Source organism: Camelina sativa, chromosome 15 (assembly GCF_030686135.1).
Source record: "Camelina sativa cultivar CO46 ecotype springtype chromosome 15, ASM3068613v1".
In the NCBI taxonomy this organism is placed as follows: Eukaryota; Viridiplantae; Streptophyta; class Magnoliopsida; order Brassicales; family Brassicaceae; genus Camelina; species Camelina sativa.
In genome coordinates this window covers 30,554,699-30,696,286 of record NC_141894.1, presented here as the reverse complement: position 1 = coordinate 30,696,286, position 141,588 = coordinate 30,554,699, and the positions used below count along the sequence as shown (strand labels likewise).

The following is a 141,588-nucleotide window of genomic DNA, read 5'->3' as shown; positions in this document are numbered from 1 at the left end:
TGCAAAAAAAAATTACATTGTCCCATAATGATGTTAACCCAAAATCTTGTTTTAAATTTGCAGTGTGAGTTAACCATTGTTGAGAGATGTTACCAAATCATTTAACGTGTTAAATTTTAAACCTAAATATTGAAAAGATAATATTTACAACCTGTCTTCTTTGTTATACTACTGTGTACATTTGCCAGAAAAACATGTCTGTCAAAATAACAGCAAAAATATACAAAAACATTGGTAAAGGCTACCAAATCTATTGTAAAAATTAGGCTAATCTATTTTTATTTTATTTTGTGAAGCTCTGGACAATTAATTAATACCCTTAATTTTGAATATTTACAACCATCGGAAATTTTTACGTATGCTGAATATTAAGCTAAAAGAATCCCCTTCATAATAAAACGGAAATACAAAACATTATTTTGGTAGACTTTATAATTTTAATAAATGGTTACAAATAGGTTATACATAGGTTATAAATAAATCCATATATTAATTGTAACAAATAAAACCTTAATTGTAACCGAAAATCTTAAACGGGTTATTCCAAATTGATAGTTCATGGATATTGCAAACTTTATTTTTGGAAGATCACGTATATGGTTCCAAATATCTAGAATCACAATATTACCAATTTATTTTCCACAGATTTTATTGATAAATCACATCAATAAAAAAGTTATTAAAGGGATAAAAATATACTCTCAATCATAAAAAAAAAAGAATCAAATCTCGCTAATTTAACAAGATAATCGTGATCTTCGGGATTGTATTCAAAAATTAAAAATTAAACCTTAATGCTAGATTAGGACTTGTGCTAGAACACGGGTTGAAATTCCTTTTATTTATATTATAATTTTAGAATGAAATATAATTTATATGATTGATTTTAAAAGTTTTTAAGGTCATAATCTAGCATTAATCGTGATTTTTGGAATCGTATTTATTCTTAAATTATAATATAAATAAAAAGAATTTCAACCCGTGCTCTAGCATGGATCCTAATCTAGTCAATATTAAGATATTGTATACAATCATCAATACTGGTCAAGTAATAATATTTAGAGAACTTTTTTTAATACTAGTCAAGTAATATTAACAACCATAGCATATTTAGTTAAACATAGAATATTTCAAAACCTTAACTAAATATGCTGAAAAATATATATTTCATTATGTACAAAGTAATTAATATCGCTTGACCAGTATTGAAACATAATAAGCTAATAAAATAATTTTTAATACATCTATAGGGAAATAAATCAAAAGATTATATTATTTTGCATCTTTGACCAGGAAAAAAAAAATAAACATATTTAGTGTTGTTATATATTATATATATAATCAGTTTAAGTGAAGAACATCTCATTAGAAAAAGTTGAGTGAATATCACTAAAATAATAGCTATCACTATGAAAACTTTAGTGGCATTTTGTTTTACTATCATCTTCATCATATCTTTTGTTCATTGTCTTCATACAACTGCTGAAAGTCCGGGTAATTGTTTATTGTTATTCATACTTTCATTTTGTAATTATCATTATGATGATTTCACTCTTTGTTAATGGCTATTGATTATTGTTAATACTGTATATAGGTTATCAACCTAGCCGATTTTTGCGACCAACACTCAAATGCTACAACTATCACTTGTGTGAACGTGAAATCTGCAATGCGTTTTGTATTATGAGAAAGAGAACTCATCATGGTTTCTGTGTTAATAGAGGAAAATGTTGTTGTGTTGATCTTTGATACTATAACTAACTAGTACCTCTAAGATGAAATTATATAATCACATGTATTGGTATCTGCTTTAAAAAATAAATCTATAATTTTCACATGTTTTTGAATTTATAAAGAATATATAGAGTGGAGTACATAAACTTTACCAAATCAAAGTTAGATTCATTTTCAAGCCATAGATTTTCTGCAAGTTTAATTAAAGCTAATATAAGTTAATAAGTGAAAATTGAAATGTAGAAAATGAAAAATAAAGTACGTGTTGCATATATTGATTCTATTCTTGTAATGCCCCGACCGTCATCTTTTAGTGGGGCCTATGTTTACTCTCAGTCCATGGGTCCACTTTATTTAATGGGCCTCACGCCCTCTCACTAGGCCCGTGAGCCCATCTTCCCATCAGAAACATAAATTGAGATGCATGAGTATTGTCATAAACACTCAGTGAGGCAATCCTCTCATCTACTGAGCTATACACATAAGCAATTGAGATTCTCTAACCATCAAACAACAATCAACAAACAAACTAGAAAAATGCATCGACCGACACCAACCACTGCATCGACCAACATTGATTGGGGTTGCATCGACGGATGCAAGAATCAACTGCATCGACCGATGCATGCTCGACATTCCACGAAATCCCTAATTGCATTGATCGACACCTCCACATGGCATCAACCGATACTCCTAGGTCTTATTGCGCCGTCCTTGCATTGCATCGACCGATGCACTGTCTTCCCTGGAGCTCCTCGCCAGATCTTCGTTCCTAAACACATCAAACACGATCCAATGCCACAAAGAAGCCAAGGAATCAACCACATAACACATAAACACATAAATTAGAGAAATTTCAAGCTTAGATAAGCCATGGTCATGCACTCACCTTTGCCATAGAAGAAATTTGCTCTAAACAGATGGATCTACACTCCTAGCAAGCTTCCCGCACAATCCTAGCTTCAGATCTCTCAAGAATAGCTAGAAATCTCTCAAAAACTCACTAGTACGCTCAAGAACACTTTCTCTCTTCTTTTTCTCTCAAAAACGGCTAAACTCGACTAAGGACGACAAACTCCCCCTTTTATGCTCGACTTCAAGGGTTTTCCTAACCCAAAACGCAACCAAACGAGCGTTTAACTTAAGTCGACTCGCGAAAAACCGATCATGCATCGATCGATGCACCTCCTAAACCGGGATTTTAGTTCGCGGATGTTACAATTATTGTGAATCTTATACTCTCTCCGTTTCATAATAAGTAATGTCTTAAAATAAACCCTCCGTCCCATAATAAGTAATGTCTTAAAATAATCCCTCCGTTTCATAATAAGTAATGTCTTAAAGAATTATTTTCTTCATATTTTTTGATGTTTTTATAATGACTTAGATTGTTGGGGGATTTGCAAAAATACAATTTTTCTGTACCCTTTTGAAATTTTTTGAAAATACCATTTTTCTATACACTTTTGTAAGAATACCTTTTCTTGTTTTCCGTTTTTAATAATAACTTTTTCTACATATAAAATGACTAAATTCTAAAATTCAAATATCAAAATTCTACACCCTCAAACCTATACCCTAAATGTAAATAGAGAATCCAAACCTTAAAAATAATTCTAAAAATCAATTTAATATATTGTAATCGTGCAAAAGGGCAAAAATGAAAATAGCGAAAAATTGTATTTTTTTAAAAAGGTATCTATAAAAGAGTATTACTAACCATTTCTCCTCAATCAAGATTTTCTTAAAATTTGGTGTTATTATTTTGTGATCTGTAAAAAAACCACCAAAAAACTTAATAAATCTGGGGGTTTTAAATTCTGAATTTTTTATAGACAACAAAAGTTTTGTGCTATTTAACTAACACAAAATAATCGAGGATTGTAAACGAATTCAATTATTATATTATTGTTTATGATTTTATACACATTTTCACAAATTAGAGTAATAGAACGTTTCATTAAAAATGGAGAAATCGTTTGGGTGACTTTACAAAATTATATAAAAACTAATCAATAAGATTATAGAAAACTCTCTAGCAATTTTTAAAATCTTTCACTTATTCATTTTCTATGAGTTTATTGAAGTCATCAAAATTTTTTTAAATTAGAACAATATAACACCCCTTAAGTTAAGCTAATATTAAGGTAATTTATACAACCAACAATACTGGTCAAGTAATGATATTTAGAGAAGTTTTTCAATACTAGTCAATTAATATTTACAACCATATGTTTTAAACATTTTTAATATGCTGAAAATACATATTTAATTATGTATAAAATAATTGATATTTCTTGACCAGTATTGATTATTAAAACATAACAAGCTAATAAAAATATTTTTAATACATTTATAGGGAAATAAATTAAAAGGATACATATTTGACCATGAAAAAAAATGAAACATATTTTGTGTTCTTATATTATATATAGAACTAGTATTATTTACCCGTACTATGTATGGGCTATATAAATTGGTTAACATAATATAAAATAAATACTGTATGTAAAGTCCCTTCGGGGACATCCGATAAAAAAATACTGTATGTAAATAATTTTAACAACCAATATTTTGTATAATAAATCTTTGAGCTGGATATGTCTTCTACTTGTAGAAAAACAAATCTTTGAGCTGGATATGTTCATCCACAAAAAAAAAAAACAAATAGGAATACACACTGGATATGTCTTGTTTCAATATCCATTGAGCAAGCTACAGAAACCCATATTGACAAACCTTGGAGGGATGATATATGCAAAACAAAACAATCAATAAGAAAAGATTGTATGCCACTTTGATCATGCTTACAACTTTGCATGTGCATGGTCTGAAAATGGAAATCAATATGCCAAACAAAAGGTAATTTTGGGAAATGAACATCAATATCTATATAATGGAAAAGTTAATAAAAATGGTCCAACATAAAAAGATTGGATTGCATCAAGTAAATTAAATTATTTGTTACATTGTTGTTCTCTCTCTTTTCTTCTTGTTATTCTCCTCCAGTTCTGCATAAAACAGGCAAAGAAAATTAAATTATTTGCTCCTAGAGAAACGAACTTGAGGAAGGATTACATGAACGAATTAAATCAAATTTTACCCAACAACATAGATCGATATACTGTAAGACAGTGGAAAATTAATAAGAAGAAGTCCATATGTGAGGTAGAGATACCATAAAGATATCATGTCTTGTAAATGACATAAAAAGAGATATATATGCGATACAAATTGAGATTAGGAGACATTTTGTACTCCATTGGCGGAAAGCTCTTTCTCTCATGTTGGAGACTAACTCCTATAGTTAGATGGTAAATGAAACAATCCGATCTATTTTTTTTTAATTTTTAATACATTAAATTAGTGGTCTCATACTCACTAAAAACCTACCCCAATCAAACAACAGCAGATAACATGAAGCGATACCATTAATTCGATAACCAATAAACCAATAATCAATGCATCATAAACAATATATCCAACAGTCATTAAACATTAAACCAGCAACCTATCAACATTCTAACGACTCAACTCTAGCAACCTAACAGAAGCCAAACAACACATGAACGAGACACTCGAACATCCTCCTCCTCATCACTTTGATTACACAATCACACTTTTCTTTTATAGAGCTCTTACGATTCTAGGTACGGGTTCAATAGATTTTTGTTGTTGAGGTTTGGGATTGCATGCTTTGATTGATTATATGAGTTAGTCGATTGTGTGTGGCATGAGTTCTAGAACATCCTCTTCGAGCCTACAATGTGATTCCACTGTAAGTTAAGTTTTGTATGTGGTTTAGATTGTTTGCTTAGCCTTCTGTACCTGGTAGTGCAATTGGTTCTCGAGAAGAGAGTGAAGGAACTTTGGAAGAAGAGTTTCCTTTGATGAGAGTCCTATGGGACTGTGATGGTGTTGAAGAGCATACTTGGGAGCCAGAGGCAAGGATGACGAAAAGGTTCAAAAATTGGTTCGAGAAGCAGGCCGCGACTTGAGCTTGTCTAGCCTGGTCCTATTTGTAGTCCGTGGCGGGAGCAGGAATAGAGTATTTTAGCCCATCTCTCTTGATACATGGTTGCGTGGGGGTTGTTGGTTGTTCTGGATGCGAGATTCCAGGAAGCTTCTGCTAGAAGTTTGCTATCAATGGAAAGTTCTATGGGAGTTCGAATTTTTCCCTTTTTAGTGGTTATAAGCCCTAGTGGGACTTGTTTGGCCTTCGTGGCAGACTTTGGAGTCATTGTGTGGCCTGTGTTTGGCGGGCTGTTTAGCCAATTGTGTGTCCTTCGTGGCTGGCTGCTTAGCCAATTGTGTGGCCTCTGTGGCGGACACTGTAGCGAATGGAGTGGCCTTTATGGCGGGCTGTTTAGCCAATGTTGCTTGTTCAAGCGGTCCTTCGGAATTTATGGTCTTCATGACGGTCCTTCGGGACGTGTAGTCTGTTTAAGTGATCCTTCGAGATTTGTGTTCTTTGTGACGGTCATTCGGAATGATTGGTCATTGTGACGGTCCTTCGAAAGAAGTGGTCTTCGTGACGATCTTTTGGCATGTGTGGCCTTGGTGGCGGTCCTTGTTGGGACAATTGTTTGGCCTTTGTGGCGGTCCTGCTTAGTAAATTTGTTTGGCCTTGGTGACGATATGTTTAGACATTTTGGCCTTTGTGGCAGTCGTGTTTAGGACATTTGTTGGCCTTAGTGGCGGCCCTAGTAGCATGATGATGATCCTTGTGTGTTCATGTGGTATTCCAGTGAGGGAATATGTGGTTGGTAGGACATTTTGTGTTTTACGCGAGCCACAAGAGGGATACCTGGGTAGAAGATAGGACTCAGACGTGTTCAGAATTGTTTTCTGTAAGGACGGTTGGTCCTTAACGACTCTTGGAGGACTTTAGTTCTCCTAGTACTGTCATATTCTAAGACTCTGTGGCTTGAGAGTATGGCTGGTATATCGACTTCGGATGACGATCCGGGGGCGCATTGTAGGATGGCAACCTGAGAGACAAATATTAGACTTCCTTTTTATATCATGGCATGCGGTCTTAGGCCCGATGAGGAGCCAATATTATGGCATGTAGGCTTCGGCCTGATGAGGTGCCAATAGAAACTCAAGTTTGAGGCCTATGAGTAAAGGAATGTCCAAAATTCGAGAACAAATAATGTCTTGAACGTGAGTCTACCACCTAGAGGTAACCTTCGTAATTTGGCCGGAGTAGATGCGGACCGTGGAGACGGTCGCACGGGAGTCCTTAGCTGATGGTTGTTCGAGATTCGAGGACGAATCTATATTGGTGGGGGAGAATTGTAACATCCGTGAACCAAAATCCTTGTTTGGGATGTGAATCGATCGATTCAGGTGTTGCATTGATCGCTGCAAGGTTTGTTTTTCACGAGACGACTTAAGTTGAACGTTGTTCTGGCTGCGTATTGGGTTAGGAAACCCTTAAAGCGAGTTTAAAAGGAGTTTTGGTCGTCATTAGTCGAGTTTAGCCGTTGTTAGAGAGAAAAGAAGGTGAGAAGCTGTTCTTGACGATTTTGGGAGATTTGTGGCTGTTTTTGAGGAGATCTTTAGCTCGGATCGTTGTAGGAGCTTGCTAGGAGTGTAGATCCATCAATATAGAGTCAGAATCTTCTTTGGCAAAGGTTAGTGCATGACCATGGCTTATCTAAGCTTGAGATTTCTCTGATTTTCGTGTTTGTGTGTTATGTGGTTGATTCCTTGGCTTGTTAGAACGTTTTTGGGTCACTTGGGGTTTTGAGAGGCTTCTTTGTGGCATTGGATCATGTTTTGGTGGTTTTAAAACGGAGATCTGGCGAGGAGCTTTGGGAATGATGATGCTCAGCATGCGCGTCGATCGATGCACTTTGTTAGTCGGTCGATGCAATGCAAGGACGGCGTGATTTGACCTAAGAGGATCAATCGATGCGATGTGGAGGTGTCGATTTATGCAATTAGGGATTTCTTGAAATTTCTAGCATACATCAGTCTATGTAGTGTTGGTGTCGGTCGATGCAGGTGAGTCTTGCATCGGTCAATGCAGGCTTGCTTTGGTCGATGCAACCCCAGTTGGTGTTGGTTGATACATTGGTTGGTGTCGGTTGATGCAGTTGTCCTGGTTTGTTTTTTGATTGTTGTTTGTTGGTTAGAGTTATCTCAATTGCTTGTGTGTATAGCACAGTAGATGGGAGAATTGCCTCACTGAGTGTTTATAAGATACTCACGCGTCTCATATGTGATGTGGTGCAGATAAAGGCAAAGTGTGATCGTGAAATCAAGACGATGAAGAGGAGGATGTTCTAGTGGCTCATTGTTGTGACGTCTGGCTTCCGTTAGGTTGCTAGAGTTGAGTCAGTAGAATGTTGCTAGGATGTTGGTTTTATGATTTATGACTTGGTTGAATTATCACCATTTTTGGTTTATTATTTATTGGTTATTGGTTGTTGAATAATAGTATCTTCTAGCTATTTCTGCTGTTTGGTTTGATTGTGGGTAGGTGGGTAGATCTGTCGATTTAGAGTCAGAATCTTCCTTGGTAAAGGTGAGTTCATGACATGGCTGATCTAAGCTTGAGATTCTCTGATTTTTGTGTTTAAGAGTTATGTGGTTGATTTCTTGGTTTGTGAAACAATTTGACCTGTTTTTTTTTAATATATTATTTAGCTGGTGATCCCATACCCACTAGCTAACTAACCACAATCAACCAAACGGCATAAATAACCAAAAGATACCATTCACCAATAAACCAATAATTAATTAACCAATAAATCAATAGCAGTAATAATTCAACCAAGAGAGCCATAAAACATCAAACCAGCAACCTAGCACTATTCTAATGACTCAACTCTATCAACCTAATAGAAGCCAAACAACACATCAACAAGCCACTAGAACAGCCTCCTCTTCATCGCCTAGATTCCACGATCACACTTTGCCTTTACCAGAACCACAAACACAAATTGAGATGCATGAATATTGTCATAAACTCTCAGCAAGGCAATCATCTCATAAACTCTCAGCAAGGCAATCATCTCACCCTACATCAGCGAATTGATGCTCCTGGCAAGCTTCCCGCACAATCCTAGCTTCAGATCTCTTAAGAACAGTTCCGATAATCACTTCCCGGAAGGTCACCCATCATGGGACTACTCCAGCTCAAGCACGCTTAACTCTAGAGTTCTCTCAGGATCCTTAACCAAAAATATAAGTGCACTTTGGTGACATAGGTGGCCAAATCAATACTTTTAAACCTCTCCGTAAGTTTCTGAAACCGGGGTGACACAATTCACACCCACTAACAGATCGCAACGTCCTCTTTGCGCACCAAGAACGTCACCCCCGACACAGTGTGAGCCCACTCGACTCCACACTTGTTTGGGTTTGGCTCTGATACCACTTGTAACGCCTCGACCGCCACCTCTTAGAGGGTCCTATGTCCAATCCTAGTCCATGGGCCCACTTTCCCTAATGGGTCTCACGTCCTTTCACTAGGCCCTTGAGCCCATCCATATCCGATGGCTGGTTTGCTACGTCCGGGAGGCTTTAAAGACTTGTTATCGTCCCTACAAATCACCACATGATCTTTCCCTGTGTTTTGTCCTCACTCGCACAGTTCCGATAATCACTTCCCGGAAGGTCACCCATCCTGGGACTACTCCAGCTCAAGCACGCTTAACTCTGGAGTTCTCTCAGGACCCTTGACCGAATATATAAGTGCACTTTGGTGACTTAGGAGGCCAAATCAATTCTTTTAAACCTCTCCGCAAGTTTCAGAAACCGGGGTGACACAATTCACACCCACTAACAGATCGCAACGTCCTCTTTGCACACCAAGAACGTTACCCACGACAGTGTGAGCCCAATCGAATCCACACTTGTCTGTGTTTGGCTCTGATATCACTTGTAACAATCCGACTGCCACCTCTTAGAGGGTCCCATGTCCAATCTCAGTCCATGGGCCTCACGTCCTCTCACTAGGTCCGTGAGCCCATCCATATCTGACGGCTGGTTTGCTATGTCCGGGAGGCTTTAAAGACTTGTTACCCTCCCTACAAATCACCATATGATATTTCCCTGTGTTTTGTCCTCACTCGCACAGTTCCGATAATCACTTCCTAGAAGGTCACCCATCCTGGGACTACTCCAACTCAAGCACGCTTAACTATGGAGTTCTCTCAGGACCCTTGACCGAAAAGATAAATGCACTTTGGTGACATAGGTGGCCAAATCAATTCTTTTAAACCTCTCCGCAAGTTTCTGAAGCCGGGATGACACACTAGTCCCTGACGTGTTTTAGGACATATATATAGTATTTTTAGATTTGAGAAACCCTTTAGTTTTATTCTAGCAGCTTTTTGAGAGAAAGATATTGAGTGCTTTTTGGAGAGACAAGTCAGAACTCAACCCTGTTGAGAGAAGATTTCGAACTCCCTTACTTTTTATTCTCTTTCTTATGCAATTTATTCAGTTATTGATTTGTGTTCTTACAATAATGTATGAGTACTTTGCTTGTTAAGTTCAGGGTTTTCCAAAGGGTTTTTATGGATTACTAGGTCTGTTTATTTAGGTTTCATTATTTTTCTTCTTCATCATAGATTATTCTTCATATTAATCCTTGATTGGCCATCTAGAATTAATAACCTAGGAAAATAAATTGATATGAGAATATAATTGATTTTCCTGATAAAACCTTTGATGAGCAAAATTAATTTCTGCAAAGAGATTTGATTTTGTAAATTTGTGAACTTATTTAAACTTGTTTTTAAAGCTGGTTTTTAGCTTGAATTTTGCAAAGAGATTTGGATTTTTGGGTTTTAAACTTAGATAATATTTGCAGTGAGAACTGATTTATTTTACAGAAGAGTTTACAGTTCTAGATCTGATTTTTAATTGCTTGGATCCTATTAATTTATTGATTTAATATTCTATAATTTTCTAAAAATTTCCCAAGACCTAGCTTTTTGATCTTCTGAATTTACAACACTTTTTTTTTAATATTTTGCATTGCTTTTCTTAATTTTAAATCAACTTGTTTAGCGTAATAACAAAACTCTATAATTTATTGTGTGATCTAGAGTCTTTCTGAAATTCGACCCCTAAGTACTACAATGATCTTTTAATTTGAGAGAGTAGCTCTAGGGTAAATTTGAATATATCAGTTAGGTTCAGGATTTTTACAGGGTTTTTATCGATTATTAGATCTAATTATTTTTAGGACTCATTATCTTCTAAGATATTCATCATAGGTTGTTCTTCATATTAATTCTTGATTGATCACCTAGAATTAATAACCTAGGAAACTAAATTGATATGAGAATATAATTTATTTTCCTGATTAAACCTTTGATGAGCAAAATTACTTCTTGCAAAGAGATTTGATTTAGTAATTTTGTGATTAATCTAAACTTGTTTTCAAAGCTGGTTTTTAACTTGATTTTTACAAAGAAATTTGGTGGGTTTTAAACTTAGATAATATTTGTAGTGAGAACTGATTTATTTTTCAATTGAGTTTAGGGTTCTAGATCTGATTTTAATTGTTTGAATCCTAATTAATTGATTGATTTCATATTCTGTAATTTCCTGAGAAATTCCCTAGACCTAGCTATTTAATCCCTTGAATTTACACAGCTTATTTTAGTATTTTGCATTGCTTTTATTTTAATACAAATAATTCGGTTTAGCGTAATTATAAAACTCAATAGATCAGGGTTAAATATTTTCTCCTCAGCTTGTCCATCTCAAAGTTTATAACCAAATCTTCCACATTCAGGGCTATGTGTCCCCTCTTCACATCTATGATAGCACCAACTGTAGCCAAGAATGAGCGTCCTAAGATGAATGCATCACTAGGTTCTGTGTCATACTCCAACACCACAAATTCGGTGGGAATCATGCAATTTCCAATCCTGATTAGAATATCCTCTAACACACCTTTGGGAATTCTTCGAGATCAATCAGCTAAGATAAGAGAGCTCTTAGTCGGCTTGAAATCTGTCATCCCAAGTCTCACAACAACCGAATATGGCATCAAGTTTATACTAGAACCGAGATCACAAAGTGAGTGAGCAAACCATTCTGCAGAGATAGAGCAATCAAGTACAAAGATTCCGGGATCTGGTAATTTCATTGCAACCCTTTTCTGAATCATTGCACTCACTTTCTCAGAGACAACCACTTCCTGCTTCCTCTCCTTCTTCCTTTGTGGAGGCTGGTTCAGCAGAATCGCGCTAACATCCTTGGTAAGCAATGCTCCTTCCTCAGGGCTCAAACCATTTGATTTCATTCTCTTAATATAGAGCTTAATCCCAAGAGAAAACTTGACTGCATCAACCAAAGGCATCTCTATCATCAGCTTATCTATCGTAGCCTTGCATCTAGCTTCCTCAAGCTCTTGCTTGGATCTTCTTTGTTTAGGAAAAGGGACCTTAGGCTTATACACCCTCTCAGCAGCTGGAACCGGAGATTTTGCAACTTTGGATTCAGTCTGAGATGAGTGTCGACCGACACCTAGTTTGTGTCGATCGACACCATCGGTTGGTATCGATTCTGTGTTAAGCTCGGTTGAATCCTCGGGTGGCAGTGGTGTCAATCGACACCCAGTGGTGTCGGTTGATACTGGTTCCGTAGAAGCAAATTCGTCATCATCTTCATCTCTCACTAATATGGCGATGCAAGCATGCTTGGGGTTTGACTCAATTCTTCCAAGAAAAAAACCCTCTTGTCATTGAACAGACCCAGCAGTCTGTGCAACTTGACTCTCCAGCTTCTTTACATGAATAATCAATGAATCATTCTTTCTCGTAAGCTCAGTGTAGACATTATCAATTTTCCCATTGAAGCTCACTGTTAACTGCTCATGTCCTTGAAGAATCTGATCAAGCATGGCTTCCATTCGACTCTCAGAAGTATGTGGAGGTGGATACTGATGAGATGAACTGAAACGACCCGACCCGTTTTTTTTTATAATAAATAATAAATAATAAGTATAAATAAACTACAACTAGTGGTCCCATACCCACTAGCCACCTAACCACAATCACAACCAACATCAGAAATAACCAATACCAGTATCCAATAAATATCCAATAATCATAACATAAGCAATATCCAAAATTCAACCAAACAGGAATCATAGAACCAGCAACCTAGCAATGTTTCTAATGACCCAACTCTAGCAACCTAGCAATGTCGGACAACAACCAATCAAGTTCCTAGAACATCCTCCTCTTCATTGCCTTGATTCCACGATCACACTTTGCCTTTACCTGCACCACAAACACAAATTGCAATGTATGAGTATTTTATAAACACTCAGTAAGGCAATCCTCCCATCTACTGGGCTATACACACAAGCAATAGAGACATCTCTAACCATCAACCAACAATCAACAATCAACAATAATAAACCAGGACACTGCATCGACCGACACTAGTTGGGGGTTGCGTCGACCGACGCAAGATCTGCATCGACCGTTGCAAGGTTATCTTGCACCTACCAATGCTCCCATCGCATCGACCAACGCATGCTCGACATAGCACAAAAACCCTAGATTTTATGCGCCGTCCTCGCATTTGCATCGACCGACGCACAAAGTGCATCGACCAATGCAATGCCGGGCATCTTGTTTCCCCGAAGCTTCTCGCCGGATCTTCGTTCCTACAACCACAAACTCGATCCCAAGCCACAAGAAAGCTTCCTAACGTCTCAAATAACAATCTAACAAATCTAACAACACATAGCAAGCAAATCAGAGAGATCTTTAGCTTAGATAAGCCATGGTCATGCACTTACATTTGCCAAAAAGTTTATGAACCTTAAACAAGCAAGAACACGCTCCTAGGAAGCTCCTACAACGATCTCAGCTACAGATCTCTACAGGAAACGCCTCCAATCACCAGAAATCACCAAGAACACTCAAGAACACTTAAGAACACCTTTCTCTATTTTCTTTCTCTCAAAAGCGGCTAAACACGACTAATGAGACAAAAATACTCGTGTTAAGGGTTTTCCCTAACCCAAAATACAGCATGTAACTTAAACTCGTACCGCAGAAAATCAACCTTGCATCGACCGATGCAATCCTTAAACCGGGATTTCAGTTCGCGGATGTTACATGAATTACCATAGGTTCTTGTAAAACTGTTGTTCTATTGCTGCTCCTGGTAATCTGACTTAGGAGTGTAGCCTGAAGAGTTCCAATTATAAGGCATGTTGCCTTGCTGATTACCGAACTTCTGTCCTTAATACCCAGCTCCATACACAAAATTGACATTCTCTTCTTTATTCTCTGGCTCTGGCTCACACGTCTCAACCTTAGCAGAAAATTGGACTGACTTCTTACCCACAAGAAGATTGTGCATTGAATCAAGCTTAGCATTAACCGAAACTAGATGGTTTGAATCATAGCCTCCATGTACTCTTTAACTCTCAGCATTGGCTCGCTTAATGCTATTGCTTGAGGCTAGGTTTTCAATCAGATTCTCAGCCTCATTTGGAAATCTTGTCTTAAAGTTTCCATGGCTTGCAGCAAAGTTAACTGATATTCCCAATCACATCCTCTGAAGAAGATACTCAGCAATTGTACCCTTGAGAAACATGGTGTTGACAGTCCCTCTGAGAAGCTTTGAATCTCACCCAAGCTGCTTTGAAGGCTTCATATGGTCTTTGCTTGAAACAAGATAGCTTGTATCTCAGCTCATCAGACATTGAATCATCATAAAAGTAGTTGAGGAAAGCCACCTTGATTTCTTGCCAATTTGTCAAAGATCCGGGCTGCAACTGTTTTAACTATTGAGATGTGATATATCATGGTTTTTAGGCGTTTTTAGCCATGATATAAGTCTTATTTATAGAGTCTTTTTGGTATTTTTAGAGTCTTTTGAGTCTTTATAGGATTTAGCATGGATGGGAGCATAATGGAGCTAAATAGAAAGATTTGGAGCTTAATCAAGCATTGAGGCTGAGCTACGAAGTTGAGAGACGAATTCAGAAGTCAGCATCGATCGATGCAACTGATGGCATCGATCAACACAGAGCCAAAAGAAGAAATTGGAAGTTTTCCCACAAGTTTTGAAAATTTACAAAGCTGCCCTAAAGTTTTCCATATTTGCATCATTAGTCTCTCGACGTGTTTTAGGAATATAAATAGGAATTTTATGGTCATTGTTTAGACCTAAACTTTATTTTTCCCTGCAACTTTTGAGAGCAAAATCCTGAGAGATTTTTAGAGAGCTTTTGGAGAGAAGAATCAAGACTCCTTCAGAGAAGATTCAGAACTTCTTTACTTTTTCTTTAATCTCTTTCTTAATGCAATTTATTTAGAAGATGTTTTGTGTTTCATTGATTATGTCTGAGTAGATCTGCTTGTTAGGTTTAGGGTTTCTCATTAGGGATTTCATGGATTGTTAGATCTGTTAATTTAGGATTCATTATCTTTCTTGTTCTTCACCATAGGTTGTTCTTAATGTTATATCTTTGATTAGTCATCTGGATTTAGATCTTAGGATTATTGATTGATATGAGAATATAATTAATTTTCCTGACAAAAACCTTTGGTGAGCAAAATTACTTTTTGCAAAGAGATTTGAATTAGTGATTTTGTGAACTTATCTAAACTTGATTTTATTGCTGGTTTTTAACTTGAATTTTGCAAAGAGATTTGGATTTTCTAGTTTTCAACTTAGATAATATTTGCAGTGAGAACTGATTTATTTTATAATTGTGTTTAGAGTTCAAGAACGGTGCTTAATTATTGAATCCTGCTTGTTTAATTAATTGATTTAATTTTCCATGATTTCCTGAGAATTTCCCTAGGCCTAGCATTTTTAATCCCTGAATTTACAACTCTTTTATTTTCTGTTCTATTTTGCAATTTAATTAAATATTTCTGTTTAGCATAATTAAAAGATTATTAAATCTATTGTGTGAATCTAGAGTTCTTGTGGATTCGATCTCTAAGTACTACAATTGATCTCTTAATTTGAGAGAGTAGCTCAGGGTTAAATTTGAGCATATCAAATTTTGGCGTCGTTGCCGGGGACTCTTTTGATTCACCATTAGATTAAAGTCTTTGATTTTTTCTAGATTTTAATTTTCTATTTTACTCACATGCTTTTGTTTATTTACTCTTGTGTGTTTCAGGTACATGCCTAAGCCTAGCACCAGGAAAAATCCTATTGGTCCAGTTGTGAAGCTTACAAACCAAGAGTTAGGACAACTAGAGCATGAGAACACAAAAGCAGCCAAATCAACAAAGATGGTCAACCCAATCATATTGAGACCAGATGCGGCTGGAGTTTTGAGGGATCAAGAGGATCATGTGCGCAACAAACTAGGCCAAAAACTTGATGCTGAAGGACAAGTAATTCAGGAAGAACTCGTCGTCGTTGATGAGAATGCAGATGGCATCGATCAACGCAATGTCGGAATCGATCGAAGCAACCAAGAAGGCATCGATCGACGCAACCTTGGCATCGATCGACGCAATGTCGGAGCTGGTGCGAATGGAGCCAATTTGGACCTTCAGCCTAGACGAGATAACAATGGAGAGCTTGTCAAGACTCTTGCGGACTTCAACAGGCCAGACTTATTCTATGAGAACCGCTCCGCAATTGTCCCTCCTCCATTCCTAAAGAATGATTTTGAGCTGAAGCCTGCCTACTTCGCTCTTGTTGGACAAAGGGCATTCCAAAACCTGCCACATGAGAAGCCTCTATACCACATTGAACACTTTAAGGACATAGACACAAGCATCAAGGCTAATGGAGTCACAGAGGACTATCTCTACTGTAAGCTTTTCCCGTACTCTCTTGTTGGGGAAGCTTCTCATTAGCTAAGGCAGCTGAAACCAGGATCTCTGACGACCTGGCATGACATCAAAGTGGCATTCTTGAACTACTTCTATGATGATGCGATGTCTGATGAGCTGAGGATCAAGCTTTCCACCTTTAGACAAGGACCTGCTGAATCTTACAAAGCTGTTTGGGTAAGATTCAAAGCATACGAGAGAGATTGTCCGCATCATGGGTTCTCAGAGGTGCAGTTGATCAGTATCTTCTTCAGCGGTATTGATTGGAGGTATCAGATGGCTTTGGATGCTGCTAGTGATGGGAACTTCAAGACAAGGTACCCAGATGACGCTGAAAAGTTGATAGAAAGGCTAGCATCAAGCAACATTACCAAGAATGCAGACTTAGAGCGGAAAAGAGCACATGAAGGCAATGGTTCAAATCAGTTTGCTGCGGTGAATGCTAAGTTGGATACAGTGCACAATCTTCTTGTGGGAAAGAAGTCTGTCCATTTTGCTGAAGATGTTGAGACTTTTGAGCCAAAGCCAGAGATTTGCGAAGAAGGTGCCAACTTTGTGTATGGAGCTGGGTATCAAAATCAGAGATTTGGTCAGAAGAATTCCTTCACAGGAAATCCAAGCAACAACTTCACTAGGAACTATGGTTCTTCTTCTTACCAACCCCTCCCTCCACCCAATTCAGAGAGCAAGATGGAATCAATGCATGGACAGATTTTGGAAGGTCAACAGAAGTTAACAGTGGACTTCAATGCGAAGATTGATTCTGTATACACTGAGCTGAATGGGAAGTTTGATGCATTAAACACTCATGTAAAGAAGCTGGAGAATCAAGTGATTCAGACTGCTGGGTCTGTTAAAAGACAAGAGGAACCCCAAGCATGCTTGTAATGCGATTTTGGTGAAGGAAGAAGACAACCATCCGGTAGCAGATGTTACATCGGCCGATACACATGAGCATTGATCGATGCAAACTCAATCAAGCGTCGATCGACATAATGTCAGCATCGAATCGACCCCCCCCCCCCCCACAGACAGCTACGGTTTCTGTTCCAGTTCAACCATCTGATTCACAACAAGCCTATAAGCCTAAGGTCCCTTTTCCTAAGCCTAGGAGATCCAAGCAGGAGATTGAAGAAGCTAGATGCAAGGCTATGATGGATAAGGTGATGATAGAGATGCCATTAATTGATGCTGTCAAGTTTTCTCCTGGGATTAAGCGGTATGTTAAGAGAATGGTCACCAATGGTTTGAGTCCTGAGGAAGGAGCTTTGCTTACCAAGGATGTCGGCTCAATTTTGTTGAACCAGCCTCCACAGAGGAAGAAGGATAAGAAGCAGGAGGTGGTTGTCTCTAAGGAAGTAAGTGCAGTGATTCAGAGTAGGATTGCAGAGAAGTTACCATATCCAGGAAATTTTGTGTTGGATTGCTCTATCTCCACAGGAAGGTTTCGTCACTCTCTTTGCGATCTTGGCTCTAGTATAAATTTAATGCCACATTCTGTTGCTGTGAGACTTGGAATGACAGATTTCAAGCCAACTAAAATCTCTCTTATCTTAGCTGATCGATCCCAAAGGATTCATGAAGCTGTCTTGGAAGATATTCCGATTCAGATTGGAGATTGCATGATTCCCACTGACTTTGTGGTGTTGAATTATGACAAAGAGCCAAGTGATCCTCTCATCTTAGGACGTTCTTTCTTGGCTACAGCTGGTGCTATCATAGATGTGAAGAAGGGACACATATCTCTGAATGTGGAAGATTTGGTTATGAACTTTGAGATGGACAAGCTGAGAAGGGTTCCCACTATTGATGGTCAGACATTTTCTGTGGAGGTTGTTTCTGATGATAATCCGATAATAGAGCTTCCTGGAGACATTATTGCTGGGTATGTCAAAGAGTTGGAGACTGTTGAGAAAGTGAGCAAGCAAGATGTTATGCTTGAAGATTGGAGTGGGGATCATCTAACAGTATTAGAGACCATGATGAGGTTCTGATCCAGGACAAGTCGCTGGTAGATGATGTTTTTGTAATGGAAACACAGATTGCTGAGGAAAGCTGCAGAATCATTGAAGAAACACGAGTTGCAGGCCAAGAATCGATCGATGCAGCTGTTGCATCGATCGACACACCTTCCAAAATCGGCTCGGACTTGTCCAAAACCAAAGATTCTCGAGTTGATTCCTTAGCTGCAAGTCCTAGACCAGTTGTAAAGCTAAAATCTCACCATTCCACAGTCCATAACCCACAGGTAAGGCCAAGGTATGCATCTCCTTCTCCCAAACCTTCTCCTATCATCAATAAGAATTTCAAAGGTATAGAAACTATTGTGCAGTTAACCAAGCCACGAGATTATCGTAGAGCGCTTGTTTCTTCTGTTGATGATTTTGCAGGACTTAAAAGAAGTAAACCCGTCCCTAAGTCCCGCCCTGTTCTTGTTCCTCACATCCTTGGCAGATCTCATGCACATACTGCTTACACACCTCCTTGGATGAAGAGGACATACTCTCGGAAGCATTCACTGCCATGTTTCGATCCACCGGATGCCTGAGATCCGACACAGTCAAGCTAATGACCGAAAACAAGCGCTTAGTGGGAGGCAACCCACTGGTAGGTTTTTCTTTTTTATTTTTCTTTTGATTTTCATTAATTTTTATTTTATTCGCCAATCCCATACTTGATAACATTGGGGACAGTGTTGTTTAAGTCTGGGGAGGCAGTTACTAACTACGTTTTTTTTTAGAGTCAGAAAAAAAAAATGGTTTTATTGAGTCAAAATTTTTGTTGGGAACTATGATTTTTCTTTTTAGTGTACTGCCTTGGTTGATTTAATGCTGCAGATTGAATCCACAAATCCGACTAATGAAAAATCCAATGGCTGACCAGTGAACCAGATACATCCAAATTTCCAAGAGAATCCATAAAAGCTTGGGGTAATTTCTGTACTTTTCTTTTTACCTCATCAAGGAGATTGATGTTCATAGAGCTTGACTCCTTGTTCATACCTGACAAGTAAGACTTCAGAAAGAAAATGGTACTCCTCTCTCTTATTCAAGTTAAAAAAAAAAAAAAAAAAAAAAAAAACAGAGAATAAAAGATGAGATGATTTTGATCAGTTTAGAGAGGTAGGTAAATTATCTGTGACCTCATTATTCCATTCTTGAGTCAAATGATCATACAAAGCTTGGAAGCGAGGGGTAGGTAAATTACCGATGACCCCATTATTCGCCTACAACTTTGAGAAAAAAAAAAAGAAAACAAAGCAAAGCTCTAAGGAAGATAAAATAGAATAAGTCTGGGGGAGAGAAAGAGTACCACATGTAGAAAAAGATATGTCTTGCTTGTTATGGTATTGTACGGGAATGAGTCTAGAAGGTTCTTGATATTGATCAAATTGATGAGACCCACCGATGAAGGCTTAATGGAGGAAGTAGTGAAATTTGGTTTGAATTTAGGATGCTATGAAAGTCAACGGAGAAGTACATGGTGGTTCGATTTGGATTTATCAGCTAAGCATATGGATTATGGTTTGGATGATCATGGTATTACTTTAAAAAGAAAATGAGTTCTTGCGTTTTCAAACCTCTTTCATAGGGCTAAGTTTATGTTTTGCTTGAGGGCAAGCAAAGGCTAAGTCTGGGGGAGTTGATATATCATGGTTTTTAGGTGTTTTTAGCCATGATATAAGTCTTATTCATAGAGTCTTTTTGGTATTTTTAGAGTCTTTTGAGTCTTTATAGGATTTAACATGGATGGGAGCATAATGGAGCTAAATAGGAAGATTTGGAGCTTAATCAAGCATTGAGGCTGAGCTACGAAGTTGAGAGACGAATTCAGAAGTCAGCATCGATCGATGCTACTGATAGCATCGATCGACACATAGCCAAAAGAAGAAATTGGAAGTTTTCCCACAAATTTTGAAGATTTACAAAGCTACCCCAAAGTTTTCCATATTTGTATCATTAGTCCCTGGACGTGTTTTAGGAATATAAATAGGATTTTTATGGTCATTGTTTAGACCTAAGCTTTATTTTTTCCTGCAACTTTTGAGAGCAAAACCCTGAGAGATTTTTAGAGAGCTTTTGGAGAGAAGAATCAAGACTCCTTCAGAGAAGATTCAGAACTCCTTTACTTCTTCTTTAATCTCTTTCTTAATGCAATTTATTCAGAAGATGTTTTGTGTTTCATTGATTATGTCTGAGTAGATCTGCTTGTTAGGATTAGGGTTTCTCATTAGGGATTTCATGGATTGTTAGATCTGTTAATTTAGGATTCATTATCTTTCTTGTTCTTCATTATAGGTTGTTCTTAATGCTATATCTTTGATTAGTGATCTGGATTTAGATCTTAGGATTATTAGTTGATATGAGAGTATAATTGATTTTCCTGACAAAAACCTTTGGTGAGCAAAATTACTTTTTGCAAAGAGATTTGAATTAGTGATTTTCTGAACTTATCTAAACTTGATTTTATTGCTGCTTTTTAACTTGAATTTTGCAAAGAGATTTGGATTTTCTTGTTTTAAACTTAGATAATATTTGCAGTGAGAACTGATTTATTTTATAATTGTGTTTAGAGTTCAAGAACGGTGCTTAATTATTGAATCCTGCTTGTTTAATTAATTGATCTAATTTTCCATGATTTCATTAGAATTTTCCTAGGCCTAGCGTTTTTAATCCCTGAATTTACAACTCTTTTATTTTCTGTTCTATTTTGCAATTTAATTAAATATTTCTGTTTAGCATAATTAAAAGATTATTAAATCTATTGTGTGAATCTAGAGTTCTTGTAGATTCGATCCCTAAGTACTACAATTGATCTCTTAATTTGAGAGAGTACCTCAGGGTTAAATTTGAGCATATCAAGATGCTTCTCCTGCAAGTGAGTAATGGAATAGCTTGAAGTAAATGTAGTCTTTGGTAACACCATTAGCCTTGATACTAGTCACAAGATCTTCAAAATGCTCTATATGGTCCAGAGGCTTCTCATTGGGCAGGTTTGAGAAAGGTCTTTGTCCAATTAGTTGGAAGTATGCAGGCTTCAGCTCAAAGTCATTCCTCTGGAAAGGAGGAGGAACAATAGCAGAGCGGTTCTTATACATTAGATCAACTCTATTGTAGTCTGCAATGATCCTGATAAAATCCTAGTTTTGGTCTTGTCGTCGAACTGGGTTGTTAACATGGTTGGCAGCTCCACGTGCGTCTTCTCGAGGAGGGTGTTGATCGACACCTTGTTGGCGTCGGTCGACACCATCAGCCTGCTCCTCAGCGACAACAATGTCAGCGACAATAACGTCAGCAATCACATTACCTTCTGCATCAATCTTTTGGTCCTGCTCATTGCGCAAGTGGCCCTCTTGATCCCTCAAAATACCAGCTTCATCAGGTCTCAGAATGATTGTGTTAACCATCATCAAAGATCTGCTTTTCGGTTTTCACGCTCTAACTTTCCCAACTCTTGGTTTGAAAGCTTCATAGTTGGACCAATCTTATTTTTCCGAGTGTTAGGCTTAGGAGGCATAAACTTGAAACACACAAGAGAAGAGAAACAAAAGTGTGTTAGTTGCAAATAAAAAGAAATTTTTTTGACGAAATTAAAAACTCAAATTTAATGGTAGATCAAAAGAGTCCCCGGGCAAGGCGCCAAAATTTGATAGGCTCAAATTAACCCTAAGTACTATAGTGATCTCTTAATTTGAGAGAGTAGCTCTAGGGTTAATTTGAGCCTATCACCATAAAATATAAGGGAGGTCCAATATATGTCTCTCGGGTTGCCACCCTATATCGCGCCCCCAAATCGTCATCCGAAGTCGATATACCAGCCATACTCTCAAGCCACAAACTCTCAGAATATGACGATACTATGAGAACTAAAATCTTCATGACCAACTGTCCTTAGAGCAAACAATTCAGAACACGTCTGAGACCTATCTCCTAACCAGATCTCCCTCCCATGATTTGCATAAAACATCAAAATTTCCTATTAACCACATATTCCCTCACTATAATACCTCATGACCACACAAGGATCATCAACGTGCCACTAGGGCCGCCACTAAGGCCAACAAATGTCATAAACAAGACCGCCACCAAGGCCAAACAAATATCTTAAGCAGGATCGCCACAAAGGCCAAACAATTGTCCTAACAAGGACCGCCACCAAGGCCACACATCCCAAATGACCATCTTGAAGACCACTTGTCCCGAAGGACCGTCACGAAGACCAATCGTCTCGAAAAACTGTCACGAAGACCAATCGTGCCGAAGGACCTTCACGAAGACCTCTCATCCCGAAGGATTGTCACCAAGACCATAAATCTCGAAGGATCGCCTAAACAGGCTACACGTCCTGAAGGACCATCACGAAGACCATACATCCCGAAGAACCGCCTAAACAGGCAGCATTGGCTAAAAACCCGCTACAAAGGCCACACAAATTGCTAAACAGCCCGCCAATAAAGGCCACACAAGCCCCATCAAGGCTCACAACCGCTGAAAATGGACAGATTCTAGATCCCATAAAACTTTTCATTTTTAGCACTTTCCATTTCTGGAAATTTCCACATTTAAAAACTTCCACTTTAGGAAACTTTCCTCGTCTTGGTACTTAGTCACACAACCAACCACCCCTAAGTGACCAAGTATCAAGAGAGATGGGTTGGAATACTCCATTCCCGCTCCAGCCACGGACTACATCTGGGACCAGGCTAGACAAGCTCAAGTTGCAGCCTGCTTCATGAACCTTGCCTTCATCCTCGCCTCTAGCTCCTAAGTCTTCTCCTCAACACCATCACAGTCCCATAGGACTCTCATCAAAGAAACTTTCTTCTTCCAAGTTCCTTGACTTTCCTCTCGAGAACCCTCACCGGTCTCGCCTTCAGGGTCATGTTAGGCTGAAGATCCTCGAGAATCTTAGCCAACAACTAACCATCCTCAAGAAGATACTTCCGCAGCATCAACACATAGAAGACCTTTTGGAATGCACGCATAACATCAGGCAACTCCAGCCTATATGTTACCGGCCCCACCCGCTCAATCACTCTGAACAGACCCATATACCTTGGACTCAACTTAGTATTTGTCAATGACCTGTTCGGACCCCGCAACATGGTCATCTTGAGGTACATTCTATCCCCAACCTGAAACTCAAGATCTCTCATCCTCTTACTGGCATAACTCCTCTACCGATCCAGAGCTTCCTTCATATCCAGCTTAAGAACCCGAATCTTCTCTGAGGTCTTCTAAACAAAACTCGCTCTATATATGCTCCTCTCCCCCACCTGATTCTAGCATAACGGTGGCCTCCCATACAATGCCTCATAAGGAGCCATCCCGATACTCGCCTGGTAGCTGTTGTTATAAGCAAGTGATCAGCCTAATGACCACCCTAATCCAGAACACACATCCTCAGCAAATCCTCTAATGTCTGAATCGTCCTCTCTGACTGCCCATACGTCTGAGGATGGTAGGCAGTACTCATATGCACCTTAGTGCCCATCTCTGCCTGGAATGCCCTCTAGAACACCAAAGTGAACTTCGAATCCCTATCAGACATGATACTCGCTGGCACCCCGTGCAATCTGACTATCTCCTTCACATATTTCTTAGCCAAGACCGGTGCTCCAATAGTCTTCTTAATGGCCAGAAAATGTGCTGACTTAGTCAACCGGTCTGCAATGAACCTAATAGCATCACAAGTCTGAGATATTGGCAATCCTACCACCTATTACATACTGATCTTGTCCCACTTCCACTCCGGAATGGGCAAACTCTTCATCAAGCCACCCGGAATCTGATGCTCAGCCTTCACTAACTGGCAGACGTCACATCTCGCTGGCACCCGTGCAATCTGACTATCTCCTTCACATAGTTCTTAGCCAAGACCGGTGCTCCAACAGTCTTCTTAATGGCCAAAAAATGTGCTGAATTAGTCAACCGGTCTGCAATGACCAAAATAGCATCACAGGTCCGAGACACTGGCAATCCTACCACCAATTACATCATGATCTTGTCCCACTTCCACTCCAAAATGGGCAAACTCTTCAGCAAGCCGCCCGGAATCTGATGCTCAGCCTTCACTAACTGGCAGACGTCACATCTCGCAACCCAACTAGCTACATCCTTCTTCATCCCAACCCAGTGATAGTACCGCTTGAGGTCACGGTACATCTTAGTCGCTCTTGGATGAATAGAGAACATGCTCGTCTGAGCCTCCCTCAAAATCTCTTGTCTCAACTCCTCATCCTTGAGCACACAGATCCGACTGTGCAAGAGTATGGTACAATTGGCAAAGACCTATTACTCTGAATCAACAACTCTGGAGGCACACCAGCCCTGCATCCTTCTCCTGAGCCAACCGCACTCTGCTCAGAAGATCTGCTCGATCAGCCACCTCCAATCCCAACGGATCCTTAGAGACATCACACAACCTCAACACACTCCCAACCAAAGTCCCATGTCCTGCTCCTGAGCCGAAGCTGCCCGCTTCCGACTCAAAGCATCTGCAACCAAGTTAGCCTTACCAGGGTGGTACTCCTGATCATAATCCGCCACTAGCTCCATCCACCGCCTCTGCCTCAAGTTCAGCTCAGGCTGAGTGAATATATACTTTAGGCTCTTATGATCTGTAAACACTTGTACCTTCGCACCATAAAGATAAGATCTCCAAATCTACAGGGAGAAAACTACAACAGTCATCTTCAAATAATAACTAGGATAATAGTCATCATGCTTTTGCAACTGTCGCAAAGCGCAGCCAATAACCTTTCCATGCTGCATCAACACACACCCCAAACCAACTATGGATGCATCTGTATAAACCACATAGCACTACAACAAATATCTACATTGATAGCAGTAGAGAAACGTTATAATACATCATCCATAGCTTTTTCACAAACGCTATGTTAGGTCACTGTTATTGTAGATACCCCACATACGATAGCGCCGGATATATATGCTATGTTAGAATCTTCAACCATAGCAGTAGTGAAATGCTTTGTTATTACGCTTTTCTAATTTTTAAAATTGATGTAATAAGTCATTTTTCATGCTATGTTAGGAGCTTCTACCATAGCTCTATTAAAATGATTTTGTTTATTTTACAAAATTTATTTAAATATAGATTTCATATTTCATAAATCATCTATATATATAATAGAAATATTTTAACCAAAAAAAGGTCATACATAAGATCATACCAAGTTTTATATTAATATCTTAAGTGCAGTCAAAGTAGTATTGAAACAAAATAAAACTAACATCCTAAGTGCCACCAACTAGATCTTCTGTTGAACTCGTAACACCGACAACCGGATCTTCACGGCGTTAGCCACACCATCCTCGTCCTTCATTGCCTTAACTAACGATTGTACCTGTGTTCAAGGAAAAGCAAAGCTCTTTCATATTATCTTAAGTCCTTAACTCAAGGCTAAAACCTAAGATAATTTCAAGATTATTAGACATTACCACACAACCTTATATGTATGGGCTTGTCACCAGCTTCTGGCCATTCCACAATTCTGCAGGAGGGTTTTACTGAAAATAATGTATTCTGTTACCTCTGCTCAGGAGCCTCTTCGCCTTCTATCTCATTTTAAATCTCATGCCGATGGAGTAGTTATTCTTTACAGACTCCATATATTGATCAAACGGAAGAATAAACTCAGATGGGATCATCTTGTATCAAACAAAACAGCAGTGCAGGAACATTTAGTTGAGCAATTCACTGCCAAGAACCAGACAAATAGGGACAAGCCTTGATGATGAAACTGAACATCATGTACCAGTAGGAAATCAAACAACTAACGATTCACCAATTGATGTTTCATAAACCAAACCAGTTAAACATTTTGATGCTTACCTTTACTATCATCCATCTCTCAATGCAAAAACCTGTAACGTAGTTAAACGTTTAGACAAAACAAGAACAATCACAATAATGTACTAACTAACCATTCAAAATACTAACATATCTTCTGATTAAAAGAAAAGAGAAGCTTCTCTATCTCTAGAACTTGGAGCACACAAGAAGAAACGAAACAAAGTTCAGGAGTTTTAGAAAAGAGAAGCTTCTCTATCTTCATTAAAAATGTTTTAACTTTCAAACCCAAATGAACCTAAAGAGAATCACATATCATATAGAAATACAAACAAGTTAAAAGGAACTTACCTCGTTGGTAGTGGACAACAAAACACACACATCATCATTCATCAACAGAATTAGATTGTATCTTCCCCGAGGGCCACTTGCAATTAGCAACCCGACACCAAAGTTACCTTCTTCTTTATCTGCATCTTCCATTTCAATCTCCTTATCCTCCTTTTGAAAGACACAAGCAATATGAGTATAACTCTATAAAAAACGGTTGAGAAATTATGTATATCATATATATACAAGTACACACAAAATTTAGGAGAGACGACAATACACACCAAAGCTAAGAATCAATAAAATCCTACAAACTTTTGGAGTGAAGAAGCAGCGTAAAGAAAATCCAAGCTCCTCCTTTTGAGCTTCAAGCTCAACCTTTTGAGCTACAAGCTCCTCCTTCTTATGACACCTTCTTCTTCACATGAGTCTCTACTGCAAAATACAAACCATAATGAAAAATCATTCACTCTCCAATGGAGGAGAGAAACTACAATATTGCAGCAAATGAGTAGACATTGTCGAGTATTAAACCAATCTATGAGACCAGATTTATGTATATCCTCTAAATCTATGAAGAAAGCAGCGTAAAGAAAATCTAAATCCGCTATCTATAGAGTCCCAATTTGAGATCTGAAAACGTTTAAACTATAGTAACAATGAACCACAAAATCTAGGATGTCGAGAGAACATAGAAGAAGAAAAAGAAGAAGAAGCAGAAATGGCTGTTGGATTGGCCGCGAAATAGAACCCAACAGGACTAGCGGAGCCGGCTATTGATCGACGAGGAGGAGAAGCAGCGACGACATCGGCGGCCAGGGTTTTGAGATGAGAGGAGACACTTCTTATCCACATGGAAATGAAGATGGATCAAGAGGAAATATTGATTTGTGTTCTGATGAGGCCGACGACCTAGTTTTTGATTTGGGGGAATTTTTTTTTTTTTGTCTCTCTCTCATATTGAAATGTGTAAGCTTTTTTTTGTTGTTGTATTTGGAATGTGGGACTTAAATTTTTTAGATCTAGGGTACATGGCGGTTAAGTGAATTTTTTCAGTAAGTATTGGCGGAATAAACGATTTTTGCTTTCTGCTTCGTGATTTTTTATCTTAGCTTTTATTTAGTGTCATGGTATAGTGATTAAAATAAAACATAGATCTTTCATAGCAGTTCAGGAAAATGAGCTATCTTCATATGCTATTAATGTTGATATTTCTTGTAGTGTAGGGTTCCCCCTGTTCTGGCAATGCCAACACTGGCGTAGTAGTCAGCATTTCCTTCAGGCTTGTGAAACCTTCCTCGCACTCCTATGACCAAACAAAAGGAACATCCTTCCCTGTCAACTTAGTCATCGTCTGTGCCCTGCTCGCAAACCCCTGTACAAACTTCTTGTAGTAACCTGGCAACCCAAGAAAACTCCTGATCTTTGTGGTATTCTACGGTCTAGGACAATCTCTAATGGCCTGAATCTTCTCTGGATCTACAGAAACTCCATCTGCAGACACAATGTGACCAAGAAAACCCATCTCCGATGCCAGAAACTACACATGCTCAACTTGACAAACAACTTCTGCTCTCGTAACTTCTCCAGAACTGCTCTCAAATGCAGTACATGCACCTCAGGAATCTTAGAATACACCAGGATGTCATCAACGAATATGATGACAGACATATCTAGAAACTCTTGGAACACGCTGTTCATCAATCTCATAAAAATTGTTGGCGCGTTAGTCAACCCAAAAGGCATCACCACGAACTCATAATGCCCATACCTCGTTCTAAATGCAGTATTCCTCACATCTGTCTCATCTATTGGGATCTGATGGTAACCCGATGCCAGGTCAATCTTGAAAAACCAAGTAGCACCTCTCAACTGATCCAACAACTCATCGATTCTGGGAAGAGGATAGTACTTGTCAAAACCATAGATGGATTTTTGATCTAAAGGGGTCCATGATTGAATCAAAACCATAGATGAATTTTTTTTTCCTTAAAAATTATGATCGAATTTTTGTGTTGTTCCACAGTCCATAAAAGACCCGTTAATGGTTGAAATTATTTATTTTTCATTTTTTTGATCTAAAAGGGTCCATAATTGATAATTTAATCTATTTTATGAATAAAAGAAAAGTATATACTTTTTTTTTATGACAACAATACAGTATATACCATATAAAAAGGTTCAATGTTTTCCGTTTGGTAACCCAAAAAGAAAAAAGGGCCCATTTTTGTCTCGAAAAGTTTGAGACAAGGCTCGAAGATCTAGAGGCGGAGCTTTGTTCGAAGAGTTTATGAGTTGATATCTAAAGATTCGATGGAGTCTGTTGAAAGAATTAGAAGGATACTAGCAGCAAAATCTTGTCAGATCGGCGATGGTGAATCTGTAGAAGGAGCTGGCAATGGTGAATCTGAAGTCCAGCGACAGAGCTGTGCCTGATCATGGATCTGGTCGATGACGATCGCGTTAAACCTCCTCCTTCTCGTGTGTGGACATGTGTGCACACGTGGCACTTTGATAATCTTTATCTTAAATTAGGTAGGATTAGTGAGTTTAATTTAAATTGAAGTTGTAAATGTTGGAGGAATTGGGATTTTGTTTCACTATCTGTAATATCTATTTGGGTTTTTCATCAAAATGAATTGGCTGACAAAAAAAAAAAAGTGATGGATCATGCATCAAAAAGGGGAAAAATGGTATATTTCAACCTTTATTTTTTTAGAACTGTATTTTCCTACCCATACAACAATATAGTGTTTTTTGCAACTTCAACCTTTTACAAAATTTAAATTAACTACCTAGACTTTTCTTTTAGAGTTGATATCAGCATTGACTCAAACAAACGTTAGTGAAACTTTTAAAAATACTGATGTCGCATGACACGTGGCATCTTTCTTAAAATGACGCCGTTTACTTTGTTCACAAAAATTGAAGGGTTAACATGCTTTGAGTTCGAACCGGAGACAAAGACTACATCACATAAATGTATTAGACCAACTGAACCAAAGACAATTTTGATATAACTTTGAAACAAATATATTTATAGAGAGACAAAGAATTTAAAAATCTGACAGTGAAACTCGAAAGGATCCAGGTGAGTGAAAGGCCCGAAACAAATACAAAATTATTAGACTAATAGTCAAACACTATTAGACTATTACGCGTTGTGGATAAATACAAAATTATGCAGGAGGAACAAAACAACAAAACAGATATATAAATGGTAAAAGAAACTTTGTTCAAAAAAAAAAATGGTAAAAGAACAAAAATTGAAAACATAGATAAGACTTCTTGTATGTAATTTTGTCGACGACAAGATTTCTAGCTTGTATATAGCTTTATACGTACTCAACATGACGATTGCTTCCCTTGATAATTATCCTGAGGACACAAATCAGTAACTATTTAATTTTCACATTATAAAGTCACACTCGTGTCCTCGTTACTATCTAGTTCGTTCATATATATACACTTTGATTTCGCTCCAATTAACTATAAATTATACTCAAATATACCCAAAAACAGCTTTGGCTAAATATAAAATATGGTATCCTTACTTTCAGAAGTTACATATGTAAACACTTTTTTTCCTGTTTGTGTTTGCAACTTTAGAATTTTTTTTTTAATTTAATGTTCAGTTGACAAAAATATTTATATATATGGTATCGTTTTCTTGACATCAAATAAAAGTATTTTTTATTAGGTTCTGTTTACACTTTCTTTTAATGTCTGAAAAGAAAAAAGAAAAAAAAAAGAAAGAAAAAAACAAAGAATCTATATAGCAGGGAAAATGGTATATTTCAATCTTTACCTTTTTCCTACCCATACAATAATACAGTGTTTTTTTCAATCTTAACCTTTTACAAAATTTAAATTAACTACCTAGACTTTTCTTTTAGAGTTGATATCAATATTGACTCAAATATACGTTAGTCAACCGTTAAAAAATACTGATGTTGCATGACACGTGGCATCTTCTTAAAACGACGTCATTTACTTTGTTCACAAAAATTGAAGGGTTAAAATACTTTGAGTTCAAACCGGAGACAAAGACTACATCACAGAAATGTATTAGACCAACTGAACTAAAGACAATTTTGATATAACTTTGAAACAAATATATTTATAGAGAGACAAAGAATTTAAAAATCTGACAGTGAAACTCGAAAGGATCCAGGTGAGTGAAAGGCCCGAAACAAATGCTACATGCATCATCGAAATTGTCATCGGAGGCTACGACGAACGCCGAGGAAGAAGACGAATCAATGCCAAAATTTAAAGGAGACTCGGATAGGTTAAAAGTATAAGTATAAGTGAAATTAGACATTGTTGTTAAATGCGAAGAGGAAAAAGAAGAATTTTTAGGTTGACTAACGTCTGTTTGAGTCAGTGTTGATATGAATTCTAAAAGAAAAGTCTAGATAGTTAATTTAAATTTTGTAAAAGGTTGAGGTTGAAAAAAAATACTATATTGTTATATGGTTAGAAAAATACACTTCCAAATATACAGGTTGGAAATCTACCTTTTTCCCCTATATAGCATCTACAATATGGATTAATAAACCAAAAGATTGACCTCTAGCAAAATAAATTATCGAACGTCTTCTCTCATTTACATTTTACACCTAGTGAGTACATATGATATGTTATAAATTTATCTAGTGTCTCTTAGATAAGTTTTTATTAAGTTATCAGTTATGTCATTTCTGGCTTCTCTTTTCTCGTATACATGTAAAATCGATATAAGTCTGCTGTAAATTGCTGTTCTACGATTGGACTAATCATATAAAGATAGCGAGTATGAAAATGTCATGGCTTAGTTAACAAAGTCAAAGAGTCGACAGTGGTCAAGATATTTAATTAGTTTAAATATGTCGTTCTTGTAAACGACCAGTTAAATACTACTTTTTCTAACACTAATATTCGGGTATATCCTCATTTGTGCTCAGCAAACATTAACCAAAAATATAATGTTTAGACTGTTTTGGTCAACTTCTGGATACCTATTAGAATAATCGCTAACATTGACAATGTTACTCAGCCAAAACATTACCATATGTTGAAGGTTTCTGATTCAATTCCAGGTTTGGTTTTGGTTTGTCTTAACCGAAATCAAGAAGGGTTGGTTATCTCTGGTTTTGGAGGCATGTGACTAAATCAGAAAGAAGAAGCTAAAATGCAAAACTTCTAACTGCAGTGGAGGGTTTGTTGTTATATCGAAACGTCGCGTTTCTTATACTTTAAGTTTCTTAATTCTTGTATCTTCTGAGTTTGTTTTCGAGAGAGAGAGAGACTAGAGAGACAAAACACCATTGTTGTAAGCTCAAGCTTGAGCTGTGTTCATCTTGCTCTGATAGTGAATTTGCCGGATTGATTCGGCTCCGGATGTAGGCTTGATCACATCGATCTCGCTGAACCGGATTAACAAACTCGTGTCTTATGCTCTTTGTTTCTTTATTCGTTATTCGTTTAGATTTTGATCCATATTGAGAGAGAGTGATTCGTGAGGTTCGCATACTCAAATCGAATCTTTCTTACTTCAAATCGTAACAAATTGGTATTAGAGCTTGGTTCGCTCGTCAATCTCAAATCGATCGATGGCAACGACTGCGAGAGTTGAGATCAAGGTGTTCAATGGAGATAGCGATTTCTCGCTATGGAAGATCAGAGTGTTAGCGCAGGTTGGGGTTCTTGGTTTAAAAGGTATCCTAACCGATTTCACTCTGACGAAGACTATTCCGGTAACAAAGGATGAAGAGAAGAAGATTTCCTCGGAGGAATCATCAGAGTCGTCTTCGTCACAGACCAAGGAGGTACCAGATCCAGTCAAGATAGATCAATCTCATCAAGCTTTGACTATTATCATTAATCATGTTGGTGACAAGGTACTTAGAAAGATCAATCACTGTGAAACGGCAGATGAGATTTGGGCGTTGTTGAATAAAATGTATATGGAAACTTCTTTGCCGAATCGGATCTATGTGCAGTTGAACTTCTACTCGTTTAGGATGGCTGATGCTCAGACAATAGATCAAAAAGTTGATGATTTCTTAAAGAGTGGTATTGAACTTGGGAGCTTGGAGATACAGGTCACAGAGGAAGTGCAGGCTATATTGTTGTTAAATTCTTTACCAGCAACCTACAGTCAACTCAAGCATACACTCAAGTATGGTAACAAGAGTCTGTCATTCCAAGATGTTGTATCTTCAGCTAAATCTTTGGAACGAGAGCTGGCAGAGTCAAAGGAGTCCATGAGATCTACATTTGCTGTGTTGTACACAACCGAAAGAGGGAGTCCTCAGCAGAGAAGTCAGCAGATTGGTTCAGCTAGTAAGAGTAGAAGTCGATCAAGTTCAAGATCGAAGGTCACCTGTTGGTTCTGTAAGAAGACTGGACACCTGAAGAAGGATTGTTATGCCAGGAAAAGAAAAATGGAGAATGAAGGTCAGAATGAAGCAGAAGAAATATCATCTCAACTGGTACTCTTGACAAGCTAGGGTACAAGCATGAAGGTGGAGATGGAAAGGTGAGATACTATAAGAATAACACAACAGCTTTGTCTGGTAAATTGCAAAATGGCTTGTACATTCTTGAAGGAGAGACAATTATCAGTGAAAACTGCAATATAGAAGGTAGGACAGACAATACAGTGTTGTGGCACAGTAGGCTTGGTCATATGAGCCTCAACAATATGAAGATATTGACTGGTAAGGGGCTACTACAGAAGAAAAAATATCAAGGAATTAGCATTTTGTGAGCATTGTGTTATGGGGAAGTCGAAGAAGCTGAGTTTTAATGTTGGTAAACACACTACAAAAGATGTGTTAGGGTATGTTCATGCAGATCTATGGGGTTCACCAAATCTCACTCCATCACTCTCTGGTAAACAGTATTTCTTATCGATTATTGATGATAAGACCAGAAAGGTATGGCTTATGTTTCTTAAGACTAAGGATGAGACCTTTGATCGGTTTTGTGAGTGGAAGGAGCTAGTCGAGAATCAAGTTTGGAAGAAGGTGAAAGTTCTTAGAACAGATAATGGTTTAGAGTTGTGCAACTCTAAGTTTGATGAGTTTTGTAAGAAGAACAGTATTGAAAGGCATAGGACTTGCACTTACACCCCAGAACAGAATGGAGTAGCTGAAAGGATAAACAGGACTCTCATGGAAAAGGTTAGATGTTTGCTGAATGAATCTGGTCTAGAAGAGATTTTTTGGGCTGAAGCAGCATCTACTGCTGCGTATCTTATCAACCGATCACCGGCATCAGAAATAGATCACAATGTACCTGAGGAATTATGGTTGAATAGGAAACCTGGTTACAAGCATCTTAGGAGGTTTGGGTCTATCGCTTATGTGCATCAAGATCAAGGGAAGCTGAAACCGAGAGCTTTAAAAGGAGTATTTCTAGGTTATCCTCAGGGTACAAAGGGTTATAAAGTTTGGTTACTTGAGGAGAAGAAATGTGTGCTCAGTGGAATGTAATATTTTACGAAGAATTGATGTACAAGGAGTTAGCAGATAAAGTCCAAGATGATAAGTCAACTGAGGTTAAAGGTGATAAGGTGTTACTTGAGTTTGGTAAACTAGGGTTGGAACGAGGAGAAAGTTCCAATTCAGGTGGAGCTAATATAGAGGAAGTGAGTGACTCAGAAACAGAGTACTTCGAGCATGAAGAAGAAGCACCCGCATCTGTTGCAAGTTTAAAGCAATATCAGTTGGCAAGAGATAGAGTACGAAGAGAGATTAAAGCTCCTGCCAAGTTCTCAGACTATTCACAGTTTGCTTTTGCATTAATGACTGCAGAAGAGGTGGTTTGTGAAGATCCCCAATGTTATCATGAGGCTATCGCAGATAAGTTCAGTAAGGAGTGGGATGCAGGAATGTCTGATGAGATGAGTTCCTTGAAGAAAAATGGAACTTGGGAAGTAGTGGATAGACCTGAAAACGAAAAGGTTATTGATTGTAGATGGCTTTACAAGAAGAAGCCTGGCATTCCTGGTGTAGAACCTGAGAGATATAAAGCTAGATTAGTGGCAAGAGCTTTTACACAAAGAGAAGGAATAGACTATCAGGAAGTGTTTGCACCAGTGGTGAAACACATATCCATCAGGACTCTAATGTCACTGGTTGTTAAAGACGACCTTGAGCTTGAACAGATAGATGTTAAAACCGCTTTCCTTCATGGAGAGCTTGATCAACCGTTGTACATGGAACAACCTGGGGGTTATGAGGAGAATCCAGGTAAAGATCAAGTTTGTTTGCTGAAGAAATCATTATACGGACTTAAGCAGGCACCTCGACAATGGAACAAGAGATTTAATGCATTTATGATCAAGCAAGAGTTCAACAGAAGTGAACATGATCAGTGTGTCTACGTTAAAGAGGTATGTCCTGGAGAACTCGTCTATTTGTTGTTGTATGTGGACGACATGTTGCTGGCTGCTAAGAGTATAAATGAGATAAATAAGCTCAAAGAAGGTTTAAGTAGGGAATTTGAGATGAATGATATGGGTGCGGCAAGTAGAATTCTAGGGATTGATATTGCCCGGAATAGAGAAGAAGGCACTCTGACATTGTCTCAGTCTGGATATTTGGAGAAGGTGTTACAAAGGTTTAATATGAGTAAAGCTCATGTTGTGGAGACTCCGATTGGGACACATATCAAGTTGAAAGCAGTTAAGCATAACAGTAAATGTGTTGATCTTGATAAAACTCCATATGCTAGTGCGGTTGGGAGTGTGATGTACGTGATAGTAGGCACTAGACCTGATATAGCACATGCTGTTAGTTTGGTGAGTAGGTTTATGAGTAAACCTGGTAATGTACACTGGGAGGCTGTAAAGTGGTTACTGAGATATCTCAGAGGAGCCAGTGATTTGAATCTGACATTTACTAAAGGTAATGGTCTAAAGATAGAAGGTTTCAGTGATTCAGATTACGCAGCAGACCTTGTTAGAAGAAGGTCGACCAGTGTTTATAATTGGAAGAAACACTGTAAGTTGGAAGTCATGTTTGCAGCATGTTGTTGCATTGTCAACAATCGAAGCTGAGTATATGGCGTTAACAGAGGCTGTGAAAGAAGCTCTGTGGCTGAGAGGATTGCTTGAAGATATGGCTTATAGCCAAGAGAAAGTCACGGTTTGGAATGATTCACAGTTTGTCGAAGAACACTACATTTCACGAGAGGACCAAGCATATTTCGGTAAAGTACAACTTCATCAGAGACATCATTGAATCTGGAGAGGTTGTTGTTCATAAGATTTACACTTCAGTGAATCCTGCGGACATGCTTACAAAAGGCATTCATGTGCAGAAGTTCAAGGCAGCTTTAGACTTCCTAAAGTTGCTCAGGTGAGATGTAACATCGTCTCGGCCGAAGGTTAAATCTGTTAGATTGTGGGCTTCCAACTCAAAACCAATTGGCAATGAGTGGAGAGGACCATATCTTATATATATATATATATATATATATATATATATATATATATATATATATATATATATATATATATATATTACTTAATATCATAATCAACTTCCAATGTGGGATATTGTATTTCAAATACGCCCCCTCAAGATGATGGCTTCTTTAGGCATCAATCTCGGTATGTTCGGGCATGAATCGGCAGACCAACTATTGGGCCGGGCCGATTGTGGATTTGGTTAAGTATATGCGGACAGGGCTCTGATACCATGTTAGATTGTGGGCTTCCAACTCAAAACTAATTGGCAATGAGTGGAGAGGACCATATCTTATATATATATATTACTTAAGATCCTAATCAACTTCCAATGTGGGATATTGTATTCCTAATATAGCCCACTATCTAACATGGTATTAGAGCTCGGTCCGCACATACTCAAAAAAATCCACAATTGGCCAGGCCCAATAGTTTGCCCACCGATTCATGCCCGAACATACCGAGATTGATGCCTAAAGAAGCCATCATCTCGAGGGGGCGTATTAGGGATACAATATCCCACATTGGAAGTTGAGTAGAATCTTAAGTAGTATATATAAGATATGGGTCTCTCCACTCATTTCCAATTGGTTTTGAGTTGGAAACCCACTATCTAACAAAATCCAAGTAAGTGCAAGTTCATTGAGCAAGAGAGGAATCGAATCAAGGTGGAGTGTTGAAGGTTTCTGATTTAATTCCAGGTTTGGTCTTGGTTTGTCTTAACCAAAATCAAGAAGGGTTGGATTGGGTGGTTATCTCCGGTTTTGGAGGCATGTGACTAAACCAGAAAGAAGAAGCTAAAACGCAAAACTTTTAACTGCAGTGGAGGGTTTGTTGTTATATCGAAACGTCGCGTTTCTTATTCTCTAAGCTTCTTCATTCTTGTATCTTCTGAGTTTGTTTTCTCGAGAGATAGACTTAGAGAGAGAAAACATCATTGTTGTAAGCTCAAACTTGAGCTGTGTTCATCTTGCTCTGATAGTGAATTTGCCGGATTGATTCGGCTCCAGATGTAGGCTTGTTCACATCGATCTTGCTGAATCGGGTTAACAAACTCGCGTCTTGTGTTCTTTGTTTCTTTATTCGTTATTCGTTTAGATTTTGATCTAGATTGAGAGAGAGTGATTTGTGAGGTTCGCATACTCAAATCGAATCTTTCTTACTTCGAATCGTAACACCATATTAGATTATAGAAGTATTAATTATGTGCAAGAAATCGTGGAAATTATTTATTCAAAAATGATAATGTCTTAACCGGAACAAATTTTGACCACAAGACCACAACTATGTCTATCCCACATCTACCAAGAGATTCAAATTGTTGCGACCACATACCACTTCAGATCTAATCCAGTAGCTTAACTAACTTAATTAGGTCATTTCCTTATTTTATTTATTCTGAAAGCTTTTTTTTTTTTTTCAACCATACATTTAAATAAATGAAAAGGTAACTCTAAGGTTGGTTGCCCAAATTGGAGGAGAAGAGTTTACAAAAGAAGTTTCAGAAACTAAAGATCTAGAAGAGCGGGCCAGACAGTTTGCTCGCACATTTGACGTCCTCGGTATCTGGGATGGGGTAAAAGAGGAGAAGGATGCTCTGAGGACTTGGAAATCTTCTAGCAAATGTGAGAATGCTGGCCAATCATCGGGAGCCTGGACCATCGCCACCAACTCGGAACTATCAGACTCAAAAAAGGAACAATCTATCCCCACCGTCCGAAGAGACTCCATAGCCCATAACAAGGCTTGAAACTCCGAGTGAAGAAAAGGGGGACTACGTCGCAAACTGCAAGCTCCCATAAGAGGCGTCCTATCATCATTGTTACCATACCACCAACCCAAACCTTCCAACGGATCCTAACCTTTCTAGGAACCGTCAACCTGACAGCGAGTCAAAGAATTTCTTTCCACCATAGAAGACTGGGGAACTATGAAATTCTCAGAACCAGGCTTCGCCTCCTCCCACAGGAGCTTATCAGTTGACGCCTGATTAATAATATCATTTGGCTCTGCCTCTATCCCTTGAAAAACCATCTTACTCCTATTTTTCCAAATAGTCCACAAAATCCAAGGCAACAAATAACCAACACCAGGACCCCCCGAATGAGAGAAGGTGTTGGAATATAGGAAATTTAAATTTGAATACACAGATCCAAAAGGGAAACCAGTCAAAGACAGCTGGACCGGAGATAATTCCCAAACCATACGCGAACGTGCACACTCAAAAAGAGCATGGTTGATAGTCTCTACCGCAGAACCACACCGTTGACACGTAACATCACACCGAATGCCCCTATGAGCGATCCGTTCCTTCACGGGAAGAGACCCAGACGCCACCTGCCAGAAAAAATGTTGTACCTTTGAGGAAACCTCAAGTTTCCAAGCTTGAGCCCGCAAAGCTGTGCACGTCGGTCCGTATTCGACAACCTTTTGTAATTCCCATGCTAACCTGTAACCAGATCTCACTGAATACTTACCGGACTTAGTATAATGCCAAACCAGTCTATCTGGCCTCAAAGACTTACTGACCGCCATACTCCGTATGAGTGGAATATCCTCCGGATCCACAAACTCCTGAAGAGTAGGCAGATGCCAGTCCATTGTAAGGGGATTAATCAGATGGTTGACGCGCAGATTAGGAAGTAGAACTCTCCCCCGACCATTCGCTGGTCGTGGCTGATGATCCGGAATCCAAGGATCCCTCCATACCAAAATATCACGGCCCGATCCTACTATCCACCTTGCCCCTCGTTCCACTAATCCCTTAGTCGAAAAAATGCTCCTCCACGCAAAGGATGGAGAGTTTGGTTTAGACGCCAACAAAGGATGTTTTTTCCTGAAATATCGACCGCGCATCACCCGAGCCATTAAAGAATTTGGGTAATGTATCAGCCTCCAATACTGCTTAGCTAACATTGCATCATTAAATTCTTCCAGGGCCCGGAACCCCAAACCCCCATCACATTTATCTAGACACCTCTTATCCCACGCTACCCAATGCATACCTCTAGCCTTATCATTAGACTTCCACCAAAAGTTTGATATAGCACACGTAAGTTTGGACGTTAATGCCTGTGGCAGTTTGTAACATGACATAACATGAGTCGGGAGAGCTAACGCAACTGATTTGATCATAACCTCTTTACCTCCTTTTGATAAAATCTTCGCCGACCAGCCATTAACTCGCTCATCTAAGCGGTCATTAACATAACTAAAAACTTTAGTCCTTGAACCCTGAATATTTTCAGGAATACCCTTGTAAGAACCCATTCCACCCTCTCTAGAAATTCCAATTACTGTTTTTATCCGAGACCTTACATCCGGCGGAACTTTCTTACCGAACATAATGGATGATTTCTCTAAACTTACCTCTTGGCCCGACGCTTTTCCATAGTTACCTATAATATCCATAACCACTCTACATTCAGACTCCTCTGCCTTACAAAAGAACAGACTATCATCTGCAAACAACAAATGCGAAATCGAAGGGCAATCCCGAGCAATCGATATTCCCGTAAGTCTCTTCTCCCGTTCAGCCTTTTTAATATTAGTAATCAGAACCTCTGTACAAAGAATAAACAAATAGGGAGAAAGAGGGTCGCCCTGTCGTAAACCCCTCTTAGGTAGAATGGATCCCCGAGGTTGACCATTTAGAAGAACTTGATACGAAACCGAAGAAACACACCACATAACCCATGCAATCCACCGCCTATGAAAATCCATTTTGGTCATAACCGCCTCCAGAAAATCCCATTCTACGCGGTCATACGCTTTACTCATATCTGTTTTAAAAGCCAAATACTCTGATTTGCAGCGTTGGTTAGTATTTAACCCATGAAACATTTCCTGGGCAACAAGAATACTATCGGTGATCAGCCGACCGGACACAAAGGCCGATTGCATTTCTGAAACCAGAGACGGTAAAAACCGCTTTAACCTGAAACATAAAACTTTTGAAATAATCCTATAACTCACATTACAGAGGCTAATTGGCCGAAATTCCGTCATACGTTGCGGTCGCTCCACCTTAGGGATGAGACAAATATTAGTCTCATTAAGGCGAGGATCAAAGCCACCCGTTCTAAAAAATTCCTTAACCAAAGCTACCAGATCTCCTTTTAAAGATGGCCAGAAACGTTGAAAAAATAAAGCCATCATACCATCAGGACCTGGGGATTTCTCTGGATGCATAGCAAATAAGGCTTTCCGAACCTCCGCCTCCGTAATTTCCCTAGTTAAACTCCTGTTCATACCATCTGTAATTATAGGAGAAATCTCCTGAAGTATGTCTGTTATACCACTTATATCCGATCGTTTAACCAACTCCTCAAAATAATTGGACGCAATAGTCTCCATTCCCAAGGGCGACTCAACCCAGACGTTATCCGGACCAAATAAACCTACAATTTTATTACGTACCCTCCTCTGCTTAGTCAAACCATTAAAATATTTGGTATTTTTGTCTCCCACACGTAACCAGAATTTTCTACTCTTCTGTTGCCAGTACAACTCCTCATCCCTATAAGCCTCTTTAAGTTTTCTCTCTATATCCCGAATCTCCTCCTGAGAAATCTGGTCATCCATCTTTGCCTCCTGCAAAGCTGCCTTCAGGGAAGAAATAAGGGTCGGACCAGAAATCACATTATTCTTTCGCCACCACGAAACCAAATTTCGACAATTCCTAACTTTATCCACAAAAGTCGGAATCCGAAAATTATTTGTACGCACCCATCCTGACTCTACCGCCCCTAGTAGTCCATCCTTTCCCAGCCAACGCTTATCAAATCGGAACTGCCTATTCCGTCTTGAGGATGATTTCAGACAAGTGGCCAAAATAGGACAGTGATCTAACCCAATCATCTCCAAGTAATCAACCTTCGAATTTGGGAAAAAGTTTTGCCAATCTTCATTCCCTAAGGCCCGATCCAAGCGGCACCGGACCACCTGATTATTACACCGATTACTTCTCCACGATAATTGCTCCCCATAACACAGGAATTCAAGCATACCACAATGCCTAATCATTGATTGAAAGGGGACAAACAAAGACGCTGGCCGTAAAGCCCCACCCCTTTTCTCATGATTTCCAACAAGTTCATTGAAGTCACCAATCATGAACCAAGGATCGATACGGAAAGAACCAATGTCCATTAACTTCTCCCAAACCATTATCCAATTCTGCGGAATTGGATCCCCATAAACAAAAGACAAGAAAACCACTTGTTGACCAAAGAAAGCTTTAACATCAATTATTCGATTACTCTCATATAAAATAGAAAGTTTTATATCATCCATAAAACCATGGGGATCAACCGAATACAAATTATTATAACCAAACTTCTTTTTAAATTTTTGTAAATAAGAAAAACATTTTTTAGTTTCTGATAAAAATAAGATGTCAGGCCGGTGCTGCTTCCACAAATCTCCCAAATAGCCTTCTGTCAAATCAACCCCTATGTCCTGACAGTTCCAACTTAAAATCTTCACGTTCGAGCCGGGGGTTTCGGGAGAGCCCCCATCCCTTTCTTTTCTGGACGTCCCCCATCCGAAGGTTTACCGCCCACAATCTTGTTGCCCTGTTTCCCCGCCATCTTCTGTTTATTCCCGTCACCTGCAGGTTTAGATAATGCCTTAGCAAGCAAACATTTCCCAGGAGAAGCTAAAGCCAACGACGGTATCCTAGAACCACTAACACCCTTCCTAACATAAGGACTAGAATTCTTCCTCTTGTGACTACCAGTCGTATCTAATGAAAAAGCTGCCATAGCATTGTTAACAATCCCCACAGCTAACTCAACCGATGTGGGAGGAAATGATTTACCTTTCAGATCGCTACCAGAATCTCCCTGAGAATCAGTAACTTGGCCACCTTGAAGTTCAGACCTCTGTTATGGATTCCCCCTGTACCCTGATCAGGAGAAACAACCTCCTCCTGGACAATGTTGTGATCCGCCTTAGCATTGTCATCAAACTCACCATCCTCAAGCAGGTCATCATTGTCAACCTCAAAATCCATGGCCAAAGAACCACCCTCATCACCCTTAAGAGCACTTCCCTCAGCCTCCTTGACCGTAGGTGGATCACTAGAACTGGAATCTCCCAAGTTAGTATCAATCCGCAGCAGACCAGTCTTCTCCAAAGCACCCTGCTTCACCTTAAATAGAGGTTTGGGCCAAGCCAGACCAGCACCCTTACGGTTCAGAGTGAAACCGGGGGCCTTAGCCGAAGCTTCCCCATTCCCTGATTTTGTACCACGGCGAGAACCTTCATCGCGCCACTAACCTCTCCAAGGCTCCTCTTCTGACCCCAACCCTGACCATAGGAACGCTCTGGTTGACGAAATCTATGAGAACCATTACCGTGATCAGGAGAAACAACCTCCTCCTGGACAATGTTGTGATCCGCCTTAGCATTGTCATCAAACTCACCATCCTCAAGCAGGTCATCATTGTCAACCTCAAAATCCATGGCCAAAGAACCACCCTCATCACCCTTAAGAGCACTTCCCTCAGCCTCCTTGACCGCAGGTGGATCACTAGAACTGGAATCTCCCAAGTTAGTATCAATCCGCAGCAGACCAGTCTTCTCCAAAGCACCCTGCTTCACCTTAAATAGAGGTTTGGGCCAAGCCAGACCAGCACCCTTACGGTTCAGAGTGAAACCGGGGGCCTTAGCCGAAGCTTCCCCATTCCCTGATTTTGTACCACAGCGAGAACCTTCATCGCGCCAGTAACCTCTCCAAGGCTCCTCTTCTGACCCCAACCCTGACCATAGGAACGCTCTGGTTGACGAAATCCATGAGAACCATTACCGTAAAACTCCTGTCCACCAAAACGCTGCTGAGGAAAATAACCAATCTCACTAGAATCCGCAGACTGGAAATCTAAAGCCCTCTTAGCATGCTTCCGAGGCTTTTCCCAACCCCCAACATTATGATGTTGCTCTTGTTTCATCACAGGGAACTGCCTTTGACCACCCCGATTGTCCCTCTTCACATCCGCACTTTGAGCTGAAGCCTCCTTAAGAACCTCTAGGCAGACTTTTGTATCATGAGTGATCCGAGAACAGTGATCACAAACCCCATTCAGCTTCTCATACTCGAGGGATACCACAATCTCATCCCCAGTTGCAAAAGGCACCACCATCTTGAAGATTAGCAGATTGAATCCATTAACTGACACACATAAACTACTAGATTCCTCATCAACCTCTTGAATCCTCCCAAGCTTCTTACCAATAGCTTCAAGAGTAGCCACTTCCCACAAATGCATTGGGATCCCTTCCACCTTGACCAAGAAACTAATAGCTGAAGGGTAGGAGGAGGAAATGACTAGCTCCCATCTCACTAGCGAAACCATCCAACCGTCAAAATGGTACGGACCATTCTGCAAGACTGACAGGATATCCTCTTCTTCCTCAAAGTTAAACTGGAACACACCTTGTCCCAAATCAGCACCCACCACCTTCTCCTCTAATTTCCAGATTTTTAGAAAATTAGCTAACAAAGACTCCATATTCTGACACACTGGATTCATTAGCCTGCCAATGAGAGTCATTGAGAACTGCTGGATCCTCTAAGCCAGGACCGAATTGGATATTGATACAGTGTCAGTACGAACCAGGGAACCTTTGTTTTTGCTAAAAGCCAACTGAGCCATAACTCGCAGAAGAGAGAAGTGTTGTGATCTGAAAGAAGTGAGACAAACTAGAAAGAGCGAATACCAAAAGCAGAGAGAGATGATCCGAAACGAAACTCCAACCCCCGCATATATACCACAACACCAACCACTATCCCAAAAAATAAGTCAAATCTGGTCGAAGATATTCTCACCACACACCCAATCAAACCCGATTGTATCATCAATGCCTCCACAAGTCTGTGAAGGAAACTTACCAACAATAAATCCTGAAGACTATCGAAAAGCAATATCAACCAAATCCACCATTTGATCCATGATAAGGAAATCGTGAAATTAGTCACCAACCGGATCAGAATTAAAACCCCTGAATCACACCGAATCAAACCAAACAATATCCGATCAGAAGCTAAGATCATAATTCCACCACACAGCAAATCCGACAAGATTGGAGAAATAACAACCACAAAGACCAAATATTCCTCATAGAACCCCGACCCTAACAATAAAGAACCAAACCTGCCCAAATCAAGTGAATGCGATCCACACCAATCCCACTCAAACCGGACATAGTCATAGACTCTTAAAAGCGAATCCTTAGAACCTGTGATTACAGTCGCCGGCATTAACCCCCGCAGATCTCCACCCGAAACCAAATCCTAATCCACGATCTCAGAATTTCGAGTCCACCAGAGCAAGACATAGAGATCCGGGGACCCAAGGAAATCCGCATACCAACCATGATCCGTATCCAGCAAAACCAATCTTTGACCAGAGAGAATCAGATTTCCGATCTGATCCCCATCAATCGAAACATACAGAGGACGAAGGAGAACCGCTCCTCTTCCCCCAATCACGCCCAAATCGAACATTCAAATCGAAAACCTAATCGCCATCGAAATCGCCGACAGAGAGTTTTACTAAGGTAAGTTATTTTACTAGCAAATATTATTTCATGGATCCGATTAATAACACAAAGTTGTACTACAAATATTTTAGCTGTAAGCTTGAACGACAAATTGTTATAGAATAATATAAAACTATAAAAAATAGTGATATATGAAAGTTATAAAAAAAGCTAAAAATAATATTTTTTATTAACGTTTTTGATATCGTTTTTGTGATTAATAACTGTTAAAATGATATATGCAGTGATACAAAATTATCAATCAAAACCCACATACAGTCAAACCTCTCTATAAATTAATAAGGTCGGGACCACCAATTTATGAAAAAAATTTTATTTTCATAGTTTTGAGCATTCTTCGTTAAAAGTAAGATACTTTTGTTATAATTCACATTTTTATATTATTTTTTTAACTTATAATTTTGGCTATCGTAATATAGAATGATAAATTAATGTTTAGAAGTTCAGAGTATAGAATAAATTGCTGTTTCTATTCTCATGATAAAGTCCAAGAAAATATTACAGTATCTTTAGAACCAAATATACGTAAAGAAACAACTATCGCGTCTAGGATGCGCCACAATTTTTGGATACAATTTGAAAAACAACAGAAAAAGTTATTGATGCAATGAAAATGATTATAGATGAGCTCCAATAAGAATGTAAATTCAAGAATAGACAAACAAAATAGAATCATATTTCACTAAATTATATATATATATATATATATATATATTTAGTTTGTAACTTTATATTATTATTAATTTATGATATTTATGGAACTATATTTTTACATAGAATTTCAAAAAAAAAATATTATCTTATTATTTTATCGAATTGTGTTATTTTTTACACTATCCCAATTCGAAATCAGAAAAATTATTAAATTTATAGCAAGTGCTAATTTATAGAAGTTATACTGTAAATATATTTTGAGCTTATTATCAACAACAAACTTCATACGAGTTCGAGTTCAGATAGTAATAAACTACTAGCTAGATTTATGTGTCCCTGTTCAGTGGTTATAGGATCAAATTCAGATTTTGTTCACATTGGTGGAAGAAATACACGTCATACAACTGACAGACTATTGAAATCTCTACCTAGCTAAAACCCTCCAAATACCATGTAGATAGATTGATAGAACTAGAAGAAGACTTCGTATAATAAAACTCCATAGTAATAATAATTAACTAATTGGCCGTCCAGAAAATTTCGAATTTAAAAGTATTAGGTAGAGTATTTAAACTCTTGGAGGCCATCATCATCCCATCGATTACTTCCTCTGTTTGCCAAAATATTTCAAAATTAATAATATATTCAGGACTGCAAGATCCATGATTATAATTACCAAAAAATTCAAATCTTTTTTTTGTTCTTAAAGTCAATAGACAAATTAATATATCCAACCCTATGACTCTACTTTGTATTTGTTTTATTAAACAAAAAAGGGAGATACCAATCCTTGATTCCGATCAGTAAGATTATTATTAGCACAGGACTACAATTACCTTTTGTAACACAGTATATATTTTGCGGTCAAATTAAGTGATACTAAATGTATGATTGGTAAGAGTTGTGAATTTGTTAGTAGTGTTCAAATCATTTATTTTCCAATCAAATTGTAAAAGCTATAAATGCGTCCATCTAAAACTCAGATCCCGTAGAGTCATAGTTTTTGCTATTTTAAAACGTATCTTAGGATTGTAGTTATTGATTAAAACAAATCACAGCAAAAATTAGACCAAAAGACCAATCATTGTTCGGCTACTAATCAAATATATATATATATATATATATATATATATATATATATATATATATATATATATATTTTTTGTTTACCAAAGAAAAAAACATCTAATACTTGGTCCTAAACTACCCACATATATATAGCTATCAATACAATATAATCGTGATCAGAGAGATACCCATCTCTACAACTGAATTATTATTCTTTGGTTACTTGTGGCCTACGTAAGTAGAAGTGATTAGATGGTGGTGATGCTGACGCAAGAAATGAGTGGTGGTCAAAAGGCGAAAGAGGGTCAGTTGTTTGTGGCGGTGGCCGTGAAGGGTTTGATCGGAGACAAATTTGGCGGCGCAGGAAGTCGCCGTGCCGTACGGTGGGCCCTCGATAATCTTTCACCTAAGGCTGATAGGTTCGTGTTGGTTCACGTCATCCCCACAATTACTTCTATTCCTACCCCTTGTAAGTATCTCTCTCAATCTAACACAATTTCACATTTTTGATGTTTTGTTTTTCATAAACTAATGTAAAAGTGAAGGAAACCAAAAGACAAAAGAAAATAATTGAAACCTCATTTTACACCAAGTAAAACAGAATTTCTTCATGATGTAACCAAAAATATCTTTCTTGTTTTCCGAATGTTAATAAAACATTTTCGATTACATTTTTATATAACCAAAAAGACAAGAAAACAAAAAAGAAGCAAAATGTTATTTATTTTGTTTCTTTCACATGTTGGTCGAAAATTAGAATTAAATTCATATAATGGATTTATAATTAATTAGTTATTTTATCTTACTTTTTCAATAAGGTAAAAACTAAAAAGCGATCGGTTAATAAGAAAAATTTTTATTCGATTATAAGTGTAGTTGTGGTAGCGGATTGATGAATATTTAACAATTTTAAGAGAAATGTTTACAAGAATGGCGGTTTATTGTTGCAGCCGGAGAGAGATTACCGGTGGAGGAAGTGGAGGAGAGAGTGGTGGAAATGTATGTGAGGGATGTGAAAAAAGAATTTGAAACGGTCTTTGTACCCTTCTTGAAAATGTGTAAGGCTAGTAGTACCAAGGTTGGTTCATTTCTATTTTAACTCCAAAATTTATATACACCTAAGGGAATTTTCAGGGTCAAACTGTTCCCTGAATTAGTATAACCTTCAGTGTCAGGTAGAGACTCTATTGCTAGAGTACGACGATCCTGCCAAAGCACTTCTCAGATTCACATCCAAATCAGGAGTTAACAGTTTGGTTATGGGATCGTTCTCTTCAAACATATTCACACGGTAAAATTTACATAGCTCGGCTAGGTTTAAATTCTTCTCAATCCACTCGGTTATAAACACTAACCGGCTGTGTTTTCTCCGGTGTAGGAGATCAAAAGGTTCAGGAGTACCATTGGCTGTCTTAAAATACGTACCAGAAACATGTGAAGTTTACATTGTGTGTAAAGACAGAATCACTACAAAATCTATGGATACATTAATTATCGGAGGTAAAATAAGTAGGATTTTTTGTTTTCTCTCTGTTTTCGTTTTCCATAAAACTTGTCTTTAATCGTGTTACCCTTTTAATAATCAGAGCCGTGCACAAGTCCGTCCTCAGCCGTGACGTCCCATGACTTCCTGAGAAACTGGGCGGCTAGTTACCACACTCTACGGTCTCAAACGTTATCCGATCCTCGACAATCCACAGGTAAAGTATACAAATAGACGTAGTAGTTTCATAGGAAATGTCCCCATTATAATTGCAATGTTAAGTCGTCTAATATATAGTAGTAAATATTCAGGTATGTACATTCTTAAAAGGAACCAATTTTGACTTAAACCTATGATTTGAAAAAATATTTAACTAGTTTCATAATCTTTATAACTCTGAATTGAAATTTATTATTTGAAGGATTTTGCTACCAACATGGATCAATCGATTGGGGATTCATATTATAAAATACATGAATGATAAATGCATATAATATAAACCTTTGATGTATATGAAGATGATTAACAACCATTATATTTTTTTAAAAAAATATGATTTCCATGCATGGCGCCGGCTGAGGTTTTCTCTTTCTTTTTGGGTGTTGAAGAGGCAGGCACGAGGAGGTCAGCATCAGCCAAAGAGCTGAAGTTAGATGCATTAAGCCTCCTTAATAATAGACCACAAATGTCTCCAAGTAGTAAGGCGTCTAGTGCAACAATATTTCAAAAGATTGTAAGGCGGCGTGGAGGATCCGATATACCGCAGCTAAATTACTCAGATTTTGATGAGACTTGTATGGAACCCCAATCGAATCTTGAGAAAAACGTTAGCAAACAGCAAAGCTCAGATTCGCCATCCGCAACATCTAGAAAATCAAAGAAGGTTACATTACTAACATGTTGTGGTGCAATTGATTTAGATTAGTAAAGAATGAACAATAAAAGAGTTTGAATAATTTGACAGGTTGAGATTGAAGCAGAGGTCGAGCGTTTGAAGAAGGAGTTACAAAGTACAGTCGGTAAATATAAACAAGCTTGTGAAGAGCTTTACTCCACACAAAACAAGGTATATATATTACCCGTCTCTCTTTGAATCAAAAGTCATTTTACTTTCTTGTTCCCCAAGTAAATTATTTGTTTTGGTGTTTCTACTAGGTTCAAATGCTTTCCACTGAATGTTCAAAAGGCGCAAGACGAGTGACCAGTGCTGTGGAGAAAGAAGAATTGCAGAGGAAAACAGCAACGCTGGAGAAAGAGCGGCACATGAAGGCGGTGAAAGAGGTAGAAGCCGCGAAAGCGTTGCTTGCAAGAGAGTTTTGTCAGCGACAGATCGCGGAGGTGAATGCTTTAAAGACTTACTTGGAGAAGAAGAAAGTGATCGATCAGCTTTTAGGAACCGATCACCGGTACAGGAAATACACAATAGATGAGATCGTAACAGCCACCGAGGGATTCTCACCGGAAAAAGTGATTGGAGAAGGAGGATACGGCAAAGTTTACCGTTGTAGTCTTGATAGCACTCCAGCAGCTGTTAAGGTTGTCCGGCTAGATACACCGGAGAAGAAACAGGAGTTCTTGAAGGAGGTAATTAATGACCATTACTTCTAAACTATATGTCTGGTTTCGGTTAAGATTTTGATTTGATCCGGTTGATTTATTTTCCGATTTGGCGTCACTACTCTATAGGTTGAGGTTCTAAGCCAACTCCGACATCCACACGTGGTTCTTCTCCTCGGAGCTTGTCCGGAGAATGGTTGTTTGGTTTACGAGTATTTGGAGAATGGTAGCCTCGAGGAATATATATTTCACAGGAATAATAAACCTCCTTTGCCTTGGTTTATCCGGTTTAGGGTTATTTTCGAGGTAGCTTGCGGTTTAGCCTTCTTGCACAGCTCTAAACCGCAACCAATTGTTCACCGCGACTTAAAACCGGGGAATATCTTGTTAAACCGGAACTACGTGAGCAAAATTGCTGACGTGGGATTAGCCAAGCTGGTTACGGACGTTGCACCGGATAATGTCACGATGTACCGACACTCGGTTCTTGCTGGTACATTGCATTACATTGATCCGGAGTACCATCGAACCGGAACGATTAGACCAAAATCGGATCTTTACGCGTTTGGCATAACCATTCTTCAGCTGTTGACGGCTCGTCAGCCGGGGGGGCTTGTTCCAGCGGTCGAAAACGCGGTAAAGAAAGGAACGTTAACCGAAATGCTAGATAAATCGGTTACCGATTGGCCTTTGGCAGAAACCGAAGAGTTGGCTCGGATTGGTTTAAAATGTGCGGAATTTCGATGCCGAGATAGACCGGATCTTAAATCGGAAGTTATACCGGCTTTGAAACGGCTTGTGGAGACGGCCAATTCGAAAACAAAGAAAGAAGGAAGCAATTTACGAGCACCTAGTCATTACTTCTGTCCAATCTTACGGGTAAGGAAAAGCTCACCTGGTTTGGTACACGATTTCAATAACCGGAATTTGAAGCAATGTTTGATTTTTGAAGTATGTTTTTGTTTTTTTTTTAATATATACAGGAGATAATGCAGGAGCCAGAGATAGCAGCAGATGGATTCACGTACGAGAAGCAAGCGATCTTAGCGTGGCTCGAGAAACATAACATTTCACCAGTGACTCGACAAAAGCTCGACCACTTCAAGCTCACACCAAACCATACACTCCGGTCTGCGATTCACGATTGGAAATCAAGATTCCGGTTTTCTAATGACATTGTCAATATAACTGGCTAATTTCTCTCGTTGGAGATTTTCTGTAAAAAATTTTAGTTGAATTTGCAGTAAATATTCTCATATGCATGTAAACATATGGTTTGTAAATTGTAGTTTTATGCGATAAGACCAAAAAAGAGAGTTTTGTGGTTTGGATCATGGTTGTAAATCCACAAAAATGGAAAATTTAGTTTGTTGAAGTATTGTTTGGTTTTTTACTACATGTGAAGATATGTTTTTTCATAATATATACTGTATTTTTTTTAAAAACAAAGATGTTTTCATCATCTTTTCTCACGAACCATGAACCTCCATGTCATTGATACACTAGCCTAAAATAAGTTCGAACAACACAAAGATACAAACATACAAACAAACATTATTTTGAAACATAACCATTCCACTTCCATATGAAACATGCATATAAATTCACAAAATAATGTTTTTCTATAATTTTGGTATATATAATTGTTTATTAAATTTATATAAAATGAATTTAGACAAATATAAAATTTACAATAATGTCTCATTTTCTAATAACTATTTATTAGATATTTGTTTTAGTATAAATTAAATTGTTGATAAAAAGTGTAATTAAATTAGTTATACTATTAAAATGATAATTAAAAAGGGTTAATTATAAATGTAATGTAGTATTGTAATGTAGTTTTGATTTAACCCACTTATAGTACTCCACCTGTCGGGTCTTGATTTGTTGATTTTTATATTTTTTTAATTTTTAATCTTTCTTTTTTTCCTAAAAATAGCAAAAATAGTAAAAACAAAATTTCCAGGTAATAATTTCTGATTCCTTTTTTCTCTGAATTGCAAAATCCAAACTTGTAAATTTGCCATTTGATCGATGGAGAAGAAGAGACTTGTTTTCGTTCTCGCAATCATATTGTTCTCACAATTGACCGAGAGAGGACGAGAGATTTAGAGAGAGCCCAAAAGAATTGTTTTTTTTTTTTTTTTTCTTCTTTTCTTTTCTTTTCTTGGGAGAGAAACCACACAAAAAGAAAAAAATGGAGAATCAAGACGAGGAGGTGGTGGTGAATGTGACGGCGGAGGCTGAGGAGAATTTTGAGGATGAAGGGTTGGTTTCAAATTCGACATTGGAGAAAGTTGCTGCAGCCAAGAAGTATATTGAAGACCATTACAATAAGCGCATGAGACATATTCAACAACGTAGAGAAAGGTTAATGTTTGGTGTAATTTGTTTGCATATCATCATCTGTTTGTTTGTTGATATTCCTGTGAGAAGAAAAAGTTATGTGCTGCATTCAATGGTGTTGGTTTAGGAGCTGTAATGGTTTTGATCCAGAGATGTGTATATACAACTGTTTCTTCCACAGTATCAATGGAAGTTGTTTTGTTTTCTTTTGATTTTTTTCAGGCGTTTGGTGCTAGAACAAAAGATAGCATCTTTAGATGTATCAGAAAAGGAACAGCTCGAGCTGCTGGAGGATTTGCAGAGGAAAGAGACAGAGTATACTAGATTAATGAGGAACAGGCTTTGTGTTGATGATTTCGATCTTCTCAGTATTATTGGTAGAGGAGCTTTCGGTGAGGTTAGTCTTTTTGGATTTACCAACTTTGAACATTCGGTGTTATTCAGTTTTAAGTATTTGTAAATGTGGTATCCTTCTTAGGTAAGACTATGCCGTGAGAAAAAGACAGGCAACATTTATGCCATGAAGAAGCTGAAGAAGTCTGAAATGCTTAGTAGAGGGCAAGTGAGTCAGTCTTACAATTGTCTCATTCTTTCTCTTTATTTTACATTTATGCATTAAAAGAATTGGGCTTTAAGTCTAGGATATCCTTTTGGTTGATTGTTCTAAATACTGTAGGTTGAACATGTTAGAGCAGAAAGGAACTTGCTAGCAGAAGTTGCTAGTGACTGTATTGTGAAGCTTTATTATTCGTTCCAAGATCCAGAATATTTGTACCTTATCATGGAGTATCTGTCTGGTGGTGACGTGATGACTTTGCTTATGAGGGAAGAGACTTTGACTGAAACCGTGGCTCGGTTTTACATTGCCCAAAGTGTTTTGGCTATTGAGTCGATACATAAGCATAATTATGTTCACAGGTTAGTCTACTTCTTACTGGTCTAATTATGCTGAATGCAGCGTTATATTGTGTGTATTTACATTGAGGTAGATCTTTTGCAGGGATATAAAACCAGACAATCTTCTGTTGGACAAGTATGGTCATATGAAGCTATCAGATTTTGGTCTTTGTAAGCCTCTCGATTGTAGAAATATTTCGGCTATGAACGTAAATGAACCTTTGAATGATGAGAATATAAATGAATCAATCGATGGTGATGAGAACTGCCCAATAGGACGTCGTGGAAGGCGTTGGAAGAGCCCTTTGGAACAGCTGCAGCATTGGCAGATAAATCGTAGAAAATTGGTATAGTATTAACCTCTGTTTCATGCCTTTTTTTTTTTTACAGTCTTTTATTCATATCACATCTGAGGTATGCGTTAAAATTTCTCCGTTGGGGGTATGCTTTTAAATGTTCGTTTGGGGTTTATGTCGAAATCCTCTGGCTTTTGTGTTGAAACAGGCATATTCTACGGTAGGTACGCCAGATTATATTGCACCTGAAGTGTTGCTGAAGAAGGGATACGGTGTAGAATGTGACTGGTGGGTCACCGAACATGTCCTATAGATTTATTCTCCATATGACTCTTCCTCCATGATTTTTTATGTCAGTTGGGTTATTCTACGTTAACATAACCTATATCTCATCGACTCATATGCATTCATTTGAGTGCAGGTGGTCTTTGGGGGCCATTATGTATGAGATGCTCGTTGGTTATCCACCATTTTACTCAGATGACTCCGTAACAACATGTAGAAAGGTCATTTTGTTGCTAAATTTACAGTGCTTTCCACTTTGCTCTTACATCATTTTGAACTTGCTTGTTGATGCTAAGATGAGAGTTTAAGATGGTCGAAGCTTTCAATGTTGGCTCTGTTTCTCTTAGGATCGTCACACCTTCTTTTCTCTCTAATATAAATTGACATTTGATGGATTTAGATTGTGAGCTGGAGAAATCATTTAATATTCCCCGAGGAGGCAAGGTTGACACCTGAAGCAAGAGATCTCATTTGTAGGTTGCTTTGTGATTCTGAGCATAGGCTTGGTTCTCATGGAGCCGGAGCCGAACAAATTAAAGTATGTATAATATAGTAACAAAGACTGTTCAGTCTTCTCTCTTTCTGTTACATCCTTTTTGACAAAGCAATACACATTTAGGCTCATCCTTGGTTCAAAGACGTCGAATGGGACAAACTCTATGAGATGGATGCAGCTTTTAAGCCAGTGGTCAATGGAGAACTTGATACCCAGAATTTTATGAAATTCGATGAGGTAAAAATCTGCCATCTCAAGGATTAAAAAGTTCCTATGCTCTTTCTCAGTGATATCATATCCTGATTCTTTCCTTAGGTCGATTGTCCAAAACCAGCAAGAACAGGATCTGGACCGTCATGGAAGGTACTACAATTCTCAGTAAAATCTTATCACGTTTCACAGATACTGAGGATCTTGCTCCGTACTTATCGATCTAACGAACCTGTGCTTGTTGCTTGTAGGTGAGCATAACCCCTCAAAATATTAATTTCGTGGGCTATACATACAGAAACTTTGATGCTGTCCGTGGTTCTCGCCATTCTTTAGGTGCAACAACTGTTTGTTTTTTCATTACTTTCGCGGATTTGCGTCATTTTAGCTTTACCTTTCTCATAGTTTGGTGGAAATATGAATGTAGATATCAAAGGAGGCATTTCGCCACCACGCTCATCAACTGAGTCTACCCGAAGTAAGTCTTGTTATTATTAACCATTTTAAATGGTCCTCCCGACTCCTCACCTCGGGCTACGTACTAAACCATTACCGAAAACATTATGCTTCGATTTGAACTTTCCGTGCATTATTAATCTGACTACAATACTCAGGTGACTCTGCAATTGATTATGCAAAACTCTCAACCGGTGATGATGGTTCCCAACAATGATTTTCGAATTCTCGAGACACCAAAGCTGCTGATTTCAATCCAGACATCGTTTATTCTAACAAAGCAAATCTTCTGTAACTATTTTTCTTGATGCATTCAACATTTTTTTTCTTTCTTTTTTTTTTTTTTATCAATGTACAGTCATAATCGTGGTTGCAGAGAGAAGAGAAGATGTCGAGAAACCTCTCTGCCTTCTTTTTTCCGCAGCTGTTTCTTTTTTTTTTTGTATTTATTTTGCATCTGCCCAGAGAATCGGCGTTCATGTAATTTTCTTGTACCGTCATTTCCCTAGTAGCAGTTTCCAACCGTTTCTTCCCGCCAGTGGTTGTTGCTACTTAAGTTTTTATTATTATTAGCAACATCCAAAAAAAACACTTTTTGTATTAGCATATTGACCTTCTTCTTCTTTAATGTTTTTTTTTTTTTTTTTTTTTTCTTTGGTAGGAAACAGGGAGACAAAGAACCTCCCTGTATTTTATTCAACAACTATAAAATGAATTACAAACGGGTCTGTCTGGGAAACGTAGTTCCTCTAACATCCTCCTCAACAATGGAGTCCACAATAGGCGGACTAGACTCAAAACTGTGAAAACCTAGCGGCAAAGTAAACGCATAGGAAGCTAGCCCATCTGCAAGACGGTTCGCCTCTCTATACACATATAAAATTTGGACTGTCTAGTCCCGACGAAGTAAGCCATGGCATAAGAATACCAGGAAAGATAGGGGATGCGTCCCGCTAATCCCCGCGGTTAAGAAGTCAACCACTACCTTAGAATCCACTTCCACCTCCAAGTCCCAAAGCTGCTTCTCCCATGCAAAGTGAAGGCCATAATATACCCCCCACAGTTCCGCTAGAGTAGCCGAGCAGATGCCAATGTTCAGTGCAAAACCACCACACCACCGACCCGTATGATCCCTCACCACACCTGCTGCTGTAGCCAGGCCAAGATTACCGTGTGAAGCACCATCCGTATTGATCTTGAACCGTCCGACAGCCGGAGTCCGCCAGGAGATCATTTGCTCAACCCGTGACCTCCTGACCTCTATCGGATAATGCGTTTGATGTGCTTGACTAACCTCTTTTGCCAATTCCTTGACAAACTTTATTCGATCTCTGCATTTTCCAATCATACCAAAAACATTACCACACCGCCACTTCCATCCCCACCATAGTCCCATGGCAAACAAGGTGGACCAAGAGCATCCCTCTTTTTTTTTTTGTCTACGCTCTTATTATCCAAGATATCGGATTCATTTCTCTTACTTTTTTTTTATTTTTGGTTACGAGGGTTTTTTTTACTTCTTTACAAACAAGATTTAAGAATTCTCTTTATAAACAACCACATTTGTTTTTCTGTACAATTTGTTTGTTTGAATACTATAGTTATAGTTGTTTAGGATTTCGGCTGTAAAAATTTGTCTATACCTGTAGAATTTAGGCAGTAGGATTAAGTGAAAGCATGATTGGTAAATACAATTGTGACTATTATAATATGAAAACATGTGGTAAGTATTATGTGTATATTGTAGATTTGTATTTTTTTTGTCTATATTGATAAATAAAAAAATATAAACACTAAAACATGTAAACACACCATCTTAAACTTAATTTTTATTTTGACATAACAAATAAAATCATCTTTGAGTTTTTGACATAACAATAAATTAATGTTCACATTTACCTATTAGTATTCCATAAATTCATTGCAATCTCATCGCAAAATCCCTCCATATATTGCCTCGAACGAGTCATGTTCCAATGCCTTGATTTAAGATTTGATTTTTTTGAACATCGATATACTGATTAATTGATAACTAAATTACAATAGTTTGAATGTAAAACCTTTGTAATTGAAACTGGTACAAGAATTTAGCTATGAAATATTAGCATTGGAGACTTTGATAGATAATTTGTTGGTTTATTTTGTTGTCTTCCAATCCAACAAAATTGAACTTCATCAAATCTTGATTTCCACCATTGTATATATTGTACCCAGTTGTGAATCGCAAAGTTTCATCATTCACCAATTGTGTTGCATCTCTTGAATTAATTCTTGGCATTCTCACTTTCAAGAGCTGATTGATCACTTTGTGGCATATCCTTAACTTGTTCTCATACTTGCCCCTTTGTCATCTCTGTATATCAAACCTTATGGAAGATAAAGACTACTCCAAAATTCAGACATTTCATTTGAAAAAAGTAGTCTAAAATTCTTCACACATAGAGAAAAACTTAAGAAGAAAACATGTTCTCAATCATTCTATTTGCAAGTGTTGTTGTCAAGCTAAGGTTTTATAATCAAATAACTTATAAGTTTTAAGCTTAGGTTTCTTATCAATTTGTTTTTAAATAAAACTTAAGCAAAAAAATATCTATCAATTTTCCTCAGCCTAAAATTTATGGTTGTAGCTTTTAATCATCCAAGACATAAGATGGTGGCAGTCAAGATTCCATTCTGTTCAGTTTGTTTTTACTAAGCGATGTTGTAATATAGTAGACACCTATTAGCAAAATATGGATGTCTTAATTGTACCTTTTATTTTGAATGTTTTAGACCACCTGTTTGGCTAATTCATCAAATGTATGTTACTTTATTAATTCATCAATATAATTCACTTTTCGACGAAAAAAAAGGAAAAAAAAAACAGAAGTGTGTAGACTTGAAATCTATATTATGAAAGATGGCCAACTCTCTCCATCTGAGTGACACATCAGCAGTGGAGAGAGTGCCACCTGTCTATCCTCATTAAAAGCAAAGAGACCTATTCATGTATTTTATTCTTTTTTTATATCACAAAAACAGTTTCAATATTTACATAAAAAAATTTAGTGAGGCTTATAACATGTCCCAAGAAAGTAGATGCATCACCAAAAGACAAAAAGGACATCGGGATTGAATCAAAAAGCCACTTTTTACTCTTGGCGTAAACCATGAATCTATGGATATATGGTTTAGGAGTTTCAATTTGTCAATAGTTTGAAGAGTTGCAGCAGTGATAGAGATATTTGTTAATAATGTAGAGAAATTCATGAAAGTTTGTCCCTAAAGTTTTTTTTGAAGAAGATTGGAGTTTTGTTCACTATTATTAAATAAAATTGTAGTTAGTTGGTTTAGCAAAATACAGAGACAAAGAGGAAGAGGTTTCATATTCTAATATTTAGAAGTTGTCAAAAAGAAAATTAAATGAAATTCTTATTAAAAAAAACTTTAGAGTTATATTCAAGAAATTGAAGAGATAACATGAAAGGAAGATGTCTATCTTAATTATATCTATTAAAGAGCTAACCAAGCTGCAATCTTGAAAAATTAAAATGTTAGTATTTCATAGTATATAACTGAAAAGCTAAAAAACTCTTTATTACAAAATATGCATCCTTAGATCAAGCTTTCATTTGGAATATATTTTTAGAAGTTTTAGACAAGAATTGTAGAATGTTTAAGCTCTCAAAACAAAGTTGTTCATGCATGTATCTAATAATTCAATTGCGAAATGAAAAAAACATATTTGAAGTATTAAAAATCAAAGTCAAAATTATATTTTTCAAGATTTCCACAATTAAAAAATAGATAAACTCTACGTCAAAAAAAACAAATTAATAGCAAAATTGTTTAGAAAACGGTAAACCATAAGCCCGCGCATAGTGTGGGTATTCATCTAGTATATATGTAAAGCATAATTGTTGTGGATTTGTAAGACTAAAACCACAACCAATCAAGCTGTTAATGAAGTGTTAGTGTTCTAGAGAAAAAATGTAGGAGTTTTGAATGGTGATCCTCTTTTTAAGTCCTTTCTTCATGAAGGATCTAGGAGATACACAATAACATTGTCAAATATTGTATCTTTATATCATAAAAAATATTTACATATTTATATTTATATAATTTAGGAAATTCTTTCATATGTATTAACATATGTACTTAGGGATGTATTAAAACTAGTATTTTGGAAGATTTGAGTTTTTTTTTTCTTTTAAGTAGTATGTTATTCAACTTGAGATTTTAGATTCTCTTATCAAACACCATGTTATTGAACTTGAATTTTATGTAAAGTCTCTTTGTAAACTCCATTTTATTGAACTTGAGATTTCATATTGATTTTAACATTCTCTATTTTTAAGTTACATATTCATGCTTTTCTATCATCACTCTTCAATCGTTTGTGAAAATCATATTTATCTCCAAATGAGAACACATATGCATCATGACATCATCCGCCATCACCTTGAATTCATTTCTGAACTTGAAGAAGCATTGATCTCAATCCTAGTTGGTTTCTTTGTCGCTCTTGATACATTTTCTTCTTCTTCTGAAATCTAAATTTTCTCTTTATTTCTTTTCCTAAAAATCTCCCAAAATCATCAAAAAAAAGTTAAAAGATAAATAAATAAACAATTCCAAAAAATATCCTAAAAACTCACTCAATCTCTCAAAATCCCAAATTTCCCAAATACCACAATGATCTAACGGTCGATGTTTATAAGCATTCATCTCATTCTTTACCATTTGAGATGAATAGTTGGAAAATTTATTCAACTTAAAAATTTGAAAACTGAACAAATTACAAAGAAAAATTGTTCAGCTCATTTATCCATTATATCGCAGATGAAAAGTTGAATATTGTTAATTAGTTGGTCTCCGTTTTAATCTTTTATTTTTTCTTCTTTTGTGATTGTTCATACCTCAACAGTTTACATCATCATCTTGACTATCATTCTCACATAACATTTTTGTTTTTCTATTTCATTGAGAAAACTTGGTCTCTTTTTTTAATCTTCTCTTCCTTTTTCATTTGCGATTGATCATACCTAAGCATTTTGCATCATCATCTTTCTCAACATTTTTATGTGCTCTTTGTTACTCATCTTCAAACTTTTCTTCTCTAATTCTGTTTTTTGAGTTTTTTCTCCATGGCTATGCTTGGATCTTCATTCTCATTCCTAGAAATTTAGGATTTAACAAGCTTTTCAATGTTGTCTTCAGGGATTTCTCTTTCTCGAGTAACACTTCCTCCATTAAGTATTCCAATGATACCTAGGCTTCTCTTTCTCACAACATCATCAAGTCAAAAAGGAAGATGATGTGAGTGAGGCAGCAACCAAAGAGGTGGATGAAGATGCAAATAAAGAGGTGACTGAGAAATTCGAGAAGCATATCATATGCCTTTGAATAAGTTATAAGTTTCTAATTCTATTTTTCTTTAGTGTTTTCATAAGTCAAGTCTATAATGGACTTCCGAATCAAACCAAAATTCTTATAAGCAAACCAAGTTTTTCTGAAAAAAATAGATTTTTTTTTTTTTGAAAATTGTTATTATCATTTCTTAAGCCATGAAGCTTCTTAATCGTTTTCAATGCTTTATCAAACAAAAATTGTTTATGAGTTTGTCATTGTAAAAATTTTACTCTTTTGATTTTGGTCAAACGTTGGGTACAAATGGTTGTATGTAGGTGAAGAGTTGAAAAAAAAAAAATATATATTCAGCTTTTCATATGCGATATGGTGGATAAATGAGCTGAACAATTGTTCTTTGTAATTTGTTCAGTTTTTCAAAATTTTAGTTGAATAAATTTTCCAACTTATTAATCTCAAATGGTAAAAAATGAGATAAATGCTTATTAACATCGATCGTTAGATCATTGTGGTATTTGGAAAATTTGGGATTTGAGAGATTAATAAGTTTTTAGGATATTTTGTTGGAATTGTTTATTTATTTATTTTCTTAACCTTTTTGATGATTTTAGGAAAAGAAATAAAGAAAATTTAGATTTCAGAAGAAGAAGAAAAATGTATCAAGAGCGACAAAGAAACCAACTAGGATTACGATCAATGCTTTTTCAAGTTCAGAAAATGAATTCAAGGTGATGGCGGATGATGTCATGATGCATATGTGTTCTCATTTGGAGATAAATATGATTTTCACAAACGATTGAAGAATGATTATAGAAAAGCATGAATATGTAACTTAAAAACAGAGAATGTTAAATCAATATGAAATCTCAAGTTCAATAAAATGGAGTTTACGAAGAGACTTTACATAAACTTCAAGTTCAATAACATGGTACCATACTAGTTTGATAAGAGAATTTAAAATCTCAAGTTGAATAACATACTACTTAAAAGAAAAAAAAAACTCAAATCTTCCAAAATACTAGTTTCAATACATCCCTAAGTACATATGTTAATATATATGAAAGAAAATTTCCTAACAACATTTGAGGTAGTATGTTGTTTAACTAAGCAAAAGAGATCTAGTAGATCATAATCCAAATTTCGTAATTAGTAACTAGCGTCAATTAAGTTCAATTCGGTACTTTAAAAGCAGAGACAAAATATAGTGAAATAGTAGTAAATGGGCTTTTATTGGGCTTCAGCCTTTTAGTTGAGGTCTTACCATAAGTCACCCGACTCCACCACATGGTTGAATTGAATCAAATCTCAGGTGTCAACAAAGCAGAGGAGAAAGAAAGCTTTTTTTTGTCTGAAATCGAAGTGCTAATCGGAGGGGAATCTAAGGTTTCAGTAATTATTTGGTTTTCGCTTTGATCCCTTCCTCTCATGGTTGTTGCACAAGGCGCTGCTTTTTCCAATCTGTTGGATGAGTTTAGCTTACTTCGCTCATCATTTCCATCATTTTTGCTTTTGAGGATCCCGCGTACGTCCAATGTACGGGATGATTGTCTGCCCGCTCTTCGAGATTGTTAATTTCTGCATCTACCTTTGTAAATTCTTTCCCTCCAGTTTGGGCAATCAACCTTGGAGTTACCTTCTAATTTAATGTTCGGTTGACAAAAAAAAACACTTAAATCTCTTAAAATCATTAAAAGTACAATCCTCAATAAGAGGGGATTTAAAAGTAGATTTTCAAATCACTCAAGTATATGTTAAATAAATGTATTGATTCTAATTATTTTCAGGAGTAATATTGAAAGAAAAAGAGAAAGAACTGTTCTCAAATGTTTTCTTCTAAATTATTTTTGGTGTTTCTAAATTATTCTTTTAACCATAATTAACTATTTCTTTTCATTCATTCTATTCGAAATTTGAATAATCTGAAATGTAACATATGTCAAGTTGTCAACTATAAAAAACCTAATTCATTATACAATCATTATAGTTAATATTAGTATATTTTGTCCCATTGATAGAATTGTAATACTTGGCAAATCCTCTCTATATTTAAATGATGTAATGAATGAAAATGCTCTAATGAGCTCATAGTCATCTTACCACATGTAATTTAGTACCTTTTTTATCATCATAATTTAAAATAAATTACATCTCATGTTAATAATGATTAGCAAGTCATCAAGACTTAATGAGATATTTTAGATAAAATTTGTAAACAGTACAATATTAGCCAGAGAGGCCCATAGCTTCTACGAGCCGGCTCGTTTTGAATTTTACTAAATTACCCCTAATTTCACCTTGGAGGGGGTATGTATTTCTGAGGGGTTAAACGTGGGTAAGATGGTAATTTCAGTAGTTCTAGTTTCATCGCCGATCAAAAACTAACAACGAACCGAACCGAAGCGCCTTTGGTTTTCGCTTCGATCCCTTCCTCTCATGGCTGTTGCACAAGGCGTTGCTTAATTTCGATTTTGGAGCTTCTTCTTCCCTTTTTTTCTTTGTTGATGAACTCGTGGAAACAATCTTAATCCTCAAAATCTTTGATTTTTGTTATCGGGGATTTGAGTTTTTTTTTTTTGTGTGTGCCCTTTGCCGCGGTTTTTGATTCAGAGGTACGGGCTGTTTCAATCTTTGAACTTTGATCTGGGTTATTAGGGTTTTATTGATAGTATCGAATTGTTGATTACGCTGCTTATTAAGATTTTGCTTAGTTGTTTTATGTTTGATTCAGTTCTCCCCTAGGGTTTCCTGTTTAATACAGGGATTGATAATTCTTAGTTCAATGTTGATTAGTTTTGCTGCTTTTGTGGTAATGAAGTTAGATTATGGTGAAAGTAACAATCTTTGGAGAGGAAGAGGATTAGTTCGTATTTGTAGATAAGCGTGGAAGTTAAATTTGTTTCAAAGTTGGGGGGATGATTTTTTTGTGATTAATAGACAATGCAGATCATTTGTGATGAAGGCAACTAAAGGATTGTGCTTTTCAAATTTCCTCAGGGTTTATTTATTGGATTGGTGAGTTTGGTTGTCTAATTCTGTCCGGTGCTCAACGAAGTGAAACTTGGAGGTGTTTTTCCAACACAGGTCTCCTGGATTCTCTGTAAGTGAAAGGATTGTTTCTGGAAGTGAGTTTAGAATGATTTGAAAATAACATCTCTGTTCTTGCTAGTTTGTTTTCGAATTTTACTGGACGTTTTGCATTTTTTTATATCTCTTAATGCATTCCCTTGGTTTTTTTTAGTTCTTAGGTTGGGGCAGATTAGTTGCAGTATCTTTGAATAATCTTTTTCATTTGAACATGGTTGTGGTAGCTTCTGTCTAAAGATCATAATGAATAACTTTTGCTTACAAACCCAAATTTATGCAATAACTGTCACTGTATGAAGAAACCAGATTAGTCTGAAACCACGTAAAGGGATTCCTGTGTTTGTGTGTAAAGATATTAGAATTTGGTCTTTGTTTTTTCTTTTTATTTTCAAGTGTTGGGCAGTGTAAATCAAATGTTTCACTTCAGGTTCTCGCTTATTTTCATGCTTAAGTTCTACATAAAATATCTTGGGATTTGTTTGTCTTGCAAGTAATTGTACAAATGCCGTTCTCATGGAAAAGACTTATTACACTAATGTATTATTTCCCGTTGTCACATGGCAGGTGCATCTTAAGTCAATTAGTTAAGAGCTGAGAAATCAGCATTTTTATGTGCTACAGCTTGTCATGCTCCACTGTGTGTTTTGTGTTTATTATAAACCATAAGACTTTCTGGAGCTGAGGGAATGTCAGCACCTGGGAAGTTTGATTATTCTTCTGGTGGGCTAGATAGGCCTCTATACAGATCTAACTTTGCCGCACAGATGGAAAGATCTAGTAGCTTTCGCGAGTCCATGGAACATCCCGTCCCGTCTCATCCAAACATGTTGAGGACCACTTCACCAATAGCACAAACCGATGTAACAAATTTCTTTCAGTGTTTGCGTTTTGATCCTAAGGTGGTTGCCGCGGATCATAAATCTATTCGTCAAGGTGACTTTAAGCGGCATGTGAGTATTGCTCTTGGAATACAAGAAGATGAGTCTCCTAGTGGATCTTTGAAAGGGAAATTAATTCCATCTCCTATACCAGAAGAGATTAAAAGATTCAAGGCTGGTCTGCGTGAAAACAATGTGAAGGCCAGGTAGTTTAACTACCACAAGTTCGTTAGTTCTGTTTGAGGTGCTCTTTTGGCTCATTTTTTTCTTTTTTTTGTGGTCACAGGGAGCGCGTAAAAATTTTCAATGAAGCTTCCTCTGTATTTAACAAGTTTTTCCCAAGTGTACATACAAAGAAGAGGTCTCGACCAGAAGGATTTTCTACTGATCGCTTGGTATCAGGACCAGGCCTTGGTAAAATGGGAATTCAGGGTCAGACCCTGGCTGGTGGTTTTGAGCCTGACCAAAAGTTGGACGAACGACCTAAAAGTGGTGTTCCAAATAAACGAACACGTACTTCCATGGTAATTCCTGATTTTTTAAATTACATCCGTTTCTGCATCAGCCGTACGGAGTTGTTATCTTGCTTCATGCCTGAACAAATAAGCTTTATATGCTATAACACAGTCTTTTTGTTTGCAGCAATTCAATTTTGAATTTGTGATAGATTATCGTGGTTGCAATTTGTAGTTTTAAATACGATATAGAAGCTTTGTCATAAAGGCAATTTTTGGTACCAAAAGTAGTATTATATAAATACAATGTCGGATTGCATGCAGTTAAAGTGTTACATCAAGGAATCATATGTTATTGCATTTGTCTTCTTATATCTAATTGGCCCTCAACTATTTTTGCTTATAAGCCTGTTGTATTATCACAATACTGTTGTGGCCTGAATATATTTGATAGTATGAAACTAACTCTTATTTCTTTTTAAGTTTTGATAAAAGTTTATTGAACTTTGCGTCTGATTGTATTTTCAATTCTCAGATAACTAGTAAGTGCGTCACTATAGCTTCAAGGAAACTTAATATCTATATTTTGTTTCAGATGGATGTTCGAAGCAATTCTATTGTTCGACAGTCACCGGCTGTAGACAGAGATAAAGAAATAATGAGGGTAGCAAATAATAATGCAGTTCAGGGTGAAGATCGAACTTCAATTAGTATTGAGGGTTGGGAAAAGTCAAGAATGAAGAAAAAACGCTCATCTATTAATGTGGACTGTCATCCTAACTCAGCGTCAAAAGTGGTTGATGGTTACCGAGACTTGAAGCAGGGCATACAACAGAAATCAACGGGCGACTCCCGGTCGAGATTGAATGGTGACTCAAACATGTTAAGGTATGACCTGTTGTATGTACGTGGTAGATTTTTGTGCAGTTAACATACAAGGTCCAACGCTGATATTTATTAGCCTTGTGTATTGAGTGTCGCCTTGATGTGTGTTTTTAAATTACTTAGCTTACATGTACTTAGCTTGCAAACTTTATTTTGAAGACCTCATAATTGCACTACATTTCTTTTGCTATCCACCTTTTTGAGTTTATCGTCAAATAAAATCAAAACTGGTATGTCACAACATTCTATTGATTGTTCTTCATTTACATGCTTTTATCTGACTTAGTGACCTTATAGAAGTATGTGCTGGATTGATGACTCTTTACGCTCTAAATAACTTATGTATGTTGGAGATGCATGAGTGTGGTTTGTGCTTCCACCATCAGTATCTCCGGTTCATTTTATTTCCACAATTCTACTTGTAATTTTGTTGACTGAAGAATTGACCTGATGATTTCTGTAGATTTTCAAGGGTTCAGAATATGCTGTAGATCCACCATCAGTATTGTTTTGCTTCTTCTTTATTTTCTCGCCTCCTGTCGATCAATTGGATTCTGTCTCCTTTGATGGTTATTCTGTTGGGTAAAATCTCCTGTTTGAATTATTTTTGTAGGCAATCGGCTGGTAATGGAGCTAATGGGTATGGAAGATCTGATAACCTCTCTCAGCAGACGAGCCTGGTTGGGCATTCTCCACTGCCGAGGGTTGATTCTGATCATAACTCTTTGTACAATGAGAAGAGAGAACGCTCCATTGGATCAGATAAAGAAAGGGTGAATCTCAGGGGCGTCAACAAGTATGTATTATAATCATGATGATACTTTTTGAAAATTTCTATCAATTACATGTACTTTGGTCATAAGATTTCAGTTCACCGTATCATCTTGCCGATCGCCACTGTTGTTTCTGCTCATTGTTCAATGTGCTTATTACTCTATTTAATTCATTGAAGGTCAAACATTCATGATGAGTTCAATTCTTCAAGTCTGGTTGCAAATACAAAAACAAATGCTTCAGTTCGTGGGCCTAGGTCAGGATCGGGACTACCACCAAAACTGTCTCCAGGGCTCCATAACACTCCGTCCCCAATTGAATGGGATATCTCTGGCTGTACGAATAAGCCTCCAACATTGTCAGGGGTTACACATCGCAAGCGTATGACATCAAATCGGTCTTCATCACCACCTGTCACTCAGTGGGCCAGTCAAAGACCACAAAAGATATCTCGGGTAGCAAGAAGGACAAATTTAGTGCCCATTGTTTCTAGTAAGGCTGAAGTTCCCTATTCTGATAATATATCAGATGCTGGTTGTAGCGAAACTGGGTTTGGATTGCATAAACGCTCACCAGCTGCTTCACCTCAATTGAAACTAAAAGGTGAAAGCAGCTTCTCCCCAGCAGCCTTATCAGAAAGTGAAGAATCTGGCCCCCCTGAGATCAAGTCTAAAGACAAGGGTAAACAGTCTGATGAGGTTGATGGGAAAGCTGCACAGAATATTCCTAGAGTGTCCATCCCTGCTTTACAATCAAGAAAAAGTAACAAGCCTGCCGCTGGTGAAGAGAATGGGGATGGTGTGAGAAGGCAAGGAAGGACAGGCCGTGGCTTTTCTTCAACTAGGTCTCTTAACCCAATGGGAGTAGATAAACTTAAGAATGTTGGAACAGCGAAACATCTTCGCAGTGCAAGACCTATTTTTGACAAGAGTGAAAGGTAGAGATCATTCTTATCATTCACGTACTCTTAAATTTCTTTCTTGTATGATTGTTGGACTCCATGGTGTTTATCTCATAGATTTCTTTATGAGTTCTGTGCAGTAAGGTGGGTCGTCCACCCACTAGGAAACTATCTGATCGTAAGGCTTACAAACGCCAGAGAGCCACGGCAACAAATGCTCCAACACTAGATTTTCATGGTAAAACAAGTTCAGTTTAATAAGAATTGCTCTTTTGGATGGAATTATTTATTAATTGATTCCTTTATTCATGGATTGGTTACATTTCTTAGTCGGCTCAGATGATGGCCGTGAGGAGCTACTAGCGGCTGTCAACTCAGCTGTAAATTTTGGTAAAATGTTTTTTCCTTGGTCACTCTTATGATGTGTACTCAGTTTTTGTTTCTGGATTAATTATCTTGTTGTTGATGCAGCTCATAATTTTCCCAACTCTTTCTGGAAGCAAATGGACCGCTACTTTTGCTATATATCTGATGATCATATCAATTTCATGAAACAACAGGTGATACCTTTTACTTCATTTTCAGATCTCATAGTGAAGGATTTGAGTTGACAGATATATCTTTGTTGGGTCTCCTGAAGTAATAGTCTAGTTATTTTTCTGTTTTTTTTTTTTTTGGGCACAAGTGTAGTTGGTTAGGAATGTGCTACAGGGAAAATTAGGGTTTGTATTTATAGTTGGACAAGAGTATCAAAAATCTCACTGTGCATTGCTGCCTAGGTATCTATCTGCACCCCCACTTTCGTAAATGTAAAGGGAAAGGAGGAAATCCCAAAGAAGTAGAATAATTGTGTCAAGTGTCTGTTGGAATTGTTTTCATATGTTATTTGATAGCAATATTTGCAATGCTATGGAACTAATCATGTCAACACATTGAAGATAGTCAATAATGTAATGTTTATTAAACCTTTTCTTTCAGGGAGAAATTTCCTCCATGGATCCTCCGCCCGTTTTGACATCCTCTGACTTTGATAGCCGTGTATGTCCTGAGGAATTTGCAACTAGCAGGGTGGATTCCAAGGCTTCTCCACTTTACCAGAGACTGCTATCAGCTTTGATTTCTGAGGACTCGGTGGGTGGAAATGAAGATTTACAAGTTAATGGATTTGGGACCATGCATGATCATGACGATGACTCAGAATTCAGTGTTTTGAATAATATGGAGTTCAATGGGTTTAAGAACAATGAAAGGCTGGAACTTGATGAATCAGAAGATGATGAGTCTGCAATTTTGTTCAAGGGTGTTAATAAGTCAGCCCACCACTGCAATGGCAAATTTCCAGATAATTCACCCATTGACTTCTTAGACATTGAATATGATAAATTGGGGATAGATGAAAAGATATATCTGGAAGCCCGATCGATTGGAATATCCTTGGAACCAATGGTATACAGTCTATCTTAGTTACTTAGAAACCTATTACTGCTATGTAATTTTGGCTCTAACTGAATTTCTTGCGGCTACAGCCTAGTATCTCAAACGTGGAGGATGAAGGGATTGCTGACGAAATTAAAAAGTTGGAGGAGGCTATCTGCAAGGAGGTCTTTATTTATGTTATATTCATTCATATCGTCTCCTTTGAGAGTTATTAAGCACTTAAGAAGCATTCTGATGTTTCTTTAGGATCCCTTGTAATAGGACAAAAGCAATATCCTTGTGTCCCATGTTACTTTCTCTAGACACCGTTTGATGGTCTCTATGTTATTTTTCTTAGGGTTCCAAGAAGAAAAAGATGGTGGATAGGCTATTAAAGCCTGCCATAGAGATGAAAGAACTTCAGGAAAAGTATGAATTTTCCCTTACTCTGCTTTTTAGGGCTATTGTGGATCTGAATTATGATCTGACGGTTTTTCATCTGTATTTTTTTTTTCCTTTTCCATAGGGAGCTTGATCAGATTGGTTATGATAAGCTCATCGAGATGGCATATGAAAAGAGCAAGGTAAACTGAATTTTCTTAAAGTCGGGTCATTTTCATCTTTGTTTTGCATCCTTAGTAATTCCAACTTATTCTGAGTTATTTGTTGATAACTCTATTTCGTTCTTTTACAGGCTAGTCGGCGTCATCACAACGCTGGTGGGAAGAATTCCAATAACAGGATTTCAAAGCAGGCTGCATCGGCTTTTGTTAGAAGGACACTTGAACGATGCCATCAATTCGAAAAGACGGGCAAAAGCTGCTTCAGTGAGCCTGAAATTAAGGATATGTTCATTGCCAGGTTGGCAACAGCCGAAGATACTCTCATGGATAAGGAGTGTAATCCGTCGACTTCAAGTACGATCTATTGTCTGTATAAAAATAAGGAAAGCTCTTTTAAATCCATGTTCTCTCAGCTAATTTGTATCTCTCTTTCTTTCCCTGACAGCACCCATGGGCTCACAGCCAAGCTCTTCTTTGGCACGCACTGGGCAGAACTCGGAGAACTATGCCAGTTATGTTCTACCATCTGAAAATGCTTTATTAGAACAAGCGACGGGAAAAGAAGATACAGCATGGTCCAATAGGGTCAAGAAGAGAGAGTTGCTGCTTGATGATGTTGGTACCGGGACACAACTCTCAAGTAGTATAAAGGGGAAGAGAAGCGACAGGGACAGAGATGGGAAAGGGCAGGCTTCGTCTAGAAGTGGAGGAACCAATAAGATTGGCCGGCCTTCGCTGTCCAATGCTAAGGGTGAAAGAAAAACGAAGGCAAAACCAAAGCAGAAAACAACTCAGATATCTCCATCTGTTAGGGTCCCGGAGCAACCCAAACCATTATTACCAAAACCGAATGAAGCAAACAGCGAGTATAATAACTTGGAGGCACTGGAGGAGACAGAGCCAATTCTAGACTTATCTCAGTTACAAATACCAGATGGCTTGGGAGATTTTGATACGCAACCAGGTGATATTAGTTCATGGTTTAACATGGATGACGAAGAAGATTTCGATATCATGGAGCTTGGAATACCAATGGATGATCTCTCAGGCCTGAACATAAAGTTATGAAGTCACCTCTCCTTCTCTCACTTTATCTATCTGTATAGTCTTTTGTTGGTTTTACTAGTTGACAGCAACAAAAAAATGCATAAGGTAAAAGAAAAATTTTGCTTCCTTGGGCGAATAACCAACGCAGGAAATTGGTTATTTGGATGTTAGCTCCAGAAAATTAGGTCATATAGATTCTTTTCTTCTTCATCATCTTCTTCTTCCTAGGTTTTCTTTTTACCGTCTTCTTATAACTCTAATTTCTCGGGTGAAACTCCGGCGGGTTGATAGTTAACTTCTGGCTGTAAAAAAGCTGTTGTGGCGGAAAGAAAGAAAGGAAAAGAGGAGCGATGATGGTGATGTTGTAGTGATATATATGTATACATATAAATGGAGGCTCTTCTTCTTTGAACTTTTGGGTTTTTTTTTTTTTCTCTTTTTCTTTTTGTAGTTTTAATTACCTCAGGACCGTTACCCATCTCTGTACATACATTTTATGTTCCTTAATAAAATTCGCAAATTCAGATTCTCTCTGTCACAGATCATTGTGTTATACTCTTCTCTTCACCATCATGATATTATGGTTAGAGTGTTTCTAGTAACCTTTAATATTTGTAATGTAAAAGGTAAGATGAGTTCAAGTTTAGAGGTGGAAAAGGAAGAGTTTGCTTTGATCTTTCTGATATTATAAGCTTGTGTTTGTTTGTGCAGTATGTAAAGGGGTTAAACGTTCAAAAACTGGATTTTGGAGCCTAAAATATTAGTCAAGAAAATAGGATAGTTTGATGAAATTCCACATTTGGCACAGACAGTACTAGCAATTCATATGACAAAACTGTGACGGGTAACCCCGATTTGAATAGGCATGTTACCAATGGTTTGGCTCAAGAACTAGATTCAATCTTTAGCCACAAGTTTCACATACTTCCCGTCAACCGTGAATCTAGAGCTCGAGTTCACCTGTAAGATTGTGGAAAAACAAAAAAGACTTTATTCAGAAGAACTTTCAAAAGACAGGGAACAGATTCGTTGTGTATTATGCAGCCGAGATTTTCCTGACCTTTAGCTCTAGCTCTGCCTTGAGATCAGACTTGTTTATGCTTGAATCCACCAGAGATTTTAGAACGAGCTTTTTCAGTTTCTTCATCTTCAAAGTTTTATCATCGTTCTGTATCAATACAAATTCAACAATGTGTTACTGCATTAGTAATAAATGGAAACTGCAAGCTGCAAAAAAAAAAAGGTTAAAATCGAAACCGAAACTGAGAGAGAGTTGATAGATACGTACAGACTTCAACGCCGATGTGATCAACTTCTTCCAATTGATTTTCTTCTCATGGTCCTGTTTCTTCGCTTTCTTTAGTTCACCTTCTTCGGCTTGAACTACCTCACCTTTACTTGTTTCATCCAAAGTCTCTAGCTTTCTCTTTTTCTCAGCATGCGAGTCTCCATTTGCAACACCAGTGGAGACAGGTACATCCACTTGCTTCTGTCCGGAATCACCATTAGAAGCATTTTCGCTTCCATCCTTCTTATCCACCGTGGATTGTTCAGATTGTTGTTGTTGTTGTCTAGCATGGAAGGCTTTTGCTTTTCCTCGGTGCTTCTTCCCATCCGCATGGGCAAGCAATGTCTGCTGGCTAGTAGCTTTTGTGTAACATATACTGCAACCAAATACATAAATTACTCATGTCCTCACAAAATCTCATCAGGAGTCAAACAACACACACAAACAACAATACACTCCAAAAACAAAGTCCACATTATCTCTATCGTTCCAAAGATACATCAATACAACCAGCCAGTGTAGACAAACCCTTAATACATTAAAACTGCATCCATGTCTAAAGCGGAAAAGAGAAGGTAAAGTCCAAAGATGTAAATATATATACCTACAAAACCACGGATAACGGTTCGATAAGCCGACATTAATATCAAAGTCAGGCTGTTGCTTGGAGCTGTCCTTTGGCTTTGCAGGTGTGCCATTAGATGACTTTGACTGCCCTTTTGGACCATACTTCTCCTAAACACAGAAACAAAGCTTCAGTCTTTTTAAATCTAGAAAACTAAAATTCAAATCCATAGACAATGATAAATCACTTACAGCTTCAGTAATGCATTGGTTATGTCCTTGTACACTATCTTTCCCAAACATTTCTCCACAATCGATGCACGATAACTATTCTCATAAGCACCACAAACGAAAGAGACTTAGCAGAAACAATCATCATCATACAGTTTCGATTTCACCAGAAGAAGAACAACAAAAGAATATTTACCTTTGTGGCACTGCACATCCTGAAGTGAGTCGGGAGCTTTGGCTTCTTCAGATTCTCTCCACAGTCCTCGCATTGAAACCAAACCATTGTTTTCCTCTTCCGGTGATCGAATTTGAGATTTGTGCGAAAAATTTTAAAGCAGAGAGATCAAATTTTGGGTATAAAGATTAGTTACCCCCAGCTAGGGTTTTAGAACGGCTTACAACAATGAAGACTTTGTTTATTAAAAGTGTCAGACAACGCGCTGTTTTTGAATACTAAAAACGACATGGTTTCTTAGTTTTCTTTTGTGAAACGACAAGCGCGCGATGAGGGGGACATTAATTTTGTGGTCTAGATATACAAACCGAACCAAAGCGAGTCAATCAGTCAGAATTCAGTTACAAAATTGCATATTCCAAAAAAAATCAAATAATTTATACAGACAGGTGTAACTGTATTTAGTAAGTTTAAGGAAGTCAATTATTTATTCAACTTTATAGTTATTTTCATCCAGAAAAAAAAAACGAAACCCAAAAAAACTCTAATTTTAATTTGGTTATTATATATTCACAGAACTCGAAAACCGGAAACTAGTTTTTCTGGCTTCATGATAGATTTCATAAAGACACCAGATGAATTAATAGCCTAACCGTAGATTAAAAGTCTACTTTAAAAGAAAGCTTCACCAATTGATCTTAGCTACCTCTGATGCCAAGCATGTTCGCCATCACCAAAATATTGCCCTCCCATGCCCATATGGTTAGGTGGTGGCAACATCGATCCCTGGTTCATCATCATACCCGAACCAAACATACAATAGTTTGGTTGACCAGCTACCATTTGATTACCAGGTAATGCACCATACATCGGGTCAAAATCAGCAAGCTGACAGTGTCCGTAAAAGGGTATGTTCTGTCTGTACATAGCCTGTTGCTGGTGCATATTCTCGAGTGCATACCGGTGAGGCAGTTCAATCCCCGGGAACGTCACTTCACTCTGATTAGCCATCTGAGTTAGATCAATCTTCACCGGCTGATTAGCCATCTGAGTTAGATCATTCTTCACCGGTTCAACCATATCTTGCACCTTTCCAGCCCCAGACGGCTTCTTTGATGCTAGGTTACATACCACTATGCGGTTGTACAACCTCTTCTCTGGATTTCTCAATGCCTCTCTTGCTCCCTTCCGTGTCTTGAACAACACAAACCCGTAACCTTTACATCTTCCAGTGTCCTTGTCCATGATCACCGTGCACTCCTCTATCTCCCCATAGGACTCAAAAGCGGCCTTGAGGTTCTCGTGCGTTGTGTCCCATCCAAAGCCACGCACAAATATATTGCGCTGAGCGATGTCACGTTCCGCCGACTCAATGATGGCAGAGAACAATCGAGAGCCCTTCTCGGCAGTCTTGTATACGAGGTTGACAAGCTCTTCCTTCGAGTAAGATACCAACAGCTGCTTAATGTCTTCCTTGTCATACTCGAAATCAGAGTCTGACTTAGTCTCCTGATTTCCCTTCCTCTCACTGTCTTGCTTCTTGGCTTTCTTTCTTTCACTCTTTTCCTCACCCCCTCCTTTCGCTTCTTCGGCCTGAACTACCTCCCTGTTCTCTGTTTCATCGAAAGTCTCTAGCTTTCTCTTTTTGTCAGCCTGTGAATATCCATTAGTAACACCTGAGGAGACAGGCAAATATACTTTATTCTGTTCGAAATCACCATTAGAAGCATTTTCAATTGTATCCTTCTTATCCACCGTGGGTGTTTTTAATTGTTGTTGTTGTTGTTCAGCAAGAAACCATTCAACATTCGCTCGGTGTTTCTTTCCATTGGCATGAGATAACAAAGTCTGCTGGCTGAAAGCCTTTGTGTTACACAACCTGGAACCAATAAGACATATTCAAAGCATTAACTCTTCCCGAGAAAACTGATAAGAACGAACACAAAAATCATCTCTATTTATATTACAGTACATAATCAAAGATAAATCCATGCAACCATAACAATGATGCAAAACTGACCATATACACGACTCCACTCAATAGCTGATGCACATCCTACTTAGAATTATCCTAGTCACAACTAACTTACTCAGGATTCAGGTGGCAATGGCATCATTGGCATGTAGATTTGGTGAGCACTCTTACTAAGGACACGGATAAACAAGGCATTTGCAAATGCCAATTCATTTTACACCAAGTTTCAGTAAGTCTTTGACCAATCCAAAGACAGAAAGAAAAGGTTCTTCTAAAATGACATTATTATACTCCTAAAAATTGTAGAAACGCCTCAACTATTTCATAATTAACATATCCAGTAATCTCACATCATCAAAAGTGCACTCATTTTTCTAACGTGATATAGAAAATGGCAGTGGAAAAGGTGAAAGATGTGAAGAGATTACCTACAAACCCATGGAGGACGATTGGATAACCCGACATTTATATCAACTTCGATCTGTTGATTTGAGTTGTCCTTCTTATCCATCGTGGAATGTTGTTTTGATTGTCGTTGCTGTTGTTCAGCATCAAACCGTTTGACCTTCGCTTGGTGTTTCTTCCCATTGGCATGGGACAACAAAGTCTGCTGGCTGGTAGCGTTTATGTTACACAAGCTGGAACGAAATAGATAAAAATATTTAATGCATGTTCTCATAAATTTAAAATCTCACCACAAGAGAGCACACAAAGACCAGTACATTATAAAAGTCTCCACCAGCAAATCTCATAGATTGATTTTATTGTAGTCGTAAACAATGTAGTCCAACCTCAGACTATCATAGAAATACAGAAAATGGAAGAAAAGGTGAAAGATGTGATTACCTACAGAACCATGGATAGTGGTTTGATAAACCAACATAGATATCTAAGTCGGGCTGTTGTTTTAAGTTGTCCTTATCATCTGTTGGTTGTTCAGCAACCTCTTTTTCTTTCTCTCGGTGTCTCTTTCCACAGACATGAGCAAAATAATCCTGCTCGCAAGTCATATTTGCATCACATAAGCTGCAAACAGATAACATTCCAGTCATGTTCCTCATACAACCTCACCACAAGAAAATACTCACAAACAAACACTACGTTATGGAGCAAAGTCTCAATTAGTTTTATCAAAACCTAAAACAATGTTAGTCAAACCTCGAATTTAGATTAAACTTGATTAAAGATGTGAGAGTACCTACAAAACCAAGAAGGACTCTCGTATAACTCGCCATTTATATCGAAACCGAGATGATTTCGTTTCGAATTCCCGAAATTATATATCCCCTTTGAAGCATATTTCTCCTAAATACAGAAAAAAAAAAAAAAAGAAAAAACACGAAATAAATCTTCAATCTCTTCAAGAAAATACATACCTAAACCTAAAAGGCCAAAAAAAATTCCATAGAAGGCAGAACCATTTAGGGATTATAGCATCATCAAATAGAAACAGGACGAGAAGATTGATAGAGATTTGATTGGCCAATACTTACCGCTTCGGTGATGCACTGATTATGAAAGTGAACGCTATCTTGCGCAAACATGTTTCCACAGTCAAGGCAAGATAACTGATCACCACAACGATTTCGAAGATATCATCAGGATTCAAGAGAGAGAGATTAAAGAGAAGAATCATCAGAGAAGTTTCAAATGTTAGAGTGTACCTTGGTGGCACTGCACATACTGAAGTGTCCCGGGAGCCTTGCCTTCTTCAGACTCTCGCCACAATCTTCGCACTGAAACCACACCATTGGGGGAATTTGGGATCGATCGATTAGAATTGGGGAAAATATTCAATTGTCCCTGTAAATTTGAATTGAAACCCTTCTTTTTGCCAGAGGGATTGATGAATTTATTTTCTAACTACGTGTTGTTTCCCATCACTCGAAATTCGAAAACGACATGGTTTGTTACTTTATAGCGACAAAACGGCGTCGTTTGTGCTTCTGAATTTTTGTTTTGTTAAATACTTAAATGAGATAACACTTCAGACAAGAATATAAAAATCCTCGAGCAATCATTTGAAGTTGGATTTCGAATCACATACGAAGAGTGTGTAATGTGTTTGAACAATTGCATCAAATTTATACCAAAAGAGTATTAAATAGAAATAGAAATAGAACAGTAGACGGAGTAAAAATCAAAGAAACCTAAATAACTACAAGTGTACACACAATAGTACGTTATTGCTGTGAAGGATCGATCCACTAAAACTAACAATATGCACTACAAAATTTGTTAAGAGTAGAATGAAGTGTTTGTATATGGTATAAATAATATGAGGAATATGGACGAAATTTATAAACTAAAGTAGTAAAAACTGCTAAGATAATAGTAAATAAATATGGACTTGGGTGTCACAAAGTTCTCAGGGGTTTAAAGATTTATTGGATCATGCAGGAAAATTGAGTGACGAGGGAAATCGATTAGATAAGTCATAGAACTCGAATCACATATATATAGAATTATCTATCAAAGGATTAATTACCTATGTACATGTACTCAAGTTTTACAGGCAATCACACAGTAACATACACTTGAGTAATATTCGATTAACATTCACAAAACTAAGCTCATCTATATAAGACAGTTTAGGAAATAAAACTTTTAAATACTTTTGTGGGTTTATCAAACTTTTACAGTATATGGTAGTATGTTACTAAAGTGGCTAAACTAAGCAACAAGCAATACGAACCTATAGTTTTTGAAATGTTTGTTTTTTTATGAAAATGCCAAACTATGTACTTACATATACTTGCGTCTGCCATAAATCTGATTAGATGAAAAAATAAAAGAAGACAACCATAACAATTATTATTGCTCTGCATTTTGACGGCTACAATGTTTACAGTAACACAACTTTTGCCAAAACTTGTTTTTTAAGTAAAATCATCGATCATCTTCTTCATTTTTTTTTTTTTTTTTTTAAATTGTTAACTTGTCTTGTGGTTTGAACTTTGAAATAAACACACCAATTACATCACCTGTGATTAGCTTAGTCTATACGTTACAAGGATGTTTATCAAAGACTAATGATCTAACATAGAGAATGAGAAACCAAAAAGAGATACATATCAAACATAGGTCATTCGAGTAATGTAAAAATCACACTAAAGAGAATAATTAAGTCACTGGTTTAAAGCAATATAAAACCTTCCCTTCGGAAACAACCTATACATTGAGCGTAAGAGAGGACAGACGCCGATTCATAAGTCTTAAACGGATGGTATGTTTGAGAAGGAGAAACCTTTATATCCTTTGTATGCGTAATATGCAATCCGTGTATAGTAAAACCCCGGGATAAACAGAAGACATCCGAGTACAATGAAGAAAATCCCTGTTTCAACACCAAAAAAAGGAGTGAGTTTTCACTTTTCAGTAATCATTAGTTTGAATAGTTTTCTCGAAATACAAATTTGAAAGGCTGTGCCCTGTTTTACGTTCTAAACCCCACTTTTGGTGTAGATTACTTCTCCAGTATTTGGTTTAAAAAGAGGGAAGTGAGAAAGAACCCCAAGGACAATTTACATAGAAGCGATCAGTTGTGGAAGTGACAATGAGAATGAGAAACAAGTAATTGTCTCCTCTAGCACTGGTAAAGAAAATATAAGCTATTCTATTATACTAAGAATCTGATGCAGATGCTTTTGTTTAACATAGCAGTGAGTAGATGTGTAAAATGAACAATTAAGAAGTTTCAGGCAACCAGAGAAGATCAGTAATTCCAGTATATATTGCAAAGATGAGATCAAAGCAACAAACTTAATCGATATCCACTAAAATCTGACTCTCTGAAACTAACTAAACCAATATGGAAATTATCAGAGAGGGCAACCAAATCTAATGCCTCTGGTGATTTGTTTGATCAAGAGAGAGAGAGAGAGAGAGAGAGATCCACATGTTTCACTAATTGATCCCTAGAAAACCTTACAAATAGAGACCAAAACCAAGTCCAACAACACTACGCAGTTTCCTAAAAAGTTCTCAAGCTAATCCCTAAATCTCCCCAAAATAGGTTTCATCACGAAACTAACAAGTCTACACACAAGTAAGCAGGTTATCACTAATTTCCTCAATCTAAGCTAATCAAGAACACAGTGAAGCGCAAAATTAGTAACAATTGATTAATCAAGGAACCGTACCGTGACCTCGATCACCACCAACTCGATTATAAGCCATGAAGAAACCAGAGACAATTCCTAGGGTTCCGAACACGAGAAGAGCAACCGCGAGTGAGATCTCTTTCACCGGTGGTCGATTACTGACGGTGTACGAAGTCCCAATCATTAGGTCTTCGTCCGATATCGAGAACGCGTGGTCGACGTATGCCATCGAATAAGCCTCCGAGTCAATTTCGCCGGAATACGATTAGAACCAAAACGACGTCGATTTTTAAGATTTCTTTTTGGCCGCGAGAGAAGAAAGCTGTGAAGACGACGAAATCAAACTCTCTTTTTTTTGCTTCCTTTATGAATGAGTAATGAAGAAGAAGATGACGGAGATATAATTGTTTCATTAATCAAACCAACCAAGTCTTGCCGTTTTTGCTATTAGCATGAAAACTACGTGTCGTTTAGTTTTGTTATTAAAACGAAAGAACGGCAGAACGTCCGAAGTTATAACAAGAAATCCCTCGTTTGTCCAAAAAAAAAAAAAAAGAGAAGAAGATTAACATTGAAATCCAAGCGAGAGAGAAATCGAAATCGAAATCGCAAGCAAAGATGATGAGGAGATGTTAGGTTGACCCTAACTCAATTAACCAGAAAGGGGAGGAAGATAGAAGAAGAGAGAGAGAAGGGGGAAGAAGGGATTGGAGGCAGGAGATAGTTTGATAATAATTTCTTTGATAACGATACCCTAGTTGGGATCGAAGGTTTAATACACAAGGGTAATGTTCCTCTTACTTAAACGACAACACTTTGATAAATTAACTAAACTTCTTATTTCTTTCGAACCCTCTGCTTCACTCCAAGGTTTCTTCACACTTAGCCACTTTTCTCTTGAGACTTCTTTTCCCATTGTCTAGCCTTCCTCCCTTTTGTCCGCATCTTCTTCCTCATAAACGCTACATGTACTCTCAACCTATCAATACTCCCCCGTAATAAACTGACTTTGTCCTCAAGGTCAAAGTCTGGAAATTGTTGCACCAAGTTTGATAAGGTTTCCCAAGTAGCTTCCAATGGAGGCAAGCCTTTCCACTTGACTAAGACCTCTGTCTCACCACCTTGACTTCTGCGGATATCCAGCAGTGTTTCAGGTTCAGTGTCCCACTCCAAATCGTGTGTGAGGATGGATGGTAATGCCTGAGGTGTAAACGAGTCTGGTACCGCAAACTTAAGTTGAGAAGCGTGAAAAACTGGGTGAATGTTGCTGTGCTTGGGTAACTCCAGCTTATAGGCTATCCTTCCCACTCGCTGTATCACTTTATAAGGACCAAAATACCTTTGTGCCAACTTCTCATTTCTTCTATTCACCACTGAGCGTTGACGATAAGGCCTCAAGTTCAAGTAGACCCAGTGATTCACTGCAAACTCCACATTTCTACGATGCTTATTAGCTTCCTTCTGCATTCTGTATTGAGCTAGCTCCATGTTCTCTCTCAGCTCTACCAACAAACTGTCTCTGTCCATTAGCAACTCTTCCAGATTAGCATTCGGAGTTGGCGTGTCGCCATACCTGAGTATTTTGGGTGGATCACGGCCATAAACAGCAAAAAAGGGTGTGGTTTTCGTAGTGGAGTGGTAAGAGGTGTTGTACCAATACTCAGCCCAGGGAAGCCACTGAGCCCAGGTCGATGGTTTTCGACTAGAGAAGCAGCGCAGATAAGTCTCTAGACTACGGTTTACCACCTCTGTCTGACCATCGGTCTGTGGGTGATAGGCAGTGCTGTGATGCAGTTTGGTTCCTTGTAAATGGAAGAGTTCGGACCAAAATTTGCTGAGAAACACGCGGTCACGATCCGATACAATACTCTCCGGGAACCCATGTAGCTTCACTACCTCCCGTATGAATGCCTCTGCCACCGTTTTCGCCGTGTATGGATGTTTTAACCCTATGAAATGGCTATATTTGCTTAAACGGTCAACCACCACTAACACCGAATTGAACCCCTTTGACTTTGGCAGTCCCTCGACGAAATCCATACTGATGTCAGTCCACACGCGTTGAGGCACATGTAGTGGAGAGAGCAGACCTGCAGGAGACAGGGTAGAGTATTTGTTTTCCTGACAAGTCTGGCACTTTGTGATATACGTTACCACATCCTTTCGCATGCCTCGCCATGTTACCTCTTGAGTTAGTCTTTTGAAAGTCTTGAGAGCCCCTTCATGTCCTCCGATAACACTTGTATGGAACTGCTCAAGTAGCTGTGGGATGAATGGCGAAGTAGCAGGCAACACCAATCTCCCCTGTTTGTATAATAACCCTTTTTCCAGCTGATATAACGGATGAGACTGCCCGTTCTCCAGACTGGATATGATCGAGCTCAGCTCTGTATCGGTTCTCACTTGCTCCTTCAGAACCTCTTTATCCAAATTGAGAGGTGCAACCAAGGTCAGCTGCATCAGTTCCTGCTCTGGAGGTCGTCTCGAGAGTGCATCCGCCACCTTATTTTCTGTACCAGGCTTGTACTCAATTCTGTAGTTCAGACCAATCAGCTTAGAAGCCCAACGCTGTTGCACTGTAGATACTGATTTCTGCTCCAACAGGTGCTTGAGACTACGCTGGTCTGTCTTGATCACGAACTCCCTACCCGTCAAGTAATGCTTCCAACGAGTTACCGCTTGAACAATTGCTAGGAGTTCACGCTCATAGACTGATTTAGTTCTTCCTGATGGGGAGAAAGCTTGACTAAGGAAAGCAATCGGGCGTTTATTTTGAGATAAGACCGCACCAACTCCTAAACCTGAGGCATCAGTTTCCACCTGGAATTCTTGAGTAAAATCAGGTAATGCTAGCATAGGGAGACTGGTGACTGCTTGTTTCAACGCTTGAAAGGCAGTTGCAGCTTCAGCAGACCATATGAACCCGTCTTTTTTAAGCAACACCGTTAATGGACGAGCGATCATACCATAATTACTAACAAAACGCCTATAATATCCGGTCAGGCCTAGAAATCCCCTTAACTCTGTGACAGTCTTCGGAGTAGGCCAACCGAGCATAGCTTCTAACTTCTCAGGGTCCGCAGCCACACCCTCTGCTGAGATAATGTGCCCCAAGTAAGCAATCTCGCTGTTGCCAAATGAGCATTTCTTGGCGTTAGCATAGAATTTGTGTTGTGCCATAAGCTTCAACACCGTCTCCAGATGTTTAAGGTGTTCCTCCAAGTTCGGGCTGTATATTAAGATGTCATCGAAGAATACAAGCACAAACCGCCGCAAGTAGGGACGAAATAGATCATTCATTATGCTTTGAAAAGTTGAAGGTCCATTCGTCAAGCCATAGGGCATGACCATGAATTCATAATGTCCCTGATGTGTGCGAAAAGCCGTCTTTTCTATGTCTGACTTCTTCATTCTGATTTGGTGGTAACCAGATTTCAGATCCAACTTAGAAAAAATTGATGCTCCCTGCAACTCATCCAGAAGCTCCTCAACCACCGGTATAGGATAACGGTCAGGTATGGTAGCTTTGTTCAATGCTCGATAATCCACGCAGAAACGCCACCCTCTATCGCGTTTCTTTACCAACAACACCGGGCTCGAAAACGGGCTTATGCTTGGCCTAATGATTTGAGCCGCAAGCATTTCCCTCACCAATTTCTCAATTTCATTTTTCTGATCAAATGAATACCGATAAGGTCTCATGTTGATAGGGGAAGTGCCTTCTTTCAAAATAATGGCGTGCTCTCTATTCCTGGAAGGGGGTAGCTTCGTTGGCATAGCAAACACGTTCCCAAAACGATTTAACAGGTTCTCCACCGCTTCAATCTTCTCTATTTTTCTGGAAGTAACTCTCTGATTTTAGAACAATGTGGTTAGTTCCAGTAGAAAAGCCTCTCCTTGACGCCTGATAATTCGTTCCATGGAGTGCAACGACACCTGAGCTTTACTGAGGGAAGGGTCACCCCTTATAGTAACCCACTGCACTCCTATTTTCCAACTCAGTGTGCGATTTAGCCAGTTGATCCTCGTATCACCCAATGTGACCAGCCAAGCGTAACCAAGTATCACATCAGTTGTGCCCAAGTCAAAGACACGAAACTCTTGCACAATGTCCACCCCTTGAACCTCGAGCAACTGACCAGTACACTTCCCTTTTCCTTCCAAAATCCTTCCTCCAGCTACTCTGACGCCAAACCCTTTACTACCCGAGAGAGGTATTTGTAACTCCCTCACCAATCTGTCAGATATAAAATTACTCGTTGCCCCTGAGTCAATAAGGACTTCCACTGCTTTACCGCACATCTTGCCCATAAGTCTCATTGATTGTTCATCCGTAAACCCAGACATAGCACCCATTGTGACCACCTCTTGTTCCTCTTCTTCAACCACTACTTCCTTAGCTTCATAGAACTCCTGTTCATCCTCCTCTTCCACCGCTAAGCATTTAAGTTTTTGCTGCTTACAACGGTGACCTAGGAACCACTTATCACCGCAGTTCCTGCAAGGGTTACTGTTTCTAGAGTCAGCTCCTATGAACACCTTCTTCGTCTCCTTGTTAAAGTCATGAACTTTCTTGGTGTCACGAACCTGCGAGTACCCCTGACTATTGTGGCCACCAGAGAAGTTACGCTGAGCCATTCATGCTTGATAGCTTGCTTTTTTCGTTCTCTTGAGACTCAACCAACTTCGCACTATCTACCAACTCAGTCATGTCCAGAGGTTTAAGCAATACCACTTGGTTCCTGATACTCCGCTTGAGCCCTTTGAGAAAAGCAGACTCGAATACATCATCAGGAACATGCGGTAACTCCACAGCTAGCTCTTCGAAACGCTCACGATACTCATCAACACTCCCCTGCTGCATTATGGAAAGCAGGTGATCCAAGGTGGACTGGCCTCTCCCAGGACCAAATCTGCTCTTGAACCTATCACAAAAATCCTTCCAACAACGAATACGCAACCTACCATGAACCCATCTCCACCAGGTGATTGCACAACCGGTCAAGTGATCCACGGTTTGGTCAATCCACTCCGACTCAGGTGTGTTGTTACACACAAAACATTTCTCCACGCGAAACAACCAATCATCCGGGTTAAGCCCTTCATAGTAAGGCAACTCCAAAAGGCGGCTACTTTCTGAAGAATACCTGGAGTACGACGCTTGCTGAACCGGAGGCGGTGTGTTGTAGTGAAGCTCCGTGGCCTCCGTTGGACGCAGCTGAGACTCACGCGGCGGTAAGGGTAAGATCCCCACGCGCTGAACACTAGCCGAAGCCACCGCTGGTGATACCGTGACCTGAGGCTGTGACATCGTGACCTGAGGCTGCTCCTCCGTGGCTGGACTCGAAGCTCCAGGCATTTGCGACTCAGATATGACCCCGTAAGTTTGGTTTCGAAGGATCTTCTCCACCATTATCTTGAGGTAGTCAAGAACTTTGTCATGCTCAGCAAGGCGTTCCTCGACCGAACGCGGTTGAACCGTTGTTGAGTCCGAAACGGCGGAGTCGATTTCCGAATCGATAGCTTGTTTTTGTGCAGCCATCGATTTCTTTGTTTCACTCAAACAATGAAGGCACCAAATGTTAGGTTGACCCTAACTCAAGTAACCAGAAAGGGGAGAAAGATAGAAGAAGAGAGAGAGAAGGGGGAAGAAGGGATTGGAGGCAAGAGATAGTTTGATAATAATTTCTTTGATAACGATACCCTAGTTGGGATCGAAGGTTTAATATACAAGGGTAATGTTCCTCTTACTTAAACGACAACACTTTGATAAATTAACTAAACTTCTTATTTCTTTCGAACCCTCTGCTTCACTCCAAGGTTTCTTCACACTTAGCCACTTTTCTCTTGAGACTTCTTTTCCCATTGTCTAGCCTTCCTCCCTTTTGTCCGCATCTTCTTCCTCATAAACGCTATAGGTACTCTCAACCTATCAGGAGATTGAGCTTGATTGCAAAGGTAATACTTTACATTTCTGATTTCTCTGTTTGGCTTCTTGGTTTTGAGTTGATTGAACATATATTATCTGTGAAATCATTCTCTTGGGTTTATTTTCCTTTGAATGTAGGTTTTGGTAGCTGTACCACTGGGACTTGTTACTGGATATCGAATCGGTATGTGGTTTGGTTGTGGTGATGATTTTATTATATATGTTTCAATTTTTTCCTTTGTCTAACTTGATTTTTTTGTTTGTTTGCTCACAGCTTATGCGATTAGTGATGATGGTTTACAAGAGCTTATACGATACGAAAAGGTAACAAGTTTTAGAATCAGTTTTTGATGTTTTTTTTTTTTGCATATAGTTTCGTTTTTAATATGTTTTTCCTCCTTCATATTGGCAGTCCATTATCTCTCATCGGGAAGAGGCCTTGGAAAGCATTAGGAAACTTCAGGAGAAGTTGAATGAGTTGGAGGAATTGAAACAACAACAATCTCAAGGAAGCGAATGAAATCGGCCTCTAAGTCATCGTTGAGAAATCTGTAGTAGGAAAACTTTTTTGGGATTTGTAATAAACCAAGGAAAAAATCCCATTACTCTAATTTTGTTTTAGATGAATCTTTAAGATTGGAATCCAATGTCTTATGTCTTGCTTGAATCTTTAAGATTGTAATGCATAAGATTCTTATCTTTAAAATCCCACTTATCTCTGTGTTCTGAATATTCATCAGCGGTTATTCATTTATTGTGTGTTGGTTGATGATTAACTTTTCTCATGCTAGCTGGGTCATATACTCATATGCTTTGGTGGTTGATGCATTGCCACATCTCTCAGTGCTGGGTTTCACGAACTTGTTCATCCATTACAAGTCGTATCTTCACCGTAATGTAGAGCCAGATAATGTTCGTATTTGTGAAAGCGGGCAAATCAGGTCGTATTTTTTCATAAATACTCAGTTGGGATTTTTTTTTTATCAAAGTCTATAAGATAATAAGGAGTCTGTATGTTGTAAGCTAACATTAATGAAAGAGGAAGACAATAATAATGATCAAACAACTAACAAGTTGGTTTAAGGGAAAAACAAAAAAATCCATGGGAAAAAAAAATTGGCAAATTTAATTTATACGACCACCGAGTAAAGAGAGCCACAGCTTCGACAAGGATCTGAATCGGGCGACAGATTTCACCGGAAGTCTGCAGAGGATCTCCACCATGACTTTAAGAGGAAGGGTTTTTGTGTAGTTCTCGGGGTGGTCTAGGTTACTTGAAGGAGACCGAGACGGTTGTGAATCTTCCTCCATGACGTAAAGTTATCGTGTGATCGAGGCTTAGCAATATAGAACCAACCATAAATTATATATATATACATAACACAATCACTTTTTTATTTAATTTCCAGAAAGAAGCCAAGAAAAATTACCTTTTTCTATGATAAAAAGGAAAACAAAATAAGAAAGTTTACTTTGACAACAAAGATTAGGAAAGTTTCACTGTAATTTCCTTTTGTCGAGGCCAACATTTTTCCATATTTTTTTAATTGGTATATAAAATCCAGATTTTTTTAGAAAAACATATATTTTTTACAAATTATTCCAAATTTAAGATAATTATAAAACAGTGTTTAACTTTATCGTATAGTGATCGAAGTTTTGTAATATCTCTCGAAAATGTTATTGGGAGATTCGCTTCCACTCTTCTCGATATATAGAGTCAAGCCATATTTTGTATGTCACAACTCACAAGGATCAGTTGGGGTTGGCAGCCTTTAGCAAGCATCTTAACAAATATATTTCCCCAAAGCAATTTAGAAGAATATTGTATTTGATCCTATCAAGGTTTAATCTCATCTCCTTGAATCTCACGTAGGCTTTAATTATCAGCATTACCATTCTTCGAAACAATGTCCTGTTAACAATGTACGAAACAATGTTCCGTTAATATATTCAACATTGTTATCAGTGCCGTGCTTACTTAATAAAAAATGGGGCAATAGCCCTAGGCCACATCTTCGATCATATTTTTTTAGGCCACATTTGACAAATATTTTTTATAAATTTATTCAGTTAATTTCAATGTTTAAGTGTTTTTAACTACAAATTTGAACTTTATCATCATTATCATTAATCTTTTTGTTATCATCTTTTATAATTCTTAGTATTTGATTCAAAAACTCTATAAATTTTTATTTTAACACAAATTTTAGATGATATATTGTTAGTTAAGTTTTCTAAAATTTTACATTACAAAATTTTGCCCCAAACCTCTAGAATCATTGGCACAGCAGTGATTGTTATACATAATATCTTAAATTAATCAATATTAATAGTAAATGCAAACGAAGAACTTGTGTTTGAATCATTTACTTGCAGGTGATCAAGAAATAAAATTTTGACTAGATATTCATATTACTAGTAAATAAAGTCACAGTAAAATTGCGTTCGAGTGTGTGACGAGTGACGACAACAATACCGTGCCTTGGGACCTATTGACGAAAACTACTAAAACAGTATCCACATAATTAGCTAAGCATTTTATTCGAACAAATATAGAACCGGAATGGATGGTTTTATTAATAAAGACTTTTTAACTGTCACTCTATTGACGTCAAAAACAAAAACCATTGTTCACTTTGTATAATTTTTATTTAAAAACTAATCAATTTGACTTGAACAATTGCTTTTTGAATATTCAAGGGGAGTTGGCATTCGAAAGCTTAACCGGACCGTTTGTTTTCTTTATCTTAGTTTACTAAAATCAAGCATATTTTGAGAGGGTGATAGAAGCAGTGAAAATGCATAATAATAAGTAACTTAACCATGGTTTGTTGTGAGACTTAACCATGGTTTGTTGTGAGACTCAACTATGGTTAGTTTAGGTTATTTCTTGAGTCTATGGCTATATATAAGGTCGGAGAGAGTAAGAGAGAGGTATCGAGTATTTGGTAAGGTCTTTTAGGGGGAGTGGGAGGAGCTCCATTAATAAAATCCTCAGTTCTTTTTGTAATTCCAGTTCTATAAATCTATCAAGTATATTTCTATAAGCAAATCGTATCAAATTGGTATCAGAGCAGTTCGATCATGGAAGACTGTGATGGGTTAGTGGAGGTTCCGATCTTCAGTGGCGAGAATCTACAGCAGTGGATTTCATGGATTGAGAAGTATTTCTCTGATAAAGATTTTACTGAATATGAGAAGCTGCCTTTCGCATATGGTTTCATTGAAGGGGAAGCTTTGGCATGGGTAGATCGTGAAATTCACTTATTCCATTTACTGGTTGGAGTGAGTTCAGGAGCAGTTTGCTATGGCGATTCTGTAGAGGATATTGGAGTAGAGATGATATGAAGAAGCCAACAGCAGAAATGGTGTTATGTCAGAAAGTAGCGGAAGAAGGAGAAGAAGGTATGTTTGTATCGTTAGATAAGCTCTTCCAAGAACAAACAGATGTGAAAGAAAAGCCCGATGTTGAGAAGAGTGAACCTGTCCACCAAGTGTTCGATCAAATGCCTATGGAAAGAAAAGTGAAGACAAAGAAGAAAAAGAAGAAGAGATGGAAAACGCTTTCAAAGATTGATGGGTCTGAAAGCAAACTCAAAAGAGATACAGGCTTTGTGGAGCTATTGACAAAGAGAAAAGAAGAACATATGAACTTCAATTTGCCGCAGGTGTTAGAGGAACATCGAAACCATAGGGAACAAGCAGCTAAGCCAAATCATGCCTACCAGGTGTTCGAGGAATTGTCTCAAACAGGGAATAAGGTTACGACGAAGAGAAAGCAGAAGTTCATAAAGGCTAAGGGGTTTAAATACAAAGCTGGAATAGTGAAATTGGGGATCTCTCGAATCCAGATGAAGAACATACATGACAGACCAGACACAACTATATTGGTCTACGCTGGAGAAAACTGTCATTTGTTGTCCGCCAGCCAAGTAATTGACAAAAGGTTGAGGGGAGATAATAGAGTCAAGAGAAAGAAAAAGAAAAAGCGATGTAAGAATCATTCAAATAACTATAACCCATATGGAGTGGCAGAGGGATGTGTGAAAAATGGAAGAGTGATGATGAAAATTGTTGCAAGATGGTGGAACTGTGGTCTGTTGAAAGATTTGGTTGAGATGCGGAACAAGAAGACATGTTTCAAGATGAAGATGCACCACCAAACGTTCAACAAAAGGTTGTTGTGGCTGTTACAACAGAAGAAAAACATGATGAAGATGGAGTATGTGAGCAAGGGTATCAAGCAGAAACGCAACCAGCATGAGAAGAAGAATAAAGAGAGGTTCTCTAGAAATCATATTGCCTTTACACTTAACTTTATACTCGATCTCAAGTGTTCTGGAAAACACTTTAAAAAATGGTGCAAGAAGAAGCAGGAGTACCACACTACCTACCAAATGTTTCGGAAAAAGTCTTGGCAAGGAGAACATGCGGAGGTCGAGAGGAAGATAGACTGTACCAAGCCACATAGGGTCAAGTACAAGACGGTGCAGCTGGACTGGAAAAAGCGGGTTTGGTTTCAAGGGTTGAACATGTTCATAGGCAAAAGAATGGGGACAGTTAGAGGATCGCAGAGGCTTTACATGAGGGACATGACCGTTGGTGGAATGACTAACATAAGATGGTTGATAAGCTGGGTTGTGGCGTATTTAAAAGAGCATAACAAACAAATGCATCAAGTGATCTTGGACGTGCTGAAAGTGGAAGTTAGAACAGCTAAAGAGATGATGAGTTGGACTAGCAGAAAGAGACGCAAATTTTGACATAAGCACAAGAAGAAGGTAATGCAGTTCTTAACCTTTCACACAAAGAGAGCTCTTGTTGAGCAGGTTTTCATAATGAAGAAGAGGACAAGGCAGAAGCTTGGCAGAAAATTTATGAAGCTTAACAATAGCTTCCAAGCATTGATCTATGTAAAGCTACTATGGCGATTCATCACAGCTAAAAGGAAGCAGTCATTGACAAGCGGAATGAGAGCTAAGTTTAGAAAGAAGCACCATGAAAGAGAGACCTATGTGATATATAAAGAAATGCAAGATGAGGGGTTTTATAAGATGGAGAATGGCATGCACCCTAACTGTCATGTGATCGGTAAGATGTGGCTGCTAAAAGTTACACCGAAGGTTCATTTCTTTCTTTGTCTTAAGAAGATTCCATGGGATAGAATTGCATTTGATGGTACCAAGATCAGACGGGTTAAATGTTGGAAGGGTGTTAAGAAAAAGATACAATGGTCAATGCTAGGTATTGAGAAACTAATTGAGGTGGCAGTGGTAACCTTAGTTGGAAGACATGGTGTTAGCTTGGGGATAGTTGCATTGGTTCTTACCGCAGATTTCATGCGCAAGTTAAATATGATGGGAGATCATTCTTCTCTTAATATTATTGCTGCAATGGAGGTCTCAACAAAACAGAAGCATACAGTCTCATTAGCCTTCACTACTGCTGATAAATTTCAAACAATGGTGAAAATCAGAGTGGCTGCTGTTAGTCGAGAAAGGGAAGTAAAGCTGATGGAGATGGTTTTTCTGATTGTCTATCTAAACACGGTTGCTGAACAGGAACAAGAAAAGAATGGCATGGCTTGGGAAATTTGTTATCTTAAGCAAAAACTTTGGGAGATAGAGCAGGTGTTTCCACTGGATGAGGTCACGGCCAAACAGATAATCCTATTGCCTAGTTCAGTGTCCTCTTTGGCAAACAAAATAAGACATGGTGAAATTGAAGACATGTTGATGCAGCTAAAGGAAAATCTTCATGTCGGATCAGAACTGAATTTGGATTTGGAAGCTAGAGACAATCTTAAAACAGGGCATGAGGAGTTGTTGGTGAAGTGGGAAGTGTTGCCAGATGTTGACTGTCCTGGGAAGCTCAAAGAAGGGGTTGGCTAAACATGTTGCTTATTTCAACCTTGAGGACAAGGTTGTTTTCAAAGGCAGGGGTATTGATAGAAGCAGTGAAAATGCATAATAATAAGTAACTTAACCATGGTTTGTTGTGAGATTTAACCATGGTTTGTTGTGAGACTTAACCATGGTTAGTTTAGGTTATTTCTTGAGTCTATGGCTATATATAAGGTCGGAGAGAGTAAGAGAGAGGTATCGAGTATTTGGTAAGGTCTTTTAGGGGGAGTGGGAGGAGCTCCATTAATAAAATCCTCAGTTCCTTTTGTAATTCCAGTTCTATAAATCTATCAAGTATATTTCTATAAGCAAATCGTATCAGAGGGCTACCAAAAAATAAATTTTTCGGAATTGCGATCGAGTGCAGTGGTGGAGCTACGTTGCTGGGAGTTAAATTGCTTATTTACCATTTGTGATCTGTTTGTTCACATTTGCAGGAATGCGCAAGATTTTAGCACCCTTTCCTTTATGTACTTCATGTTGATATCATGCGTCTTTCTAAAGTGCATAAAAACTATGAAGATTATTTTGCCGATAAATTGGATAGTTTGTCTTCATGAGGATGACATATCACTTACACCTTTGATTCCAATTAGTTTATGGACTCAATATACAATGTTACTGAATTCGCAGAGAATGGGAAGTATAGATGAGCTTGATCCTGAAGTTTAGTCCATTTTGAGGTTGAGTGATTCGTATGGGGCGGAAAGTGAAGTTGACATTGTCTTGTTTGAAAAAGGTTGTGTCGCCATGCATGGCTAGTTATTTTTTGTTTCTCCCAGCCAGTGGATCCCTCCCACACCGGGTTAACTCCAGTTCACGAAGCGTGTACTGCATTTTTATGGTCATCTGGCTGCTGTTGATTCATCTCTGCACAGCCATAGACACTTGGAGTTGAGCCTCAGACCTCAATACTTTGGTCTTCGTTTACTGAGCGTTTTGTTTAGAACAGAATATTTGGCTCAGGATCTCTTGTTAGTGTGGGACGAGCAATATGTTTTCAGCAGATAATAGTACACGAACAGAATCTTTGTTAAAATACTTTGTTTTCGTTTGTTCTTTGGCACATAAAAAGGTTCAATTCATATAAAATTTATATAAAATTATATCAATTCAGAATTTGGAAAACAAGAATAACTTTGTCTCAATAAAATTCGTGAAAGTTCATGATACGATTCTCCATAAGGAAGTAAGTGAAGAAGAGGATGACGTGGACATAGATAAAGAGGAGAGCAAATACTTGGAACAAGAGAGAGGCTTGGCCGTTGCGGAATCAACTTAAAAGAATCATGAAGCTCTTCTTCTTCATTATGTTTAATCTGAGTTTGTAAATCCTTCTGCGATGTGCTGAGGTACCGAGTGATGTGCTCGGTGACTGATCAATGTTGATCAGTGCTTATTCAGATTGAGCTATATATTGTATTCATTCCGTTACCTCTTTCACAATCCATAAACTCTGGCATTCTCTGATTCCTTTCTAATTGAATATAGTTTGAGTTTACAAATACGATTGATCAAGGATCTATCAATGGTGCGGTGAAACTGGTTCGATTGAGATCGCGATGGCTACTTTTGATGATCCGACGTTGATAAACAGTGAGAGCTTCCAGGAGAAGGCGACGGAGTGTCAATTGAAGGTTCTTGGCGGCAAATACAATCGTCTAACTCAGGCGATGGTTGTACAGGACGACAAGTTGTTATCTCTAGAGGAGACAATGCGTACGGTGCTTTCAACCTTGGGGAAGCTGGAGAATCATCTCGAAAACAACATGAACAGCCGAAAACATCTCAGATCTCGCAGCAGGTATCGTATTCTTCTGAATCACCTCCGCGTTTGTCAGATGTTGGAAATTTGCCTTTGGAGAATCGATCAAGCTCACTTCGTCAGATCGAGATGCCAGTTTTTGATGGTACGAAACCGTATGAGTGGTTCTCTGAGGTCGAGCATTTTTCCGTGTTGGTGAATATCATGATAGGGATAAATTGGATTTGGTTGCCTTGAGTTTGGAAGGAGATGCATGGAAATGGTTTTGTTTGGAAAACCACAAGAGGGAATTTCTGGATTGGATTGATTTGCAGTGCAGATTGTTAGCTCGATTTGATCCAGCTCAGAATTGTTCTCCATCAAAGGTGATTGCGCGTTCGATGCTAGAGGTTGCTCAAACAATTGATTCGAATCTAGATGTTGAATCAGAAGCTGAATCAAACATGAGGATTGATTGTGTTCAGGATCTTCAGGTACAATCTATTTATTTGGAACCTAGCCTTAACTTTTGCAAGGAACCATTGAATGTTTTTGAGGCATTGCCATCTGAAATTGTGTGGAGAAATTGGGAACATCCACAATCTGGTTTTGAAAGTGTCAAGAACAAGAACAATGCACACAAGGTGTTTGATGGAGTGTTTCCTAGAAGCCATAGACTTCAGCAAAAGAAGAAATTGAGTTTGTCTCCTAAGACATGGCAATTTAAGTTCAAAATCGAGACTATGCTGAGAAAGAGGTCACAAATGGATCTACTTCAAGTCATTGACTTAAGCAATATTAAGTCTCCATGTGTTTCTTCTAGTGCTGGCGTTGGATTGGTGAAGAAGAAGGGAACACTTCAGCGCCTGAGACTGAAACATAAAGCTCACATGTCAAGGGTGCTTCATATAATGAAGATGATGAATGATCCAGAAGGCATGAAACCACTTCTACATGGTGAGCTACAGATTACTCTAGTGCTACAGGGTGATATGAAGTCCATGTTCTTTTCTGACACGGAATCAAAGAAAAGTTATCGAGATAGTGCTGTTAAACCTAGACTACAAGTTAGTCTTGCTGAGATAGAGCTGCAGCAAGGCCAATGCGTCAACATTGCACTTATCAGTCCCATGTCCCAGTTACGTTATTTGTTGGGTTATACTTTGGCAAAGAAGTTTGTGACTTGGTTGCAGGTTGCGTATATGTTGAGCAATATTGGATCTCTGCTTGTGAGGCTGATGGAAAATAGTTCTAACTCTGGGGAATTTGCATCCTCCCATGAGTCAGAGGGACTACAACAACGTATCAATCAGTTTGGACCTAGAGCGCTGGATGATGATACAATTTATATTGCTGAGAAATCAAGTGAAGTCACTATCATGGTCTTGTACATTTAAAAGAAACATAAGTTTGTTAAAACCTGGAGATTCAAGTTCAAAGATACAGTAGCATCACTAGATTTCAAATCAGGTTTTGACGTCAACGGGAATCAAACTGCTTATAACAAATCTCTGTGTTTGTTTGTGGCCAGAAATGTGGCAGGGTGTGTTCTTCTTTTGTTTGGGATGGTGAAACAACATCACATGACAAAGTTGTTGTGTAGAGTGATGATAAACCATGATTCAAGAAGAACGCAAAAGTTTGTGTGTGGAGATGTGATGTTGTACTTGAAGAAAAACTACAGGTCTAAGCTTAACAAATCATTATTAGGACTGGACTTTGGTGTGGCTATGAAGCTGCTTGAATTTCTTACACTAGAGAGAGCCAAGTTTGACATACAGCAGAATAAGAGTTGGCTAATTGTAGTTGGCATGTTGCACTTGTTTGGTAGCCATAGTTGGGTTTCAGATTTGTGGAGGAGGAAGTTGTGCAAGAATTGGTGGTTTAAATTCAAAGATATCTGCAGGAATAGAGTTCTGGTTTCGCAAGGAATTAAGCAAGAGGAGGTTGCAGTAGAGTTTCAGTTTCATAACACACAGCCTGCACCTTCTCCAATTTCCAGAATTCATAAAGACAGTGTGGTTTTTCATAGTGGTGATTCATGGTCTGATTGTGATGTTGCTGTTTTGATTTCTCAGGGAGTGCTATGGTTTCAAGCTGTAAATGAGAAACCAATGGCTGCGATTATAGTATAGTCTCTTTCAAGACTTACCAATGAGTTACACAATGCTGCTAGAGAGTTTCAGTTTCCTCATTTCAAGCTTGAGGAAAAACTTGGTCTCAACGGGGGAAGTAATGAGGATCAAGCTGCTTCGTTTCTCCATGAGTTTCAATCTGCATCATCTATATTGTGTGTCACCTTGTTGTTGATAGGGACAACACGCCAGCTGCAGAATGTCAATTATGTGAATTGCAGAATTAATTGGCCACGACATTGTGTTGTTTATGTGACAAACAAAGTTGATTTTCAAGTTTGGCATCGTTGGAAACACAAGGTGGGGAAGTTGTTGCCATGTTCAGAACTTATGCTGTGGGGACATTTTCAATCTGGTGAAGGGATCAGTCTAAGTGGGTTTGGTTCAATTCCTTTGTGTTCTTGTCGTGCCTTCTTCTTGTGGCGGGGCTGGTCTATTCATGAGAGTTCCTGACCTCGTGAGAGACATGCCGTATCCATTCCTTCTTTTCTTAAAGCTTGAGGACAAGCTTGTCTAAATGGGGAGAGTATTGATACGATTCTCCATAAGGAAGTAAGTGAAGAAGAGGATGACGTGGACATAGATAAAGAGGAGAGCAAATACTTGGAACAAGAGAGAGGCTTGGCCGTTGCGGAATCAACTTAAAAGAATCATGAAGCTCTTCTTCTTCATTATGTTTAATCTGAGTTTGTAAATCCTTCTGCGATGTGCTGAGGTACCGAGTGATGTGCTCGGTGACTGATCAATGTTGATCAGTGCTTATTCAGATTGAGCTATCAATTGTATTCATTCCGTTACCTCTTTCACAATCCATAAACTCTGGCATTCTCTGATTCCTTTCTAATTGAATATAGTTTGAGTTTACAAATACGATTGATCAAGGATCTATCAGTTCATACAAAAGAATACTAAATGCACGAGCTAAAATTAAAGAATAAATCAAAATGTATGTATTTTCGTGAGCACCCCAAAAACTCGTCTTCAAGATAAGTTATGACCAATTTTTCCGTATATGAAATGTAATTTTGACACATGTTTATGATATGCAAATGCAACAAGCTACGTAGATGGATGGTTTATTTGAGATCATCAAGGGATTCAACTTAATAGGGGCATAATTCAAAACTCATATAAAATTATACTAATTTCAAAATATTTGACCGTGGCAGCTGCCCCGGTGTATGCATGCGAAGGTGCGTCCGCCCTTAAAAAAGTCTCTAACCAAAGTAGAACTAGAAACATTAGTAAAAGGGTCTCTTTGCACATTTAATATCTTCCGTGGCAAAAATCGAATCAAGTGAGAATTGTCAGACGCATTCGCGCAACGGTTAGATTAATCCTTGTTTCCAAACAAGCCCAATTCTGAAACTCTTCCTGATAGTTCCAGTTACACAGATCTCGAAGAGCTATTCCGAGGATCCGACAAAATGGCTCCAAAATCCGATTTACAAACCCTAGCAACCGGCTCCGGTGTATCGGACGGTTCAGATCAATCCTCAATCGATCCCATATTCCACCTTCTCCGAATCCTCCCGTTCTCATTCCTCCGACCACCACGTCTCCGTCTCAGGATCCCATCCTTCACGCTTCCTTCTCCGATGACTGTATACGCTCTGATCCTCCTCACGTACTTCCTCGTCGTATCAGGTTTCGTCTACGACGTCATCGTCGAGCCTCCGGGTATCGGATCGACTCAGGATCCGATCACTGGAACTATTCGACCCGTGGTGTTTATGTCGGGTCGGGTTAACGGGCAATACATTATTGAAGGTCTATCATCCGGGTTCATGTTCGTTCTCGGTGGGATTGGGATCGTCATGCTTGATTTAGCGCTTGATAAGAACAAAGCCAAGAGTGTTAAAGCTTCTTATGCTGTTGCTGGAGTCTCCTCGATTGTGATCGGTTATGTCATGAGTATGCTATTCATCAGGATTAAGATTCCTGGTTATCTTCATTAGGGTTTTAGACTAGTGCAATGTGTAATGAGTGATCTCACTTGAAAAAGTTGTGTTTTTCTTAAAGAGTTTTCTAGGCTTTATATGTCCATTGTGACTTGTTCGAACTCAGTCCTGTATCTCTTTGGATTTGAATCAAAGTCTTAGTAACGGTTCTATCGAGTTCTTTTTTGGCCTCTTTGTGCATTTCTGTGTTGGAATAATATAGTGACAAATAGGAAAGTTTGGATCTTTTAAGTGGATTTGTTTGTCTTCTTTCAATCTTTAAACAAGCATATATTAGCTATAGCAGAGGAATTAAGAGTTGGAAAGTGAAAAGATTCTCCTTTGGCTATGAATTGGGTGTTACTTTGGTATGTGAAATACATAGTTTTGCTCATCAAACTAGACTGTGATTGTCAGAGTATGGGATATAAGGTATATCATATAACTGAGAGTTCTAGCCAACTAAATAATGTGAGGCCTTGTGTGTTAGCTTTAAGTATCTGTCAAAAATTTTCTGAATTGCTTTCTTTGTCAGGATCTTTTTTTGCTAAATGTCTAAAGAATCAGGAAGACAAGGGAATAGATTTTCTGAAAGAAGACACTTTATTCATAAACAAAATTTGGTGTGCATAGAAACAGGGACCTGGTGCAAGCATATATATAATGAAGAAGAAAAAACAAGAATTCTAGAATCTGATGAACATATTGAGATATTCTTTATACATTTTATAGTGCTAATAGGCTTGGCCTTGATGCTACAGTTGTGCATAGCTTGTAGGAATATGGAAACTCTTGGTTGTTGTCTCTTCTATCTGCTGAAGTAGGTTTTTGGAGAAAACAGACGACGGGGAGAGAACATTCCAGAATACCTAGGCGAAGCAAGACTGTCAATGGAACGGTACTCAGGCATGATGAACCCATTGTCTCTCTCATCTCTGTTCCAGCTTCTTGATCCGCCATTGAACGTCCCATACTTCACCAATTTGCCGAATCCCCACGACTTCTTTTTGCCGGGACTCTTTGGTGAGCCACCGTTCATCTTCTGTGTCAGATACTCTCTGACCACCTGCAAATTCTGCTCCATCACCTCGATGGGCGGCGACACAAGCGGGTTTCCTTCAACACTCAGCTTCCTTAACCGTCTCATGCAGCCAATAGACTCAGGCAAGGCAGTGATCTTGTTGTAGCTAACATCGAGCTCAATAAGGTTCATTAAAAGACCAATTGAAGATGGGAGAGCGGAAAGGTACTGGAAATTCTGGCTGACATTGAGGATCTCGAGGTTGATGAGATTCTCGAGATCATCCGGTAGAATCATGAGGCAGTTGAGACGAGCATCGAGGACGCGGAGAGAGGTGAGGTGAGTAATGGAGATTGGGAGGCTAATGAGCTTGTTGGAGTTGACAGAGAGCTTCCTTAGATTGGTGAGTTCAAATCCAATGGAGTCCGGTAATCTGATGAGTTTGTTGAAGTTTGCATTTAGTTCTTCCAAAGACCTGAGAACAGAAAACCAATAAAATAAGGTGAATTATATGGTTTGTTGAGGCCTTGAGGGTATTGTGAAAGTTACGGTGTGAAACCTGCAGTGTTGGATAGATTTGGGGAGAGAAACAAGAAAGTTGCCGGAAACATTGAGAGTCTTAAGCTTGGAGAGACAACCAATGGAGTTTGGCAGAGCTTTGATCTGATTCGAGTGAACATCTAATGCTATCAAGTTGAGTAGTCTCGCTGTAAGTGATTCTGGTATCGTCTGTGTAACATCCAAAATAGAGCCAAACGTTAAGAACATGGCAAACAAAATATTCTACATTATTAGAAGGTAGTACTAAGCCGGCCAGTATATCGAATACCCAAGCAATAGTTGAAAATTAACATAAATAATTGGCCATTTTCAAAAATTTCGAGGAACCCAAACCAAAAAAAAAAAGCCGAAGTGAAAACTATCCATACATGTTGTTGTAATATTAAAATAAAAAATGAAATAAATATATACATGCTTATGAGAGGCACTAAATCCTGCAAGAAAAATGTCTCATTATTATAAAAAATGTGTGTGTTTAGAAATGAACCTGGAGATTATTGTTGGAGAGATCAAGCTTGCAAATCTGAGCTAACTTGAGTGAAGGATTGGGAAGAGACTCCAATGCCATCCCACTCAGATTCACTACCTCTAGCCTCTCTTCCTCATTATCAATAATGTTATTGAACGATGGTGATCTAGGTGATGATGGAGATGATGGCGACGATAATGGTGATCTCTTCCGTTGATGATGATTAGTATTACGTTGATCCATCATCATCATCGTCATTATTTGTTCCTTTTGTATTTGCGGTTGCTGATGATGATATGCCTCCTCGCATATCATCTTTCACTCGTTTTACGTTATGGTTGAAGAAGGAAAAGAAGAGAATGATCAAATGATCATAGAAGAAAGAGAGAGTTCAAAAAGCTTAATATGGTTTTCACAAATGTGTGTGTACGGAGAGACTATAGGAGATGTACGGTGGAGAATTGTGGTGGGATTTTTAAAAGGAAGTAGATCGATTTAAATTAAACAAAATATTAAAGCTATAAATTGAAAATAGATTAATTTGGTAATTAAAGAAGCATGGCTTCATTTTAATTAGTGGTCATTCATGGTTTAGACCTGATTAAAAGAAAAAGTCAAAATGATACGCAAATTACTCTTTTTATTTCTAATCAGTCTTTACTGTTTTGTTGGCATCTTTTGACCAAATCAAAAGGAATGTGTTCTCACTAAACTATTGAAAGGAAAAAAATCACAAAAGCATTGAACTTGTGTTTAAAAAAAAAGAAGGTACGAATATTCCAATTCATAATGTACTTTGACACATCAATCTCTGTTATTCCGTACGTATTGATATGTACACGTATGTGTGCAAGCAAGTACATGATTATGATATGGTTGGAATATTCTCTATTAATATGAGACTTGATCCATAGAAAATATTTCTTTCCTCAGATGTTTTAAAAATAAAGTTCATTATCTCATCTTTCTCCACTTTTTGAAATAAAAATAAAAATATTATTTCAAGAAATGAAAGTTTAGTTTTACTTCATATAAATCCTAATCCTAAATACATGGTTTCTTCTAGGATTTATTATATTAACTTTCAAATACTACGAAATGCTTGTTACACATTGAACACCTACTCTCAATTTCACTTCTTTCTCTCTCTCTGCGATTACTCTTTGATTCATTCAAAATTACGAATTCCTTTTCATCTCAATACAAAACTAGCTGTGAAAATTGTTACTTTTGTTCATGATCATCTCCTTTGTTAAAACTAACTATATATAAGAACTAAAATTTGTGTTTACCTTCATAATCTTCTAAATTTTTTGTCTGGTTTGTTACATTTCTATGTGTAGAGAGTTTTGTGTTTAAATAAAAAAAGTTAAGAAAATATATATCCATTGGGGTTGTTACACACACACACATATATAAGTGTAGTTTATAGTATAGCATCCAAAGGTGACTCATACACACATAACTTTTCACACGTAGATTGAAGAAGATTTGTTTAGAATGAAAGTTGAAAGTCATTTCAACGATCGATCAAAGGTTTTATTCGAAATACTTCAATCGTTTTAGGGGCTTTATTGTAACATTTCCTCTTAATTAATTTGACTCATCCTTCCACGTATCCATCATAAAAAACACCTTGACATCAAACACCAACACGTAATCATCTCTAACGTTTGCCAGGTGTTCTCGATTCTCGTGTCTTAAGTCCAGAAGTATCTTACAAGGAAATAGTGAACCTGTGAGAGAAAGACAACGAAGAGAAAGATATGGAGGCAACGAAAGAGAGAATGGAAAGCGAAGATAAGAAGAGAGACGTCACCAGTGAGGCAGGAAAGGCTCAAGACAACACGACGGTGAGAGCCATCATTCGCGAATCTATAGTGGAAGGCAGAGGTGCCAGAGACGATGACAATGTCAAAGACGGCGGCAATGGCACTGGCAAGCCGGATGATATTCTTGTTTACTCAAGAACTGTACGGAAGATCGATTCGTCGCTTGAATAGTAGCTCATGTCGATGGGTTCAACGACCATGAATACGATCAACTTTGAACTGTGTGGTGTTTCTCATTTAGTGCGTTTGGGTTATATGGGCTAAGTTGTGGGGAGTATTTCGTATCATTTCGGATTTTCGGTGTTAGTTAGTGTTCGTTTACTTGTCTATTTAAGTTGTTTACGTTTGTGAAACTTTTTCTATGAAGAGAAAATTACCTAAAGTTATACTTGTGTTCTTTGTCCCAAAAAAAAAAGAAAAGTTGTGTTCTTGTTTTTATTGTTTTGATCAACACACTTGTACAACACATATATAACTAGGAGGCTAGGACCTATCAAATGTATTTTTCTTTTCCCTAAGTAAACTTTGAAAATATTTGATTCTATTAATGTGAAACGAGCTCTTTTTGTATCAATCGACTGGAGAATTAATAAATACACCGGTAGATATTACACTATTAGTTGAACACAATCGTGAAAATAAAACATGTTTACTAAGTAATACTCCAACATTTTGCCACCATATCATTTTTTTGCAAAGGAAGTTCCTTAATATGATTATCTACCTAGAAAATGACACACTAGAATTCTCTAACCACGAGTGTTCTAAAATGCGGCCTACACGGATGCCTAGGCGGCGGTTATACGCTATGTGGTGACCGAGCGTCTCGAATTTTAGCTATACGGTAATTTAGGCAGTTTTAAATAATTCGGACGCCTAATAGCGTTTAGGCGGACATTATGCGGTCTATGCGGACGCCTGTACGAATTCTAGATGGTATGTTGATTAAAATAGTAAAAAATACTGTAATTAAATATTTTTTTAAATAATATTTTTGTTTCTAATAAATATTATAATTAGCCTCTAAAGTCTAAACTTATGAAATTTAATTTGGTTCCAAAATAAGTATAAACTTACATTTTGTCAATTTTACAAGTTTTTGAATGGATTATGTTTTTTTTTGTTTAAAATATGAGATTATTATAGATTCTAAACTATTTTGATAGATAAGAGTTTATTGAATATAATATTTGATACTATATTTTTGTTTTATGTTTTCTAAAATTAAAATGTATAACTTTTCATCCTATATATATATATATATTATTTTTATATAAATATATATTCATATATCTAAAATATATAATTCGCCTACATTCCGCTTAGGCACCCGCATATACGGCTAGGCGTTAGGCGTTTATCCACCGCGTAGCAACGGCATAGCGCATTTTAAAACACTGCTAACCACAAACAAATGAACCGTAAAATATTTCAAATCTACATTTGATTTATACACAAACACCAACATTGTCATAGAGAAAGAAAAAGTTATTTAAAGAAAGCACCATTGGGCTTTATACTTCAACTCTAGGCCTAGTTAGTAATTTACTAGCTTCAGCTTCATCACAACTGTTACCATCTCAAGAAAACTCTAGAATCCTCTCGAGTAGTATTATGATTTATATAGCTCAGCTTCCGTTGCTTTCTAGAGTAGAGAAAAAGAAGATGTCAATAGTTCCCATCAACGATCGCCGGAGACTATCTCCTGGCGAGAGAATCTGTGAACTCATGAACACCTTTCTTGATTTCTCATCACCATCTCTCTTTCTTTCTCACCACTTCCCTTCGCTTTCGACCGTCGAGACGCAGCTCAATTGGACGGAGACTCCAACAGCTCACGTTTTCAAAGCGTATCTTCCTGGAGTGAGTCAAGACGAAGCGATTGTGTTCGTGGACGACGAAGGATATCTTCAGATATGTACTGGTGACAACAAGTTTATGAGTAGATTCAAGCTCCCTGACAACGCTTTGACGGATCAGGTCACGGCCTGGATGGAAGATGGGTATCTCGTCGTCTTCGTCGCGAAAGATGGTTCTTCTTCGCCACCACAGCTCCGGGAGATTGAGGAGAATCGTAATGTGAGAGTCGTGGAGATCACCGGCGATGATGATTAATTAAGTTTTAAGTTTATAAACTCTATGTACTTAATGATTAATTAAAACCTTAAAGACTCTATGTACTTAATGATCAATTTGCGAAAATTTATCTTCTCTACGATTATTACTTACTTGCGTCTAGATCTAAAATCTTTACTATGGGATAACCATTCAATACATATAATATCTAAAGTACACTAGTCGCTAGAAGCTCACATTTGACACAAAGACAAGACATAATACCTTATTTTAATATTTTGTACCTCCTTCTCCTAACTCCTCTTTGATTTGCTATCTCCTGCTAGACTTCAAATTAACATCTACTCAATGATACTAGTAGCCGGCATCAACATCACTAGCTAACAAAAACCAGAAGAATGCTACTGAGATTTTCCAACAGGAAAATGATTTGGTATCATATATATTGATATCCTTGAGCTATATTAGGAAAGCCAACATAATTTGTTTGAATGCAAATGTTGGTAGAATATTCTAAGCCCTTCAAATTAGTGAATGGCCATTGGTAAATGTCGATTAATTTGTTTACTTTCTCAAGTGCTAATATGTAGACAATATGGACTACTATTAATGGGCCTCATATTTGGGTCTGTTTAGCCCACATTTCCCTCAATCATATATTTTGACATTGGGTATTTCAGATTTAGAGGTATAAACCCGTTCGAATACTTTTTAGATTTTAGATTCCGATCAGATATTTTGATTTTAAATTCGGATTACTCGAAGTTCTCAAAATTCAAAACTTTCGTATCCAAATTTGTCTAAACTATTCGAAATTACTCACACTATCTAGAAACCTCAAGTAGTTTTTATTTTATTTTTTTTTGTCAAAAAAGAATTTATATTAATGAATTATAATAGTCCAGATAAAACTGTTGAATAAGCCAAAAAGTTTGTGAAAAACAATCAAAATAAATAATGAAGACATCTGTATTTAGCATGGAGATGTGCTATTCTATTACAACATACTTTTGGTAAAAGCAAAAAGTACATGGTTGAAGGATGTACAATAGACAAGGTAAATAAACAATAAAACTTAAATTTCCCCAAAATTTTTGATTTTAAGTATTCTCAAGAACTCTAAATGCTCATAAATCAAAAATTTCGAAAATAAACATCAAACATAGCAAGTCAAACGAAATTGGAACCAGCTAACATCAATATCAAGCTAAACAACCTAAAATCAATGCATAAATAATTGGCTGGTCGGTTAGAAGTGAAGAACCTATAGAAAATCAGAAAAATGTAATAGTTACCTTCCTAATGCTCATAATTACCTTCCTCTAAGATACCCCAAAATGTTGAATGTTTTGTACAAACGACGAACATGCGGAAGATTCCTTACCAACATTTTTATCATAGTCTTGTGACTTGTGAGGATCTTATATATATAATAAAATTAAAAGGAAATTCTCTTGTTTTTTTTTTTAATGAGAAACGATTACAAAATTAGATGAAGAACTTAGGAAAAATTCTTCCACCGACTTTATGGATATGCCCAAGTGAATGATGCTTTTGGTTCTAAACCAGTCTATGTTCTACGAATATTGGATATGTGGTGTGGTGGATATATGATTATGATGTTATAATTTTATTTTACCTAACATTTTTTCGTTTTCCTTTACAAAATCTTACAGCCAATGAGGATAGTTCACAAGATCTTATCAAAATGGAAAATGTAATAAAATTTAGAATAATTTCTGATTTTTAAAATGCATAATTCTTTTTTTTGACATATCTAACATATAATTCAATTTTTGTTATTCTTCTGGTCCCTAGAAAGAAATATTTTGTTTAGCAATTAGCGCATATCATTGAGCATGCATTAGATTACATGAACTTACCGGAATGTTTTCAGTGATTGAACAATATTGCATTTATATCAGTTAAAATTGGGTATAACCAAATCTAACTAAATAACACATTCAAAATGAACAATTGGTTAGAAATGACTGTTTTATATAAAAAATCTAACTAAATAATACATTGAAAGTAATTTAAATTGAGATTAATAATATCATACTATTATCAATCTTAGTTGAAAAGCATTTGTTTTTTAGAATATGTATCTTTGTTTAAATGATATTGATTTTAATCCAATTTTTGCTAAACGAATTTGATGAATGATACATAGTAATGGAGGTCTATGGGACAAAAAATAAAATCTTCATTCTCTTTGGGTTGCACAACCAATAAAAGTATTCTGAAGGCTTAGAAGAAGATTAGAAAAATACAAGACTGTATTAAAAATTATGTCCAAAATAATATAAGAATACCTTCTAGTATGGAGTGTTGTACCCACGATTATTCATCTCGGATAACGGGCAAAAGGCCTGGACCAGACACACTAAATGGGCTAAGGATGTAGCACTGATCGGCCTACCAAGCCCAATGAGAGGGGTGGAACGCGGAGAGGCATCCTTCGAATCAGCTCGCAGCTCGGACTCGGTCAAAGATTCCCGCAATTAATCGGATTGATTAGGGTGCGAGATTTGCGTAGAGAATTAATTATACATTGATTGTATGTAATGAACTGATATAAATACGTAGGGAGGGTCAATGTAATGGGGATCAAAAAACTTTACTCTCAAGCAATAGTACACTCACTTTTAGCACTTTAAAACTCTCAATTTAGTTCGGAACTTTAACGGTGGTGAGCTCCTCCGTTCATAAACACTTCGGAAAGAGAATTTCGGTTTCAGTTCTCACAATTGGCACTAGAAGGAGGGGAGTCATCACCTACACTCCATATAGTTCCGACGCATTTCACAAATCCTCATCGAACAGACTTTGTTATGGCTCACGCATCTGCTAATCAGGTAACTCTGGAAACAATCCAAAAGCTTTTGCAGGATATGACAGAGAAATCCGACCGCCAGCAAGCTGCCTCCGCTGCTCTTTCCGAGCATTTGATGGTTTGGAAGGGCAGGTCTCTACCCGACTAGAAGCAGTCACAAGTTTGATTGTTGATATGTCTACCTCTCACCGACCGTATGCCAATCGGGTCGATCTCCTGTCTTCCGAGCAAATTCCGCGACGACGCGCTCTAGACTTTACCGACATCATTCCACCCGTCATTTCGCAGCCGACAACGGTGACAGCAACTCCAGGGAGTACTTTCCCACCACAAACGATTCCTCAGTCAGCACCACCATTGGCTGGGGTTAACTACACTCTGGTTCAAGATGAAATCATCGGATCCTCCGAGATTCCACTTCGGATCGCTCCCCCTGTGGGAGGAAGTGTTCGTCAAGAAAACCTGACTCCGGGTTATTCTTCCATACCTGAGTTTCACAAGATGCAGAGTGAGATCCGCGACATGCGATCTATGATGCATAGTGCAACTACTTCAGCACCGGACATCTCCCGAGTAATTGAAGAGTCAAAGCGAACTTCTTTCTCTGACCAAGTAGCCCAGGTCCACGTCAAAGTCACTGGAAAGATAAAATTCTCGAGCTACGAAGGAAAAGGAGACCCGACCGATCATCTCAAAACCTTCTCTAAACCCTACACCAGTTCGCTACCATCCAGGATGCGCTACATCGAGCTTCGAACTAGATAGTTGTAGAGGAAGAAAGGGCTGCTGTAGCTCAAAAACATAAAGTTGCAAACAAACCCCGATTCGAGGCACCTGCTAAAAAGACTCCGCCTTCAACCCCGAATTCCGGACTTATCACATTCGCGGTGAACCAATCTCCTCAAAAAAGTTCCCCAAAGAATTTGAGGAGATTGGTTCAAGAGCGGAGTGATCCCAAGTAATAAATGGGTCCGGGACAAGAACACGTATTGCGAACTCCACAAAACTAACGGACACTCAACTCGGGACTGCAAGAAGTTGATGAATCTTCTTGCTGAAAAGTTCGTGTATGGCGAGATGCCAAATGTTTGGATTGACGAACTGGACCCGAAAACGGTGTCCGAACTCAACGAGGATGTCCCTCCACCAAAAAGTTAAAACAAGCTGAGGGGGATGCAGGTCCTAAAAAACGAATAGATGTAATCATGGGAGGCTCACGCTTATTTCCCAACTCGATAACAGCAATCAAGGATATCAGCGCAAGCTCGCTAATCCAGCACCTAAACGGGCGAAGTTCGCTCCGAGTGATGTGTCTGTATTTTATAGGGTTTTAACTATAGTTTTTAGAATTGTTTTGAGTATTTTCTTAGGTCCAAGTGTGATTTTAGAGTCTTTTTAGTCTTGTGTGAGTCTTTACAGGTTCTAGGTGACTTTGGAAGGAATCTGAGCGTTTTGGGGATGGAAATATGCATCTGGAGCTTAATTGGTTGAAGTCTGATCGAGCTAGAAGGCAGATGAAGTAAGAGCAGAAATTCATTCCGGATCGACTGATCCTCGCTAGATCGACCAGTCCCCGTCCCCGACGCAATCTTTCCTTTTCTAATTTAAACCGACTTTTTAGGGATTTATTTTACTATTTAACCACGGGGCTCGACCCCTAGAGAAAAAACTTTTACTCTACGCCGTTTTTGAGCGCTTGTAAGCTTGGGAGAAGATCTCTAATCCTTTCTAACCCTTTGGAGAAGAATTCTGAACCCTATTATCTCTTTTTGCAATTCAAACATGTTTTCTTCATATTTGATTTGTGATTGTTTCTGTTCGATGTCTGAGTAGTCTCTCTGTTGGGTTTCGGGTTTCAAAAGGGGGTTTTATGATTTATTGATTTAGGTTGTTAGATTTGGGATTGATCTCTTGTGTTCTTATTGTTGTTCTTATTGCTTAAACTAGATTAGCTACCTAGTTTATGATCTTAGGTTTAATTCATCTAGGCATCAAAAGTGTTGTTGAATTACTTGAAAGAACATAGGTGAGCAAGGTGATCCCCAGCCAACGACAGTTGAAGTTGGGGCACCTTGTGAACAAATCAAATTTGAACTTATTGCTTGCTAGGATTGTTTAGATTCAAACGACGGTTTAGGATTCATTCAATTCCTTGCATAGAAAACTAATGCTGCGACAGTAGGTTAGTTTTATATTTGAGATTTGAGTTCAAGAGCGGTTCCTAAAGCTATCCTAATCCATCACCCAATTTCGTGATCATAATCCTTGATTGATTCCCTGTGCCCAATACTTTCTCTTAAATTTACAAACTCTTATTTATTTTCTGTTTTAATTCTGTTACTTGCAAAACAAACTTCCTCTTTGCTTTAGCTATACTCGGTCTATATAATTTCATAGTGTATCGTTTGGTCTCTGTGGATTCGACCCTGAAGTGCTACAACGACACCACTAGATCGTGGTTGAGTGTGCTTTGGGTTATTGATTTTACTCTAGATCAATTTGGCGCCGTTGCCGGGGACCAAAACGTTGCCTTTGAAATTTTAGATTCACGTTTAGTCTAAGGTTTCTTTATTTTTGGTTACTAACGAGTTCTTGCGACTTTATTTCTTGGTCTTAGGTGTATGCATACAAGGAGCAGCAAGAAAACTGATCTGCGCATACTAGGGAACAAGGAATTAGCACAGCTCAAACGCGAGAACCGGAAAGCAAAAGCACAAACCAATTCTATGGCTGACGGAGAGAACACAGGGGCTAATCCACCCAACCCTCAGCTTGGCATCATCCAACAACAGCAGAGGCAGAACCAGCAAGAGCAAGCCAAACTGAACCCACCTCCGAGGCAAGCCACCTTGAGGGACGAAGATGCTCAGAATAGGCTTTTTGCGAATCGATCTGCGATTCAACCTCCCGCTCCTACGCGGCAAGACTATGAGATTAAACATAGTCTAATCAATCTGGTTCAGAACCGCGTGTTCCATGGCTTGCCATCGGAAAGTCCTCTAGATCACATCGAGGCTTTTGAGAGGCTGACCAGTACGACGAGGTCCAATGGCGTACCCTATGATTATCTAATGCTGACTCTATTCCAGTTCTCTTTGGCGGATAAAGCACTTAGATGGCTGAACTTGTTGGATGCTGGATCACTCACCACTTGGGCGCAATGTAGAGCTGCTTTCTTGAATCACTTCTACACCAAGTCACGCTCAGCCAAGCTGCGAAGCAAGATCACTACATTCTCGCAAGGAGGCATGGAATCATTTTGTGAAGCATGGGAAAGGTTCAAGGAGTATCTTCGAGATTGCCCTCACCACGGTTACACTCAAGAGAATCTGATGAACATTTTCTACGGGGGCATCGAGCAGAAGTACCAGATGGCATTGGACACAGCCAGCAAGGGAGACTTCTCCACCAACACCGCGAATGAAGCCAATGCACTGATCGAGAATCTTGCAGCCAGCAACAGCAACCACGGCACAGATTATGACCACACGGTTAGGGTGAATTCCGTAGAGACTGATGCTATAAAGGATCTCACAGCCAAGATGAATCTCCTGCTGAAAAGGGATCACCAAAGTGTCAACTTGTGTGAGGAACAAGCTGGAGGATATGCAGATTTTGGAGCTGAGACATACCAAGAGGGTACGGAGGAAGTAAACTATATGGGAGGACAAGTGAATTTCCAAAATTGAGGTTTTAACCAGAATTTTAGGAATCATCCTAATCTGTCCTACAGGAGCAATAATGTCGAGAATCCTCAGGATCAGGTCTACCCACCGCGACCTCAGCAGAACAACTTTGCACAGGGCTTCCAGAACAAGGGTACATGTTTTGGAGGATCGAATTTCCAACAAAAACCTCAGGTCAACAACTTCGCGCAAGGGTATCAACCGGTTGCACCGCAGGCAATAGTCTCACAGGAGAGCAAACTGGAACAGATGATGCATGCTCTGATGGAGAACCAGAAGAAAAATGCCACTGAGGTGACTGTCAAGATCAACAACATGTATTCTGAGCTGAATGGGAGAATCGAATCGTTAAACTCTCACATGAGAGTGCTGGAAAATCAAGTGGCACAATCCGCAGCTAGAGTCAAGGTACCTCCAGGGACACTTCCAGGGAAGAACGAGGCTAATCCAAAAGAATACGTGAATGTCGTCACCCTTCGAAGCGGCAAGGAACTTCCGGAACCACAACAGAAAGCAGGGAATGACCGATCCAGCGATCGGACTGACCAGTCTAAAACACAGGGTCAGGAAGGCAACCATGACGAAGCTCTCAACGACATTCCTGATGATGTTGTTAAACATGGATCAACAGTTCCTGAAGAAAAGCAACCCAGTGGATCGCAGCAACCCTACGCACCCAGACTACCTTTCCCTACTCGCCGCAAATCAAAGATTCAGGAGCGAGAATATGAGAAGCTGAAGTCAGTAGTAGGGGAGCTTCAGGTTAGACTCCCTTTCATCGAAGCAGTAAGGATGGTTCCAGCTCTTAAGAAGTATATGAAGGAAATTCTAACCGACAAGCTCATCTTGGAGAAAGGAGTGATGTACCTCACACAAGAGTGCAGTTCTATGCTCCAAAATCGAATGCCTGAAAAATGTGGGGATCTGGGACCGCTTACCTTGCCTTGCACGATAGGAGATCTCAAGTTCAGCAAATGCCTTTGCGACCTGGGAGCGAGCGTGAGCCTTATGCCACTCAGTGTTGCGACGCGACTTGGCCTCTACACCTTCAAACCAACCCAAGTCACCCTCGTCCTTGCTGATCGTTCCACTCGACGCCCAGAAGGAGTGTTGGAAAACCTACCAGTGCAAATTGGGAACTGCTACATTCCTACTGATTTCATAGTTCTGAAGCTTGATAAGGAATCCCAAGAACTGATCCTACTTGGAAGACCCTTCTTGGCCATGACTAGTGCGATGATAAACGTCAAGGAGGGGAAGATCGATTTTCACATGGATGATCTGATTTTGAGATTCAATTTGGAAAAAGCAGCTAAGAAACCTACGATTGATGGTCAAACCTTCTGGGTTGATACAATAGGCGAAATAGCTGATGAGATCTATGATGAAGTGTGTACAAGCGATCATCTGGCTGTAGCACTCACCAAGACGGAACCAGAGCTGGGATATCTCTCTGAGGAGACTGAGAGCTTGGCCAGGACACTCGATGCTGCAGCAGTTCTGAAACATGAAGTCCTATTCATCAATCTGCAACCTGGACTGACTGATCCGGAAAATGGACTGACCGATCCAACTCCTCCTGTGGAAGCATCCGATAAAGGCGACGGGTTGACCATTCCAAGCGACAGATCAGCTGATCCCGAAATTTGCCCTGGGACAAAATCAAATCAGGAGGATTGGAGCGAACTCAAGGCTCCAAAGTTGGACTTAAAGCCACTCCCAGAAGGGCTAAGGTACGCGTATCTCGGACCTAACTCCACATATCCGGTTATCATTAACTCTAACCTAAACAATGTTGAAACCGCACTCTTGCTCTGCGAGTTAAGAAAATATAGGAAGGCTTTGAGCTATTCCTTAGATGACATTTCAGGTATATCACCGGAGTTGTGCTCACATCGGATTCACCTCGGAGACCCATCTAAGTCCTCCATCGAACACCAAAGGAGGCTAAATCCGAACCTCAAGGAAGTGGTGAAGAAGGAGGTCCTCAAACTGTTGGGAGCCGGAGTCATTTTCCCAATCTCTGACAGCACTTGGGTGAGCCCAGTCCATGTAGTACCGAAGAAAGGAGGGGTGACAGTAGTTGCAAATGAGAAAAACGAGTTGATCCCCACCAGGACAGTAACAGGGCATCACATGTGTATCGACTACCGCAAGCTCAATGCAGCCACAAGGAAGGACCACTTCCCTCTTCTATTCATTGACCAAATGCTTGAGCGTCTAGCGAACCACCCTTACTACTGCTTCTTGGATGGTTACTCTAGTTTCTTCCAAATTCCGATTCACCCGGATGATCAGGAGAAGACCACTTTCACTTGCCCCTATGGCACATTCGCTTACCGATGAATGCCTTTTGGGTTGTGCAATGCCCCAGCCACCTTCCAGCGCTGCATGATGTTGATCTTCTCCGACTTGATTGAGGAAATTATGGAAGTATTTATGGATGATTTTTCGGTGTATGGCTCATCCTTCTCCTCCTGTTTATCCAACTTGTGCAAAGTACTTCAACGCTGTGTGGATAAACACCTTGTGCTGAATTGGAAGAAATGCCATTTCATGGTCACTAATGGGATTGTTCTTGGCCATCGAATTTCTGAGAGAGGGATAGAAGTCGACAAAGCCAAGATAGAGGTCATGTCCAGTCTGCAACCTCCGAAAACCGTTAAAGACATTCGCAGTTTCCTTGGCCATGCTGGGTTTTATCGAAGGTTCATAAAGGATTTCTCCAAGATAGCCAGACCACTCACCCAGTTGCTATGCAAAGACATCTCTTTTGAGTTTACTGCAGATTGTTTGGAGGCTTTCCTAACAATCAAACAAGCACTGATCTCGGCTCCAATAGTACAACCACCCGATTGGGATCTGCCATTCGAAGTTATGTGCGATGCAAGTGATTTTGCTGTGGGAGCGGTTCTGGGACAACGCAAGGATGGTAAGTTGCATGTTGTTTACTACGCTAGCAGGACACTCGATGGAACACAGACCAAGTACGCTACAACAGAAAAGGAATTACTCGCCATAGTCTTTGCCTTTGAAAAATTCAGATCCTATCTGGTTGGATCCAAGGTTATTGTGCACACAGATCACACCGCACTGCGCTACTTGTTAACTAAGAAGGATGCTAAACCACGATTGCTGCGATGGATACTACTACTGCAGGAGTTCGATCTTGAGATAAAGGATAAGAAAGGGATTGAGAATGGGGTTGCAGACCACCTTTCTAGGTTGAGAATCGATGAAGAGATCCCCATAGATGACCGACTCCCTGAGGAGAATGTGTATGTGGTTGAAGCCTTCATCGACTGCTACAAAGAGAAAGCTGATGTTAAGGTACTTCAACAAACAGTTAACGATTCGCCATGGTATGCCGATATCGCAAACTATTTATGTGCAGCAGAAGAACCTCTGAACTTTACTGGATATGCTAAGAAGAAGTTCCTCAGAGATGTGCAACGCTACTTTTGGGATGAGCCTTTTCTTTACAAGCATTGTGCTGACGGCCTCTACAGGAGATGTGTTCCAGAATCAGAAGTACAAGGAATTCTTTTTCACTGCCACGGTTCTAGCTACGCGGGACACTTCACTACTTTCAAAACCGCGACAAAAGTGCTCCAAGCAGGCCTCTGGTGGCCCACCTTATTCCGAGATGCACACGACTTTATCTCCCGATGCGACTCTTACCAGCGACGTGGAAACATCAGCAAACAGAACGAGATGCCACAAAACTTTATCTTGGAAATCGAGGTGTTTGACTGTTGGGGAATCGACTTCATGGGGCCTTTTCCACCCTCTTATGGCAATCTCTACATACTTGTTGCAGTGGATTACGTTTCCAAATGGGTTGAAGCTGTCGCAAGTCCTACTAATGATTTGAAGGTGGTCCTCAAGATGTTCAAGCACATAATTTTTCCACGGTTTGGTGTTTCTAGGGTGGTAATAAGCGATGGGGGCACTCACTTTATTAACAAGCTTTTTGCAAACCTTTTGCGAAAACATGGCGTGACACACAAGGTCGCTACCCCTTATCATCCACAGACCAGTGGGCAGGTCGAGATCTCTAATCGAGAAATCAAGAGCATCTTGGAGAAGACAGTCAACTCAACCAGAAAGGATTGGTCCTTAAAACTCGATGAGGCATTATGGGCATATCGGACTGCTTACAAAACACCCATCGGCACCACCCCTTTCCGACTGGTTTATGGGAAATCATGTCACTTGCCTGTTGAGTTTGAGAATCATTCCTTATGGGCGACCAAGCAAATGAACTTCAACCTCAAGTCCGCAGCAGAAAAGCGCCTTATTCAGCTGAATGAGCTTGATGAGATTCGCATGGATGCTTATGAGAACACCAAGATATACAAAGAGAGGACCAAAGCCTTACACGACAAGAAGATTATCCCCAGGGATTTTGCTGCGAACGATTTGGTCCTTCTTTTCAACTCAAGGCTGAAGATATTTCCTGGGAAGCTGCGTTCCTGTTGGTCCGGACCTTTTCGAATCAAGGAAGTCATGCCTTATGGTGCTGTTGTACTTTGGGACCAAGAGGGCAAAGAATTCACTGTCAATGGCCAGCGTCTTAAACCGTACCTAGCGGAGTATGACCCAATTGAGACTTCCCTCCCTCTGGAGGAACCATAGGCTGTTTAAGCAGCAAGAAAAGTCAGGCTCGATGACTATAAACAAGCGCTAATGGGAGGCAACCCAAAGGGTTTGCATTTGCTTACCCTTCTCTTTTTGGTTTTGTTTTTCTTTTCTTAGGAAATTTGCTATTTTTGTATTCTTTACAGAGTTACTCGAGAATCACGTTTGGTAGTGAGTTTGGTTTTCAGGAACAGGTTCTAAACGGAGAAGATGCGAAACCCTTTTCAAGGAAAGTTCCGTGGTGGTCAGGATCAGCTAATCTAATTCTGGATTGACTGATCCCCGTTCCAGGTAAGTAAAATCGAGGGACGTAAAAAAAATAAATAAAAAAAAAAAAAAAAAAATGGTTTTAGGGTTTATGAACTTAAATTGAACCAGGTTAAACCGGATTCGTGTTCACACCCCATAAAACCTAATTTCCTTTCTTCTTCCTTCCTCCCTCGCCGTCCACAAACTCGATTTCCCTCTCCTCTCAAATCCTCTCTTGTTTGATTCAAATTTTGGGTTTCTTTTCTTCAACTTGATTTTTCATCCTTTACCCAACCCAATTTTTGTATCAATCGTTCAAACAAGACAATGCCTAAACGAAGCCGTAGCGGTAAGGAGACTGCCACTCCTTCCGAAGAACCGCCAACGAGAGTTTGGAGTGATGAGGATACTAAGGGTTTGAAGCTACTTGGACAATGTAAGATGGAGCCAACTCGTTTTGTCTATCGGGAGCTCTTTGAGAAGATGGGTATGCTGTCGGATTTTGATGAGTTGGTGAAAAATATGGGATTTGGTACTTTCGCTGAGCAAGCATGGGACTTGCATGATCGGCTCGCACGAGAGTTCCTCGCCACTGTGCAAGTCGATTCGCCGGGTGGTTCTGATATGATGGCCGAGCAGTGTTCGATCAGCTTCTTCCTACTCAGGAAACACTATGTCATCTCCATGTTTGATCTATGTGACATCTTCGGTTTCCCCAGAAACACATTATGCACGATGGAGAAGCTCGACAGTAGGACAGAAATTTGGAAGCTTATTGCTGCTGGGCAATATGCTTCTCGAAGCGCAAGACAGTCTCGCATCCGTAACCCCGTCCTCCGAATCACGGCGAAGTTCCTGAGTAACACAATTTATGCTAGGGCTGAGACTAGCACATTGCAGCTACCTGAGTTGTGGATGTTTTTCCATGGTCTTCGCAGGTTCCTTCACGCTCCGGATTCCCCTTTGTACCAGCAGACTCATGATGTCAACTTTGGCTTCCTGCTATCTAAGGAGTTTGAGCAGGTTCGGAGGAGCATGGCTCATGCTAAGAACAAGAGAGTTCTCATCGGCAGTTTGGTGACCCCTATCATTGAGTATTGCGGTGTTGTTTTACCACCGCACGCTAAGGTGTCCCAGCGGAAGTTGCTTGACCTCAAGTACATGTTTACTAGTGAGATTTTGGTGAGACACAACTTCTGCTATCGCTTCCATACCAAGACCGGTCAGCTTCGTTATATGCTGATCCCTATGCCTTTCGTCACCTCCCTCCGCAAGGTTCAGAACATCGATTTTGATCCTCCTGTTGACATCCTTATGGATATTGACGATGTTCTTTTGGGAGAGGAGCGAGAGCCTGCAGCCCTCCGATCCCGTAGTCACCCACAACCCGCCGGGGCATCTACCTCTTCGCAGCCATCTCAGCCCCTTCCACCGTTTCCTCCTTTCGATGTGAACCAGTTTCTTGCTGCACCACCTAAGGAGCCAGCTCGCACCGAGTTTGAGAGATGGGTCTACAACACTCAGCGGAAGAACAACATGTTACTCACTCGATTGGCTACTTGGCTCGCACCATCCTGTTTTGCACCACTTCCCGCAGCTCACATCGATACCAAAGACGAGGAGGACGCATCTACTGAGCCTCTTGGGTCTGACCATTCCGCGACGTCCTCACCATCTCAGTAGTTCTAATCAATAACTACCTCTTTCCGGGTTACTCTGTTTCTTTTCTAGGATTTTTATTTTTATCTTTTGATTTTTATTGTCGGAGGTTTCTTCTCCTTAGCTTTGCTTTCACACCGGGACGATGTGAAGTAGGTCCGGGGAGGGATTTCTCCAAGTTACTAATGACGTTTTCTTTGGTTGTTTCTTTTGATTTTCCTTTTATTTGAGTCAGTTTGTCGTGTCTAAAAAAAAAAAAACAAAAAAATTATGTTGGGAAGCTATGATCATTTCTAGGAATCTTTTGCTTTGAACTAACACTCTTATTACTTTTGTACCTCTGATTTGGAATGAAGCTTGGAATGAACATGAGCAGTCTCAACACGCCCCAAAAGACACTCGCCAAGGAGAACACTAAGTTGAACCAGAAGTTGTCTCTAGCTTTGACATGACTTAACCGGACTAAATTGCTTACCTTGGGGCTTGGTATACATCGGACAAGACTCCTCCCTTAAGCAATACAAGACATGCATCTCCTCACAAAATATGCTTCCCCTCTCTCTTCCCTTCGATACTCATAAAAAAAAAGGAAAAAAGAAAGAAAGAGGAAGAAGAGGATATAGGTAGTAAAGAAGTGAACCGAGGGTTGTGCGTAAACTCGTGCATCCTTCGGAACTCATGGAAACCTGTCCACAAGAAAAGAGCAAAGGATTGATAAAAAAAAAATGATACCCTAGAAAATTAGGGAGAAATCAATCCTTTGGAAGTGAGAAAAGAGAGAGGAAAGGGAGCATAAGAGGAGGTCTTGGGCGATAAGAGGTTGAAGGAGTCAGAGGTTCAATGATCGATACCCCCATGGTAAGACCGCACCTTTTACTAATCTGATGTAGAGATTCAACGATGGGGAGACTGAAGGTTCTCTAAGGCCGTGGAGTTCAGAGTAGGGAGTGTTGATCCTAATCATGGGCAGAGTACAGAAAGTAGTTCTCGATTTGATGTGATGAAGAGTGCGAAGAAGAGATCCCTAAGAAAATGTGAGTTTCCACTTTCAAACCTTTTCTCTGTTCTTGAGTTTCTGTCTGTTCTTGCTTGAGGACAAGCAAAGATTCAAGTCCAGGAGAATTGATGTGGCTGTATTTTATAGGGTTTTAACTATAGTTTTTAGGATTGTTTTGAGTCTTTTCTTAGGTCCAAGTGTGCTTTTAGAGTCTTTTTAGTCTTGTGTGAGTCTTTACAGGTTCTAGGTGACTTTGGAAGGAATCTGAGCGTTTTGGGGATGGAAATATGCATCTGGAGCTTAATTGGTTGAAGTCTGATCGAGCTAGAAGGCAGATGAAGTAAGAGCAGAAATTCATTCTGGATCGACTGATCCTCGCTAGATCGACCAGTCCCCGTCCCCGACGCAATCTTTCCTTTTCTGATTTAAACCGACTTTTTAGAGATTTATTTTACTATTTAACCATGGGGCTCGACCCCTAGAGAAAAAACTTTTACTCTACGCCGTTTTTGAGCACTTGTAAGCTTGGGAGAAGATCTCTAATCCTTTCTTACCCTTTGGAGAAGAATTCTGAACCCTATTATCTCTTTTTGCAATTCAAACATGTTTTCTTCATATTTGATTTGTGATTGTTTCTGTTCGATGTCTGAGTAGTCTCTCTGTTGGGTTTCGGGTTTCGGGTTTCAAAAGGGGGTTTTATGATTTATTGATTTAGGTTGTTAGATTTGGGATTGATCTCTTGTGTTCTTCATCTATTGTTGTTCTTATTGCTTAAACTAGATTAGCTACCTAGTTTATGATCTTAGGTTTAATTCATCTAGGCATCAAAAGTGTTGTTGAATTACTTGAAAGAACATAGGTGAGCAAGGTGATCCCCAGCCAACGACAGTTGAAGTTGGGGAACCTTGTGAACAAATCAAACTTGAACTTATTGCTTGCTAGGATTGTTTAGATTCAAACGACGGTTTAGGATTCATTCAATTCCTTGCATAGAAAACTAATGCTGCGACAGTAGGTTAGTTTTATATTTGAGATTTGAGTTTCAAGAGCGGTTCCTAAAGCTATCCTAATCCATCACCCAATTTCGTGATCATAACCCTTGATTGATTCCCTGCGCCCAATACTTTCTCTTAAATTTACAAACTCTTATTTATTTTCTGTTTTAATTATGTTACTTGCAAAACAAACTTCCTCTTTGCTTTAGCTATACTCAGTCTATATAATTTCATAGTGTATCGTTTGGTCTCTGTGGATTCGACCCTAAAGTGCTACGACGACACCACTAGATCGTGGTTGAGTGTGCTTTAGGTTATTGATTTAACTCTATATCACCGAGCGATCTACCTGAGATCACATTCTCGTAGAAGAAAATGGAGGATCTAGATGCTCCTCACGACGATGCACTTGTTTGTCTCTTGATGTAGTGAACCACGAGGTGTGCCGAATCCTGGTAGACACTGGGAGTTCGATAGATTTAATTTTTCTGGAAACCCTCACTAGGATGGGCATCAAAAGGGAGCACATCACAGGACCTCCATCTCCACTGGTCTCGTTCACCAGCGAAACATCGATGTCTCTAGGAACGATAACTTTACCTGTTTCCACTCAAGGTATAGTTAAGATGGTGGAGTTCATGGTTTTTGACCGACCTGCGGCCTATAACGTGATAGTGGGGACGCCTTGGCTGTTCCAGATGAAGGCGGTCCCGTCAACGCACCATCAGTGCGTCAGTTCCCAACTCCTCAAGGAGTTCGAGAAATTTTGGGAAGTCAGAGAGTAGCGAGGAGCTGTTATCTCGCAAGCCAAAAACTCCTCATCCAATAGCAACCACAACCAGAGGTCGCCAAGAACCCAATTCAGAAGCAGCTGCAAGGTGACCTCACAAAAGCCTTAACCCAAAATTCCCGGATCAAGAAATCAAGATAGGGCAGGTTTGAGAAGCGAGCTATGAGCTAGCTCCGAGCTAGTTTGATCTCTTTCCTCAAGGAAAACATTACTACTTTCGCCTGGTCAGTCGATGAAATGCAAGGGATACAACCCGAAATCATTTTGCACGAGCTTAATGTAGATCCGACATTTAGGCCCGTGAAGTAGAAGCGACGGAAGCGCGGCCCCGAGCGGGCTGAAATTGTCAATAAAGAGGTAGAGCGACTAATGAAGGTTGGGCAGATACGCGAGGTGAAATATCCGGAATGGCTCGCCAATACCGTGGTTGTTAAAAAGAAAAATGGGAAATCACGAGTCTGCGTTGACTTCACTGACCTGAATAAGGCTTGCCCTAAGGATAGTTTTCCTCTTCCTCACATCGATAGGTTAGTCGAATCCACTTCCGGACACGAGTTTATCTCCTTCATGGATGCCTTTCCGGATAAAATCATATCCTCATGAACCCTGATGATCAAGAGAAGACCGCATTTATCACGGACCGCGGAACCTATTGTTACAAGATGATGCCATTCGGCCTGAAGAATGCCGGGGTAACTTACCAGCGGTTGGTAAATCGGATGTTTGAGAAACAGCTCGGGAAGACCATGGAAGTTTATATCGATGACATGTTGGTAAAGTCTATGGAGTCAAGCTCGCACCTCGCTGATCTGAGAGACTGTTTCGAGATCCTAAACCAGTTTGGGATGAAGCTCAATCCCCAAAGACTCTGCAAGAAGTACAACGCCTTAACGGACGGATAGCTGCACTCAACCGTTTTATTTCTCGCTCAACAGATAAATGCCTCCCATTCTACCAGTTATTAAAGAAGGGAGGGAGGCACTTCGCATGGGACGAGAAGTGCGAGGCAGCGTTCTCCCAGCTAAAAACCTACCTGTCTGAGCCACCAGTTCTAGCAAAGCCTGAGCTTGGCGAACCTCTCTTCCTCTACGTAGCCATATCTGCAAGCACAGTAAGCGGAGTTTTAGTACGCGAAGAAAGGGGGGAGCATAAACCAATCTTTTACATCAGTAAGTCTTTCATAAGAGCCGAATCTAGGTACCCGATGATGGAAAAACTGGATTTAGCAGTAGTAATTTCAGCGAGGAAGTTACGTCCATACTTTCAGTCGCATTCGATTGTTGTCCTAACAATGCGGCCACTTCGAACGGTGCTTCACAGCCCGAGCCAGTCCGGTAGATTGGCAAAATGGTCAGTGGAGCTTAGTGAGTACGACATTGAGTTCCAAACTCGAACTTGCGCAAAAGCACAGGTCCTTGCAGATTTCTTGATAGAACTCCCACTTGCTAGTTCGGCTGAAAGTAGTGTCGATGTCCCCTGGACTTTACACGTGGATGGTGCATCATCCAAAACAGGCTCTGGAATTGTCTCGTTTCTCCCACCGGCGAAGTGATTGAGCAATCGTTCTGTCTGGCCTTCAGTGCATCCAACAATGAAGCCGAGTACGAGTCTTTCTTAGCCGGACTCAGACTCGCTGTAGGAATTGGTGTTCGAAGACTACAAACCTTTTGCGATTCACAATTAGTTACCAACCAATTTCTGGGAGAGTACGAGACCAAGGACGGGCGCATGGAAGCCTACCTAGCCGCAGCCAAAGAGTTAGCAGCAAAGTTTGACGAGTTCGAAATCACTAAGATCCCGCGAGGTGAAAACTCAGCTGCAGATGCCCTAGCATCATTAGCCTCAACTTCGGACCCAACCACGACAAGAGTTATCCCGGTAGAAGTTATCGAATACCCGGGCATACGATTAGAAAGCTCGAACGTCGTCACTAGGGCAATGAAAAAGAAGATAGCCGTTGAAGAAGCAGCTCGCGCAACTACTTCTGGCCCTTCACCCGAAGAATCTCCTCCAACCGCGGCAGTCACGCCTATCTCTGATGAGCAGGAAACCAGTTTGGAAGTCCATACTCTAGTGATACCTAGGCCTCCGAACCCGGATCAAATCATCCTACCTGAAAAACTTCTAGGCAAAACGAACACTAACAATTGGAGGGCACGAGACTGGCGGAGTCCAATCTGGGCTTACTTGGAACAAGGTGAACTCCTAGCTGATAAATTGGCGGCTAGGAAACTTAAAATTGTCAGTGCACGGTATTGCATCCATGTGTGGCCGGCGAGGAGCCCGCAAATCTGATGCGAGCTGTTCATAATGGTTCCAATGCAAATCACTCCGGGGGACGGACTTTGGCCTTCAAACTTAAACGACACTGGTATTTTTGGCCCACCATGGTCGCTGACTGTGAGGAGTACGCCCGAACTTGTGAGAAATGTTAGAAGCACGCTCCATCAATTCACCAACCTACCGAGCTCCTGTCCTCCGTGTCTGCACCTTACCCGTTTATGAGATGGTCTATGGATATCATTGGCCCGCTACACCGAGGACCTGGGGGGGGGGTTTAGTATGTACTGGCCCTTACTAATTACTTCTCTAAGTGGGTTGAGGCAGCGGCTTATGCTAAAGTGACAAGTGAGGAAGTAGAACAGTTCATACTAAAGAGCATAATCTATCGGTACGACGTTCCACACGAAATCGTCACTGACAATGGTCCGCAGTTCATTTCTTCGCAGTTCGAAGGATTCTGTGCCAAATGGAAAATACGGCTTAACAAGTCAACTCCTTGTTACCCGCAAGGGAACGGGCAAGCCGAGGCAATGAACAAGGTTATATTGGCTAATTTGAAAAAAGGCTGGATTCTCGCAATGGGCGCTGGCTAGACAAACTCCAAGGAGTACTCTGGGCAATCCGAACCACACCTCAGCGAGCTACAAACGAAACACCTTTTTCCTTAGTTTATGGAGTTGATGTCGTAGTCCCAGCCGACCTCGAATTACCCAGAGTTCGCATGACTCTGAATCCACTTCGAGCTTCAGAGAAGGAAGAATTTATGCAAGACACACTGGATGTCATTAATGAGCGTCGAGATCAAGCCTTGGTTCGGATGTAGATATATCAGAATGCTGTAGCTCGCTATTATAATTCCAAAGTCCGAGGTAGACCTCTTGCGGTTGGAGACTTAGTGTTGCGCAAAAGTCTATGAAAACACCGAAGAGCTCAACGTAGGGAAGCTAGGAATCAATTGGAAAAGACCGTACAAAATCACTCGTGAAGTACGCAGTGGAGTTTACCAGCTGGAAGATTCAAAAGGGAAACCAGTCCCGAGATCCTGGAACTCCTTGCATCTCAAACGCTTTTATAATTAACTTTCTTGTATCGAACTACGATTGGCTTGATCCCGATAAGGGTACGTAGGCAGCCTGTTTTCGGGTCCAGCTATCCATTTTTAATAAAATCAAAAGTCCTCTAACTTTTTATTAAGGATGGTTAAAAAAAAAAGGGCCGAAGTCTAACTTCGCAAAATTCAGTTAAAACCGAAGTCTCACTTCGTAAAAACAAAATATTATTTCGTATTCAGCGAAACCGAAGTCTTACTTCGTGGTCTATTAAACCGAAGTCTTATTTCGTAGTCTATTAAACCGAAGTCTTACTTAGTAGTCAATTAAATTGAAGTAACATTCAGTTAAAACCGAAGTCTCACTTCGTAAAAACGAAATATTACTTCGTATTCAACAAAACCGAAGTCTTACTTTGTGGTCTATAAACCGAAGTCTTACTTCGTAGTCTATTGAACCGAAGTCTTACTTCGTAGTCTATTAAACTGAAGTCTTACTTCGTATCCGAAAATCCGGAGTTAAAACTTCGAGCCAAAATCTTTATACTTTGAGCCCAAGGTTAAAACAAAAAAATCAGCTCCGTGAATGTAAACAAAGTTGCGAGTTAGTAGTTCAGAGTTGCGAAGATATAAAGATACAAGAGATCTTGATTTTAAAGAAAATATTCGTGTTCGGAGTGGTCACCGCGACCAAAAACTCCAAATTAGGTTCAAAAAGAAAAAACAACAAAAGGGGGGCAGCTCGTGCCAAAACAACCCTGAAGTAATTCTACTAAGTATCAGAAGGAAGAGGAGGATCCAATGCCGCTTCGGGAAGGACCATGCTCAATTCTGCGATCTCCACCTCTGACCTGGTATTCCTTTGGAAGGCGTCCATCCCCTTGTTCGACATTCGTCCGAAGTTAGTTCCGGACTCATCAATGGTAACGCTCAAGGGGTGCTCGTTGCATAATAGCTCGGACGTATCCACCAAAAGGTCAGAAAATGCAGAAAGGTCAAAGTCGTGGAGGGTTACCTTCGAGACCTCTTCGTCAGCTTTCTCCTCGTTAGATCGCAAAAGTTCAAGCTCGGCTTCGATATCCTGGATCTCCCCTCTAGTGAATTCTTCAATCAGCATCCGGTTGGCCCTAATCTCGGCAGCTCGGATCTTGGCCGGTGCTAGCTTCTCCCTTTCCTCAAAATGAACCTTCACTTCCTCGATCAACGGACGAAGAGTTCGCCTCATTGCTTGTCTCTCCTCCCTCCGCACTCTCTCGATCTCACAACTGTTACCGGCTTCCAAAAGCTGGTTGTGGAGTTTGATCTCATGCAATTTGTTTTTAGCCGCTTTTTCATTTTCCGCGGCCTCATAGTAGAGATGACCCGCCTTCTTTAATTTTCCTCAGAGATCTTTGTTGGCAACCCCAAAGTCCAGCACCTCCACCTCAGCCTTCTTCATCCGAGCTCGGATCTGTTTGGCCTTCTCCACGGTCTTGGCATTTATGGCCTCCAATCTGGTGAACTCTGCCACCTGGGTTTCAAGGTCAGCCACTTTCTCCTTAAGGAGATTCACCTCGGAGGTAGATGGGAAAGCAAACAGCTGATCCTCGTACGACGCCATCGAGTTGTTAAGCTCGATCATCAGCTGGGAAAGGCGGCTTATTAGTAAAAAAGAAAAATAAATATACTAAAAAAAAAATATTACTAACCTCGCCGATTTTATCCGCGAAGCGGAAAAAGTTTGCACGGTTGACTTCAGACATGTCGGCAAACGCTGGAATCCGAACTCCAGGTCGCGTGTAGCTCCTCATCAGATCAGCTGGAGAAGCGGGGGGAGCTACGCGGTATGAGCAACATCATTCTACTTTAAATGTTTAAAGTAATAAAAAAAGCGAAAGTATCCCGGATCATTCTTACCCCGAGGAGAATGACGCTATTCCTTCGGAGGTAGCTTCCCGGAGGAACCCCTAGACTCCTTGGTAGTAGGGAGATCCCTAGACCTCTTCTCCGAGGAGGGAGCTCCATCTTTCGAACTGGATCTGCTCCGCTCGTCTCCCAACAAACTAGTCCGGACGCGGGTCTTCTCACGAGAAGAAGAAGAAGTCTCGGGTTCCTTCCTCTTCCTAGACGGCTCGACCCGCTGGGAGTTCACCTTGGCGGGGGTTTTCCTTATTGATGGAGGGGGAACCTCAGTCTCCTGTGGTTCATCGCTAGAGTCAGCAATGACAATCACGGGAGGTTTGAAAGAACGGCAGGTGGTTCGGAAGAACCCGCAGGGAGTTCAAAAGGACCAGCAGGAGATGCAGAAACTTTGCTCACTTCAGGAGCTGAACATTCGGTGTTATTGGCAGGAATGCGAGCTTTGCCTTCAGCAAGGGCCGCAACCATTTGCCTCTTTGCTTCCTTCTCGGCATTCCTGCAAGCCCTTTCAGTCCCCTGAGTCTGACTCTGGACTCTCTGATTCTTTCACACAAAAAGGAGTCCCAGGCAATTTGACCTTGGCTGCAGAACCGTGAGAAGAACTCTGCAAACATGGGACAAAGCAAACCTCGCTCAAAGTGGGCTGAAACAGAAACAATAAAGAGGTAAGAAGCAAAAACTAGAAACTAGTCGGTACCTAACAAAGAGCACCACTCTACCAATTTTCGAAGTCCACTTTGACACGTGCGAACTTGAGAGGTGCCCGAAGGTGAACTCATTAACCGGAAAGAAGAAATACGACTTTCGCCATTTCTCATCCTTTTTGGGGAGGTCATCGAAGACCTTTAGTCCGGAGAGCGGAATTACATAAAGAGTACCCTTGGTGTGACCCGTTTTCATGGTGTAAACTTGAAGGAAATTAGCCAAGGATAGCTGGTAATCGAACTCCTCTCCCAGAGTCTGAAGGCACATAACAGTCCGAACAAAATTCGGACACATCTGGGAAAGTGCGAAGCCCAGCTCGAACATCATCTTCATGATGAGCTCAGAAAGTGGGAACGATAGTCCGCACGCAGAGAAAAAGATCTCAAACGTGCAACAGTAGCCAAGAGGTGGATTCTCTGGAGACTCATAAGCTTCTAGGAATCGAATCTCAATCTCCGGCTGGATTCCGGTGGATCCCCTAATCTTGGCCATGTTCTCCACAGAGAGAATCGACGGTTGATGGGGACCATAAACGCCCAGAATTAGAGGCTTCACGGCTTTACCCGGCATGGATTTCGGAGGCGACATGCTTTTCAAGTAAGAATCAAAGAAAGTTGATTTAAAAGGGGAAGAGTTGAAGAACTTTCCGGCAAATAGTGAAGAACAAAGGAGGCGAGAGCGAAACACAACACAAAGGGGAAATTACGAAATTTTCAGATTAAAAGAGAGAAGTTGCGAGGGTTACCTTTATACACGGAACCAGGAAGTATTGATTGCCTGGGGAAGCGAGAAGTCCCGGTTCGTTTTTTCTCTCTTATATTGTGTTAGGCCTCTCAGTGGGCCCCAGAGCTTGTTCGGGAAGGCAAATCCCATCATTACCACGATCAAATCATGAGATATGGGGAATATTTAGTTTCTCAAAAAGAACCGATTGAAGATCAAAAGTCCCCCGAGCTAGTCAGCTCGGAAGACTTGGGGGGCAACTGTTGTACCCACGATTGTTCATCTCGGATAACGGGCAAAAGGCCTGGACTAGACACACTAAATGGGCCAAGGACGTAGCACTGATCCGCCCACCAAGCCCAATGAGAGGGGTGGAACGCGGAGAGGCATCCCTCGAATCAGCTCGCAGCTCGGACTTGGTCAAAGATTCTTGCAATTAATCGTGTTGATTAGGGTGCGAGATTTGCGTAGAGAATTAATTAGACATTGATTGTATGTAATAAACTGATATAAATACGTAGGGAGAGCAATAATACACTCACTTTTAGCACTTTAAAACTCTCAATTTAGTTCGGAACTTTAACGGTGGTGAGCTCCTCCGTTCATAAACACTTCGGAAGGAAAATTTCGGTTTCAGTTCTCACATAGAGGGAATTGCACATATCGAAATTCAAAAAAGAATTATTGATCTTACTAAACTAAACAAGAAAAAATATATCATACTAAAAGGTTTTTCCATATTAGACAGTATACAACCAAATTCTAACAAAAGAATATGTTCAAATTCAACAATTAGTTAAAATTGATTGTATTTATATATAAAAAATTCTATCTAAACAATACATTTAAAATGATACTTATCGACATTATAATAGTTATTTTCTTTTAAATATATATTTTTGTTAAAATGAAAAGTGATTTCAATCCAATTTTTGCTAAGAAATTTTTTTCTATAAAGTACTCAAAACTAAACTAAACAAAACAAAAATATCATACCAAAATGTTACTTCATATAGGTGTCTAATCCAAACGCATATGCATTTGATTGCATCTTTCAAGATTTTCCTTTGTTATCTGATTTATTTCGATCCTTTGGTTCTAGCTTTCACTTCTTGGCGTCTGAACGAGGTCTAAGCCTCAGAGAGAGAAGTGACCATTCAGTTTTAGATCCTTGATGAGAACAGAAGGCTATGGTAAGGAATAAGGATAGATCAAACAACTAACGAGAAAGATAACAAACCATCTTGATGTACTTGAGTTGCTTAAGAGGATCTCATTTCTCTCAATTTCTTGAAGAAATGAAACACAAGTTGTATTGTGTAAACTTAGATGATTTTTTTTAGAGTATGTAGAAATCTGTTCAAGAATCCAACTCACAGGTTCATTAAGAAAGACTCTTATGGCTGGCTGCTAAATCTTCAACCTAGGAAGGTTTTTTCTTTTAGGAAATGAGGATAGTTGTAAAGAGAGTTTCTGACATGAGGGACAGCATAGTCAACGTGATGGATCCCAAAAGACGCAGTAGAAGCATTCCCAGTCTCTTGAGTCATTCGTTTTACGCCAATGGTTAGGTTATAGATATGAGACAAGGAAGAAGGTATTGGTAAGAAGCCCGGTGAAAAGGCAATAGAGAGAAAGGCACATTCAAAACGAGAGCATGAGAAGGTTCCACGCCACTTTCTGCAGATATATCCATTAGTATCTTCCTCCCTGCACTGAAGCCAATTGAGTGCAGAACATATTTTCTTACTATTCTTGGCCTTCTTGGGATCCTGAAAAGAGAGAAGAATGGCAGCTATCTGAAATCCAACCAACTATATGATGACTTATTTTTCAAACAGGATGGGCAAAGCCAATTATCTCTATCCCTGCGACTTCTTTCATTCGAACACCACTGCAGCTTGTATCATAAGTTTCTTCACATACATCACAAATTAGCATATTTTTAACAGTTCCTCGCTTCTCACAATTCTTACACTACCTGAAAGGGCTGCTGCTACTGTCTGTATCTGTCTCACACACCCCAACATCAGAGTGTCGACCGATGCCCAATCAGTGTCGACCGATGCTACAGAAACTGGTGTCGACCGATGCCGGAATGGTGCCGATCGATGCTACTCGAGACGGTGCCGATCGATGCTCCACAAAAGTGGTATCGATCGATGCCTCTTCTGCAGACACGATCTGCGCGAAACTCAGCGACGAACTCCGATTCCAATCAACACAGAATCGACTCCAAACACGTCTAACCATCTCGGAATTCACTAGAAATCACAAATACAATGTACCCAAGCAAGCAAACACCACAAATAACAAGGAATCACACAAAAACAAAGGAGATCTCATGCTTAGATCAACCATGGTCAAGCACTCACCTCAAGAACAGGAAGATTGAATTGAGGAACGTGGAAAACAACACCCCCAGAAGCTCCCCCTTCGTTTCCAGCAACAACTAACACTTCTACTGCCTCAGATCTCTCCAAAATCTCCAAGAACAAGCCCAGAAAATCTCAAGAACGTTTTCTCTCTGTCTCTCTCTTTTTCTCACTAAGCGGCGACCAAAAGAACTCCCCCCCCAAAACCCTCAAACTCGTCCTTAGACGCTTATAACACGATTTAGGGATTTAATTGAACCAAACCAAACCAATTCGGCAATTAATCAAACCGGCCGAACCCAGAAATTAGTGGTGTCGATCGATGCCACTAGGGTGTCGATCGACACTCCTTTAAAAATCACAAAATCCGGTTCGCGGATGTTACAAATAATCATTCAATACATATAATATCCTCGTATAAATGATTCTAAAGTACACTATTTGCTAGAAAGCTCACTATCACATTTGACACAAAGACAAAAATACCTTACTCTAATGTTTCCTATCTCCTTCACCTAACTCCTCTTTGATTTGCTATCTCCTAGTAGATTTCATATTAGACATCTACTCAATGATTCTAGACTTAGTAGCCGTCACTTCTTAAAAACATTAGAATCTAAATATCCGATCAACGCTAACAAAAACCAGAAGATGCTACTGAGATTTCCCAACAGGAAAATGATTTGGATTCATATATATTGATATCCTTGAGCTATATTAGGAAAGCCAACATAATTTGTTTGAATGCAAATGTTGGTAGAATATTCTAAGCCCTTCAAATTAGTGAATGGATCATTGGTAACTGTCGATTTGTTTCCTTTCTCAAGTGCGAATATGTAGAAAATGTGGACTACGTACGTACTAATACTTGAGTGGATTTATCGATTGGAATGTATTCTTTTCCACAAAAAAAAAATAGAATAATATTAAATAGAAGAAAAACAAAACACTAAATTTAGGAGACTTTGCATATTTTGTTTTCTTGAATAATAGCTAGGCATGAAAAAATCACACCTTCTTAGGTGTGAAAGATCTCATTTAGAAGAAAAGAAAAATTTCCCACGAAATATTATGAATGACCCCCTTTTGTTTTTTGTTATTCATGCGGTGGAAAAAAAAAATCGAATTAGTGTATTCTAGAATTTCGAAGGCCTAGAATTTTAGAAGGTGAAAATTAGAAAGAATGTTTATGATTTTATTGGCCTTGAAATGGTTTTAGAACGACAATGTCATCTCTAATTTTACCAATTAATCCAAATGAATAACAATTTTGGTTATGGCATGCAAGAGAATAAGTACAACAAACCAATAACCAAAAATGAAGAAAACGAGACAATCTTGTTCCAATACACACCCTAAATGAATGTTGAAATATTCTTTGCACAAACGATGAACATGCCAAAAGAAATTAACAATCAAACAATCCAAATTTCTCTAGCATCATAGTTATACATGCCTTAACAGGTGGGTGGCCGTTGACTTGGCTTTATATATTTCAGTTTCAAAAATGAGTTAAAAGTAGAGATTATTAATGATAGTATTTGATTAATTGAATAAAAGTTAAATGGATCTACTCAGGTTAGCTTTTGGAAGCAATGAGTACTTCTTATAAACTTTCTCCGTTATCACTATAAGCCTAGACCTTTATGCACTTGCACTTTTGGAATAACAGGACACTAATGGTCTAAAAGATGCATTAAGCAAGGAGTTACTAAAGCTTAAGGTAGGGTTTTTAGTTTGTTCTCCGTTAATATGCCAATACCTTAACTGAGTCAATATTTATGTCACACATCTCTTCGAGAATATCTCCAACCCATATTCCATTTGATTTCCTTTTCATTTATTCTGCAAATCTCTTCGAGAATATATCTCTAACTCATATTCCATTTTATTATCTTTCTTCATTTATTCTCCAGATCGTGGTTCTCAACTCTACAATATCAAAGTATCATCCATCAGTTCAACATCTTGTTGCATCCACCGCACACAAATACTTTTGTCTTGCCGATAAAAAGAAGTTAAAGAAGAACCATGAGCTGTCCTCGAAGCCAAACCCTCAGAATATCCCTGATGATCTAGTCGAAGCTATGAGAAAGCATTTCGTTGTATGCTGCACTCAACAAATATTCAACAAAGTATATGGCTATGCTCAGTTGAATCATGTGTTTGCCTCCCGCCTCGTTGATGTCGTAAAATCTAACCAGAGGCGTAAAGCCACACTGATGATGAAGCTCCTGAATAATTGCCCCTGTTACTATTCCCTTGCTAAATCCTATACTACGAAATCTGTAGCCTTGTCTTTTTCCAAAGTCATGCCACAGCTACAGTTGCTTCGTTGATTGGAGTTTCTGTCATTGGTTTGGATATCTTGCCTATCTTCAACAATGAGAAGAGAGAAAGGGCTGAAGAGTTGAAGTTGATGAGGAAACGATTTCAGCAACTATTCAAATCTTTGCCAAACAAAACTCTAAGATGAAAAGGTTGGAAGATGACCATTCTAATTTGAGAAAAAGTGTGGATGATTTGAGAAATAAGGTGAGTGGTCTAGAAGAAGACAAACATAAGTCTTGGTTCGGATGGTAGAAATAGATGCAGCTAGGTGATCTGTTTGTCCCAATTTGTGAGTCTTAATTCTTTTAGACCACCTTCATAGGTGAATAATGAGAGGTTGGGTGTTTTTAAAATAAGAGACAATTTGAAAAGTATACTAAATTTGAAAACTACACTTAATATTATAGTGATTTGAAAACTACACGTTTTGAAATAAAAATGGACAGAAATACTCTTATTATTAAACAATTTTAACAATTAAATAAAAAACAATAAAACTTAATTTATATTTAGAAATAAATCAACTTTAAAAAATAAATTCTTTTTAAAATTGTTAAATTCGGAATAAATTATTTAATAATTTAAATTATAACAAAAGTATTTATTGTATTTTAAATAATGATTACATCAATCAATTTTTTATCTTAAAATTTTGAATAAATAAAAGAATTTAAATATTTTTATTATTTATATTTAAATTTATCTAAAAATAAATAATTCCAGGTTACAATTTATAATATATATATCCATATTGATTTATTTATAATATCGACTTTTTGAACTATTGTTTTGTTTTTGACTCTGTTGACTTAATTATCTTTGTCATCGACTTATATTAAAACAGTTGACTTATGCTATGCCTAATGGACTTATAACATAGTCGATTTGTTTAACAAGTGACTTATTTTTTTTGTTCATCGATTTACATTTGTTTTCTGTTGATTTGTTTATTTTTTTTTGACTTATTACATTCTATATTGATTTGTTAATAAGGTCGATATTTTGAAAGGTTGACTTAAATTTAATTTTTGTCGACTTATTTATTTTTCCATAGATTTATTTAAAAATTGTCGGCTTTTTTTTTGTTTGATTGTATTTTTACAAAGTCGACTTTTGATGATGTTGACTTATTTGTTTTGTTTGTTGACTTATATTTTTTTCCCGTCGATTTTATTTTATTTTAAGTTAACTTATTAGTATGATTGACTTTTTGAACTGTCGACTTATATTTTATTCCTGCTGATTTATGTTTTTTCTTTGTTGACTTATATTAAAAGTCAATTTATTCTTTTATTAATTGATTCGTTACATAGTCGATTTGTTTGAACTGTTGATTTATTTTCTAAAAGCTCACAATTTTTTATTATTTTATTAAAGTTAACCATTTTCAAAATAAATTATAATATATAATTATTTTTCAAAACTTTTTTATTAAATGAAAAAATTGAAGAATTATTAGTGAATTATACATTTATTTAAAACTAATATTATCGAAATCATTTACTAAACATAAATGGAAAAAGAATAATTCTAATTAATTTTATTTTAATTTTTATATACTAAAATTTTAAAATTAAATTACTAAATAATACCGAATTTTAAAAATTTTAAATTTTAAATAATTGTAACTATAAAAATTTAGAAAACTTTTGAATATCTAGTTTACACAATGTTTTTAAAAGTAATTTTTTCAAATGAATTAATTTAATTATATTGTATTTAGTTTAATTTTATTTGTAATTGAGGACAAAATTGTCATTTAGTTTAATACATAAGGTACATTTCAAAGACCAAAAAAAATTTAGTATAGATTTCAAATTTCCTATGAAGTTTGAGGTATGTATTCAAATTTTTTCTTAAAATAATCATAAATTAAGTGAACAATTTGAAGAATATACTAAATTTGAAAATTACACTTAATATTATAGTTATTTGAACTACACATTTTGAAATGAAAATGGACAGAAATAACCTTATTATTAAAAAATTTTAACAATTAAAACTAACTTTATATTTTAAAATAAATCAACTTTAAAAGTAAATTACTTAAAAAAAATTTTTAAATTCGGAATTAATTATTTAATTATTTAAAATTATAACGAAAAGTACTTATTGTATTTTAAATAATGATTACATGAATAATTTTTTTATCTTAACATTTTGATTAAAGAAAAAGAATTTAAATATTTTTGTTGATATTATTTAGATTTAAATTTATTTAAAAATAAATAATTCAAGATTATACAATTTATAATATATATATATATAGATCAATGTTTTAGACTTATTTTAATTAAGGTTGATTTATTTATAATGTCAAATTTTTGAACAATCGTTTTGTTTTTTACTGTTGACTTAATTATCTTTGTGATCGACTTATATTAGAACAATTGACTTATGTTATGGCTAGTGGATTTATAACATAGTCGATTTTTTTAACTGTTGACTTATTTTTTTGTTCATCAATTTATAATTGTTTTCTGTTGATTTGTTTTTTTATTGTTGACTTATTATATTCTACATTGATTTATTAATAAGGTCGATATTTTGAATGGTTGACTTAAGTTTAATTTTTGTCGACTTATTTATTTTTCCATTGATTTATTTTAAAATTGTCGACTTTTGTTTTGTTTGATTGTTTTTTACAAAGTCGACTTTTGATGATGTTGACTTATTTGTTTTGTTTGTTGACTTATTTTTTTTTTCCCGTTGATTTGTTTGGTCTTAGTAGACTTATTTCATTTTAAGTTGACTTATTAATATGATTGACTTTATGAACTGTCAACTTATATTTTATTCTTGCTGATTTATGTTTTTTCTTTGTTGACTTATATTAAAAAGTCGATTTATTCTTTTATTAATTGATTTGTTACATAGTCGATTTTTTTGAACTGTTGATTTATTTTCTAAAAGCTCACAATTGTGATTGATTAATATTTTAGAGAAGAAGAAATTATAATTGTGATTTTGTCTTTTTGTATTGTTTATGTTTTATAAAACCACCTTTTTATTTCTTTATCTGAATTTTAATTTTCTTTATTGATTAATATTTTTCATAATAAAGTACTTCATCATCATCTAAATTTTTTCAATATCTAAAATATAAACAGTGATTTTTAAAAATCATTTTCTAACGATGATGAATTTAAATATTTTGATGTATATTTTTTAAACGTTAATTAATTATTAATTAAGGGCAGATTTTATTTATTTTATCTTAATTTAATATTTTAGTTATTAATTAATATTATATATAATAAATTAATTCATCATTAAAAAAAATAATTTACAAAATGTTTTACAAGATTTACCGTTTAGACAATGTTTGTAAAAATAATTTTTTCAAATGAATTAATTTAATTATATTGTATTTAGTTTTAATTAATTTGTAATTGAGGACAAATTAGTCATTTAGTTTAATACATAAGGTACATTTCAAAGACTTAAAAAATTTAGTATAGATTTCAAATTTCCTATTAAGTTTAAAGTATGTATTAAAAATTTTTCTAAATTAAGATTTAAGACTTTTCAGTTTTTTTGTGTGTGTCTTCATTAAGACATTAGCATCCCTTCTTCTAGACATTCTTATTAAATAATAATATAATTACTTTTTAAAAAAGTTTGAGACACTCATATTGAGTATCACCGATAATGATGCTCTTATGAATGTAATTAAAACAGGGTTATTGAATAGAACATTTGTATTTTGGGACAAGTTCTCGGTTAATGCAACAAAATCTATAATCAGCGGGACATTTTTAAGAATATACTAAATTTTTAAAAGAATTTGAAAATTACACTCATTATTATAGTTATTTGAAAACTACACATTTTGAAATTAAAATGGATAGATATATCCTTTTTATTAAAAATTGTTTTAACAATTAAATAAAAATATAAAAACAAGAAAACCCAAATTTTAAATTTTAAAATAATTAAAATTTTAATTTTTAAAGTAATTAAAATTTTAAAATAAATTACTTTTTAAAATTGTTAAATTCGGAATAAATTATTAATAAATATAAATTATAACAAAAATGTATTTATTGTATTTTAAATAATGATTACATAAATCAATTTTTGATCTTAAAATTTTGTATAAGGAAAAAGAATTTAAATATTTTTGTTGATATTTTTTAGATTTAAATTATTTAAAAATAAATAAGTCAAGATTATACAATTTCTAATATATATATATATATTTTTTCTAATATATATATATATATGTATATATACCAATGTTTTAGACTTATCTTAATCAATGTTGATTTATTTATAATATCAACTTTTCGAACTACCGTTTTATTTTTTTTTACTTATGTTGACTTAATTATCTTTGTCATCGACTTATACTAAAACAGTTGACTTATGTTATGGCTAGTAGATTTATAACATAGTCGACTTTTTTAACTAATGACTTATTTTTTTGTTCATCGATTTATATTTTTTTTGTTGATTTGTTTATTCATTGTTGACTTATTACATTTTACACTGATTTATTAATAAGGTCGATATTTTGAATGGTTGACTTAAGTTTAATTTTTGTCAATTATTTATTTTTCTATCGATTTATTTTTAAATTCTAGAATTTTTTTTGTTTGATTGTTTTTTACATAGTCGACTTTTGATGATGTTGACTTATTTGTTTTGTTTGTTGACTTATACTATTTTCTCGTCGATTTGTTTGGTCTTTGTAAACTTATTTCATTTTACGTTGACTTATTAATATGTTTGAATTTTTGAATTGTCCACTTATATTTTATTCCTTATGATTTATGTTTTTTCTTTGTTGACTTATATTAAAAAAGCCGATTTATTTTTTTAATTAATTTATTTGTTACATAGTCAATTTTTTTGAACTGTTCATTTATTTTCTAAAAGCTCACAATATTTGATTATTTTATTAAAGTTAATAATTTTTAAAATAAATTAAAATTATGTAACTTATACTCAAATTTTCAGTAACATATTTAAATATTTCGAAATATATATTAATCTTTTAATATTTCGAAATATATATTTATTTTTCAAAAAAATTTATTGATTGAAAAAAATTAAAGAATATTAGTGAATTATATATATATATATATATATATATTTAAAACTATTATTATCTAAAATTTTACCAAAAATAAATCCAAAAAGAATAATACTTAAGGCTAGGGATATTATTTTATTTGATTGCAGTTGAATGTCTCTCGGGAAATTTTTTTGTAATCAGCTTGTGAGTCAAAGCATTCTGCTTTAGATTTACATTCATATAAGGAAAATGAATATTACGATTCAAAGCATTGATCGTTTAAGAATGCTTTGACTCACAAGCTGATTATGAAAATTTTTGAATACATACCTTAATTTTAGTAGAAAATTTGAAATCTATACTAAGTTTTTTTAAGTCTTTGAAATGTACTTTATATATTGCAAAAAATGAATATTTCATCCTTAATTAAAAATTAATTAAAAAATTAAAAATAAATACAATATAACTAAATTAATTCATTTGACAAAATTATTTCTAAAAACATTGCGTAAACTAGATATTCGAAATTTTGTTAAATCTTTTTTTGAAAATGATGAATAATTTATTATATATAATATTAATCAATAACTAGAAGATTAAAATTCAAGATAAAACAAATAAAATATTCCTTTAAGTAATAATTAAAATATCTGGTATTGTTTAGTAATTTAATTTCAAAAATTTATTATATAAAAATAAAATAAAATTAATTACGAACCATGTGTACCAAGAAGAAGAAGACGAGGTCTCCAACTTAACGATCCTGGTATTCACCACTATTGTTGGTGGAATATAGATAAATGTAAACCAAGTTAACAGCAACAATAATATACAAAATATATGGATTGATGTTTATCTTATTTTCATTTTTTTAACAACAACTGGTATTCCGCATGTTGAATATCTTATATAGCTCATAATTACCTTCCTCTAAGACAACTTCATATGTGTGAAAGATCTCATTTAGAAGAAAAGAAAATTTTCCCACGAAATATTATGATTGACCCCTTTTGTTTTTTGGTCTTCATGCGGTGAAAAAAAAAGATCGAATTAGTGTATTCTAGATTTTCGAAGGCCTAGAATTTTAGAAGGTGAAAATTAGAAAGAATGCCTAGAATTTTATTGGCCTTGAAATGGTTTTAGAACGACAATGTCATCTCTAATTTTACCAATCCAAATGAATAACAATTTTGGTTATGGCAAGAGAATAAGTACAACAAACCAATAACCAAAAATAAAGAAAACGAGACAATCTTGTTCCAATACCTAAATGAATATTGAAATATTCTTGCACAAACGACGAACATGCCAAAAGAAATTAACAATCAAACAATCCAAATTTCTCTAGAATCAATGATTCCTTAACAAGTGGGTGGGCGATATTTTATGTCAATGCCTTAACAGGTGGGTGGCCTTTGACTTGGCTTTATATATTTCAATTTCAAAAATGAGTTAGAGATTATTAATGATAGTATTTTGATTAATCGCTTAAAAGTTAAATGGATCTAAATGGGTTTACCCAAATTAATGCGACATTCGTCATAATATTAAAAAACATTTTTTGAATAGTATAATTTTTTATAAAAGTATAAAATAGTTTTAAAGAAATTAAGTGATTTTTATGATGATTGTTATTATTTTGATAAAGAAAACCGATAATAAAAAATGTTTAAACATGATTTTTTTTTTATAGAATCACTTACATCACTCATATATGCAAATTTTATAACTGGCTCTCTTACTACAATAAATTTAACCATTTAAATTCTTGTGAATTTTTTTATTATCAATGTTATGTATTTCTCAAACAAAAGATCTAATACCCGATCTAATACATAATATTAAACTAATTACATATACCTAAATTTAGAATAAAATTGTGGCCTTGTAATGATTTGTTTTTTTGTAGACTTGGACGATTCCTTAGTCGTAGAAGGTAAGTACGGCTCTGCGTGTTAGTATTGTTGGGGGTAGATCCTCATCCCAGCAAGAGGCCTGGTCCAAGGAAAAACCCAAGGAGGAATATTTTGGTCTTTTTGGAGGACAAACCAATACAGTTCCCTATAAGTACAGGCATACGGTCTTCGAGAAACAGGATCGAAAAAGGAAGAAGAACACGGATAGCAAGTACAAAGCTCTCACTCGTCCAGAACTAGAATCGACGAACTCGTAGCTCGTCCATTGTATTCGTCCATTGTTTATAACTCATCTAAGTTGTGTTGTAACCCGTCTTTTGTGCCCTGGCTCCGATTAATAGAAGAGAACTTCGACCTCCTTTTTACCAAACTAAACATTCTAGTTGTGACCGATCTGGACATCAACAATTTGGCGCGCCAGGTAGGGGGAGCCAAGTCGAATTTCTCTAACAAGTTTGAAGAACGGACCTACGACGACTAGGCGAGATGACAACAGTCGACAAAGAAGGAAGCAAGGAAGCTGGTTCGTCAGGGGGAACGACAACTCCAGCGACGGATCAAGCAGAGCAAACAGTCCTCCCAACACCAGATGCTCCAAGGAAGGTCGTGACCGTGGAAAGCCAGGAAACATTCGTCATCGCGACCAACTTAACAAGTCCGACGACCGCAGAGCCAACGCAGATCCCTGCACAACTCACTTTGCTCAATAGCCAGCCCGTCTCCAGTATTGACGAGCTGTTCCGCGGGATTTTAACGCGTCTTGACCAACAAGAAGAGCGAACCAACACCCGGTTGGACGCACTCACCGCAGCTCAGGTCAGCTCTCAAGATGAGATCAACTATCTTCACAACATCCAGCAAAACCCGATGAATTTTCTCTCAGCAAGAGCAATGCCATGATCGCATACGCAAAACAGTGGACTGGAGCTTAACCCTACCCCACGCATTAACGCAAAAAACAACGGGTCAAAGGACACTGAGCTGAGAGAAATCAGAGAGAAAATTCAAGAAATGGAAACAATATTCCATAAAGCAACGAGCAAAGCACCCGAAGTAGAACTCATGCTCGAAGCGACGCAACGAACTCCATTCTCTCGAAGACTCGCTACAACAGCAGTGAAACGAGCAGTCAAACCAAGGCTGGGCTATTAAGACGGCACGACCGACCCGCGAGACTTCTTACTTACCTTCGGCGTGGCTCTCAGCCCTCTACAGTTCAGCCCGGCAGAATATGACGCTGGAGCCTGTCAAGTTTTCGCCGAGCATCTAACAGGAACTGCCTTGAGTTGGTTTTCGCGACTCCCATCTGGTTCGATTGACAGTATAAAGGATCTGATAACCGAATTCTTAAAGCAATTCTCTGTTCTAATGGAGAACATGAATTCCCACGCCGACTTGTACGCTCTAACTCAGCAGCGAAATGAATCGCTTCGATCCTTTATCGGACGATTTAAAGAAATCGTCGTCAATGTCTCGATTCTGGATGCTGCCGCTATTGTTGCGCTCAAAAATGCACTTTGGTACGAACATGTCGAACCACAACAACATTTCACCAGAAATCAAGATCGAACTCGTCGAACCTTTGCGATCGGCGCAAACAAGTACATCCGGAACGAAGGAGGTGAGAGTAGCGCAACTCCGTATTGTGATTATCACCAGAGTACCACCCACACAACCGAAGAGTGTCGTTACCTCCAAATGGTCTTAATGGAGCGATAAAAGAAAGGAGCAATAGTCGTCGAGTCTAACAGAAGCAAAACAGCCCGACCCGGACGAAACGATGCCAAGCGCACCAAAAACATCACTTGCAAACCAAAGTGAAGACGAGATGGAAATTCAGAACGATATCAATCATGAAAAGCGACCGCACACCGATCGCAAGCCCGATAAGCGCCCCAACGATAAGACAAATAACCATGATTATGGGCGGACTAGCAGGTTGCAACGACTCGTTCAGGTCCATAAGGGACTACACCAAGCAAGCTGAAATGAAGAAGTCCTGGCCATCAAGGATCGACTCTGACAACATGCCAATATCTTTCGACAATAGCGACCTTGAAGGCTTGGATCTGCCGCACAACGATCCATTGGTCGTCAAACTTCTGATCGGTGAAAGCGAAGTAACAAGAATCCTAGTCGACACTGGAAGCTCGGTAAATGTGATTTTCAGGAACGTCTTGGCACAAATGGAGGTCGGCGAAAGTGATATCAAGCCAGAATGCCACTCTCTAACCGGCTTCAATCGGCACCATCGATCTGCCAATCTCCGTGAGAGGGATGGCAGGATATTTCAGATTCGCAGTTATCGACAAACCGATGATCTATAATGTCATCCTTGGAACCCCGTGGCTTCACAAGATGAAAGCAGTCCCATCGACGTACCATCAGTGCGTCAAATTCCCGACCCCAAAAGGCGTGTACACGCTATGCGGAAATCAGCAAAGCGCAAGGGCCTGCTTCTTGATCGAGCATAAGACTTGTACTGGAAAGAAGTTATAACAATCAAAGCAACGGGTCGGCGATGACAGCACGTCACCAACGGAAGGAAAACCGACTCCAATCCAGCAGGGTGTTGCTGCGATAGAGGAAGTAAATCTTGACGAGACTGATAAGAAATTATGCGTGAATATCAGAACGGAGATAACTCCAGCTATGCGCGACGAGTTAATTCTTTTCCTCAAAACCAACATCTCGACGTTTGCATGGACTGTGACTTACATGAAAGGAATTGTTCCAAACGTTACGACTCACGAACTTAAACGACGCAAGCCGGTCAAACAGAAACGACGCAAGCTAGGTCCCGAAAGATTGCAAGCAGTAAACGACGAAGTTGAAAAGCTCCTCGATGCCGGATCAATCATAGAAGTAAAGTATCCCGAGTGGTTAGCCAACCCGGTAGTCGTCAAAAAGAAAAACGGAAAGTGGCGAGTGTGTGTGGATTTCATCGATCTTAACAAGGCCTGCCGAAAGGATAGTTTCCCATTGCCAAGGATTGATCAACTCGTCGAGGCAATCGCCGGCAACGAGCTGTTAACCTTTATGGATGCCTTCTCTGGGTACAATCAAATCCTAATGCACAAGGACGACCAGGAAAAGACGTCGTTCATCACAGACAGAGGGACCTATTGTTATAAGGTCATGCCCTTTGGCTTAAAAAATGCGGGAGCAACGTATCAACGACTAGTTAACAAGATGTTCACCGAGCAACTCGGCAGAACTATGGAGGTTTACATAGACGACATGCTCGTCAAGTCGCAGCGTGCAAGTAACCACATTACCCATCTGCGACAGTGCTTTGATACTTTGAATAAGTATGGAATGAAGCTAAATCCGGCCAAGTGCACGTTCGCAGTCAAGTCAGCGGAGTTTCTCGGATACCTGGTAACTAGGCGAGGCATCGAGGCAAACCCAAAGCAAATCAAGGCGATCATCGACTTACCACTGCCAAAGAATGCCAGGGAAGTACAACGGTTAACTGGACGAATTGCCGCTCTGAATCGCTTTATATCCAGATCAACCAAAAAATGCCTACCATTTAACCAGCTTCTCAAAACTAAAGGAAAGTTCGAATGGACCAAAGCCTGTCATAGCACGTTCAATGAATTGAAGAGTTATTTATCGACCCCCCCCCCCCCCCGATCTTAGCCAAGCCGGAGCTCGGCAAAATCCTATTTCTTTACATTGCGGTCTCCGAGTCAGCAGTCAGCGGAGTACTAGTTAAAGAAGATCAAGGAGAGCAACAACCCATCTTTTATGTAAGCAAATCTTTTGATGACGCGGAAACCTGCTATCCAACAGTCGAAAAAATTGCCCTGGCAGTCGTCACATCCGCAAGAAAGCTCCGACCATATTTTCAATCGCACACCATCGTCGTCCTGACTAACCAGCCCTTACGATCTATACTACACAGTCCGAACCAGTCCGGTCGATCAATAAAGTGGGCGATCAAACTCAGCGAGTATGACATCGAGTATCGAACTCGTCCAGCTGCTAAATCCCAAGTACTAGCCAACTTTTTAATTGAATTACCGTTGGGCGAAGCCGAGCCAACACCCATCGATCCGTCGGATGACCGATGGACCCTACACGTGGACAGTGCATCCTCCCATCTCAGGTCCGGGGTGGGAATTCGATTAACTTCCCCAACCGGGGAAATTTTAGAGCAATCTTTCCGTCTTCGATTCCAGGCAACTAACAATGTCGCCGAGTACGAGGCACTTATCGTCGGGCTTTCTGCGATTCCCAACTCGTTCCAACCAGTTCAGCGGCGAGTACGATACAGAAAGCGAAACTATGGCCGCTTACCTCGATGTCGTTAGGATCTTGTCCAAGCCCTAGCCGATTCTTTAGCAGCACTCGCCTCGACGTCAGACCCGGACCTTCGACGAATCATCCTAGTCGAAAGCATTGACACGCCGAGCATAGGAGAAACGCACGCCGAGACATGCCTCGCTCTTCACCAACCTAATGGAATTAGAACCACCTATCGAACAGCGACGTCGCGCCGACAGTGCGAACCTCCTTCAAAGAACGACAAGATGGACTGGCGAGTTGAAATCCACGCATATCTCGCCGATGGCGACGTGCCAACAGACAAATGGGCCAAACGATGACTGAAGACAAAAGCTGCCCACTATACCTTATTGAAAAACTATTTACTTCGGTGGACCGCGTCAGGAGCCCTCTTGCTATTTATACACGGCGACGACACAGAGCGTGTCATGATGGAAACTCACGAAGGAGCCGGAGGTAACCACTCGGGTGGCCGAGCCCTGGCACTACGAATCAAAAAGCATGGTCATTACTGGCCAACGATGATATCCGATTGTGAAGATTTTTTCGCTAAATGCGAGAAGTGCCAGCGACATGCCCCCATTATTCATCAGCCAACCGAACTCTTGCGAGCCGGCATAGCTCCTTATCCCTTTATGCGTTGGGCAATGGACATCATCGACCCATTACCGACATCCAGACAAAAACAATATATACTCTTCCTCACCGACTATTTCACCAAGTGGGTCGAAGCCGAGTCCTATGCCAACAACAAAGCCAGGGACGTCCAACTCTTTGTATGGAAATATATAATTTTTCGCCACGGCTTCCCGTACGAAATAATTACCGACAATGGATCACAGTTTATCTCCTTGCAATTCAAAAGTTTTTGCGCAAGGTGGCGAATTAAGTTGAGGAAATCAACGCCGAGGTACCCACAAGGGAACGGGCAGGCCGAGGCAACAAATAAAACTATACTCGACGGCTTGAAGAAAAGGTTGGATGCCAAGAAAGGTGCCTGGGTCGACGAGCTTGACGGAGTACTCTGGTCATACCGCACAGCCCCGAGGCAAGCAACTAACCAAACTCCGTTCTCCCTACCTTACGGAATGGAAGCGCTGGCGCCGGCCGAAGTCGGCAGTACGAGTCTTCGACGAACAATGCTCGTCAAAGACACCGCCCTCAACAGTCAGATGCTCCTAGATAGACTCGACGAGTTGGAAGAGGAGCGCGATAAGGCACTTCTGCGAATTCATAACTATCAGCTCGCCGCAGCCAAGTACTACAACAAGAAAGTCCACAATCGGCATTTTGACGAAGGAGATCTTGTCCTTCGAAAGGTCTTCAAAAATACCGCCGAGCCAAATGCTGGAAAAATGGGAGCCAGTTGGGAAGGTCCATACCA

General features: G+C 38.4%; 13 protein-coding genes, 1 long non-coding RNA gene, 1 other non-coding gene and 1 pseudogene across 22 annotated transcripts; 10 read left to right on the top strand and 6 right to left on the bottom strand.

Annotated features, from left to right (window-relative positions):
- Positions 1-1,347: 1,347 nt before the first annotated feature.
- LOC147927364 (uncharacterized) lies at positions 1,348-1,837 on the top strand. Its single transcript, XR_015582589.1, has 2 exons — positions 1,348-1,494; positions 1,595-1,837. It is a non-coding gene; the product is annotated as an uncharacterized LOC147927364 (long non-coding RNA).
- Positions 1,838-36,257: 34,420 nt separating this feature from the next.
- LOC147927363 (uncharacterized) lies at positions 36,258-36,369 on the top strand (annotated as a pseudogene).
- Positions 36,370-38,007: 1,638 nt separating this feature from the next.
- LOC109129180 (uncharacterized) lies at positions 38,008-41,310 on the bottom strand. Its single transcript, XM_087487427.1, has one exon. It carries the CDS (start codon positions 41,308-41,310, stop codon positions 38,008-38,010), a length of 3,303 nt encoding a protein of 1,100 aa, XP_087343553.1.
- Positions 41,311-44,288: 2,978 nt separating this feature from the next.
- Positions 44,289-50,861, top strand: LOC104767144 (U-box domain-containing protein 34-like). Of its 2 annotated transcripts, none has more exons than XM_087488923.1 (11): positions 44,289-44,703; positions 46,668-46,897; positions 47,379-47,506; positions 47,598-47,719; positions 47,807-47,928; positions 48,015-48,128; positions 48,520-48,794; positions 48,876-48,977; positions 49,067-49,495; positions 49,598-50,347; positions 50,452-50,861. In XM_087488923.1, exons 2-11 carry the CDS (start codon positions 46,681-46,683, stop codon positions 50,662-50,664), a joined length of 2,472 nt encoding a protein of 823 aa, XP_087345049.1. In that variant the 5' UTR covers positions 44,289-44,703; positions 46,668-46,680; the 3' UTR covers positions 50,665-50,861. The 2 variants fall into 2 exon arrangements, with proteins under 2 accessions (XP_087345049.1, XP_087345048.1); XM_087488922.1 differs by having other exon boundaries at positions 44,313-44,703; positions 46,671-46,897.
- A 604-nt stretch (positions 50,862-51,465) lies between these two features.
- Positions 51,466-56,036, top strand: LOC104767145 (uncharacterized). 5 transcript variants are annotated; one of them, XM_087488927.1, is made up of 15 exons: positions 51,466-51,841; positions 52,040-52,214; positions 52,296-52,379; positions 52,494-52,735; positions 52,818-53,061; positions 53,219-53,298; positions 53,432-53,516; positions 53,696-53,768; positions 53,915-54,028; positions 54,107-54,154; positions 54,253-54,337; positions 54,429-54,479; positions 54,616-54,748; positions 54,834-54,937; positions 55,119-56,036. In XM_087488927.1, exons 1-9 carry the CDS (start codon positions 51,669-51,671, stop codon positions 53,956-53,958), a joined length of 1,200 nt encoding a protein of 399 aa, XP_087345053.1. In that variant the 5' UTR covers positions 51,466-51,668; the 3' UTR covers positions 53,959-54,028; positions 54,107-54,154; positions 54,253-54,337; positions 54,429-54,479; positions 54,616-54,748; positions 54,834-54,937; positions 55,119-56,036. The 5 variants fall into 5 exon arrangements, with proteins under 5 accessions (XP_087345053.1, XP_087345052.1, XP_087345051.1 ...); XM_087488926.1 differs by having other exon boundaries at positions 53,696-53,833; XM_087488925.1 differs by having other exon boundaries at positions 53,696-53,833; positions 54,834-54,998.
- Positions 56,037-61,993: 5,957 nt separating this feature from the next.
- LOC104748928 (uncharacterized) lies at positions 61,994-70,338 on the top strand. Its single transcript, XM_087488247.1, has 16 exons — positions 61,994-62,415; positions 62,801-62,903; positions 63,455-63,974; positions 64,055-64,292; positions 64,819-65,111; positions 65,722-65,904; positions 66,061-66,819; positions 66,924-67,021; positions 67,114-67,173; positions 67,255-67,343; positions 67,762-68,229; positions 68,310-68,384; positions 68,558-68,628; positions 68,726-68,783; positions 68,894-69,116; positions 69,208-70,338. Exons 3-16 carry the CDS (start codon positions 63,577-63,579, stop codon positions 69,828-69,830), a joined length of 3,636 nt encoding a protein of 1,211 aa, XP_087344373.1. The 5' UTR covers positions 61,994-62,415; positions 62,801-62,903; positions 63,455-63,576; the 3' UTR covers positions 69,831-70,338.
- A 214-nt stretch (positions 70,339-70,552) lies between these two features.
- LOC104747872 (UBP1-associated proteins 1C) lies at positions 70,553-72,310 on the bottom strand. The gene is made up of 6 exons (XM_087488250.1): positions 72,089-72,310; positions 71,914-71,988; positions 71,702-71,832; positions 71,098-71,473; positions 70,870-70,977; positions 70,553-70,769 (listed from the first exon to the last, which is right to left on the bottom strand). The coding sequence occupies exons 1-6, from the start codon at positions 72,173-72,175 to the stop codon at positions 70,707-70,709; spliced, it is 840 nt and encodes a 279-aa protein (XP_087344376.1). The 5' UTR covers positions 72,176-72,310; the 3' UTR covers positions 70,553-70,706.
- Positions 72,311-72,536: 226 nt separating this feature from the next.
- LOC104747871 (UBP1-associated proteins 1C) lies at positions 72,537-76,014 on the bottom strand. 3 transcript variants are annotated; one of them, XM_010469580.3, is made up of 6 exons: positions 75,707-76,014; positions 75,536-75,610; positions 75,241-75,347; positions 74,889-75,068; positions 74,471-74,680; positions 72,537-73,946 (listed from the first exon to the last, which is right to left on the bottom strand). In XM_010469580.3, the coding sequence occupies exons 1-6, from the start codon at positions 75,791-75,793 to the stop codon at positions 72,770-72,772; spliced, it is 1,836 nt and encodes a 611-aa protein (XP_010467882.2). In that variant the 5' UTR covers positions 75,794-76,014; the 3' UTR covers positions 72,537-72,769. The 3 variants fall into 3 exon arrangements, with proteins under 3 accessions (XP_010467882.2, XP_087344374.1, XP_087344375.1); XM_087488248.1 differs by having other exon boundaries at positions 75,245-75,347; positions 75,707-75,868; XM_087488249.1 differs by lacking the exon at positions 75,241-75,347 and having other exon boundaries at positions 75,707-75,867.
- Positions 76,015-77,005: 991 nt separating this feature from the next.
- Positions 77,006-78,510, bottom strand: LOC104747870 (uncharacterized). Its single transcript, XM_010469578.3, has 2 exons — positions 78,185-78,510; positions 77,006-77,379 (listed from the first exon to the last, which is right to left on the bottom strand). Exons 1-2 carry the CDS (start codon positions 78,372-78,374, stop codon positions 77,258-77,260), a joined length of 312 nt encoding a protein of 103 aa, XP_010467880.2. The 5' UTR covers positions 78,375-78,510; the 3' UTR covers positions 77,006-77,257.
- Positions 78,511-83,711: 5,201 nt separating this feature from the next.
- LOC104747868 (uncharacterized) lies at positions 83,712-84,824 on the top strand. The gene is made up of 5 exons (XM_087487426.1): positions 83,712-83,726; positions 83,966-84,103; positions 84,213-84,258; positions 84,349-84,398; positions 84,487-84,824. The coding sequence occupies exons 1-5, from the start codon at positions 83,712-83,714 to the stop codon at positions 84,592-84,594; spliced, it is 357 nt and encodes a 118-aa protein (XP_087343552.1). The 3' UTR covers positions 84,595-84,824.
- Positions 84,825-95,220: 10,396 nt separating this feature from the next.
- LOC104747866 (uncharacterized) lies at positions 95,221-96,897 on the top strand. The gene is made up of 2 exons (XM_019236531.2): positions 95,221-95,773; positions 96,624-96,897. The coding sequence occupies exons 1-2, from the start codon at positions 95,287-95,289 to the stop codon at positions 96,749-96,751; spliced, it is 615 nt and encodes a 204-aa protein (XP_019092076.2). The 5' UTR covers positions 95,221-95,286; the 3' UTR covers positions 96,752-96,897.
- Positions 96,775-98,108, bottom strand: LOC104747867 (plant intracellular Ras-group-related LRR protein 6-like). The gene is made up of 4 exons (XM_087487425.1): positions 97,869-98,108; positions 97,380-97,549; positions 96,855-97,295; positions 96,775-96,799 (listed from the first exon to the last, which is right to left on the bottom strand). The coding sequence occupies exons 1-4, from the start codon at positions 98,106-98,108 to the stop codon at positions 96,775-96,777; spliced, it is 876 nt and encodes a 291-aa protein (XP_087343551.1).
- Positions 98,109-99,579: 1,471 nt separating this feature from the next.
- Positions 99,580-100,120, top strand: LOC109129197 (uncharacterized). The gene has a single exon (XM_019236911.2). It carries the CDS (start codon positions 99,617-99,619, stop codon positions 99,851-99,853), a length of 237 nt encoding a protein of 78 aa, XP_019092456.2. The 5' UTR covers positions 99,580-99,616; the 3' UTR covers positions 99,854-100,120.
- A 1,117-nt stretch (positions 100,121-101,237) lies between these two features.
- LOC104747865 (18.5 kDa class IV heat shock protein) lies at positions 101,238-101,910 on the top strand. Its single transcript, XM_010469576.3, has one exon. It carries the CDS (start codon positions 101,297-101,299, stop codon positions 101,795-101,797), a length of 501 nt encoding a protein of 166 aa, XP_010467878.2. The 5' UTR covers positions 101,238-101,296; the 3' UTR covers positions 101,798-101,910.
- Positions 101,911-107,803: 5,893 nt separating this feature from the next.
- Positions 107,804-107,909, bottom strand: LOC147927362 (small nucleolar RNA R71). The gene has a single exon (XR_015583204.1). It is a non-coding gene; the product is annotated as a small nucleolar RNA R71 (small nucleolar RNA).
- Positions 107,910-118,210: 10,301 nt separating this feature from the next.
- LOC147927361 (uncharacterized) lies at positions 118,211-120,487 on the top strand. Its single transcript, XM_087487424.1, has 4 exons — positions 118,211-118,384; positions 118,570-119,141; positions 119,192-119,852; positions 120,206-120,487. The coding sequence occupies exons 1-4, from the start codon at positions 118,211-118,213 to the stop codon at positions 120,485-120,487; spliced, it is 1,689 nt and encodes a 562-aa protein (XP_087343550.1).
- The last annotated feature ends 21,101 nt before the right edge of the window (positions 120,488-141,588 follow it).

What these genes read in the sequence shown, in the direction of transcription:
- LOC104747868 (XM_087487426.1), top strand. An exon ending in GATTGAGCTTGATTGCAAAG is followed by an intron (nt 84,104 to 84,212) that starts GTAATACTTTAC and finishes CTTTGAATGTAG; the next exon opens with GTTTTGGTAGCTGTACCACT. An exon ending in TGTTACTGGATATCGAATCG is followed by an intron (nt 84,259 to 84,348) that starts GTATGTGGTTTG and finishes GTTTGCTCACAG; the next exon opens with CTTATGCGATTAGTGATGAT.
- LOC109129197 (XM_019236911.2), top strand. Translation starts at nt 99,617, where the DNA reads ATGGAGGCAACGAAAGAGAGAATGGAAAGCGAAGATAAGAAGAGAGAC.
- LOC104747867 (XM_087487425.1), bottom strand. Translation starts at nt 98,108, where the DNA reads ATGACGATGATGATGATGGATCAACGTAATACTAATCATCATCAACGG. An exon ending in AAATCTATCCAACACTGCAG is followed by an intron (nt 97,296 to 97,379) that starts GTTTCACACCGT and finishes TTCTGTTCTCAG; the next exon opens with GTCTTTGGAAGAACTAAATG. An exon ending in AATTTGCAGGTGGTCAGAGA is followed by an intron (nt 96,800 to 96,854) that starts GTATCTGACACA and finishes GGCAAAAAGAAG; the next exon opens with TCGTGGGGATTCGGCAAATT.
- LOC104767144 (XM_087488923.1), top strand. Translation starts at nt 46,681, where the DNA reads ATGGTGGTGATGCTGACGCAAGAAATGAGTGGTGGTCAAAAGGCGAAA. An exon ending in CGATCCTCGACAATCCACAG is followed by an intron (nt 48,129 to 48,519) that starts GTAAAGTATACA and finishes TGGGTGTTGAAG; the next exon opens with AGGCAGGCACGAGGAGGTCA. An exon ending in TTTACTCCACACAAAACAAG is followed by an intron (nt 48,978 to 49,066) that starts GTATATATATTA and finishes TGTTTCTACTAG; the next exon opens with GTTCAAATGCTTTCCACTGA.
- LOC104747872 (XM_087488250.1), bottom strand. Translation starts at nt 72,175, where the DNA reads ATGGTTTGGTTTCAATGCGAGGACTGTGGAGAGAATCTGAAGAAGCCA. An exon ending in CGTTATCCGTGGTTTTGTAG is followed by an intron (nt 71,474 to 71,701) that starts GTATATATATTT and finishes ATTTGGTTGCAG; the next exon opens with TATATGTTACACAAAAGCTA. An exon ending in AGGCAGAGCTAGAGCTAAAG is followed by an intron (nt 70,770 to 70,869) that starts GTCAGGAAAATC and finishes ACAATCTTACAG; the next exon opens with GTGAACTCGAGCTCTAGATT.
- LOC147927361 (XM_087487424.1), top strand. Translation starts at nt 118,211, where the DNA reads ATGAACCCTGATGATCAAGAGAAGACCGCATTTATCACGGACCGCGGA. An exon ending in TTTATATCGATGACATGTTG is followed by an intron (nt 118,385 to 118,569) that starts GTAAAGTCTATG and finishes CCATTCTACCAG; the next exon opens with TTATTAAAGAAGGGAGGGAG. An exon ending in CGGCTAGGAAACTTAAAATT is followed by an intron (nt 119,853 to 120,205) that starts GTCAGTGCACGG and finishes TACTTCTCTAAG; the next exon opens with TGGGTTGAGGCAGCGGCTTA.
- LOC104748928 (XM_087488247.1), top strand. Translation starts at nt 63,577, where the DNA reads ATGTCAGCACCTGGGAAGTTTGATTATTCTTCTGGTGGGCTAGATAGG. An exon ending in ATGAAAGAACTTCAGGAAAA is followed by an intron (nt 68,629 to 68,725) that starts GTATGAATTTTC and finishes CCTTTTCCATAG; the next exon opens with GGAGCTTGATCAGATTGGTT. An exon ending in TGGCATATGAAAAGAGCAAG is followed by an intron (nt 68,784 to 68,893) that starts GTAAACTGAATT and finishes GTTCTTTTACAG; the next exon opens with GCTAGTCGGCGTCATCACAA.
- LOC104747870 (XM_010469578.3), bottom strand. Translation starts at nt 78,374, where the DNA reads ATGGCATACGTCGACCACGCGTTCTCGATATCGGACGAAGACCTAATG. An exon ending in TGGTGGTGATCGAGGTCACG is followed by an intron (nt 77,380 to 78,184) that starts GTACGGTTCCTT and finishes GTGTTGAAACAG; the next exon opens with GGATTTTCTTCATTGTACTC.
- LOC104767145 (XM_087488926.1), top strand. Translation starts at nt 51,669, where the DNA reads ATGGAGAATCAAGACGAGGAGGTGGTGGTGAATGTGACGGCGGAGGCT. An exon ending in TACGGTGTAGAATGTGACTG is followed by an intron (nt 53,299 to 53,431) that starts GTGGGTCACCGA and finishes ATTTGAGTGCAG; the next exon opens with GTGGTCTTTGGGGGCCATTA. An exon ending in TGGTTCTCGCCATTCTTTAG is followed by an intron (nt 54,338 to 54,428) that starts GTGCAACAACTG and finishes ATATGAATGTAG; the next exon opens with ATATCAAAGGAGGCATTTCG.
- LOC104747871 (XM_010469580.3), bottom strand. Translation starts at nt 75,793, where the DNA reads ATGGTGTGGTTTCAGTGCGAAGATTGTGGCGAGAGTCTGAAGAAGGCA. An exon ending in CACTATCCATGGTTCTGTAG is followed by an intron (nt 74,681 to 74,888) that starts GTAATCACATCT and finishes ATTTCGTTCCAG; the next exon opens with CTTGTGTAACATAAACGCTA. An exon ending in CGTCCTCCATGGGTTTGTAG is followed by an intron (nt 73,947 to 74,470) that starts GTAATCTCTTCA and finishes TATTGGTTCCAG; the next exon opens with GTTGTGTAACACAAAGGCTT.
- LOC104747865 (XM_010469576.3), top strand. Translation starts at nt 101,297, where the DNA reads ATGATTTATATAGCTCAGCTTCCGTTGCTTTCTAGAGTAGAGAAAAAG.
- LOC104747866 (XM_019236531.2), top strand. Translation starts at nt 95,287, where the DNA reads ATGGCTCCAAAATCCGATTTACAAACCCTAGCAACCGGCTCCGGTGTA. An exon ending in TGTGATCGGTTATGTCATGA is followed by an intron (nt 95,774 to 96,623) that starts GTATGCTATTCA and finishes CTGCTGAAGTAG; the next exon opens with GTTTTTGGAGAAAACAGACG.
- LOC109129180 (XM_087487427.1), bottom strand. Translation starts at nt 41,310, where the DNA reads ATGGTTTGGGAGAAGTTAATGGACATTGGTTCTTTCCGTATCGATCCT.